Below are 144,179 nucleotides of genomic sequence, written 5' to 3'. Positions count from 1 at the left end.
GATCCCCAGACCAATAAATGTAAAGATTAGATTGTGGTTTAGAGTTCTGTTTGCCAGGATGGGGTCTAAATTTGGTTTGACTTTAGTCTTGACTGTCACTCGTGTTAGTTTGTCTCAAAAGATTGTGTATATCCTCGGCATATACCCAGCTGCTTTTCAGCTGTAAAAGAAAAAAGTAACTGAGATTTTTACCTTCTCTGTATTTCTACAAGCGATTTAATCACATGTCCATAGTCTCCTTAATTATGCTCTTCTGTTAGCTCATTTCTCTCCTTAAGTCGTATCTTAAAAGCGCTGTAAAGCCCTCACAAGTATATTTGAAGTGCAATTATAAACTGGCTTGTTAGACCAGCTCCAACCTAATACTTTGATATAAATGATATATGATATAAAAAATATATATATGTAATATATATATTTAGAACACATATATTTGGAATATTTATATACATATGTGGAAATATATATTCAAAAACTATATACATTTAGAATATATATGTATATTTGAAATACATATATTTGAAATAAATTGGAGGCAAGAAACTACACAATAAGGAAAGATGTTTCAATTTATGCTTATCTATTTCATTAGAATTTTATTGCACTTCTACATAGGATTAACAAAATATTTCTGTACACATATAATTTTTTTAATCACTAGAAATGTTCGAATGTAGGTTTACTTGAAATATGTTTGGGAAATCTAAATTGTGTATGATCACCAGGTGTAGATAGCATTAATTCATTTCCTTAGTCATTTATTAATTTCTAAAAATATTTATTGAAATTAATTACATGTGCTAGAGTTGTTAGTATGGGCAATATATAGTGAACAGAACAAACAAAAGTCCTTTCTTTCATGGAGTAGGTGAAATATATAATAAAAAGGATACATTAGTAAAATACATGCTATATTAGACAAAGGATTGCTGAAGAGAATAATTAAGACAGGAAAGGAGGTCCCTAAAAATTCCTTGAAATCCCAAGTCTTTGATTCTTTAATTCTGGTTATAAATAATTATATGTAATATAAGCGTTAATCTACATAAATCCGTTGTTTTCAGAAGTTTTTGCCCACTGTAAATCTTGTTTATTCACACTTACTGCCATTCAAGAAGCACTGATCAAACTGGTACCAGCATAACAGCAATAACGCTCCTCCTTTCCATGAGGTCAAGTAGGTTACAAATTGTTTATTAAAATGCAAGTAAATATGATCAGTAATTAATAGATGCCAGGAAGCATTATACATTTTTGTAATAATTCTATGGCATTTTGACAATATAAAAAATAAAATGTAATGAGTGAAAATAGTAATTCCTGTTGGTCATTATACCATAGAATAGGAAACACACAAGAAAAAAGAGTAGAAAACAATTTTTAATATAGAAAATTAAAAAAATTAAACTGACTTGGTCATAGAATTAATTTTCTAAAGGGAAAAGGAAGAAAAATGATAGAATTATAGACTCAGCTAAGTATTAAATTTAACTTAAAACTCACTTTCTTTTTTCTCTATAAACATTAGTTTTCTTTGATAGGGAGAGTAACAGAATTGGAATATAAAGTTTGGAAGCAGCTTATAATCCTTTTTATGAAAGAGTTATACATGTTATAGAATTTTCTTTTATCAGTCTCCTTAATTTTGATAATTCACTTCACTGAATATCTAATGTAGAAGCTATAAAGAATTTATTCTTTTATGTTATTTATTTGTCATTGTCCATAAGGAATATTATTTCATGCATGTATACAAGATTTTTCTTCCCCACTGTCCTAATGCCATACTTCTGAGTCTAAGGAAATACAATAGGGATTTAATACAAAAACTTTTAATTTTGGAATAATTTTAAATTTCAGAATAGTACAGGGGTGTCCAAACTTTTTTCAACGGTTTTCACCAAGGGCCATATGCGGTAAAATACACAAACAGCCGGGCCACTCACTCGAGGTGAAGTACGTATTGCCTCACCTGGTTTATTTAAGTAAACTAAATATATTTTTGGAATTTGCTGCGGGCCAATTAAAAATGGATCGCGGGCTGCAGTTTGGACACCCCTGAGTTATAAAGACAGTGCTGAATGTGCCTGTGTACCCTTATCTAGCTTCTCTCTTAAATAACCATAGTATGATAATAGAAACCTAAGAAATTAACATTGGCATAATGCTCTTAACTAAACTACAGACTTCATTCAGATTTCCCTAGTTTTTCCACTGATGTTCCTTTTCTATTCCACGATCCAATGCAAGATTACATATTGCATTAAGTTGTCACCTCTTAGTCTCTAATCTGTGAGAGTTCCTGTCTTTCCTTATCTTTCATGATCTGGATACTTCAAGAGAGTAAGGGTCAGGTATTTTCGTACTTAGAATGTTCCCCAATTTGTGTTTATCTGATGCTTTCTTACGATTAGACTATAGTTGTGGATTTTTTGAGGGTACCATGGAGGTGAAACGCCCTTCTGCCTGCACTAGTTAGCGCCACGTCTCTGTATTCATGACATTAACTTGATCACTGGGTTAAGGTGGTATCTGCTAAGTTTCTCCTCTGTACCATTGCTACTTTTTGTTTTCCATACTTGAATGGGGTCTTTGTAATGTGACTCAATACTGAGACAAAGACAGATACGTATTTAGGACCAGCGTCATGGCAAGGATTAATCTTTGTGGTGAAAAAGTATGACATGCTTACTCTCAGATCCTCCAGCTGAAGGTAACAGGCAGTGTGAATGTTGTGGATGCTCTTCCTTGACCCCCTCTATGACCCGTGCCCCACCATCCATTTGTGAGTATTGGCTGCTAACACTCACAGCTGCCCCCTTCTCCAGATAACTGCCCTGAGCAGCAACTCCCTGACAGGAGGGTACAAAAGGCTGATCTTTTGGCCTGGGGCAGGACTAACTCAGGGGAGTACTAGATGCTCCAGAACTTTCTCTGTGGGTCCGAGTAAGCTACTCTCCCCGTAAGACCACCTTGTTGCTTATCTCCTGCCCTACCCTCCTTTCCTTATCCACTCCACTCCCAGGAAAACTCCTCCATAAATATTTTGCAAACATTTCCCTTTTAGGCTTGGCTTCTAAAAAAATGTGTCCTAAGATAATACCTCACTCTGAGTTGCTTTTCTCTTCATAGTCTCCGCCCACCTCCACATGTAGGATCCAAAGCCCTTGTCTCCCTCCATTCAACAGCAGAAACTAAAAGGGCAGGAAATACCCACTCACAGAGACCAGAAATAGGATGACACAAGTGGGGGTCAGTGAAGGAGTTAAAAAAACACTGAGGGCTGTGGATGAGCCTGAGAAAGAAGATTCGGGGGTGGGGGGTGTTCTCTACCCTCTATATCTTGTACTCTGAGCCTTAGGGACAAAAAACTTGAATCAAGGATGGAACTCAAGGATAGGACATTCAGTCTCCAAAACCCATTATCTTCTGAAATCAATATTAACCGGATTGAGTCCCTTAAACTTGAAGTAAAGGATGTATAAAAACATATTCTCTGGACTTCTGTACTCATATATAAGTCTTCCTAGTTGACAGACTGTCGTGCAGGGTGTCAGGCGGGGTCTCTGGTCCCACTCCCCACATAAGAACGCAGGATATGGTGAGGCCAAAAAGGAACACCCACGGAGCCATAAGTAGGGAAGTCATACCACTATACTCTCGCTGGCGGCTGGGTTGGAGACACAGGAAACAGGAGCCACACAATTCTCAACCCTCACTGTGCCGCTTGCAGGCTCAGCCACCACCTTCTTGTTAGCCCCCATTTTCTGCTAGCCTAGCCACGGCAGTTATATTAGTGCCCAATGGCTCACTGGTTACAGCTGACGGCCAACTAGCCACAGCTGCTGGCCATTTGATCACAGTCGATGGCCATTTACTACCTGAGCCAGCACCTTTCCACATGAGGCCGAGAGCCTGGAAACTGCTTTTTGGAGCTCTGTCCCCACACAGACCTTTTGGTTGCAAAATTCTGGAGGATGCAACCATTGGTAGAGAAAGATCTAGTAAAATGATTAAATACAAACAAACTAACAGTAAGAACTAATTTAGAAAAGAATAATATCACCAAACCAAAACAGAAAAGAGTTTCCAAAAGGAGAAAATGAATAACAGTGTCAAATACAAACTCATTTTGAGGCTCCTTGAAAGCTACTTTCAATAGATGGCACTGGAAACCAGACTGCTATTGGTTGAAGAGTACTTACGAAGTGGATTCTAAAATTGAAGAATATTTGTTCAAGAAGTTAGTGAGCTAATACAGAACTAGTTTGAGGATGAGGTCGTCTTAGGTTTTCTTTTTAGATAAAGGAGGTTTGACTAGGAAGAGAGCCGTTGCTAAAAGAAGAGTAAAATTAGATATGAGTCGGAAAAATCAAACAACTAAGGACAATGCTTAAACCATGGTTTCTTGTTATGACTTCCTTGGAGGGAAGAACCTACAACAATTTGAGCTAGTTTTTATTGCATTGTGATTATGCTTCTAGATGTAGTTTTATGATGTCATGCATGATACTAGGATGCCACACTGTGGTCATTGTTAGTACAACTTTTATACCATCTCCTTTATACCTTATTGTATTTCTAGATAGCAACTGCAACCATTTTCACGGTCCTTTTATTTTTTTCTTAACATGGCTGCCTATTTTAAATTTCTTTTTGAGTAATACATAACAGTAAAAGAAAATATAAGGCCAAATAATCAATACAATATACAAAAAGGAATTGAGATAAAGTAGTAGTAAGAATCAAAAAGTGGGTTACAAGACCTAAATATATAATTTTAAAATTTAGTTGAATGCTTTATAGTGATGCCTGAGATTAACTTGTAAAGTGGGTTAACTTTTATATTATATTACTTTGTTTCTATGTTTAAAAAAATGGTATGACCTTTTAAAATAGTGGAATTCATAAGGTAGAGAGTTTTGAGTAATACATTAGTTAGTATCAATCTATTCCAGCACTGCTTTTTTCATGTTTATTCTGGTAGCACACATACTATAAAAACTGCAAATATAACTATGAAAGAGTCACCCAATCAAGTATACGCTTGCTCATTTCAGCTGGTCCTTTTTAATCTCTTTTTATTTGATCCTAACAACTTAATAATTGTCTTCGTATTTCAGGTACTTGGGGATGCATATCATTTGTTTGTATCATACAGTCCAGCAGCAAAATGTTGAATTTAGTACTTATTTATATATATGCTACCTTACTATATGTATTCAAGTCTTACATTCCCATGAAAAATGTCTGTTCCTTGAAGACAATCACATATTTCTTTTGTATCCTCTGTATAAATACATCCTAATTTAAAGTCATTAGATTGAAGAAGGCTATATTTCTGAAATTGTATAAAAGTGATTGGGTCGAATTAATTATATAAGATTGTATAAAGCTATTTTTATTGACCAAAGTCACAATTACCTATTAGAAATACTATTCAAAATAAATCAAATCTCTCCCTAAAATTTCAGTACCATATAGGGCACGAAATATAGGGCACAATTCTTAGGAGGGGAGAAGAGAAACTTCTGTATTGGTTTTTATTTTGTACTAGTGATTAGAATAATAGACATCTTAAATCATTGATAGAAGGATCGATAGACTTAAAGAACAAAAAGTCATGGTTTATAAGTTATCTGTTGAGTAAATTGTTACTAGTGAGTTGCTTTTTTGGAATTGGGCATGATATATTAATCTAATTCTGTCACCTCTCGTTCTCTGTTTGCTTTAGGAAAAAGGAAAGCTCCCCTTTCCCCCGAAAAATGAGGATAAACTATGTGTGCCCATCAAAACTTTACCATACCTGTTACCATACTGGATTTACCACTCTTGGTCTTGAAGTTTTTGCTGGGCTGTGCTCAAAGCCAGCAGAGTAGCTACAAGAAATAAGGAATGCATTTTTTAAATCAGAGTTACATTGTCCTTTCTTCTGGAAAAATTTGAGGTTTCTCACTTATGGCGTTCATACAAGGAAATATGCTTTGCTGCTACATAGGAGAGGTTCCAGCCTTTTACCTGAAGGATTGCTTCAACCAGAACATTTCCTCTATATGATTTTATCACCAATCTCACTGTGTTCTATGTTATCAAATTTGTCAAATGATAATATGGCTTCTGCTCTCTCCCTTAACTGTGATGATTAAAAAAAATGAGAGATTAAGAAAATACATATGCAATTGCTTGATGATATAGCAACTACTTTGGGGGAGGATCTAAAAAGAACTTTCTGATTTGTCAGTTCACTAATAGTAGCAGGGCAAGAGTCTATAAACAAAATACCCACGTTAATATACTTATCTAATTTAGCCTATAAAAACTGATAAGAAGTGAAGATAAGATTTGTAACATTGGATTCCCTTAACAAAATAATGGAAATGGTGAGTTGGTCACTTGAGGAGGATGGCACTTTTCACAGGAACTTGGAAGCAAATTTGAGACAAACTGGCTTCAGTGAAAGGAACTTAAGGAGTTAAAAAAAAAAAAAGTTGGTTTTCTTGCACTAACGTGAAAGGTCAAATCTAATGATTTCCATGAACTCAGGACTTGGCTTCTTCATTTATTATCTCTTTGACCTTAAGCAATAACTGAAAGAACTAAACTAAATGCTCTCTAAAAACATGTTTATGTCACATGCTGAAAGTCTGAACCAATGTTTTAAGGAACTGCTACTTTAAGGTTTTAAGGAAACTGCTACTTTATCAATTTTTCTATGGACAATTACCAAAAGAAAAAAGAGACTATTTTATAGGCAGTAGGAAAATGCTTGATTGAAAGAGTGCACCTAAAAAAGAAAACTTCCCTTTAGTTCTAAGGAATACAATACATACAGGGGTTAAATTAAATGTTTGTGTCCTGAAGTCAGATGTGTTTCAAAGTGTGTCTTCATCATCTCTCAGCCTCATTCTTTTAATTTATAAATGAGTAATAGTATTAACTAACTCATGACACTTTGTGTGAATTAAGAGAAATTACACAAATAGAGTGCTTTTCCTGGCATATCGTGAATGTTCAATAAGTATCAGTGACCAGGAAGACAAAGATAATGATGTCAGTGTTCCTTAGAATGCATCGAGTCTTCCCTTTGGGTATCTAAGGTTGGATGAAAGAGAGGGTAGTTACTCCCGTCGACTGACAGCATTAACTGTATATAAGGAATTTGTGGGGTGGGTGGGAGAGGGAGGAGCTGAGTTGCTAACAAAGCCAAGGAGAAAGATGAAACAAGAGCGGGAAATCATGGCAGTGGAGATAATGTGTTGGATGGCTGAGGGCATTGGCAGAGGAGAATCAGAGCTAACACAGTGAAGAGGTAACATTGCAGCCAACCATCTTTTTATTTTTAACTTTTAGGCAAGCGGAGGGCGGAAATTAGAAAACAAATAGGACAGTCAGTGTCGAGGAGAGAGTCGAGAGCAGTATAGTCTTAGGTGAGAGATGGGCAGCTTGTGGGAGGGCACAGGGGCACACTGCAGGGTGAGCCGAGTGTCTTTAGGGAGCAGTGACCACCTGAACATGACGGTATCTTTGCAAGTTACATAAAAGGAGTCTTATCCGGCAGTCAACAGAGCAACAGTTATAAACATGGACCAATTCCGCACTGTGGTTCCAGGACTGTCTTTTGTTAAATCCTGCATTTTTATGTTGATATGTCCCTTTAGGTGACTTTCTACAGATACCTTAAAGCTTAATCCAAATATTTATTTCAATCTTTTCATGTTCTTTACTGTTTTAAGTGATAACATTTATTGAGAATTCACATGTGGCATGCATTGTGTTACGCACTTTATAAGCTTGTCTCCTTCAATCCCTATAAAAATCTCGTATGTATTATTATTATTCCCATTTTGCAAATGAAAGCACTACAACCTCTCCAAGGTCACACAGCTAAGAATCATACTGAGGCAGCCTGATTTCAAAACCCTCAGCATCTTAGATCTTATTTTGGTTATGATGGGTTATGAATTTTGGTTATTTTGGTTATGAATTACTTAACAATGGATGTAAAACAAGCTGGAAAGGGAAAGAAAACTGGCTTAATTAAGCAGCTGTTTTGTACAAGGCATTGTTATGTCATTTAATCATTGCAAAAAACGTGAAATCTGGGTGAAATTTTTCCCGTTTAATGGGTGAGGTAGCTGAAGTTCAGAATTGCCCAAAGGTATATGGGAATCAATTGCAATAATAATAAAAAAAAAAACATACAAGATATCTGTGGTTTGCTGAACTTCATCTCCTCCTGCTTAAATCACCATGGCTTTCCTGAGATGATTGACTATCCATCTTACTTTTCTGGAAAAAATACTAGGTAAATAGACTGTGGTTCTTTGCCCTGAGCCACACACAATTTGGATAAAAAGTTGTTTGAATTTTAGTTTAGAAAATTAAAGAAGCTGTCTCGTTAACTTCAAAGCACTATAAAGAGAATAAGAAAACCAGTAATAGAAGGAGGGGGAAATCATCAGCTTAGCTTAGTGCCTTGAACTACAAAAGAAGACCTTGATTCCTATGGATCTTTATGGGGATTGGAATCTTCCATTTCTAATCTCAACCCTCGAAGTTTCATCTTCTGAAATGCTGTTCAAGGACTCCATCTAGTGGTTTGAATTTGAGAAAGAGCAGCAGGTTTTATCCACGGATAATCAAACATGTCTTCTAGACTGACTTCTATCATTTGTATTGTGTTTATAAAACAATATTAATTTGTGTCTGGTATATGTGAATAAATGTACCTATGAAATAATTAAAACCAGTTATTGCCCACTAGATAAAGCTCTTTCATTTTCTTCTTTAAAACCTAGATTTTTATTAATCAACTTTACACATCTACATTTTATCTTAAAATGATAAAACTAAAATACTATCAGAGAATATTTTCCCCAAATTTTTCATTTTAAGGTGAAGAAAGTGGAGAAAACCCCAGAGTGTTTTAATGACTTTTCCATGTTCATATTACTTGTTATGGGAAAAGAATCAGAACTAAAATTGGGTCTCAACTGCCAAGATTGCTTTCTTTCTATGTGTAATATATGTTTATGACAGTTGGAAATAGGTGTTACTATAGATGACTTTGGGGGCTTTTGGCCATACCTGAGTGCTCCCTTGAATTCAAAGGTTTATTAACTTTGTCTTTCATTTAAAAATGGTAAGTCTCCATCACAACCCTCTGGGAATTGGTGTGTATACAGCAATAATCAGCGAAATGTTACCTATTTCTGGACACTGAATTGAGTCCTACAAGTGTCCCAAAATACGAGAACAAGGAGACAAAGTCGCAGCATCCTTATATTATCTTTAGTATTTTACTGTCATGGATTATTCATGATTGATTAATAGCCTCATTCTCGATATGCAATGCTTCCTCATTATGAAAGTTTTCCAACTCAGGATTTAGAAAAGGCTTCTCATTCAGATTTCCCTACGTTGTTGCAATGGGCAGGAGGGAGCCATGTCAGGAAAGGTTAAAGTGCAAAAATCAATAACACTAGGTGGAACAGCAAGAAAAACAGAAAGGCTATCTGATATTTCTAAATCAGAGAGGAATGTTCTAAAAGAACATTCAAACTTTACTGAGTTGATGATCTGTGTTAGTCTCCTGTCCCTACATAAAAGAGTTAATTAGCCTTTTCATCTTGTAGTTTCCTCACTTTATACTTAGACCACACAGAGCTTCTGAGAGTATCTTCAAAGCCAACCACCATATTCCACCAACAAAACTAGAAAGTAAAGAGACTGTCATTATTTTTGCTGATTAAGAAGATGTGGTGTCTAAAAAGATCAGAATTTTAAGAACAAATACAGTTCTTTTCATTGATGCCAATCCATTTAAATTAGATATGTTGAGCTTCCTAATATGTCTGCCCAGTTTTTGTCGTTGTTGTTTAAAACAACTACTTAATCTAAAGGTCTAAAGTCTTATTTCTAGGAAGTCATATTTCTTTGAATGAAGAAACTTAGTACCAAAGATATGAATGAATAATGCAATAGCATCTTGTGGTCTATTTTCTTGCCTTATATGGTTATATTCCTTTATGCTGACTCTGATATATTTATTCATCCTTTTGACATATAAGTACATAGATTCCTCACTCTTCTGTATTCTAAAATGAACAACCTTCATTATGGTGCAATTCTCTGATCATCTATCATTAATTCTTCATGATATAATTACAAGGCTTAATTTCAAAAGTTATGTGCAATGTTTATGTGTTACATTTTGGATAGAACATGGCTTTGATAGCAGAGGGATTTTTATTTCAGCTTTTTGTTTTGTTTCTTTTTATTTTTCACTGTGAAAGTTAAATTAGCTTATCTGACCTAGTAACGGTGAACTTTTATAAATGGTGAAGATGAAGGAGAATCTGGTGTTGTAGTGAAGCACTGGTTATTCAATAGAATGATAAAAAAAAAAAAAAAAGAAGTGCTTTGAGAAGGGCTTGTATCCAGAAATTAGAAAGAACTCCTTCAAATCACTAAGAAAAGTGAGAAAAAACTCGTACAGTAATAGGAAAAAGATTTGAACAGCTATGTCGTACAACAGTAAATCCAGATGGCCGGTAACATAAGAAAGGATGCTCAACTTCATTAGTCATCATGGAAATGCAATTAAAATAAGTAATTAGATATGCTTGAGAAAAAATAGAGGATAGTTTTTTTCCCCCCCAAAAAAAAAGAAAAAGAAAAAAAGAACAGTAGAGATCTAGTCCACTTCTTCAGGATAGAGGTTGGAATTCAGAGATATTTCTTCTGCTCTTGAAGTTGTGCAAGTTGCTTACAGCCGGAAAAATTCAGAAGCTAGAAGAAAACATGCTTGGGGAAAAAAGAGCGATCAGAGAAAGAGATACACTGTTCCTCGCCTGACCTGGGGACACTGACTTTGCTTGCAAACACCAAGAGCTCATTTCAGGAATAAGCTGACAGAAATGTTCTTTATCTTAATCCGGGAGGGAGTTACACAAGTATGCTCATATGTAAAAATTCATCAGCTATAGAATTACAATCTATATGCACTATAGTGTATGTAAGTTAGCCTCAGTAAAGAAATAACGTGATTAAAAGCATAAGGGAAGAGTAATTCTCCAGCTGAAATGAACTTGGGGGTAAGAAAAAAGCCTCCTTTAGGTGACAGAATTTATAGGCACAAAGAATTTCACTAGAAGGTAGCAGTGACAGACACTAAGCTTTTAAGCTTGAAAGATTTGGAACTCCTGCTGGGGACAAACACTTACATCTTCGGAGGAGAAGACTTGACTGAAGGCAAAGGTTGCTGAGATTTACCTATTATAATACAAATAAGGATGTCATCCTTTAAAAAAGTACTGTGAAAGAACTCATACTCTATTTAATTTGGTGTTGCTAGGAACATGAGGTTCAAAAAGGAAATGGAAATTCAGATGTTTCTCATAAGCTGATGGAGCGAATTCCTTCAGTAAACTATAGATAATGTTTATAAAATTTTAAAGAAGACGGAGTTTCACATTCTACCCTCTGACAGAGAATATATAGATAAGGCATTAAATCACAATTAACTTCTTGAAGCAGTTATTTCTTTAGTTGATTTTTAGCTCAAAATTTGTGGATTATGAACATCTAGTAGATATTGTCTAAGTGGAAAACAATAATTTTTCCTTTTTTTTTCTTTTTTTTCCCCTACCTCTGTGGCTAGTTATAGTAATGAGAGAATGTTGCTTTTGCTCATTAAGTGTTATTGCTCGAGGCAAATTTTCTAAACATAAGTATAGATATATTTTTGTAATATTCTTTTATGTGCAATTATCCATTTTGCTTTTTGAAAAATTGGAACATATAAGAAAGTGTGGGTGGAAAACCAGGGGATATTTATCAATGTTGGAAAGTCAAGAACTTATAATTACTCAAGTGAAAGAGGGCTCATGATCTGTTACAAAGAAAGGAAAATGGAATCTAACTAGGTATTTGAATAGCTTGAATAAGATGAACCGGAGATGACCTGGAAGAGCAGAGTATTTTTGAATTTAGATTTTTTTAGGATTTTAATTATAAGGCATGGAAAATTTTCCTTGAAAAATTAATAATAGGAGGCATTTTTTTCTTGGGTGGTATGTTTCACTGTAAACTTTGGGTTTATTTTGTAATTACAAGATAGTGGGCGTGCAGTGGGGACTTATGGGGAGAGAGGCTTATTTATCCTTCTCCATGTATTTTTGTTCTTTTTACCTTGTTTCTAATTCTTTCTCTCATCCTTTCTCTCCTCTGCCCACCACATCCTTTTCTGCTCCCTCGTGGAAGAGGAGGATTTGCTAACCTTCCTGTTCAGAACCAAGGGTAGTAGGATATTCACTGGGAGATATTTTAGGGGAAGATTTGCTTTTTTAGAATCACAAGAGTACACTCTATTGACATCTATTTCTTGGAGTAAATACTAGCTGGGCTGACTCTCTTCAGGCAGATTGATCATTCTCTTCTGTCCCCATCATTTGACTGGGTCAATAAATAGGCAAGGTCCCCTCTTGAGCTCAGCCTTTTTGAGAAAGAGCTAAAGAGTCAGAGGCCTCAATTAGACCTCTGTACTTGCCATCTAGTTTATGCCAAACACTCCTGCGTTACCCAGTACTTACCTAGATAATTTCAAATATTACAAAGAAAGCTTTCTATATACGCATTTAACTTATTGTAATATTGTATATACATATATTGATCATCACTTACATGAAGTATAATCAAGCTGAAAGGAATCAATGTATATTAACAAACCTAAGGAAATAATATGCATTTGATTCAAAGGATCTTTGAGACAGAAAGAAAAAACAAGAGGAAAAGCAATGCATGGTTCATGTTGCTAGACTTGTGAGTGATGATGGGTTTGTCAATATTCTTGAGAGAAAGGTCGAAGCACTAACTAAGGGCACTAAAAACATTGACTAACAAAGGGTATAGAACCTGATATATAGTTGGGAAAATCAAAAACATGTGGTAAGCGCTTTAACGTGGGGGCAATTACAGGATTATCATGGGTAATTCTGTCAGCGCAAGATTTTGCACCGTGTTCTGACTTTGATTCTTAACTTTGTGTTAAATGCATCTCCACTGCAGTACGCTTTTTTCTTTTGTCCACTTCTTTTTCCATATAAGCTCTTTAGTCAGGAAACCTGAGGCAAAAATCTGAGTGGCAGGATCCTGCATGACTGTTTTAATGACATCGACAGTCACTAAATCTCACGCTGTCCTCTAAAAATACTCCCTTAACAATCTTTCCCTTCCTGATCCATTGTACTAGCTTCAACTCCCATTACTCCATAACATTCCTCTGGAAAAATCAGCCATCCTCTTCACATGCCCTGCAGAGTCTGCCAGGATAGATAGCCTGTGATGCTTGGGATGGTTAGTTAGTGACTGCTTGAACAATATACCTGTCTGCAAATATACTTGAACCCACAAGTATAAATACTTGTAAAGGGGTAAGCTGTGAAGATAGGTCAGGTCCACAGAATTCACTGAAACAAGCAAGAGAAACATCTCAGATGTCCTTTCCCTTCATTGGAACTGTGTTATCTTCAGTTTGCCCTTAGTTCTGTTATCAGAAGCAGGCTCATGCTCCTTTTTCATCTCTTTCCACAAAGACAGGGTAGGTGGAGAACTGTGGGTCTTTTCTGTTGACTTATGTTAAGTACCTTGAGGTCAGAGATCTTTATCTGTTTTGCTCACTAACATGCTCCAAATACCTAGAAACGTGCCTAGGGCAGTCAGGATATAGTGGAGAAACTGGAGGCTGTTTCTTACTGGCTCAACTGCAAGTAAAACATAGATTAATGATACAGGTAAGGAAAAAAATTGGTATTCAGCAATCTCTAATCAATACATAGGAAGTTTTTACTTTTGATGTGTCTTAGCGCTATTTGGGCTGCTTTAGCAAAATACCACAGACTGGGTACCTTACAGACAACAGAGATGTATTTCTCACAGTTCTGGAGGCTGGAAGTTTAAGACCAGGGTGCCAGCATGGTTGGGCAAGGGCCCTCTTCAGGGCTGTAGATTGCCAACCTCTCCTTGTGTCCTCACATGATGGAAGAGTCGAGGGAACTCTCTGTGGGGTCTCTTTTATAAGAACACTAATTCCACTTAGTCAGTGGTAGTGTAATGGCTATGTATGTCAGAGGGGTAGTAAACTTGGGGGTTATCACTTTGTGAGGGGTGTTAATGTCTAATCATTATGTTGTTTTGTACACCTGAAACTAATTTAAAAAAATAATCACAAACACGCATACAAAAGAACACTAATTCCATTCGTGTAGGCTCTACTCTCGTGACCTAAGCACCTCCCAAATGCCCCACCTCCTATTTCTATCATCTTTGGCATTAGGATTTCAACAGATGAATTTGGGTGGGGCGACACAAACATCCAGGCCATAGTCATTTCCTAACATACTACTTACAATCCATGAACCCATTGATACATATTTGCTCTGTTTTAGTCATCTCCCCCCAGAACCTTGCAACAACAGCAACCAGAGAACCCCGCCCCTCTCTTCACAATAGCTACCTGTCTTCAAAGACCTGAATGAGTCTACCTATCAGGTTCTTTGTTTCCCTCACTTGAATAGTACAAGATAAAAATGATAAAAGTTCTGTTCTCAATTATTTTAATAGAAGCAAAGGATAGTCTGCCATAAAGTTTTATAACAGTTTAAGAAGCAATTATTTTCCAGACATGCCTTCAGGGAGATAAAAGCCCAGTCATTGTAATTGAACTTGAGTACTTGTAAGCCTTTTGAGCAGTACATTGCCAAATGATTTCTTGCTTTAAAACCCTGAGTACAATTGTAATGACTTTGTTTTAGGGTCGTCTGTCTCCTCTCCTGGTAGGTAAGCTCAGAGGGAGATGAGAGTATCTTTCCTGTCGAGCATTATTTTCCTGACATATTTTGTATTGTCTAGAACCTAGGAAGCACTAGGTTGAGCTACCACTGAAAACAGTTAGGCAATGTTTTGATATATGTGTGGATGTGTGTGTTTGTGTATATCGTACTTTCAGAGAGTACTATTTATTTTTCTGACATTATCCCTAAATTCAAAAGGACCTTTAAAATTGACTTTACATACAATGATATACTGTAGTAAAAGATGCTGGATGTGAGTTCAAATTGTAGTGATAATAATAATAATAATAAAACAATTACTATTTATTATGTGCATATTATGTGATTAGAACAGTTCTAAGCTCTTTAAATCTAATCTTCACTGCAGTATTTTGAGGGCAGTACTATAATTAACATTGTGCACATGAGATACTAAGAGATGAGGCAATGAAATAATTTTCAAAGATGACACAACCAGTTGATAACTAAGGTGAAATTTGAACCCAGATTGGTTGTAAATTGCCTGGCTGTAAATTTTGTGCTTTTTACAGCTATGCTAGCCATGGCATTGAGTCTGTCTCTGTTGCATACTAAGAGTGTGAATCTCAGTTAATCTTTGGACATGTTTTTCTTAACTTGAAATTATAATAATTATCTCAGATTGTGGAGAAAATCTGGTGATATGAGTGTTTTGGGAAATGCAAGATAATATCAATTTATATAGGCCTATGACAATTATTTATTTTTATTCAATTCAGTGTTTTTCTGATCTATGTCCTAATCAGAGATTGCTGAATATAAACATTCTTTCATTAACGGTATTGTTAATATATGTTTTCCTAGCAATTAAGCCAGTAAGAAACAGCTAGAAATAAGGAAAACAATTAATAAGTGAGTATTAAGTGGGAACTAGTAAGAGAATGGGCAAATGCAATAAACCTCACCTCACAACAACTTCTTGGAAATGAATTGAAAAATAAGGAATAAATCCTGAATCACACTAGAAAAAAGAAAGAATATCATTAGAAAACTGGAAGTGTTTATATATGTCTAAAAGATGGAACTCTAACATGATTAAATCGAGGAAGGACATTTGGCTCAAAGATAGACACCAGATAAAATGGCTTATATGAGCAAGATTGGTTCTTAAAGCCTTTTCTGACTCATAATTAATGAAAATAAAGAGAAATAAGAAGTCATTGACAATCATTAGGGTGACTGTAAAGCAGTTAGGCAGGTTGGCCCTGCTTCCACACCTCCTACGCAAACATAAACATTCTCTCTCTCTCTCTCTCTCTCTCTCTCTCTCTCTCTCTCTCTCTCTCTCTCTCTCTCTCTCTCTCTCTCACACACACACACACACACACACACACAGTCAAGCAGTAAACACTTCAACATCTGCTTCCAGACTGGAGAAGTTAGCCTGAATAACTAGGTCACAGAGAAAATACAGTGTTCCAGGTGGCTGGTAACACCCAAAAGGAATGGAAAAATCCTCATAGGAATGACTGTAAGATTCTGTATTAGTAGATTCCAACTGTCTCCACTCCAACATTGGAGTTAAGCAACAGTAAATTTAAAAATTGTCTGCAGTCAGGGAAAAAGGAGTTCTCAAATGCAAATATAAGCCTGCAATCAAGACTGACAAAACACACAGGGAAAATACAATTTCATTAAAGAGAGGCACCAAATAAAACAGCAATAAGAAAAAACAAATAAACAAATAAAAGGCACAGATATTGAAAAAAAATCGAGGAAAGTGTCAATAACTACAGGTGAGAAGCTAATTGTGTCACTTTTGAAAATTGTTTAATGGCCCCATCTCCTATTTTCTCATCTGTATGTTATTATAGTACCACCCTCAAACTATTGTAGAGAAAATTAGATTTCAAGAGCTTAGAATTTTCAAGACAAGTCAAGTGACCGACTATTCAAGTTAATAAACAAGTTCACCAGTTAAAAAATCACTAAAGAATTTAAAATAATGCCTAGCACATAGTAAGTACTATGTAAGTCTTAGCTATTTATACAACAATGACCAATTTTAAAAAGTAGTTTATAAATCTTCAATATAAAAGCTTTGAAAGAAAAATATAAATGTTACTAAAGGACATACTGAAGATGAAAATAAATGGGATGATAAGCCATGTTTAAGAATGAGAAAAATAAATGTTGTAAAGATATTAAGTCTTCCTGAATTCTTCAATGAAATCCCAAGCCAAAATCATAACAGAATTTTTCTGTGAAATTTACAAATTGATTCTAAATTGTATCTAAGAGATTAAGTAAGTGATCATTTAGCACATCAAGGACAACTGCCCAAATTCAAATAACTGGGAACTCTAGATATAATTTAAAAATAAAAACTTCAGTGCATGGCTGAGCTAGCAAAAATCAAAGGAAATGCTTTGAGATTTAACAAAACAAAGTATTAATAAAAGCAAATCCAGGGAGTGAAGTCAAAGTCTGAAATTGGGTCTGCCTTAAAGGAATCTGCCCACCCGGGATAATTTTGAGCTTCTATTTTACAGTCGATGAGGGAAAATGACAGACAGAAAACGGAGTACTCAGGTTCACCAATGAAAAATCATTAGCGAAGATGGAGGTTAGTAATGGACCCCCCCACCGCCGCCCCCACCACCCATACACATACATATACACACCTGGAATACGAGAAGGCTGTACTCTCATTGTCATGGTTAATTACAAACAAATTTAAAAAATAAATGAACAAACAAAACACTTTCCTCAGAAAAGGGAAAAACCAATTTATTATTATCGTTTTCAACCTTGGAAATGAGGGGAGAGAGGGAAAATAATCTTCACGAAGAATTCATAACCACAAACTAACCATCAAACGCGTTTGCAATATTTAGTGCTCAAAATCTCAACCTGATAATTTGTTTTAAGGTGATACCATCAATTGCCTCTAAGAAGTAAAACAGACAACTTCAGTAGAGGAGAGCAACTGGAACACAGATTCCCAAAGAACACCCGTAGATAAGTTGGTTGAACTGAAAGTTAGGGGGGAAATCACACACACACACACACACACACTACACACACACACACTACACACACACACACTACACACAAATGAGGAAACACGTTGCCACAAGTGAAAGCCAGTAGAAACAAAAAGCAATAATCTATAACTACTTATATGGATCTAGTTTTGTTTGTTTGTTGTTGTTTTCTGCTTGCTTGGAATAATGGAAATGTGACAGGAAGGGGAAGTGAAAGCAGGGATACTCACAATACATATTAATCATGTATGTACATATTAGGAACTCAAGTGCTCTTAGGGATACTCTTAAAACATAGCCTTTGCTTTCAAAGAAATCATTTTCTAGCTAAACAAACAATGATATACATGTTAAAATAACTTACGTAAGTCAGTGATGTGAGCCCCACAGAGGTAGCATGAGCATTGTGGTCTGAAAAGCTCAGGAGAAGTAGGTGGAACTTGAATTTGCCTAGAAAAATAGGATGTTGCAAACATCAGAGAAGTGAAGGGATAGTTCAGGTAGTGGGAAGAAATATACAAAGGTGGAAATTCGCAAGAAACCGTCGGCGACTTAGGGACAGGCTCTTAAACTATCAACCAATACTTCCACAAAAAATAATAACAAGAAAATGCTTCTAAATGAAGAAAATTGGCAGCCTCCAGGAAACAGACTAGAAGAGAGCAGGCTCACACGTAAATGCAGTGCTATAAGGTAAATTAATTGATCAGTTGACTACTGCCTATAAAATAAGTAAATAATGAAAAAATAGCCATCAGCTAATGTAAATCAAGCACCTATTATCCAATTGTGTAAGTGGGAAGTGTGTTCAATTGGAAGTCAGGAGCCCTAAATTCTCTTCTTGGATTTACTACTGGCCAGCCTTGAAATTCAAATTATTTGGGATTCAGTTTTATATTTGAAAATTGGGGACAAGGGAGATCTATGGAGGAGAGCAGATTAATCATTGGTCTCATTCACGCTGTCAGCACTACATTTAACTTTGCAGACCAGCACTGAGAAGAGGGTTCTCCCAATGAAAATTGAAATGTACTAAAGTAACAGGAAGCCCCATTTTAACGTCTCAGACTGTTTCATTACCGAAGAAATCCACGGGGTGGCAATAATAGTAAACTAAAAGTAAAAATCTGAGTAGTCTTAAAAAACAGACTTCTTTAATGACTAATGTTTACAGATTTCCCTTTCCCTGCTTTTATGATGTCACCAAGGCCAGAGAAGCTGGGAGAACAGCAGGAAGTGATGACGGCTCCCACTGGAGAACCAGCTGTGATTTAGACCCTTTGTAATGCTCAGTGTTGCAAAGGAGACTTTACCGTCCTCATCCTCATTTTGCAGAAGAAACTATGAAGAAAGAAAAATACTATCTTGGGTAACAGAGGTAGTAAGTGATGAAGCCAGAATTCAAAACTTAGTGTCTCTGATCAAAGGCCATGGTCCTTTCCCACACTTGCTGAGAGCTCTAAAGAAAACCCATTTGGTTAACACAAAGCACCCCTTCTTCCTAACCATCCTCCTATTGATAAAGAAATGAGATGTTTGCTATTTTCTTTATAACTGAAGGGATGCTTAAAAAATTGGATTCATTTTTAGCACAGGACATTATAAATAACTTTCCCAGTGCAGTATAAATAACTTTAGTGTAAATCACTTTACACTATTAAGTAATGGTTTGATCACTATAGTAATTTCAGATTTACTTCAGGGTCACTCACATGTCTTTCTTGCCACTTAAATGAAGCAGGATATTTCTTCATTGGTTGTCATATTTATCAAGGTACTTTGAGTTACAATAACAGATTTCATTCAAACTTGGTTAAAGAAAAAAAAAAGGGGGGATGGCTTCCCAATGGAATAAAGGTTCATTTTCAGGAAACCAAAGGCAAGAAGTTCTTTTAGGTGATACAGAAAATCCCATCAAGAGTCAGAAAAACGTGAGGAATTACAGCAATTGCTCGTACTTATTCTCTCCACGTTTTCTAGACCACTATTTTCTTGGCATGTTCAGGCTATTGCCTCTTTTCATAACTGGCTTTATTTTCTTTTCTAGACCCGACAGTTCCTGAATTCACACATTCTCAGCTCCAATAACTAGCAGAGACTGGCTCACATTTTTGAATCCAGATTCCCAACCTCTGAGAGAAAGAATCCAACATAGTCTGGCTATGTAGAGTAACTAAGCTCAAATAAGAGTGATGATTATGGAAGAACGATATTCTGAGCCGGACAGAAACCCCAGAAAATGTATGTTATGATTGGCTAAATATCTTTCTGGGAAATTATACAAGAAATTAGAAAGGGCATCAGAATGAAATTCTAAACCAATTGGCATGTCTACATTTCCCCTTATGCCAATGGTGATAACTATCAAACCATAATTTGAGACAAAAATTTTGATAATTTTTCAGAATAAAGTTAAGCCAAAATTAGAAAATACTGAATTTATACTTATAATACCTATACTTCTGCGTGCCTATTTTAAAATGAATTGTAAAATTAAAAATGAGACTTAATGACAGTTCAAGCAGAAATACACTAAAAAAAAATCACAAAACATTAATTTAAATTTAACATACAGAAGGACGCTTGATTAAAATTGAAGTCACTGAAACAGGTTGTCATTTGCAGAGGACACTTCTCTGGAAGATGGCCCTTAAATAACAAAGAAGATCTAGTAAGGATATATAATATCCTGATTAGAACGAGGTTAGTGAATTTTTTTAAGCAACATTCTTACGTTGTTTACAACCAACATTTATTCTATTTAGAAAAAGAGAAATGTAAAAGTTACCAATATGTTACAAACGTAAGCTACTATCAAAAGTTAAATTACATGCTGCTTATACCCAACACTAGTGATTTTCGCACTGCGGCGCATTTCAGAATTGCCTGGAAGTCTTGTTGAAACACAAATTGCTGCCTGCCCCACTGCCTCTCACCCCCTTAAGTTTCTGATTCTGTAGATATGGCTGGGGTCTGATATCTGTAATTTGTATTTGTAACAAGTTCACAGTTGGCACAGATGTGCTACCCCTGGACGGCACTTTGAGAACTCCTGCTCTAAATTTTTCTCTTTTTTTCTTTTCTTTTCTTTTTTTTCTCTTCTCTTCTCTTCTCTTCTCTTCTCTTCTCTTCTCTTCTCTTCTCTTCTCTTCTCTTCTCTTTCTCCCTTCTTCCCTTTCTCTCTCTCTCTCTCTCTCTCACTCTCTCTCTCTCTCTCATCCCTATCTTTTCTCTCCCTCCCTTCTTCCTTCCCCTCTCCTTTCTTCCTTCCTTCCTTCTTTCCTTCCTTCTTCCCTCCCTCTCTCCCTCCCTCCCTCCCTCCCTTTCTGCCTTCCCTCCATCCCTCTCTCCCTCTCTGTCATTCTTTTGTTTCCATGTTCACATTAAGCTCACTTTAAGAAGTTCAGCAGTGCGCTGTGTCAAGCATCCATCCTGCTCAGTGTGTTCTGGGGGACTCAGGTGATTATAAAAGGCAAAGGAAGGTTTTTACTTGGTGATGCACTCATGCTAGAGCTAACAGAGAGGCTGGAGAGCTTGTGTGGGACCTGGAAATTAATGGAAGTCTGTATTTTAGTATCTCAATTGGTGATCATCTTATTGCTCTTTTGTCAGTTTGTGGTATGGTTTTTCTCACCAAATTCACGCCTGTCTGTGCAGAAGGTCTGCACAATGCAGAGTGTGATTTTAAATGGGTGCAAACATCCAGACCCTTGAAGCTTGCTAATTGTCTTTTATTCTTAAGCTTTACTGAGGTATAATTGCCAAATAATTTTGTAAGATATTTAAAGTGTACACAGTGATAATTTGATATAGATATATATTGTGAAAGAATCCTCCCATCTAGTTAGTTAACATAGCCATCATCTCACATTTATTTATTCATTAATTCATTATTTATTTATTCATTCATTCATTCATTTATTTGTTGGTGAGAACATTTAAGTTATACTCTCCTAGCAAATGTCAATTATACAATGCAGTTTTATCACTATAGTCACTGTGGGGACGGAGCCAGGAGTGCAGTTTCCAGGCTCTCGGCCTCACGTGGAAAGTTGCTGGATCTGGTAGTAAATGGCCATCAACTGTGATCAGATGGCCATCGACTGTGGCTAGTTGGCCGTCAGCTGTAACCAGTGAGCCATTGGCCACTAATATAACTGCCGTGGTTACGCTAGCAGCAAATGGGTCTAGCAAGAAATAGCACAGCGGATTGGTATGACTCCCCTACCTACGGCTCCGTGGGTGTTCCTTTTTGGCCTCACCATATCCTGTGTTCTTATGTGGGGAGCGGGATGAGAGACCCCGCACAACATCCTGCATAACACGTGGCGCAGCGAGCAGGGTACAGCGTTGGCCAAAGCTCTCCGAAGGACAATAGAGCAGTTTATGCGTATGAACACTCAGTCTCAGGAAGACCAGGAGGAGCAGCTGCTGGAGAGCTGGATCTCTGTGGAGGGGTGGGAAGACGTGGGCGGTTCCCCAACCAGCAAAGGCTAGAAAAAGCGAAGGTCGTTGCAGCCCAGTGGGCTGGGAAGTGCTTGCTGAGGCCCTCACCCCCAGGTTGGGGGGGACTTGGAGCCCTCGCCCTGCGGAGGGGGCACACGTTGTGGGGCCAATGCATAGCACTGACGAATGACTGTGGACTATGGGGAATTGCCTTCCATCCCTAATTTAATGGACCACTTGACTGTTTGGGAACGTACCACCATGTAGTGGAACTGGCAGATGTTTGCTTTTGTGTCTTGACCGGCCACCATTGAGAATATGTAAGCACCTTGACTGTGAGCCTCTGTTGTTCCAGCATGGTACCCTGAGAGGCCCAAAGAGAGTGGCAGTGCCCTGAGAACCCTGGCTGTGTCCAGGAAGTCTGGCTGTGCCCAGAAGTACTGGTAGTGCCCTGAGAGGCCCTGGATGTGCCCGGGGAGACTGGTGGTACCCTAAGAAGCCCAGGAAGTCTGGCTGTGCCCAGAAGGACTGGTGGTGCCCTGAGAAACCCTGGCTGTGACCAGAGAGCTTGGCTGTGTCCAGGATATTGCATTCACCCCAGGCTCCTCGCACAGGGTGCCTGTGCGGAAGACGCTTGTCGCGTAGATTATGAGGCGAGACCCTGTAGGTGTGGAGAGTGGGGACAGAGCCAGGAGTGCAGTTTCCAGGTTCTTGGCCTCACATGGAAAGGTGCTGGCTCAAGTAGTAAATGGCCATCAACTGTGATCGGATGGCCATCAGCTGTGGCTAGTTGGCCGTCAGCTGTAACCAGTGAGCCATTGGCCACTAATATAACTGCCGTGGCTACACTAGCAGAAAATGGGGGCTAGAAAGAAGATGGTGGCTGAACTAGCAAGCGCGGATTGCAGTTAGTAAGTGAGATTGGTTGACAGAGAGAAGTGGACGGCAGGTTGCGGATAGTGTGGCTCCTGCTTCCTGTGTCTCCAACCCAGGTGCCAGCGACACTATAGTGGTATGACTCCCCTATCTATGGCTCCATGGGTATTCCTTTTTGGCCTCACCATGTCCTGTGTTCTTATGTGGTGAGCGGGACCAGAGACCTCGCCTGACACCCTGCATGACAGTCACTATGTTATACATTTTTACATGCTCAGGATTATTCATCTTACAACTGAAAGTTTGTACCCTTTTACCAACCTCTCCCTATTTCCTCCAGCCCCTGATAACTACTTTTCTACTCTCTGATTTCTTTCATTTTCATTCTGTAGGTTGCCTTTTCATTTTATAGATGGTTTCCCTTGCTGTATAGAAACTTTTTAGTTTGATTTTTTTTTTTGCTTTTGCTTTTGGTGTCAAATCCAAGAAATCATTGCCAAGACTGATGTCAAAGAGCTCTGAGAACTCTGAGAACTGCTCTAAGCTCAGGACAGGAGAAACATTTCTAACCAGTATTTTTCTCGGTTCATACAGAGTTACACTAAATACAAATAAATGCACCAAAAACTATAAGCAAACAAACAGCAAAATGCTTTACAGGCCTACTTTTCAGGGTCCTGCTTTATCCAAATTGGAGATGAGGATACTGGTGGTTAGGAGAGTTAAATACACATACACACACACACACACACACACACACACACGGGCGCACACATTTACAAATGACATCCCATATTCCCTCAAAGATGAATGAAAGCTCAAAAGCTGGAGTAAAGGTTAATGCTAGGCAAAAAGGAAGGCAAGGAAATATGTGTTCAGGTTGTCACATATTTATGCAGGATCACAGTATAATGGAATCATTATAGATTTTGTGATCAGACCATCCAGAGTTTATAAAGACTAGGTGTGCCGTTTACTAAGTATGGAATCTTGTATGTTGGTTTCATGTTTTCATAATTCCTATTAAAAGTAATGTTGAGAACACACACATACACACACACACATATATATGATATAGATATATTTATATGATACAGATAACATATTAAAATGTCTAGCACATAGTAGGCATTCAAATGTATTAGCCACTATATATTAGAGTCCTATCATGTGCAAGGCACTTAGCTAGGTGCATTGGTTTGTTTAATCCTCACAAGAGCCCCATGAATTGTCATCATCATTATAACCATCATCATTCCCATTTTGCAAACAAGAAAACAGAATCTCAAGATCACTTGGGCAAAAATTCAGTCAAACCCTTTAGGCAAACCCAAACAGTTTGAGGCCAAATGCTTGCCTTTCTACAAAGATGAGTTTTCATATCACCTTTGTCTTTCCCATCTCAAGTTCCTTGGCTACAGTTATAAACCAGAAGTTTTCATTGCAGAATTGCTTCCTCATTTAGTCAATTTCCATGCCTTGCCTTTACTTTCCTCTAAGTAATGTTCACTACTTTTATATCTTAATCTATAAAGACCTTGTTGGCAGACCTAATCAGACAAAAATAAGATGTGGGGAAATTTATTTTTCATCATCTAGTCTCCATTTTTATCTACATTGCTCCAATAATCCTTTAGTCTTTCTGCTGTTAGACCCCGTTCCCACGGGGGAAAAAGCTGATCATGAACTTCTGCACCATAATTGCTCACCCTCTCTGGCTAGTCAATACAAAAGAGTCTGTTTTATAGCATAATTTAGTCTATATTGTATTGTTAATGATACAAATGATAAAAATGCCTTTGGAGGGCATTTTATCCTCCTCTCTCTTTTATGAGGAGGTAAATAGACCTATCACCTCTCCCAGTCAAATATTATCTATTTGTCAAGGTGTCACTCAAATGTCATTTTCTACATGATTATTTGCCTCATTCCCCAATTTTTCTTAGCCTCCAAATCCCCACAATGCTTTAAGTTACCGTATCTTGTTGTTTTCATACTCAACTTTCTATATTAAATACTACTTGTTTTCTCTTGTCTCCCATAGAATGTGATTTTTCTTGACAGTTAACATTTACTGGCTCATCATTCTTCTGATGCCTGATTTAGTCAGAAACTCTGCTGGTGCTGTGCAGGGGGTATGGTGAAGAAGACCACGAACCAGATTTCCAGAGGTTCACAATCTAGTGATCTCAGAAAATGCTTGGGGAAGCTAGGGAAGGGTTCATAGAGAAAGTAAAGTTTGAATACAGTCTGGAAGGAATAGTAAAAGCTCTCCGATGTGAAGAAGGGGAAAAGGTATTCCAGATAGATGAAACAGTCTGTAAAATGCATGGAGACATGACAGCACATCAATAAAAAGAAGATTTCCAGAGGAGGCAATACATTTACTTACAATGTCAGATCTGATCCAGGAATGCTCCCACTAACCCCTTTATCCAACCATGCTAGACATCACTAATCCATCAAGGTTCTCCTGCATGCTGAGCTCAGACAAGCTCTTACTTCAGAGTCCTTCTCAACACGGCAGTCCAGGCAGCCATTACTGAACAACTGAAGTTTGCACAAATATGAAATCTGTTTGCCAAAAGTACCCTAACTGAAATGTAAAAATTTCTACGTGGTAGAATGTCAGTCTAGTGGGGCAGATGTCGTAGAAGAAGCTTTTAGGATGAATAACTCAAATTAGTTCTCCCTGGTGACAGGCAGCCTCTGTCTGTATGTCAGGTCAAAGTAAAGAGACGCTAACATTGCTGAAGGTTGACCAGGGGCTGGGAGAGAGCAAGAGTAAAGGAGCAAGGAAAGGGCAGGCTGAGTCAAGCTCTGGGAATTTTAAGCATGTAAAACAACCTTCTTGGGCTATCTGAGTGCCTACCTTTTGGTAACTGTTTTGAAATTTTGTTTCATTATTCATTTGATTCTGCTTAGGTACACTGTGCACAGCTCAAGGAGTTATGTTCCCAAATAATAACAGTAACTTATGTCTTTACTGTCACAACATGCACGTACCATATCACATGAAGCTCTTTACTGCCACTGGCAGGCAGGTGGGTCTTCACAGTTCCCCCTCACTCCACCTTTTATAATCAAAGTCTATGGTGCTGTATGGAGCAGAGATACCCTGTCATTATTAACTCAGTTTTATGAGAAACTCCTACGTTATTGAAGTCTTTTACACTTTTTTACAAGCTACTCCTCAGAGCAATACTGAGAAATGGGTCAGCATTGTTACGGCTCTTTATAGTGTCAACTAATGATTGTTGGTGCCTATTCCACGCCAACAGGAATCCCCAGTTTGGGGTGTGGTGAAGAAGGAAACTTCATTCAGTGCAAACAGCTCAAGTGTGATATAGCATGGCTGTGAGAACAGCACAACTATAGAACAGCTCAATAATGCTACAGCTTAATTATGAAGCAGCACAGCATGGCTATGAGGTGACCCTGGGCCAGATGGCCCTGGGGCCAGACCCCTCTCCCTCTAGACAGCTTTGCTCTGCTCTAGTCTGGTCCACTCTGCCCTGCACTGTTCTGCGAGACATTTTCCATCTTTCAGCTCCAGCTCCAGCTCCAGCCAGGGTCAGGTCCAGCTCTAGTCCCAAATGGGGAAACACAGCTTTCCACATTTGGTAGAAAGGGAGAATGTGCTCTTCAAGCCAGAGGGGAGCTGGCTTATATACACAGAAATTCCTGCCCCTAGTCCCTGATTGGTCTGTCCTTATGCAAATGAGGACTCCAAATCCTTGCAGTTTGATTGGTCCAAAAAGTCCTGTCCTCATTTGTTAGATTGGAGCCTCTCTGATTGGTCGATAAAGATGCTGATGGGGATATAGCTGCGTAGCTCCAATTGGATGGGGAAAGCCTCGGTCCTATTGGTTGAAATACTATTCCAGGAACTCCTTTGTAAGAGCTGGCTCAGATGGCAGGAACACAGTGCAGGTAGGCAATTCCGTGCAGGCTTCTCCCTGAAGTGTGGTTTGCAAGAGAGGCCCCTGTTTAGAAATAGCTGTTAGGCTCTGCTTTTAAATTTGAACCCACTTAGCAACCAGGAGCCCTTTTCTGTAGGTATATTGTTTCCCAAGTTCCATAACAAATAGGAAACAAGGCTACAATTAAGTTGATTATTTTCCAAAAAGCTGACAATTAAAAGCAGAGTCTTTCTTATAACTAGGATCTCTTTTGCCATTTGATCATGAGTATTATAATTGACCAACAGGAATTAATAAATATTATTTTCTTAACTAACTTGGAATTTTATTAAATCTCCACCATATGTTAGATGCTGCACAGGTTACAAATCTGACATATATTAAATGGATAATTGACACAATATGTCAATATATAAGGGCCAATATTTCATATATATGTATGTATACACACACACACACACACATATATATGTATAAAATGTGTTGTATATTTTACTGTGGGTGCTTAGGTGTAGGAAGATTTCACACTATGCTCTTCTCTTCATCACCCTCATTTTGCTCCCTTCCCCACCCTGCCAAGTGACAATGATTATCATAACCAATTATAAAGATGTCATATTGTTTGCTTTGAGGCCTTCTTGGTGCATTACTAAGAACTACTCCAACTCCTTTGTGGTTTTATCACAGCAATTGATAGGTTTATAAGTTTTAAAAGTAAATGTAATATGTAAGGACAGAAAAAATGTATTTGACTATATGGTACAGTTATGTTTGTCCACCAAACCAGAAGCTCTCCAAACCCCACTCTTTGGAGTTTTTATGGAGACTTCATTACATAAACATGATTGATTAAGTCATTAGCCATTGCTGATTGAACTCAATCTCCAGCCATGGTCACTTTCCTGTAAATCAGGGGATGGAGCTGAAAGTTCCAACGCTCTAATCACTTGATTGTTTCCCCTGGCAAGTAGTCCCCTTACCTCAAGGGCTTTCCAAAAGTTACCTCATTAACATAAACTCCCCTGTGGTTAAAGGGGCTTGTTATGAATAGCAACATACACCTTTATTACTCTCATCACTTAGGAAATTGCAAGGATACTAAGAGCTCTGTGCCAGGAATGGGGAGGAAAACCAAATATATGTTTATTATTATAAATTACAGTATCAAAGCAATATTTTCCCTAAGAGCTGAATATGTAAGCTGAGCATAGGGGGATATTTCCTACCTGTCCCTTTTAGGAAATGTATCCTCTTGGAAAAATGTCTTTCTTCCAGAACAACCCCAAATCTACCCATTGACAGAGCTGGTTCAGGCTGTATTAGCCTCAGATAATTTGAAATTTTAGATAATAGAGCAGCAGTGTGGGGTACTAAAGATAAACTGAGGCATATTAAAATATTTGAGTTTATTAGAACAAAAGTCTATTTACATCATGCGGAGCCAAACCAGAAGTGATTAGGAGTGTTCCACTGACAGGAGCTAAGAGAAAGACTTTTATAGAGAAGACATGGAAGCAAAGCAAGGACATTGATCTATTCTCTTGCAGGGCTTGAGCCACATGACTGAAAAAGACCCATCTCTCTGAACTCCACCTCCCTGCTGTTGAAGGAAACAGCTTCTTCATCTCCCCTTTTTACCAGCTTCACTACTTGGGAGAAGTTTGAAAAGGGATTGAATTCAGTTGAGTTAAGCTTTTTGCAGGGAAAGATGCTTATCTTTGCTCCTGCCCACACCTGTGCTAAGTGGGTCAGCTGTACTCTTCCCCAGGATCTAAGGGCAGGTTCTTTGTAACAAAGTCTCTAACCTTACTATGAATACGGTAGTTTCTCCTTATCTGACGGGATATGTACCAAGACCCCGTGGATGCCTCAAACCACGTATCGTACTGAATACTGTATAGACTATGTTTTACTATGCATACATACCTATGATACAATTTAATTTATAAATTAGGCACAGTAAGAGATTAACAACAATAACTACTAATACAATAGAACAATTATAACAATATACTGTAATAAAAGTTATGTGAATGTGATCTCTCTTTCTCTGACAACTGAGGTGGCTACTAAGTGACTAATGGACAGGTAGTATACACAATGTGAATATGCTGAACTAAGGGATGATGGACATCCCAGGCAGGACAGAGCAGGACAGTGCAAAATTTCATCATGCCATTTAGAATGTCACACAATTTAAAAGTTATGAATTGTTTGTTTCTGGAACTTTCTACTTCGTATTTTTGGACTGCAGTTGACTTTGAGTTACTAAAGCTGTAGTAAGCAAAACTGCAGGTAAGGGGAGACTACTGTACAGTCAGCTTTCCCTAACTTTCTGGCGACACTTAGGAGTTTCACCTACCATATTTTCTGATCTAAGCCTCTGGAACCAGCTCTCAAGTACCTCAACCACAGCCCCTGAAAAGTTTTACTTGAGAGCACTAGTGGCCCCTTCAGGTTGACTTCCTCAGGCATTCCATAGATCATGTTCTTTTTCTCAGCTCCTTGCCATCTCAGTCTTAGCCTCACCCAATATAGAACTGTCTTTTCTCTTGGGGTGGAAACTGTATCTTCTCAAAACCCTCTCTGTGTCTGGTAGTCATTTCCATCACAAGCTAAATGGCCTTTTCTTAGCTCTATCATCTGTTTCAACATGTTGAACCATGCCTCAGATGTTATGTCCAGGTTTGGAGATTAATTTTCGCCCAGGATTCTGAAAACACTGCTCCTCCATCTTCAAGAAGTGGCTTAATTTTAAATAATTCATTCTGAAATGAGGGTCTTAAAAGCATACCCCACTAAAAAATATTTTTCTAGTTCCACCTGGCACTATACATAATTGTTGCAACATTATCAACTATATTCCCTATGCTATACTTTATTTACATCCCTGTGACTATTTTGTAACTACCAATGCATGAATTATATAAATGTCTAACCACTATACTGTATACCTGAAACTAATATAAAATAATATTGAATATCAACTGTAACTGAAAAAAGTAAATAAATAATTTAAAAATTTTTTGAAACAATTGTTGAGCAGGTTGCTGAATTTCCTTCACCTCCTTCTAGACAATCTTATATATAGAATTATGTAGTAATTTTTGAACCCTGTCTCATCATATTCCACTAGACACAAATCACTAGGGACTTCTGAGAGTGCAAACCAACTACACCAGAGTCATAAGTAGGTTAGCCAATCATCCGGTTGGCCTGGGACTGAGGCATTTCCCAGGATGTGGGAGTTTCAGTGCTAAAATATCAAAATGATTTGGGTTCAGTTTTAGGAGTTGTAATCTACTCAAAGCTCTATAGCTTTTGGTATGGACCACACAAGGATTTTTGGTAATCTAAAAAAAAAAAAAAAAAAAAAAAGTACATATAGGGTTATGAGTCCACAAGCTCAGATTTGAGGGAAAAAAAAAAAAGCCATATAATGTATAAGGGTCCTGGCAGGAAAAAGATGGCACAATAAAAGGTAATTAATTGAGGAGGATTCAACAAAGAAATTCCTTCAAAGTTACAGATAGGATTAAGGGAAGTCAACCAGGAATAGGGCAGCTCCCCTGTCCCTACTGCAAGCTCACAAGAATGGAGAAGTTTCTAAATATTTTAGACTTGAGAGGGCAAGAAGAAGGAATGGTTACTGGAACCCAGCCAGAGAGTGACTATAAGGGAGGCCCACCTGACAGGATCTGCTGCTTTCAGGAAAAGGACCCAGTCAACTTATAGGGAGGGATCCTCGGAAATCTCGATTCATTCTGTTCTCTTCCTCTGATCTCCTACCCATGCCTCCTAATGGCTGGACACAAGAATCAGGAGGGCAAAGAAGTCTGTAGAAGCTGTCCAGCAAGGTTAGCCCCTGAAGCACAGAGCAGAGAAGAAAAAAAGGTGGGGAGTGGATCTAAAGGACAAAAATATTCAGCTTACGTTATTTCCTTTAACTCAAAAGTAGTCTTATTTGGAGAACCCATCCCACCAAAGTTATAAGAAATTCAGGCATTAATGGAACTCTGCCTCCCCTCACCACCCACGGCCACCCCACATAAGACCCTTACTCCATAGAGCAAACTTTAGTCTACACTGTATTTACACTTGCTGCTGAAATGGGCATTGTCCAACCTTTCTAGAGCAATCAATCTGGTGGTTCTGTGGCTTTATGCCACAGCCTTCACGGGAGTCTTTACTAGAATTGAGAACATTGAGGAACGTGATGCCAAATGTGCCCACCATGCAGACATCCCCCACACCACAAAGTCCCTCCAGAGGACACTAGAGGGAGCCGGCCACAGTCCTATTTACCCACCATAGGCTATTATTGTCCCTTTCCCAGGTATGAGAATCTTCTTGCCTTGGCTTCTGCGTTTGCATATCTCCTTATAAAGACACTAGCTCTTCTCCTCTTCCACTCAAAATACCCTAGCATATGATCTTTAGTGGTTTGGATTTTCACAACATAAAGAGAGATCTTCTTGAGTCAGCTTCTGCCTTCAGTCCTGTAGACTACCAACTGCCAAAATATTGGCTTTCTTTTTGGAATAAGAAAAAAGAAAACCACAGAAACAAACTCAGTCAGAATTTTCTCTGATTCTTCTATTGCAACACAAATAACATGCAACTTAATTTACTTACATCAAATTGAAAATGTAAATGGTGTTGGGGTACTATAGCAGAAGGGGAATTTAATCCTTGCGTGTAAGACAGAAACAAATGCATGTGTGTATATATATGTATATATATATTTGCATATATATATATTGTGTATATATATGTGTGTGTATATATATGGGTATATATACACACACATATATATACATATATTTATGTGTGTATATATGTGTATATATATACATATATACATATATTTGTTTCTGAATATATATATGTATATTCAGTGTATAAAAAGACAGAAAAACAGCCATAGCCTAGTCACTTATTATGCTCTACATATATCCTTTCCCCCTTTCATTTTGTGTCTATGTGTCTAAGCCTCTGAGTTTGATAGAAATGGAAGGACGTGGGAGGAGGAAGGTAACCATACAATGATATGACTTCGTCTACAATTTTCAAGTAAACTTGCCTCTCTGGATGAATGTTAGAGTACTTTCCAGAGCAGGTAGCCTCACATAATCTATATGGATAAGAGCCAGAGGAAGCATTAGTGTAGAGTTGAATAAATGGTCCTGGCTTGAACCTTGAAAGAGAGACCTGAGTTGGAATCATTGTTCTTTGATCTATTAGCTCTGTGATGTTAGGAAACTCACATAACCACTCTGAGTTCTGGTATCCTCATCTGTAAAATTAGGATAACGACACCAATCTTGCATAGCTGGTGTAAGGAGTAGAAGTGATAAAACGAAGCTTCTGTCTGGCACCTAGACCATAATAATGAGTTTCGTCCCCTTCCGGAGGAAAAGGCATTGGTAATCCCAATCCAGCATTTTCTTGACAGACTTCTATTTCGAACAACATGGTGGCCTATTTCTATAGGTATGTACAGCTTGCTTAAGAGTTTCAGCCAGAATAGAGGGCAGAAAAATGCCAACTAATCTTGAGGGACCAGAATACATTGAGATCAGAAACTAGGGCTAAGGTGTGCCCGGTTATACCTGTTGAGTAGCCATAGTGAATATTATTTCCTAAACTATGAAGAAGAATTTAGTGGTGGAGTGAAGTGTGTATCACCCTCCAGAGCAGACTCTTGCTCCTCTCAAACCTGGGTAATACAAATACCAATTAAACACATCCCTGTGGGCTTTTCAAAGTAAGTCAAGACCATCCAATCACCAACCACTTGCCCACAAAGATTGTCTTTAGAACCCTCTCACATAGGGACACATCAAAGTCATTTTGCCACACAGTTGAATTTCTCACCATCTCAGAATTAGGTGCTGTAAACTGAGATCCTTTTTGGTACAGCTTAGCTTGTGTTCTTTTGGTTTACTTTTGTTAGACATAACAAAGTGGCTGGCTAGCGTAATTACACATTAGTGAAATTCAAATGAAATGGCATTCTTTTACTTTCTAAGTCTGTGATATGCCTTCTAGCTCCCTTTAAATGTCAAGTTCAACACTTTAGCTTTAGGACAATATTTCATTTCATTATAATTATAGATGAGGAACCTTGAATCTGAACAAAAACTCATGAAATTGAGGCAAAGGAGAATAGCAGTGGCCACAGCCCAACAGTGAAATGTGTGTCTTTACTATAACGCGTATGGATTATGTGCTGTTGAGTTGGCCCCAATTCCTGGCAGCTCTGTGAGTGAGTCATGCCCACAATATCCTGTCCTCAACAGCCCTGTTCCGCTCCCGTGGACTCATGCCTATGGCTGCTTTAGTGGAGTCAATCCATCTCATGTTTGCTCTTCCTCTTTTCCTTTACTGTAACACGTTTCTCTATATCATCTGTCATCCTGAAGACATGTTTTTAGCTTAATTGAGTTTAATAATAATAATATAATAATATATACATAAACACACACACACACATGCAAAAAACATTACCCTCAACCACCAACAAAACAAAGTAACCTCCTTAGGAAACAAACAAACCACTCCACTTGATTCTTAAAATCTCATTTTAAAAAATTAGCTGACCAGAATTTAAGTTTGCCTATTGAAATTTCACAACTCTTAAGTGTTTCATTGTAAGTTTTTCACGTAAACTCTTACTGTGGGGATCCCTAGTGTGTGATTACTTTAAACTCTAAAACTTTTACTTTCTTCTTTAAAAATTCTAAAATTGCTCCTTTGAAATTATTCTTTTATTTATGTATTACTCCTTTTTCACCTTTAATGTCATAAAAAGTCAAAGAAAAGAAAAAAAAAACTGGCTTAAGAGTCAAGATGTTGAAAATCACTGTAAGTTGCCTAAACAGGAATACAAATAAAAGACATTTTGTTTCACTAAAACTGTTTTTGAAATAATATTTCGTGGCTCAAAGCAAAACAGTATATAGGTGGATGTGTTTCTGAAAATTGCAACAAGCTTATTTGTAATTGTAAATTGTACCTTGTAATACTTGTTTTTGCCCAAACTCTGCTCTCTAGCATTCTATACTTATTAAAAGATCAAGACCAATAGTGATGGGTATACGAGATTCAGGTAAAGGCAGAATAAAAGGAAGAGGACTAGAAATAGTTTGTTCACAGTTTAGTAAGATTTCTAGAGATCTAAAAACTTGGACAAGGTGGATATTACTCTCCTTGTTTATATTTAGTTCATAATATAAAAATAAATACACACTCAGATCTACACTAGCAAATATTGCTAGTTTATGGTAATTGTGTGTGTGTGTGTGTGTGTGTGTGTGTGTATGTTTTTTTCAACATTGTGACCTTATCATAGGGAAGTCAAAACTCTAATGGCACTTGACCAATAATTTTCTCTTGCCCGTTTTTTAAGAGCTAGCTCTTCCTTACCTCCCAAATTTTCTCATTCTTAATTTCTACTCCAAATTTCCTATGCTTGGGGGATTATCAAAACCAAATTTGTCTTCAAAACATGAGTACTAAATAGATCATTACAGTGAGCAGTTAGGGATGCTAATAGTGATTAAATGGAAGTTTGACTAAGAGGAAGAGTTCAAATTAAAGAGAAAAGAAAGAATTTTGAAGAGCAAAAACTGAAGAAGACATGTATTGGATGTTTTTCCTTTTTTTCTCCTTTTAGTTGAAATCTATTTTCCAAAATTATCATACCTACCAAAAAAACATAAGTCATTAGATCTTCTAGACAAAAATTTAGTTCAGATATCCCATGAAATTTAATTCCTAAACAAGTAAGGATATAAAGGGAAGTAATAAAGAAGATGAAAATAGAGAAAGCAAATTAAATCAGGTAAAAAAAAAAGTGATATGTGCAGAAAGCGACAGAAGAAAGCTTTCTCAGGAAGAAGACAGTGTATTTTATTCATTATTTCAGAGTTAGTTGCAAAATGCCAAAAAGTACAATTTTACACAGCTGTTTAGTTTCCCCTCCAAGGGGCCTAAAAGAAAAGATATGAGTATCTTCTGGTGGCCAGAAAGCCTTGCTCAATTGGCTCCATTTTCAAGGTGAGTTCAGGGTGTTTACAGAGTTCTCTGCATGTTTTACATTTTACCAGATCTCAATTATGTACTTAACTAGAGAGGAGAGTTCAAACACCACTAGACACAATACCAGAACATGGGGATTTTCTTCCAACCAGAAGGGTAGTGTTAAATCCAGAAAGAGCATTGTGTAAGGAAACTCAGGTTTTTGTTCTAGCTTTGCCACTAAATAGACGAATTCGTTTGAGATAGTTTGTTAATCTCCTGATTCTCATTTGTAAAATGACTGGGGTTCAAATGGATACTTTTTAAGTATTTCCTTCCAGTTCTTATTTATCTATTAGACAATCTTTTTAAGTTCTTTAACCACAAGCAAGCCAATTTGCTAGTCTTTAGAGAAACATTAAGAATGTATCTAAATAGTTTAGAAAAAAACAAAAGAAGCAAAACAAACACAACAAAGTCTTTTAGAAGCTGGAACTTTTATATAAAATCAACATATGCTGAAATAAGCAAGTTTTTAAAAACCTGCTTTTTAAACTTCTCAATAATTGCTTCTGCCCTCTCAATAATCTCAGATCTAAAGGTGCATCATTTTCCAAATCCTAAATCCAGTTTCCCATAGAAGAGGGTTAAGTCACAGTCACTCCCCAACCCTACTTCTCCAGCTCTTAGTTCTCTTAATGAAAATGAAGACCACTCATAATATATCTTTACTTTGGTATGCCGATATAAATTAAAGTTAAAAGAAGGAAAGTTTATGTTTGCAAAGGCAGTGGTGGCATGGAATAGATATTGTAAATTAACTTTATTTCCATGCCCTGGAATTTATCAGTGACACTATCATACAGCTACTCAGAAATATGGAGTTGTGGTTCATGTAAATTCTTTGTGTATTATATATCATAAGTAAGCTAAAGCAAACCCAACAGGTAGCATTATCTTGATGGGTTTCCATAGACCAATGTGTGGTCCAGATTGGAGGGCTGGAACTTTTCCACAATAGGCTTCTGGAAAATTATTCAGGCTAAACTTCAAGTTGTGTAGAAAACTTGTGCAACTCAATATACTAGCCACGTGGAGCACTTTAAGTGTGGCAAATCCAAATGGAGATGTACTGTAAGTTTAAAATACACACCAAAGTTTGGAGACAGTACCAAAAATTTAAAAAACAACGTAAAATATCATTAAAATTTTATATTGATTAAATATTGAAAGGATAATGTAAATACTTAGACTGTATCTGGTTAAGTAAAATGCATTAAAATTAATTTCTTCTGTTCTTTTTTATTTACTTATTTTGGCTGTCAGTAATTTTTAAATTACATATGTGGCTCATATTTAGGTCTTAAATTACAGCTCATTTGGACAGTGCTGGTCTGGACCATTAACCCCTTGAATATACGGTTGTTCTAGTCTTGATTCACATACTATTCTTAGCACCTAATGTGAATGGTCACTCTATGTTTTGAATGCCAAACAGAGCCATATAATCAGACTACCTACTCCCCTGAACATAGCTAGAGATCATGAAAAACCTTTGCTCTCTTATTCCTCTATTTTTGTGTTCTCAACTGACCATTTACTGATGTTGTTTTAGCATCAATGAGGTTTATAAGAATCGTTTCCTGTTTTCCAGTTTCAGATGATGTATTAATATATCAATGCTTCAATACTTTATGCTCTAGTCCCTTGAATGGTTTAAACTCTCCTTAAGCACCTTAGTCAACTAATTGCATTTTTTTTCTTATGGTGATATGCTGAATAAATTTTTGTCAACTCAGCATCATACCTTAGCCTCTTCAATGGCAGGAACTACATTTCCCAGAACCTCCTTCCCTGTATGGTTCCAAGTTGGAGTCTGTCAATGAGACGCACTTGCTCAAGATTTAGAAGGCAGAAGAGGTTCTGCCTCTTGTTTTCTGGAGTCAGCTACAGGAAGATGCGTGGGCAGAGGAAGGTTCAAAGCTGCTTCCAGATAAATTTCCTGAGGAACTCCTGTATTTATATTGCTGACTGACGGCTGATGTGGGTGGACTCACAGTAAAGCTGATGAAGTTAAAATTTCAGGGCTTTTTTCTTGCAGGGACCCTTTTTAGGACTGGAAGTGGCTTTAGTTTTTAATTTATTTTTATTGATAATTTATTATTTTATGTATAATTTTATTTATTTTTTCTTAAAGAGAGCCCTCTAAATTGAATAAGCTTTAAGGCTCACAACACTTGGCTCTAGCCCTGACTGTTTCAGAGCCTCTCAGAGATCTTGTGACTCTAGTGACTTCAGGAGACCTCCTGAAAACTACTGGCTTTGGGGCTGGAGTTGGAGATTTTCAGTAGAGCTTCTCTGACTTTTTCTCCCCCTGCCCTTCCAACAGTTGTGGCGCTCTAACTCCCTTCATACTAAGAACAGAGTGGTTTTTGTTTCCATGACTCAACCAGTCATTGCTTAAAAATGATTGCTGTCAACAATTAGATTATGATTCTTTTTTTCTGTTGTTCCACTTAATCTCAAATTTAATAAATGGCATTTCCCTACACTACAAATGATAGGAAAATAATTATTTAACATCACACGAATAAAACCTTAGGGTAAGTTCCATCTTGATCAACATTGGATATTCATAATGTAGCACTTTGTCTGGCACATAGGTGTGCTTAGTGAATATGTGCTAATGAGTTAGTGTGTGAATTATGAGTGAGTGAAAGAATGGATGACTTTATGAGCATTTGTATCCAAATTGCTCTCTAGTAATGATTATTAAAACAATATAGATCATGTTTGTTCTAACTAATTCTTTCAAGATTTATATAGCACAGTGTCAAGAACTCCCAGCTGCACCCTGCTTTTTTTTGATGAAAATAAGTAGATTCCGAGCCATTCCAGCACAAATTCTAGGAAATTCCAGGACGCATCTGTAATTATTTTAGGGTATTCCAGAGGTTGGAGGCCACACCTCCAAGGGTGAATATATACATACATATTTAAAGGGCTTGATTATTGGATCAGAGCTTGAAGAGTTCAAGTCCTCTCATTTCTTTTCCTTGCAATCTAAATTTGCATAATAAATAGCAGTGATAATCATTTTGCTGGATAAGAAAGTCAATGGCTAGTCCTCACCAGACTAAATCATGCTTTTAATTCTAATGAAGACTATAATCTTAAAAAAATTAACAATTTGATCATGCTTAGAATTAGACCAGCATTTTTAGAATATATATATACATATATATGTGTGTATATATATATATATATATATATATATATATATATATAGCATTACTGTATGTTCTATATTGAAGTCAAACTAAAGTATGACTCCAACATTTAGGAGTTTGTCATTTAAAAAATATTGATGAATTCTATGGAAAAGTCAAAATTTCCATATTTTGCTATTTTTCTCTAAGAATTAATTTTCCTTAGTTTTTATTTTTCATGGGTGGAGTAAGAAAGTAATAATAGAAGATAGTTTCATAATTATCGATAATGAATGTGTTAGTAATTAAGATTGGAAATTTCAGCTCTTTTTGTTTATTTGTTTTCATTTAGTAAATGTTTACTGTTCCAGCTTATGCTAGGGTACTGTGCTAACCAGTGTAAATATAATGAATTATCCTTGATAGCTAGCTACCTTCCTGATGTGAGGCAGGCAGTCATATAACATAATTCCAGGAAAAAAAATAGATAAATGGTTTGGGGGAATAGGGAAGGGAAAAAAAGGAGCTTTTGTGGGACTAGATCCTGGAGGTACATATGATAATCTTGTATACTTATCCTTGCTCCTTTGGGAAACTCTCATAAAGGAGGAAACAGATTCTGGGACATTGAATACCTAGCCCAAGCTTACTCCTTCAATAAAGACCAGCAGTAGAAATTTATACCTAGGTCTGTCTGGGCCTTTGAAGCAAAGAACAACAAATAGTCCTGTATTCCATAGAGTTTTGGGGTATAGGTCACAGTCCCTCTGGCATGTGCCTAGCATAACCCAGTTCATTCTCTAAAGGCCATGTTCCAACTGGGAATCCCGTTTATTGGGTGATGTTGCTCGGTACCTGTCATCCTGAGGCTAAGAGGGCTCAGTTGCTTAAGCTGTCACCAGCTGGCAGAAGCAATTGGAGCAGAAGGTAGGATGTGGATTTATTCAGCTTTTATCCCCAAATGTAGTATTAAATATATATTAACTGCTCATTAGTTCTTCTGTTAAATGGGTGTAAACTCTGATCTTTACATGAACTTTCTGAGGGTTGGACTTCAGTTTCCTCACCAGCGGTGATAGCTGAAATTATCCGTAAATTATCTTTCAGGACTAAGTTGCCAACTAGTCTCAAGAATTTATTATTTCAGTTCTTAGTTGCTATATCAGAAATAGTTTCCGGTGCTTGATAAATGTTGAATGAATACATGTATCTAGAAACAAGTGTCTGGGAAAGAGAAGCGCAGCATAATTTGGATGCCTAATCTTACCTCTCCTAAAGGTCAATTTCAGGTGTCGTGCGGTTGTAAGGGAGGAGAGCCCCCTCCCCGCTCCAACTCAAGGACCAGTAGAGCGTGCTCCTCAGAAAACGCCACATTACAAGGCAAACCTCAGATTTACCCTGGCTTTCCTTTACTCCCCATCTCGGCTCCTGCGCTCCAGTCCCCAGCGGATGGGTGGGTTGTAAAGGGCACCGGGCGCCTTTAAATGCTAATGAGAGTCGCTGCCCCACTCCGCAGCCAACTTTCCCCACCCTCTTCCCTCGCCCGCCCTCCCCTCCCCGGCCCGTGCGCCGCCTAGAAAAACTTGTGCGGGGCCATTTTTGGGGCAGTAAGATCCAGCGAGGAGCCCCAGAGCGAGCGCGCAGCCCGAGAGCTCGAGCCGCCTCCGCCGCGAGACCCCACCCCGGCCTGCGCCGCGAGATCCTGCAGCCTCCCCGAGAGCGAGCCCGGCCGCCGCGACCACCAGCCGCGCTAACCGCCGACCAACCGCCACCGAGGTGCCCGAGTGAGAGCAGAGGAGGCGGCATGAGCGAGGCGGGCGAGGCCACCACCACCACCACCACCACCACCCTCCCGCAGGCTCCGGCGGAGGCGGACGCCGCGGCCCCCCAGGACCCGGCGCCCAAGAGCACGGTGGGCGGCGGCGCCCCCCAGGCCGCGGCCCCGGCGCCCGCCGCCCACGTCGCAGGAAACCCCGGTGGGGACGCGGCCCCTGCAGCCACGGGCCCCGCGGCCCCCGCCTCTTCAGTCCCCGCCGGCAGTGAAGACGCGGAGAAAAAAGTTCTCGGTGAGTAAGGCCCGGGAGGGTAGGGGCTGCTCCGGGCGGGGCGGGCAGCCGCCGGCCGCCGAGCACGTGTGGGTCTCTCCCGCCTCATTTCCTTCTGGGGCGGGGAGCTGGCCGTGTGGGGTCCCCAGAGCCGGTGACCGCGGTCCTTTCTGTCCTGCAGGCGCTCCCAGGTGAGCGCGTGGCGCCCTGCGCTCCTCGCCGCCTGGTGGAGCATCCCTCCCGGTCCTGGGACAGCAGTTAGGGTCTTAACTTTGGTCACTTAGGCAGGCACGGTGGCACATTCCCGAAGTGGAGAATGCCTCGGTCCGGGCAGAAAAGGAGCGGCCACTAGGCGAGAGGACCCAGGGTAGGGATGCTTGGGGACGTTGGGGAGGGACAGACACGTGGGACGGCGACTTTGGAGTCTTCCCTTAGGACCTGGCTAGAGAGAGGATTTCCTTTGAAAAGTAAGGCGCTGTTAGGAGACAGGGAGGGAAAGGTGGAAAGGCTTCTTGCTGGGGAGGCTCAGGTGTCTGTCCCTGACGCCCTTCCCACATGGGCATGGGAAAGGCGCCATGCTTCTGTCGGCCACATGCCGGGAAAGAGGTGTTGCAATTCTCTTGGGTCTTGGTCCCACGTCCTCCTTCCTCTCTGTGCCCACTGCTGCGAAGAACCGTTCTCTGTTTACCAGTCGCTACACATTTTCTTCTTCCTGGACTGTGGGAACGCACTTGGTGCAGCAGCTGAAAAAACTTCGTAGGAAGTGTGGGTATGACGTGTGTTCAGCACATCGTTATCTTGGGACTTGGAACTTAGGAAGTAGGCAGATGAGATGTTCACGTTTGGGGAGCAGAGCCTTAGAAAGGGTTTGTAGTTCGTTGTTGGTTCTGTCATGTGTTTCAGCCTTCTCTCAAGTAACGCCCTATGTGAGGCCTGAAACAGGCGTACAAAGCAGGTGGGTGGTGAATAAGCTTTCTTAAGGGTGTGTGCGTCTGTCATCCACTCTGTTGGAAACAGGAAAGTTAAGAGATGATGTGTAGGGTGCTTCAGAGAAATTTGCAGTATTTTGGGAGGGGTGTGTTTAGTCTCTGAGCCTTGCCTGACCAATTTTCTCTGAAGAAAATTGAGGGAATAATGTGAAGAAAGCATATGATTCCACTGTCCTCCCCAGTCCCCTTGGAGAGTCCTGCTTTTTTTTTTTTTTAAGGCTTTAACTCACTGCCAACAACATGCTAAATGTGATCTGTGTAGGTTAAGTTAAGAAACAAAGTAGCCCCTCGTTTTCCTAGACTAAAAGTTGCTAAGTCTAGTCAGTATTGAACTGTGATACTGTTTCCAACAAGTGTTTCTTGGAACACTCTGCAAAATGTCTAAGAGAGACACCCATGGGTTATCCAAAGTGGTGTTAAGATATTCCCCCCCCCCTTCTATTTATATTAAGGAATTTTGCAGTGTTTTACTTGATCCTTGTACCCTTCTGGATTTAAATTAACTTTCTGGATTTTAAAGCAGATACCTTTAGATTTGAAGGAAACAGATAAAGTTAATTTTCTTAGCCACCAATAGCTGTTAAGCCTGGAGGTGTTTCACCTTTCCACCGTAACTCCAGCTCTCAAAATGAAGGACAGCCTTCTACATGACATTTCAACACTATTTGTCTATGTCCACTGTGTTCTGCCATCTCCTTTTCCTTTGCCAAGCAAACACATGGGTGCCTAAAATGTGCCAGCACAGTGCTGACTGAAATGGAATTTGGGTTTTGGATTCTCCCATCCTAGTTTTTACAAAGGGTCTTTAACTTAAGTGTACATACAGCCATGGGCTAGGAGAGGTAGCTTACTTGAGTGAAACAACACTTCCCTTGTAATGGACCATGGTAGACATTAACGTCTATGAAAATGAATCAAAAACAGTTCCTATCTTTATGTTTCCTTGTATTTTCTTAGGTCATTAATTAGGGGGGGAATGGAAAGAGCCACCAAAAAAAAATATCATTTGAGAAAGTGTGACTTAAAAGCATATGATTTATCAAATAGACCACTTCTGTGTACATTTGGATCTAAAATATAATTTGTTTCTTCTTGCCCTGCTGCTCCAGTTACAATGGCCTAAAACTGAAGATTCCGATGGTTTAATCTCTTCATTGGAGAGCTCTTCCTTACTTGGAATTGGAGCTAGAGATTGCCCAGTCAATGGTGGATGGAATGTCTTTGGAGGCATAAAGAGTAGTGTTTTTTTTTTTTTTTTTTTCTTTTTACAAAGAGAGCTAAAATACTTCCTTAAGCATATCAGTCTAGCAAAGCAGAACTAACCTTGCCCACAACAAAACAAGTCCTAATTACTATTTTAGTCTTGAGTTTAAAAACTGAATCCTTATTGTTTATCCTTGGAAATTATAAACTTTGTATCTCATAGAGAGGCAGCATGGATTAATGTTAATTGTTACTTTCATTCCCTATTTTTTTTTTTTTTTTAAGGTACTCTACTGTCAGATTTCCTGTTTCACTGAGTCTTGATAATTGCTTTATGCATTTCCTGAATTTAGACATTGACATTTATTTCCTAGAGGTACAGAATTTGGCACTCAGAATTGATTCAAAGGAGTCATCTCAGATCATATTTAATGGCTGAAATAAATATTAATCTACAAAGTACATTAACTGTTCTTTTTTTCCTTAAACTGTTCTTTTTGTATATTCAGTTTTCAATGAACTGTCTCAAATATATGTGTAGTTCTTAGTATGCAACAACAGGGAAGCATGGAGGCAGGTACCCATACCAGCACGTTTACCTGCAGGGCTGCGCCAAGCCAAGCATCTGGTTTTCAGTGTTTTTATTTCCTTCTTTTGAGGATTGTGTATGTATTGTGTATGGTGACTGGACCATTCCATTTGTTTAGATGACTTCTCTTAAATTCTGTTAAAATCTGGTGTTGTACAGAAATGGTCCTCCTCATGACAGAAAGTAGAGGCGATAATCAAGTTTAAGAGGGAGATTTTACAGAAAATGCTGAGTTTAATTCCCACCAACTGCTGAGAGTAGGGTAAACAGTGAAACAGAAGCCCAAATTCATCACTGTGGTTTGAAAAGGCCTGTTACATCATGTCTCAGGGTGGTGAGTACAGAACTGGATTGAGACAGCATCAGTTCTATTATTACTCTTGACTCCTCTGATAGGCCCCCATTTGGCAACTAGACAGGTTACTTTATGTTATGTCTTTGTAGATTAGCTATTAACAAGCAACTACTATTTCACGTAATAAAGTTCACCAGTGTTTCCAAGTGAGAAAATGTGTTAAGGTCATTGTAGTTACCTTGTTCATCTACGTTCTCTTTCATTGTGAACCTTCTCTTGCACTTAGGACATTTTTGTGTGTTAAAATTTTAATCTTAAAGAACATTGTTTTTCCTTAAACAGTATTTCTCAATTTTAACTATTGCAGAATTGTGTAGACTTATGACCACTCCTTATCTTGTGACTTTACTGAAAAACATAACAAGGAAGGTTTATTCTTCTGAAAAGTATTTCCCTATAAGATTTTCACTTGCTCTATTTTCTTTTTCTAACACATTTTGGAATTAAGCTTTTAATGGTTTCCTCGGGTATGTTTAGGGTTTATATAATGCTATCAAGACCTTAGTGATACGAGCTTTATCTTTGTAGGTCAGCTACTAATTTATCTGCTTAATCCTGTTTTAGCCACCAAAGTCCTTGGCACTGTCAAATGGTTCAACGTCAGAAATGGATATGGATTTATCAATCGGTATGTGTGCATCTCTACATGTTTTTAATACAGACTTAAGTTGTGGCACCAACACGTAAAAATTCTTTATTAATGGCTGTTGTGTAAGTTTTAAGATTTGTGAGCACTGTAAATATTCTCATTTCTAAGATACTGGTCATGAACTATTAATAAAATGCATTTCCCAAACACTGATAAATAGCTTATTTTATAAAATCTAATTGTTTAAAAAAACGGGGGGAAAGGGAATAAATCAGAAATGGGAAGGGCCTTAGGATAACTGAGACCATGTCCATAATTTCACAGATGGAGAAATGGAGTCTTAGACTGGTTAAGCAACTTTCCTAAGGTCACACAACTAGTGAGTGAGTGAGCTGGAGCCATAACCCAGGTCATGTCCGAGGCCTGTGTAGAAACTGGAGTGTTTTCTTTAAACCATGGTAACTTGTAACGATACAGGAATGAGAATAGGAGTGCGAGCTGTTGGGAGTATTATGTTTTTACTTGATATTCTCATTTTCTTTGCTCTCCCTTCCTCCACCACCCCCCACCACCAGCACCACACACACTTCCTAAAAAATTCCTCCAGCTCCTTCCTTGTCTGTTTTGGTGGGGGAGGGAGGAGATAGGGTGGGATGGTAGTTGAGGGACTGTTTTAGGTTTCAGTGTAAGGAGAGCCTAGTTCACAGCTGTGCCCTGTCCTTCTAACTGTCTTGCTTTGCTTTCGTTGGGAGGGAAATCTGGGGCTCTGATTACATACCACGTGATTTAGAAAGACATGAGAGGAAAGGGATGTTTCTGTGTGTTGAATCTGTATACTTGGATCTAAGCACTGTGGAAATGTGGAGGAATAAGGTGGGTATCTTGGGGGTTTAGAAGTTTTTAATGGGGATTGATTTCGGGCATCTGAATTGAATTTAGAGGCTAAACAAAACTTTATGTTGTGTTCTGAAGTCTTGGGATCTAAAATTGTAAAACATCTGTTCTTGTTAAGTTTTTTCACATAGCTAGTGCCTTTTAATTGTGAGTTTTTTGTCTTCCAACAGAAATGACACCAAAGAAGATGTATTTGTACATCAGGTAAGATGGGTAATAAATGTTACATTTTATATGTGAAGAGAGGTGTGAGTAATGTGCTTGTCCCATTCCCAGATGTAGGCCGATACATCCTTATTCTGCTCTCCACTCTTTCTGGGATTTTATTTTGGCAGGAGAGCTCAATTCCACATTTTAAGATTGGCAGATAAGCTTTTCTATCCCATCATATTAACTGTTTTCAAACAGGTTTTATTTTTGAATGGAATGAAGTAGTACTCAGACCACTTTTTAATTTTTAAAGCCTTGAGTCCTTAGCAAAAAACCTCTTGTTTCCATGTTGGCATCCTGTTCTGATTTTGTGGTTCCCCCTTAGTGTTCTGCTGGAACCCATCTGGCTTTTGCCTGGGTGGGTATTGGTTAAAGCTCCTCTGTTAGAGCGGCTCTAACTTAAAGTAAACAGCACAGCGAAGCAGAGGGCTAGGGTGTGTGTCTGCAGATGTGAGGAAACTCACAATTCCCAGGACAGTCCTTACTCCTGTTGAGGGTAGGCATGGTTAGCACATGGCCCGGTCAAAAAGTCCACACTCTCTGATTCGAAGCCAATGTAGAAAAGGGGGAAACTGGAAAATAGGGACTTTTCTGCTACAGCTAACTCAGTCTTTCCTTATGTTAGTGTTATTTTTGCTAGTCGCATGTATGATGGACTTGCTTTACAAAATAGGATAAAAGAAAAGATCCTACCCTTAAACTGTTCTTTTTGTATATTCAGTTTTCAATGAACTGTCTCAAATATATGTGTAGTTCTTAGTGTGCAACAACAGGGAAGCATGGAGGCAGGTACCAATACCAGCACATTTACCTGCAGGGCTGCGCCAAGCCAAGCATCTGGCTTTCAATGTTTTTATTTCCTTCTGTTGAGGATTGTGTGTGTATTGGGATGGGGTGTGGTGACCGGAGATAAATGATGTCTCAGAATAAGCTCTCTAGTTGTGGTTTCTAGCGTTAGTACTTCTGCTTGACTGGATATATTTCAGTTGTACCTAGAAAATTTGAGTAGATTTTTTTGGTTTGTTTACATACTTTAAAGTCATAACAGACTGAAAGGAAGTGTTGCTTATAATACCAAGAGGTTAATAGACCTTTTGGGGTCAGAACTCTGTGTTTGGTGACTGCTAGAGGAAAAGGACCTCACAAGTTTCTGTACTGGTGGCCAGCTTTGTTCGCCTGTGAGTGTATGACCTGATTCCAGCCCCTGTGAGGCTGTGTGGTGAGTCACCTCACTGTGCTGGGGCCTGCCCAGTTTAACAGGAAAAAGGGAACAAGCGGGCAGGGAGGGGCTGGTTTTGGAATGGCTGAATGTTCAAACTGCGTGCGCATGTATCCTGCCCTGAACTGCCTTTTTCCTCTGTGGGTGAAGTCTCTACCCTGTTGGCTCATTCTTTTCTTTTTTTTTTTCTCTCCCTCCTACTCCGAGTAAGGGAAGGGCTGGATTACACATGCCTAATCGCTTTATAAAATAAGGTTGACCTAGTTCCATAGAAACTCAGAGCCCCTTTAACTATTTAGAGATATCAGCTAAAGAAATGGAAATTCATTGCAAGAATTAGTCTGCCTCCTTCTACCGGTTGGAAAAAGAAAGGTCTGTCCATAAGTAGATATTTAGGTGCAGATGTTTTAATACAGGACATTTTCATTGACCTTTTAATGTATTATCAGGGACATATGCATGGTGTGATGGGAAAAATATTGAGTAAATATATAGATACAGTACCAGGATATGAATTCCCCCACCTAACCCCCTTCTCCCCAGGCTGCATCTTTATGATCTCAGATAAATCACTTATTAGCCTCATGTTCCCTCATCCATAAAATGGGCAGTGAGGGTGGGGGAAAGGCCAGATTATCAGAAATGTTATGATTCCTGAGGTAATTTTGTGTATTCCATCAGAAATACTTACCACTTGGCATTTTCTAATCCCTTTTTCCTTTTTATCACCATCCCTCCCCCCACTTCACACTTTTTAAAATATCTTTTGAGGTTAGCAGTTTCTCTTCTCTACAGAAACCTTTATACCTAAAATGTGTGCGTGTGCATCTGTGTGTGCGTGCGTGTGTTTGTGTGTGTACGTGCGCGTGAAGGCATTCTTCCCCACCAGTGGAGCTAGCTTAATAGTTTAAGGGAACTAATACATGCAGCATCATGACTAGGTGATCAGGCTGTAATAGAAGTAACTACATATTCTGTTTAATCCACTTACCAACATGAATTTTGAAGGCTAACATGAATCAAAAAAGTAGATATGAAAGTCTTTTTTTTGTCTTGTTTTGCTGTTGTTTTAGAGATTCAGGGTAGTAGGAGAATGATAATTCTTAAAAGTAATAATAGGTCAACAGTTTCTTCAGTATACCCAGTGAACTTGAAAGTGATGAAATCTGTCACCAATATTGACATATACTTCATTTAGAATTTTCTCGTCTCTTGACAGACTGCCATCAAGAAGAATAATCCACGGAAATATCTGCGCAGTGTGGGAGATGGAGAAACAGTAGAGTTTGATGTGGTTGAAGGAGAGAAGGTGAGAAAAAGTTGTGGTTGGGTATCAAAGTGTGCTGACACTTAGTTTTCTTGCATAGCAAATGGCCTCTCAGCCCTTTATTAATTCACATTACTTTGGATTTTTTTGTATGTCAGGAAGAAGTGACTTTTAAGTAGAAATATTTCTGGTTAGTGGATGTCATTATATATTCTTTGATATATTATAAAAGGACATTTTATCATTTAATACATGACGAACCCTATTATGGAAGGAAAAGCTAATTTCTCAAGATTTAAAATGACAAATTTTGTTTTGGTACCAAATATATATTCAAGTGTAGATTAAAATTTAACTCTTTTTAAATAAGAATAAAATTTTCAGGATGTGGTTTGTAAGCACTTCTATACAAATAATGCACAGGAAAGAATGTTTTAATCTCAATAAAAAAAGATTCAAATTGAATATAATCATTGTGTTTTCTCTCTGGCTTGGATTTTGGAAAGCTGAAGGCATCTTGATACACTGTATCAACTTTGTAAACAACTTTGTTCAGATGAAGCTAATGGGTAATCTTGAAGTATGTCTACAAAATTTTTTTATGCTGTTATATATTGAATTCCAATATTAGTAATGTCTTTTATGCTTTGTCTTTGGTCAGCAGTCTATTATAGAGATCAGTCAAACAATATAGAATAAAAATAAAAACATTTTAAAGCCATATATGGTACAACTGCTATGGCAGCTACTGGTGGCACCTGAATTATAAACTAAGTGAATGGCTCGTTAACTCCATGTATGTGTTCTTCCCACACACATACACACACACCATTCCATAGTCTCTATTCTTAGTGGCTCCCAAACTGTTCATATAGAAATTTAAATGATGTGTTTACCAATGTGATCTGCAGGGTATCTTGCAAATGCTGCCAGGTAGTGATCTGTAATATCCCATCCAACTCTTGAAAGTTTGTTTTGCCAGGTTAATTTTGCGTCTCTATTCCAGAACTTGAGGTTTTACAAATTGATGTAGCATGTGAAACATATACTTTTGAATTTCCTTTGTCTGAATTTTTTATGTTTTTGAAGCATTATTTAATTCATTTGTCCATCTGAGGATAAGAACACTAAGTGTGTTGAGAAAAATAGGAAGGTCTACATGTGTGGGAATCTGTATTACTAAATCAAGGACCCTTCTTTCCTGTTGCTGCCAAAATGTGAGCAGTTTCACTCTCAATAAGTCTTTGCTGGACACACACGTGAGCCCCTGAGTAGGGATTTTCTTGGTATCTCTCAGAGTAACATAGGTTTCAACATTTTCTAGGAAGATAACATTATCTCAGTTATTTTCCATTAAGGCATACCCTTGGTCTAATACTTCTTTTACAGTTACATTTTATATATATACTTTTTTTTTTTTTTTTTACCAGTTTATGTTCTTTAAAGAGGTACATACTGCTCTTGAACTTAGTATAACCAAACAAAAAGTCCAAGTTTAGGTTGTGTGAGCAAACGAGCTGTACACATTTCAATCAGGGCAGCAATACCTTGCTCGTCTTATTAAAACTTGGGTGTGTTTTTGAGGTCACAATAGGAATTGTTTGTATGTTCTGCCAACCTTTAACACTCTGGCTGTCTCAGGCTGCTTTTGGCGGGGGTTAATTTAATTTCTTCTATAATTTGAGGCATCTTTATTTTCTATCTCAGGGTGCAGAAGCAGCCAATGTGACTGGCCCAGATGGAGTTCCTGTAGAAGGGAGCCGTTATGCTGCTGATCGGCGCCGTTACAGACGTGGCTACTATGGCAGACGCCGTGGACCTCCCCGTAATGTATGTTGGTGTCTTCCTATAATTAGAAAAGTTTTCACATCTAAAATTAAGTGTGTGTACTTGGAGCAAATAAATGATTTTTTTTTTTTTTTTGCATGGGAAATTTTTTGTGCCCAGAATTATCCATAGCCACTGATCTCATTGGAAACTTGCTATTCAAAAGCTGTAACAATTTGTATGTATTTGGTTGCAAATAATAGTGAATTATCTTGCATCAAGAAAGCTTAATTAGTACAAGGTTGTCAAGAAGGCATTCTCTTCATTAGCTCTTTTATGTGGTCAGGACCTAGTCTTAATGGCATTTACTGGGAAAGTGGAATGGGATTTCTGTGAATGGCTTAAATCTGTTCATTCCTTGACACTGGCACTGTTGATCTCTAAGAAAATCAGCATTTGGTTGGCAGGGAAGAATGAGGAATAGTTTAGGAATAGGCAATAAACAGTGCTGGCCACACAAATACTAAATTTACCTCAATTAAATAGCTATTTTATTTAGCATAGCATTTTCCCATTATTTTAAAGTAAAGAAGTAGTTAGTAATTCTCTGGAGTTTCAGTTTTTCAGATTGGTACCAATCCAAATGAAAGGGTTTACAACCAAGTCTGTCTAGAGTTTTCTTAGGAGATTCAATTTATAGTACTCTCAGAGCAGCGGGAAAGAATCCCATTCATTTGTAGTCATGAGGATCCTATAGATTCAAGTCATTTTTTGATGTTTCTAGAGTTAGTACCTGGGATTGGGGTCATAGAATAAAATTCAAGATGCTTTGTGAGCCCAGGGTTGCGGGTATATAAGTCATCCAAGGAAAACTTTTGAAAAATCTCATCAGAATCAAATATCTGCAGATTGAGAATGATTTATCTCTATGCTTTAATGGATTTACATCTTTCTGCTTACCAGAAAGCTTCCTCTCTTCATTCTATCATCTTCACACCCTGCCCAAATTGATATTTATCAGATTTTTTATGATACCTTGTTTTTCTGTTTCTGTATTTTTCTTCCCATGTTTTGCTTATTCTGTTTGATTTTTAATAAACTGCAGGAGGCGGGAGTAGGAATGAGCTAGTATAGCATTTCCTATGCCATGTTAATTCAAGTTCGTTATATTCACACAGCTCTAGTTGTGATAATTTTGATTCCTAGGTTAATTCAGAAGTAAAAATGGCAGAAAGCCTTTAGTGAAAAATTTTCCTTTAAAGACTTTTCTCCTCAGCTGGGAATTCTGAAGTCATGCATGTAAAAGATATTTAGAAATAAAATTGTCAAAGTTTTGAAAGTGTACTAGATCAGGGTTTTCATTGTAATGTCTTTAAATCTTTACAGCTCAAGAGCATGTTTGGCAGTGGTGGTGCCATTATTTTTATTTTGTAAAACTCTCAATGAACGATTTGGCTGTATAAAACAAAAGATACAGAAAAGCCTAAAAAGGAAAACAATTTATCAAGTCTGTGTCTTGATATAATTGGGGATCATATCTGATACAAGGTTTACAAAGTATAGAATGACTTGATTTTTCTGAAATTAGACTAGCTGAGGCTCTAGTTGAAGCTATTCCTCTTGGGGAATTTACTGCTCCCCTGTGGACTTGATCTGGAGGGTTCTGAATTTTAAATACTGTCACCCCCAAAAGAAATAGGTCATTACTTTTTTAATTTTTAAATTATTCATTTTAAAACTACAGTTATTTCCCTTAAGACTAACTTTGGCATTTGCATATCCCCCTTTAAAGTAAGATTTGAAATAAAAAATTCTTGGAGGGATATTTGGCTGTTTATTTTTTAATATAAAATATTAAATGGTAGTTTAAATACAGGAAAAAGTATAAGTCAATAATTCCCTTTGTTAGTAAGGCCTTTGTTAGAAACTGCCTGTATCTATTACTTAAGAGTATATATTAAAGTGCCATTAAAACTTAATTTCTAAACATGTGAAGAAAATCATGCCACAAGTCAGTGGTTCTCAAACTTTTTGGTTTTTGGACCCATTTATATGCTTAAATATTGAGGATCCCAGAGTCTTTGTTTATGTGTGTTTATATCTATTAATATTTATTATGTTAGAAATTAAAGCAGAAATTTAAAAGGTACTCAGTTGATGTAACATACTCCTTACATGTAAACATAAGTAACATTTTTTTTATGAAGACTATATATGTTTAAATTGAGTGAGAAGAGTGGTGTTGCTTTATGTTTTTGCAAATCTCTTATGTCTGCTTTACTAGAAGACAGCTGGATTCTCAGATCACCTTTGGCATTCAGTCCGCTGAGAGACCATGTCATTGTAGCTCTGGGAGACCCCACCCCACACTCAAAACAGGATGAAATGGAAACAGGCAAATAGCATTTTCGTAGCATTATGAGAACAATTTGACCTTGATAACCCCTGAAGGGTTTCCGAGGGTTTCGGAGACCCCGTCCATAGTTGGAGAACAGCTGCAGGATGTGTACCATTTAGAACAAACTTGATAGCATTACAAAATATGTTTTTTCTTGACTGTCCTGACTTTGCCTCGGTGGATGGCAGATGTCGGGGGACACACACTTGGTGGAGCTAAATGTTACAAATGTTGTAGGTGTTCTTGGGGTGGTTGGTCAACTAATATTCATCAGTACTAGTTAGATGACCGTTAAATTCATTATAGGTTGATTGCTTTTGCTTTTTCTGCTTCTTGGTATTTTATCTGCATAGGTCTACTTTAATCTTAATGTAGTTTATCCCAGGTAATCACACGATGATCTGGGTTAAATGCATTTTGTCTGTATAATAGAAGGGATTATTCCCGTGGGGGAGATTTTTTTTCTTTTGGCGATATTCATCCTAAATGGTATTCTTTGGTTCTTTCCTCGCTGAAACTTCTTCTGAATCTCTGTTTCTTTGCTTCGCTAGTACGCTGGGGAGGAGGAGGAGGAAGGGAGCGGCAGCAGTGAAGGATTTGAGCCCCCTGCCACTGATGGGCAGTTCTCTGGGGCCCGGAGTCAGCTGCGCCGCCCCCAGTATCGCCCTCAGTACCGGCGGCGGTTCCCGCCTTACCACGTGGGACAGACCTTTGACCGTCGCTCACGGGTCTTTCCCCATCCCAACAGAATGCAGGTAAAATTGCACCTGGGACTTCTCTTCAGCAGTCCTCACCCCTCCGTCCTTCCTCTGCCTCCTCTTCTTCCTCCTCCTCCAACACCAGCTGCCGGAAATAAAACCTTGCTTATGGCTCCTCAATGGTACAAAAGCTGAGGCAAGGCCTTCAGTCTGCTGTCTCAGAGCATTCATTCTAGTAACATTTCTAAAAGCACAACCACATGAGCCATGCTTATAGTTGGGGACCCTGTTTCTAGTTAATGGAAGAATAAATAAAAGAAAGGAGAGAGAGAGATGGTATGCGTAAGAGCTTAAACTCTGAAGTTAGGCAGGCCAGGATTTGAATCTTGTCTCTGCCACATTTTATTTGGGGGCTTTTGAGAAAGCCAAATTTTAGAGAGATTAACTTGTCCATGCATTAAATGGGGATAATAATGTGTGTTCGCCACTGGGTTGTGATGATTAAATCAAAGGTAGAGATTTTAGCATAATGCCTTAGATAGCTAACATCTGATAAGTCCATAATTTAGATGAGATAGTGTAGATTATTAAGAAAAGCTTCCATGGAGTGGGGATTGTTGGTTATTGATTGACTTTCCTTTTTTTACTGCAAAATATTGATATAGCTATTTTGAAGTTGACCTTATACCAACTTTGCAGTCCTTGGAAACTTGGAAAACAGGATAGGACATCATTTTTGTTATCATTTGGGACAAATTTTTCCTCTTTGTGTCCTTGGTTTTTGTTTTTCCACCAAGTGTTTTGACTGAACATTATGTTCAGTCTGTTCTTTGCTACCCTTCTCCTATCCTATCATGCATGACTGTGTTCTTTCTACATTGCTTCTTGTTTTTTTCCTTACACTCTTTAACAGCTGTCCCTGACAAATGTGCTAAAAATAACGAGTAGACTTACGTATATGGAGAGATTGGGTTCATGAGGCATAGTAGGTTTCTTTAGGGCAGCACTTCCGGGCTTCTAGGAAATGAGGACAGGAAGAGTCAGTGAGATTTTAATGCACATTTATTGTTCGTGTGTTAGTACCTTCCTGAAATAATCATTCTTAGTATTTAGCATATACATATGTATCATGTTTTTTGAGAACATGCTGATTCTTTTCCATATGGTTTGAAGTAAAGTATATTTCACCACAGGAACTGAAGGTGATTTTTGACTGTCATGTAGAACATTATTTGCAGAAGCTGGTTGTAAACAAATTTTGAAAAATGCTTATTCTGATAACTGCATTTAGTTGTTTTAACTTGGGCTGAATTTCTTACCCTTTCCATGTCTGAAATAAAAGCTGTCTTAGATTCCTTCAGTAGTTTTTTCTTAGAATATTTCTAACACATACCACGTTTGGATGTTCAGTGAGTAAGAGGTCTGTTTAACCAACAGCATCAAGTGAAAATCCCTAGAAGTTTCTTCTATACACCTAGTCTACCTCAAGGTTGTCAGTGTAGTGGCTTAAAAGTATAGAGCGATCTCTAGGATGATAAAAATTATTGAGGTTAAATAGAAGAGTCTGCCAACATTTTCTACTATATATAAAACTATGAAATTTATTGGACACAACAGAAAAAAATGATACTATACAGGCCAGTAATATTTCCCTTGTGTAACAAGGACATAAAATAGCATGATCAGTGACCAGATGACTTCCATTTTTTAAAGATAATAATTCTATGTATTTGAAAATTAAGTAGAATTGGTTACTGAGCTAATATCAACTCTTTGTAATCTTTGAGAAAAATATTGTATGATAGAGGAAAGGGAGCAACATTGTTTGGTATCTGCCAAGTGGCAGATGTTTGAAATCAGTTCTTATTCAGTCTTCCCTACAGCTTTATGAAGTTCACAGTGGTTTCCATATTGTTGTTGCCATTGTTACAGATGAAGAGATTTGAGTATTTAAAAAAACAGCAGCTTATTACCTAAGGTTACCTGGGTAAGAAGTGGTAGAGATTGATTTAAACTCATTCTGTCTGCCAGTGCTTCTCCCATTCGGTCTTTCTAGTAAACTCTCATTCTTTATATATGTTAATTGCTGTTTCTGTCTCGTGTGTGTATGTAAAAATCAAAGTTCCTGAGGAAGAAGCAGCTTCATTTGTTCAGAGAACTAAATGAAAGCTCATGTGGTTGGGATGGTATGAGTGGAGAGGAGGAAGGTAGGAGGTGAGATTTGGGAGATATCTTAGGGTAGACCAGGCATGTCTGGTGGACCATGGTAAGGACTATCGACATACCCGAAATGTGAGAAAAAGCCAGTGAAGGACTCTAAACAAAGAAGAACCATATTTAAGAGATCATTGAGTGTTCATAGAAGCTGGACCGTAGGAGGCAACCAATAGGGAGACCAGCTGCTATAATTTCCCTCTGTAGAGATGATCATGGCATGGATTAGAGTGCTAGCAGAGGTGTGATAAGTGGTCAGATTTAGAGAATGTTTTAAACATAATATTGACTGCATTTGATGCTGGAGTGAATGTGTGGTGTGAGGAGTAAGATACCTCTGTGTCTTTTGGTTTAAACAAATATAGGCATACTGAAGAAAGATCAGGTTTGGGGGAGAAGTGGAAATCCTTTGGAGGTCTTTTTTCCACATTAAGTTTTACCTCCAAGTATAGATGTCAAGTAGGCAGAAAAATAAAACAGAGTCAAGAGGTAGAAAGTGGCTTGAGTTAGGAAGGTGTCATTTTAGATAAGGTGGTTAACAAAGTCTTTGGTGCTATATTTGAGAAGAGACCTAAGTGAAGCAAGGGAGAAAGTCATTCAGATATTGGGAAAGTTGTACATGGCAGAGGAAATGGCAAGTACAAAGGCCGAAGGGAGCCTGAAGGGGAGAAATGAGACTGTAGATATGTGAAAACATCTTTAAAAGCATGGGAAGGATTAGACTAACTATAAAATGAGTGTAGGTAGAAAATCGATCCTAGGACTGAGTTCTGGGGCACACCAACAATTAAAGATTAGGAAGATGAGTCCAGCAAAGGACAGTGACAAGGAACAGATAGGGAGAGTGTTTTTCAAGAAGGAAATACTGTGTAAAATGCTGTTAGTAAGTAGAGGAATTGGGTTGAAAATTGATAAGTGGGTTTGGTAACTTGGACGTTAGTGGTACGAGGACAAAAGTCTGACTAGAATGAATTTAAGAGAGTGCCAAGTTTAGGAAGAAGAGGCGTTCTCTTTCCTTTTGAGGAAGTTTCTGTGGTGGTGATGATGGGTTTTCTTTAGTGTGTGTGTACGTGCATGTGTATTTGTAAAGGAGCTCAAAGAAATGGGGCAGTATCTGGAGGAGGATATGGGGCCAGGGCAAGCTTTTGGTTTGATTTGATTTTGTTTTTACGTTGAGCGAGTTTTTTCCTTGTTTTCCTTACCCCTTCCCTCATGAATAACTTACTCCTAATGCCATTAGAAGGGCAGAGCAAATCTCACACACACACACACACACATGCACATTTATATATGTGTAATGTGTGTGTGCATATATGTTTGTGTGTGTGTGTTCCTTACTTCTGTCTATTAAATGGCCTGAAATCAATGACATTGATAGCACTGATGTTTCTAAATAATCATTCTCCAATCAAAGGAAACTCCTTTGGAGAACTAGCTGATTTCAGAGCTGGGCCAGAGAAAGGACAATATGAGCCTGGAACATCTTGTTGTGCCAGAAAGCAGGAAGTACTCAGAGAATGTTGGCGACATGTCAAAAGGACACGGGCCAGCTTGAAAGGGTTGGCCAGTAATGATAGTAACAGATTATAACCCATTGAATAAAATAGAAAACCATAAATCTATACAGATATAAATAAATAAATAAATATATTGAGAATTTGATGAGGAATGAAATATTTAGAGACTTTGAAAGTAGTTCTTCACAAAATCCTCATTAATTACAAAGGGGAAATGAGTAAACTTATAGCAGACGAGCCTTAGCAGATACCACCTTAACTATTCCTCACCATGAATATTGTCAGTAATGGGACAAACGGAAACCATACTCCATCTAACAGGTTGCAGTGAGAAGAATGCAGTGCCACTTTTGTGGCTTCCCCACAAAACATGCATCAACTAAATAAATCATGGGAAATACCAAAACCCACATGGAAGGTTGTTTTACAAACTCTCTGGTCTGTAATCTTTAAAAGTGTCATGATGATAGAAATAAGATTGAAGAACTGTACAAGACAGACAGCTAAATTTAGTACATGGTTTTAAGGGGGGCTTTTTATTGTAAAGGACGTTATTGGGACAACTGGTGAAATTTGGATGGGGTTTGAAGATTAGATTCTATACTTTCAACTTTATTGTAAGTTTGTGAGTATTCCAAAATAAAATAATTGGAAACGATGGGTGTTGTTTCAGCATGTTTATATGGCTGGATGGAAATGCTGGCATAGAGAAGGCAGAACATCCACAGTGAAGGAGAGAAGGAGGGATAAAGAGTTCTAGTAGGCAAGAGAGCGGTTGGCTTTGGATATGAGCTTGTACCATTTATCCAGTGTAATGAGAAGAAAATGAATACAAATGTAGGTAGGTTGGTAGATTTGATAGTGAAAGAATGTAGAAATTATTTTCTGAGTGCTTCTTTTTCTTAGGGGAATATGGGGAAGGAAGGGATGTTTTTGAGGAGAAAAAGGTTGAGATGTGGCTTGATTGTAAAGAATTTCACAGATTGTTGGTGGGTTTTTTGTTGTTGTTGTTAGCCTTAAATTCTTTCTTCCCCTATAAGTTATAATAAATTATTTTGTTCCCCTAGGTTACAATAAGTTTATCAAGACAGTGTGTTTTATTTTTTAAAATGTTATACTTAAATAAATAGTGCAAATAGATACAAGGAAGAAACTGTGAAAGAAATCAGAGATGAAGTCATGGTTAAGTGGTGTGGGAGAGGTTTTGCATGTAGAAACCATTCGTGGTGTTGAAGGTTTACCTGGTTTGTAGAATTGCCGGGTCTGAATTTGGAAGGATTGAAAAGATTCTCATTGCTCAATGTAGTGTGTCATTCCATTTCCTTTTACACTAGGTTATCTTTCAAGAGATGAATAGAGCACTGAAAATGTTAAATTAATATTGTAAAATAAAATTAGTGCTTTGGGATAAGGCTGTTATAGTGGGTGTGAGTTTTTCTTTCTTGCCTGTTATTCACAGAGGCAATATTCTAATCAGTAAATAGTTCCCTGTTATACTCGAGAGTTCTCAGCTGTGCAAGGAAGCATTTTATTTTTTACTTTAAAAAAAATTCTGAATGCAGCTGTGTGTTCTGTGTCTCTCTTATCCTGTAGCATGACACTCATTATTAGCTCTTTTGCCTTCTAGGCTGGTGAGATTGGAGAGATGAAGGATGGAGTCCCAGAGGGCGCACAACTTCAGGGACCAGTTCATCGAAATCCAACTTATCGTCCAAGGTACCGTAGGTATGTTAACATTTTCCACTAACTCATGATCAGCTGAAGGACCTGATGAGGATATTGTGGGTCTGTTTTGTGGATTTAGGCAGTAGAAGATGTGGCTGCTTTGACTGTATGTCCAAGTTTTGGGGGGACTCTGCAGTGCATGTTTTCAGATGGCTTTGTGACATTTCCCCCCTATTTAAGCAATTAGAATTTTTAGTTATCCCAGTACCAAAGCATTATTTGCATTTGATAATTTTTACATGATATAAATTAATACTTATTTAATACCATATTTAATGAAATAAACTGAAATTAATTGATGAGTAATATGATGGTCGTGCTACAAATGGAGGAAGAATTGAGTGCCAGAGAGTACTTGGGATACTGAATATTCTGTTAATCGAGCCTGTCTAGTATAAGGGTTAAATCAAGCTGCAGATCGAATTGTCTGTGTTTAAATTCCCACCCTGCAATTAGTAGCTGTATCTTCTTTTGCAAGTTTCTGGACTCTAAGACTTAGTCACCAGGTCTATAAAATGGACATTAGGGAATATTCTATAATTGTCAGCAGGGTTAAATGAATAATGCATCTAAGATAGTTAGTATGGTGCCTATAGTAAGTCCTAAGTAAATATTAGATATTATTACTACCCATGATGTTAATACTAGTGAAGGAGGGGGTATTTTATTTGTGCTTTTATCTCTGTGAAGACTGAAAATTGGGCTAGACTCCCTAAGGTCCTTTTTCAGCTTTTATGTTATAAGCCATCTTGTTCATTTACCCTATCCTTAGGTAAGTGAAAAAAAAACAAACAAACTTCATTCCTGAATGACATTTACACCTGCTTAAACTTCGGCAATATGGGTTTATTAAAAGGAGAATAAGTGTATTATTTGGGGAAAGGATTTGTACCATTCTACATCCTTTTCTCACAAGATTCATTCCAGTTTTAGACGTAATCACTCTAGTGACTAATTCCTAAGGACTTGCTAATAAAAGAGACTTCGTAGAAATGTCTTAATGAAAATAGAGAGGAGACAGGACAATATGTGAATCCCAGCTCTGACAATTCCTAGCTGTGTGATCTTGGGAAGATTATATTTGACCTTTTTTACCTATAAAAGCAGCAATCCCATAAGGTTCAACCAGATATGTACGTACCCTTTTTAAACCTCTTGGTTTTCTCACTATAAATCTAATTCCCAGAATTAGCATTGAAATTACATACTTAACATGAAAACACACAGCACAGGTTTTGGCACGTAGTAAGTAATGTTAGTTTTCTCCCGTGTTTAATCTCCTTCGTTTCCACTAAACTGTGTTCGTGGAGGGCAGATAGGGACGAGATGGCAGACCACCACTTTTTTTTATTTTCCAATCCTCAGTGCTTATCAAAGTGCGTCATAGGAACATACTATGTCTTTAGTATATGTTTATTCACTACAAGTAGGTATTCAGATGAAGGAGGAAGATTATGGAAAAACAGGATTTTTTCACCAAAACTTTGTTTCATTTGCTGCATTAGCCTGTGCATAATTCTAGCAATAAATACCGGTCACTTGACTTTTTAATCTTTAAAAATGAATAAATCCTATGTTCTTGAGGACACTTGTCCCGTTGCACTTTTTCTCTTTTTTTGTGCTCTGTGCTCTAGGGGACCTCCTCGCCCACGACCTGCCCCAGCTGTGGGAGAGGCTGAAGATAAAGAGAATCAACAAGCGGCCAATGGTCCAAACCAGCCATCTGCTCGCCGTGGATACCGGCGCCCGTACAACTATCGGCGTCGTCCCCGTCCTCCTAATGCTCCTGCACAAGATGGCAAAGAGGTAGATCCAGCCAGAGGGACTGTTGCCAGATCATCCTTGATTATGTCAAACTTTAATATTCTAGTTTATTCTGAGTGGTTTAGTAATCTGATAACTGACACTTACATATATACTGTGTTTTCCTGAAAATAAGACCTAGCCGGACAATCAACTCTAATGCATCTTTTGGAACAAAAATTAATATAAGACCTGGTCATATATTATGTTATATAAGAGCCAGTCTTATAGTAAAATAAGACCGGGTCTTATATTAATTTTTGCTCCAAAAGATGCATTAGAGCTGATTGTCCGGCTAGGTCTTAGTTTTGGGGAAACATGGTATAATATACAGAGGGTGCCAAACAAATGTATACACATTTTAAGAAAGGAAAACTGTATTAAAATAATAATACTCAATATATACCGATAACAAAAGATGAATACAAGTTACGTTTGACTTCTGCAATTACAAGAGGTACTCAAAGTGGCTACCGTTGGTATCCAGACACTTCTGATTACGGCGAACTACTGCTCAAGCAATGTTGACCAAAGTGTCCACTTGTATGCATTTTTTGGTACCCCTGGTATAAATATATCTTTATGTGATAACAAAATATTATTTATAATGACATTCATGTATATTTTACACATAACATTTTATGTATTATATATTGACATAATATATATTTTTATATGTATATTAACATTTTGCTTAAGATCCATGTATATATAGAGTGTGCTCTGCACATGACACAAACCAAATACTTGATTTCAGCTAACTCAACACTCTCTGAAAGAATTATCCATACCAGTAAGGATTCAGGGCTAAAATGTTCAGGGCTGTCTAAACAAAAGACAGCATTTACAGAGAGGAACCTGCCTCTAAGTATGTGTGGAAAGTAATTGTATATCATAGACTTGTTACGGAGCGTTTTGGTGTTTACTTGTCATTTGGAAGCCTTTCTGCGGTACTGATTTTTAACTTACTTGAGAGTAGTTAAAATTGTGTACAGTGATTTGCCATCATAAGCAGGAAGATTCCAACTTTTGAGACCTTTTTGTCTTGAACTTTCCACTGTCATCTGAATTGATTCATTTCTGGTTTCTGGTTTTGTTTTGTGTTTCAGACCAAGGCAGATGAAGTGCCATCTGACAACCCTGCTCCAATCACCGAGCAGAGCAGTGCTGAGTAACACCAGGCTCCCCAGGCACCTTCTCCATCAGCAGGTACGGGCTTGGGAAGCCCAGGCTTCAGTTGCTGTTTTCTTTTCAATATCATTGATTTCTCGACAATGGCACTAATCAGTCTAAACTAGTTCTGTGGTTCACCTGGGCAATCCCCTCATCTCCATTGGGATTCTGAAGAAAGAGCGGTTTGGATGGTTAAGTATCTCTGGGAGTGACCTTTTGTTGCTAGGCTATGGAGGGGCATAAACATTTAGACAGAATTAATGAGAGTCACATTCTTTTTTCTAGACAGTTTTTAACTATTGTATATTATAGTATTAATATGGTATGCCACATGAGAAAACTTTTGAAAGTTTTACTTTTGTGACACCTAGTGGCCAGTTTGATAATTGTAAAGTGCCTGACAATAACAGAAGACTGATCTATAGAATAAACTAGAGTGGTTTTTTCTTTCGTTTTTCCCTTTGACAACCAATATTTTTATTTGGAGGCAGTACAGTATAATGTGTGCAGACCAAGAGGTTTTTATATGCAGTCCAGGATCTATTACTCGTTTGCTAGGTGATCTTAAGCCGTTTATTTATCCTCAGTAATATCTGCTGCTGGTGAAATGGGGACGCTAAGTAGACTTCCCACTGAGGTTGTTGCAAAGATTTAGTGAGATAACACTAAACAAGGCATGGTAATCATTTAACCTCTTTAGAAAGGTTAGCTTGCTATCTTTATTGTGGTCTTACTATTATGTACTGATTGTTCTGGTTTATAAAAATGTTTTATGAAAAAATAAGAGTTTCCATTGGATTAATGTATAGTGTACAAATCTGTGGAAGCTTTATACATGTGTAGATATTGTTTAGACCTTTTGAAATAGTGTTTTTTGAATTACATTAAAAAAACAATCATTTTTGCCTTTTTGTCTTTTAACTCTTGGTCATTTTGTCACTCTTTATAAGTTTGATTTTAATTTTTTCCAGGTGACCTAAAGAATTTAATGATCATTTAAAAAATAAAGCAAAAAGCCAACCACGACCTTACCAACACCAAAGAAACATTGAAGCAATAAAGTAGAAGACGAATAACAAGATGTGGACATTGGAATGTTTACTGTTATTCTTTACGAAACAAGTACGAAAGGAAGATGTCAACCAATTTCCAGCATTTTATCCGGGAATGTCTGCACAGAAGATAAGAGAGCAACCTCCCCAGTTTCAGTAACCACTAGGTTTATTTTTTTTTCCTGGTTTTTTACTGTTTTGGTAATATGAATTGAAAGAAGAAATACTAATACCACATGGGGTGAAACCCTACCAAAGAAATCTGAAATATATAGTAAATGCTTGTTTTTCCTTTTCTGTTCATTTTGGATGCTGGTGCTAAACTTCCACGTGTCGTGATTTAAAAAGAAATTTTATGCCCTTCTTATTTATTTCTAGGATGAGGGGAGGGTAACATTTTTGCTTTCCTATGTGACTCTCTTTGAAAATGTGCAGTATGAAGTTCCTCAAAAATAAAATTTTTACCCTTGAAAGGAAAAGATGTATTACTGGAGTATGTCTTCCTACCTTAGCACGTTTTGTGTTTTTTCCCCACTTCATTCACTTGACTTAGTAGTAAACTCAAAGCCAAAAGTAAAGGTGCATTAGTGCTATTTAATAAATGTAGGCATCTGGGTTTGTGAGAGTAGAAAATGGGGTTCCTTTTGGAATGTGCAGCTGGGAAGGAATAAATGCATGCCTGAGTTTGGCAGTTGGCATGCTTTGTTTGGTCCTCTGTCTTTTGAGTAGTCTTCCTTGAGGTGACTGGATGGCATTTAGGTCATAAACTTCTAGAGTTCGAACATCCTTGAACTTCCAATTGGAGGATGTATTGTATGTTCTTATGTGTGTCTTTCAGAAAAAGCAAGGGGGGCTTTTTGCAACAACACTGCAAATTTCTTCCCCCCCAGGGAGCAGATGGTGCCCAAGTTGGGAAACTACAGCATATGTCAATATTGTGTAGCTACTTCTCAGATCCACTGCACCTTTCAAATTATCATCTAAGTACATGCTGACCCTAGGTTGGTGCCAAGCACCATTCTAAGTGGTAGGAGAGAACAAATGAACAAAAGACTAGTTGCAATGAGCTTATATTTTAGTGAGTGAATGTAGAGAATAAACAAATATGTAAACAAATGTGAAGTTTAATGTCAGATGGCAATAAATGTTAGAAAGGAAAATAAAACATTGTAAGAGAGACTGGCATAATTGCAGGAGGTATGCTTATTTTAACTAGAGTTGGGGTGGGGGGGGTGTCTCTCCTTGTGAATGATAAGAGATTATATAAATGGATTCCTGAGGTAGAAGATCAATAACCACTTGGATATCTGGAGAAAACATTCCAGGCAGGGGGAGCAGATACGACGACTCTAAGGAGGGACCATACTTGGCCTGGTTAGGAAATGGCAAGCAGGGGAAAGTGGGTTGTCCAAGAACCTTGTGTTACCTTGCAAGTTTAAAAAGCAACCAAAATTGGTGATACACCCAAGGCAAAAATATTCAAAAGTATGAATTATTAAAAAATTCTGGTTACCATGTTTATAAAAAATGTGTTTCAGATGTTTTATGTTCATGAGAGTGTGTGTCTGTAATTAGTAAAGTGATATAAATGCAGGGAGAGGGAGGGAAAGGGTTTTAATTGTGGTTCCCCTAACAAGTTAACTAACTTTAGGTATATCGTTTTTAAAATTCTATGGGTAATGTTACTGTACTGCCCACCCAGTCTTCTCTTTTCTAACTTTCTGTTCTTGCTTATTTTAAAGCAATTTTATTTAGGAGTATTTCAAACACTGTTTATCTTAAAAGGAATGTGCCATACAGTTTTTGGTACTGAGATTTTTTTCCCCCCACCAGGTATTTTTACTGTTGTTCCGTTATCAGTGTGTAAAGTCCTCTCATCATTTGTACTGGCTGTATAACATTCAATTATATAGCTTTCCATAATTTTGTCAGTCCTCTATTATTGAATATTGAGGGTTTTTAAAAATTGCAGTTATAAACACAGTTATCTCTTTTCCAACACCCTTACGGCTAAATACCATTGGTCTGTTTCAGGGTTACAACTATTCTATTTCTAGGGATAAAATGTAGCAGTGCAGAGTTGGGAAAAATAATCTTAACTTCGCCAAAGGTAAGACTTCAGCTTTGCCATTTTTCCCAGGGTTTCATCAGACTAGTTCCAGAGTCACCCAGATTTTCAGACGGGATGGGGAACTGTATATAAAGTACAATAAAAAATACATGGTCTTCAAAATATCTGTCCTCTGTGCCTCATAAACCTGTTACAGAGATCAAACAAGATGTTGAAACTAAAAGTATGTTGAAACTAAAGTTTAAGACCATAACTTTTTTCCGATCTTCCCATATTTGACAAACATGTGCCAGGTACTTTGCTAGGGTCTAGCTATAGTGATAAGTTATGGTCTCTGCCTGCAGGGAAAATAGAACCTAATAGAAGAAACAAACTTTTTATTTTTTTATTAAATAAATGAGAACCACTCTGGGTGCTGAGAAGACAGGAGGACAATCTGTAGATGATTTGAAGTGAAGATCAGGGAACACTTGGAGGTGAGCCGACTCCTAAAGAACCAGGAGGAATTAATTATTAGGTAAGTTAGGAGGGGAAGGTAAGTTTAGCATGGGAAACAGCGTGCAAATACTTGTGGGGTGAGAGGTCTTAATACTTGTTTATTTTTTGTTGTGGGGAATATGAATAGTGTGGAAGATATTGAGAGATTGAAAGAAATAAAGTTTATGGAGATGTGCAATCATTAAGCGATTTCATTCTGCAATAATTTAAGGATTTTAAATGGGAGGTATTACATGGTAAAACTTGCTTTTAAAAGAGATCATTCTGGCAGCAATATGAAAGGGACGGAGAGACAAAGGGGAAGGAGAAAAGGGAAGAAAAATGAGCGGAGCAGATAGCTGGAATAATGTCCCAAAACATCACTTTTTTTTTTCCCCCAGGGGGAGTCTGTTTTTTTACCAGAACAAAAGTACTTGGCAATTGAGATACTTCTTTTATGGTCAAAAGCATTTATTGACCTCTTACTGTTTGTAGGAAACAGGTAGTATAAAGAGGTATGAAACATGGACCTTATAAACTCAAAGTCCTTCCAGGTAATGTGTGGTAGGCAGAATAATGGCTCCCCAAAGAGTACACACCCTGATTGTCAGAGCCTGTTACTATGTTACATGACGGAAGAGACTTTACGGATGTGACTCAGGCTATGGAGCTTTAGGTGGGAAATTACACCATGGACCCAATCTAATAATCAGTCCTTGAAAGTGGAGAAACTTTTCCCAGCTGTGGCCAGAGAAAGAGATGTGACAATGGAAGAGGAGGTCAGAGAAACAAACATGCAATGTGAGAAGGTCTAGATTGGCCATTGCTGGCTTTGAAGATGGAGAAAGGCGTTCTTGAGACAAGAAGGGTGGGAGCCCTCTAGAAGCTGGACAGAGCTAGAGGACAGATTCTCCCCAAAGCCTCTGGAAAGACAGCTCTGCCAACACCTTGATTTTAGTCCAGAGAGACCCATATCAGACTTCTACGGAACTGTAAGATAATTATTTCGTATTGTTTAAGCCACCAAGTTTGTGGTAATTTGTTACATCAGCAACCAATACACAATATAAAAAGGAACAACATAACACGGCAAGTTAAACACCCATGATGAACATTCCCTAAGGATACACCAAGCTGGGGTGAACATGGGGACAGACTGAAAGTGACAGTCCATGTTGTCTCTGCCTTTAGGTGGGTGCAGAACCTCTGCTTTATCTTAAAAACCCTTTCCTTATCTGCCCCTGGGAGTCATTCCTCAAGGCAGTGGAATACCTCATAAATTTTCACCCACTCTTCCAAACCCCGGCTGTTACACAGACAAGAGTTCTCCATTTTCCTGCCCTGGCCTAGATTCCCTCTGCTGATGTCTACTACTCTCTCAGTGTCTGAGAAGCCCCACTTAGGGGCCGGGCATCGCTGCTGACTCTACATATAGCTTCCATCATAACTGCTCTGTTTCCCTAAATACTAAATACTCCAGTCTCTAAATGCTCCACATTACAGTGTATCCAAACTTATTCTGTAGTCATGGGTGCCCCTCTCTGCTTGATATGCTATTGATGTGGAAAAAACTGCTCACCTATTCAAGTTGCTGATGACCTATATTTCTCTCTTTTTTTTTTTAATTGATGAATGTGCTTTTATTTGCATTTTGGTCCCCAATATCACTTTCAGCCCACTTGGTTTCTTTAATTGAACTTCTTTTAGGTGTTAGTATCTAATTTGGAATTCCTTTAGCTGTGTATTTTTTCCTTAGTGTTTCCTATGATTGTAAATTCCATGTGGGCAGGTAACACCGACTGCCTTGTTCTCGGCTGTGTCCCTAGAGGAGAGTCCCTTCCCTACGGATACCTATAGTATTTAAATAGCTTATGCTTATGACTGGTGGTTACCTAGTTCTGCGATTTTTATTTCCACGTATTTCTTATCGATTCCTTCATATCACAGTAGTGGTCAGTACTACGCGGTGCACCCAGCAACAGCTTGGGGTTGCGATTGTCCCTGGAGGGGACTAATCAGACTAAATGTTAAATTCTGACCATTTTGAGCACCAAGGAAGGTACCTGCTATGGGGTTGAACCTGAGGTGGCGCTGTTGTGCTTTATCATGACTTTCCGTTTTCACTTGGATTGAAGTCTCCTTTATACCTACCTGCCCGTCTACCAATCGATCACCAGAGAAGGAAATGAATAAGTAGATCAGCAACAAGTCCAGCTTTTACAATTTCAGCAGAGGTTTCCGGCTGGCTAGTGTGTGGTGAGCCCCAGAAACCTCAGTGCCCACAGACTTCCCTTTGTGGGGAGCCAGCCCAAACTCCATCCTTTGCTGGCAGTCACGCCCCACAGTAGGAAGGAGGGACTGAGAAGCATTTCCTTGAGGCTGGCACACCTGGCCCTACCCAAACCGGTCTTTTTTTTTTTTTTTTTTTTTTTTCTTCTTTCTGGCTGGGCCAGTTCCATCTCAAACCAGGACACGGTAGTGAATGGGGGTTTGAGAGTACGAAGAGTGAGTGGGTGGGGGAAAATGGCAACACAGCTAGGGGTGGACTTTGGCTTTTGGAAAGAAAAAGAGGGAGGAGGCGGGGATTGGGATGGTTGTGAGCAGCTGTCTGTATATCATGTGAGCAAACAATAATCACCAGACGAATGAATCTGCATTTCTTTGGACTAAGCATCTTGTCGGTTTTGGCTTCTGTTGTTTTTATGACAAGAAACTGAACTTGCGTCAGCAATTTTGGCAAAGAGCAGCCCCAGCCAGAAAGCCTAGTGAGGAGGGGCCTTTGTGTGTTCCTGGAGAGGGGGCGGTGGGGCGGGGGTAGGTAGAAACAAGCAGGGTATAGGAATTACTTGTCACAGGACTGTATCGTCATTTAGATGTGTGGCCTTGGGCTCACTGCTCTCACCTTCAACTTTCTCATCTGTAAAGCAGGGTTGTGGTTATTTAAGTGAGGTAATTCTTGTAACCACGGTTAAAAACTGTACAGTGGGATATGCTGCTCCCATTTGACAGAATTTGTTTTCTCCTAATCTGTCTTCTCTTTTTCTGTCTCTTTCCTTTGTCACTCTCAATCCCTCAGCCTCAGCCCCTTTTTGTCTCCTTTCTTTCCCTTTCATTTCTGTGATCATGGCCTCCTTCTGTTATGAATCCTTTCCCATCTGAATTTCTCATACATTTCAGACCAAGCTTTCTTCCCACTACTTAGTGAGAGCCATCAGTTGTGGAAATAAAGGCTACTGTGATGTGCAGCACACCCACATTGAAATGCAGCTGGAAACAGGACTTTGTGCTGTCAACTTCCTTTACCCTCCTCGGTCACCAGACTCTCCGCTCACAGCCAGCTAGGGGCTATCCAGGTCTTTAAGTGAGACATGACAAAGTATTCACTTCAGTGACAGTCATATACTCTCTTTCTTCAGTACCGTCATCACTATATGAGTATGCTAAGGCTGCCATAACAAAGCACCACAAATCGAGTGGCTTAAACAAGAGAATTTTGCTCTCTCACAGTTCTGGAGGCTAGAAGTCTGAAATCAAGGTGTCGGCAGGGTTGGTTCTTTCTGAGGGCTCTGAGGGAAGGATCTGTCCCAGGACTCTCTCTTTGGCATATAGATGGCTATCTTTATGTTCATATGGTATCCTCCCTGCACGTATGTCTGTCTTCAGATTTCCCCACTTTTTGAGGACACCATTTATATTGGATTAGAGTCTACCCTAATGACCTTGTCATTTGATTACCTCTATTAAGTCCCTATTTCCAAATAAGGTCGCATTGTGAGGTACTGGAAGCCAGGACTTTCAACATGTGAATTTTGGTGCAGCATACTTCAACCCATAAAAATGACTAGTTCTTTAATTATGCCCACGCTCAAAGTCAGTTGAGCATCACATCTATTTCAGTTGTTTTCTGCAGAAACTTTGTTTCCCCACCTTTCCTAACCCCTCACAACCAACTCCTGTAAGCTCTGGGAGTTATGTGATTCCGCATCTGTTTTTGTTTTAACCCAAGTGTGCTATGTTCCTATTGTTACGGTAACAAATTACCACAAATTTGGTGGCTTCAAACAACATAGATTTTTATCTTTCAGTTCTGGAGGTCAGAAGTTGGAAAGGGGTAGGCAGGCCTGTGTTCCTTTTGGAGGCTCGGGGGAAAAATCTGTTTCCTTGTCTTTTCCAGCTTCTAGAGACTGTTGCATTCCTTGGCTTATGACTCCCTTCCTCATTTTCAAAGCCACATCAAGTCTTTCTCACATCCCATATGCCAACACTGACACTTCTGCCTACTTCTTCCACATTTCAGGATCCTTGTGATGGCATTTGACTCACTGGATAATCCAGGATAACTTTCCTACTTTAAGGTAAGCTGATTACTTCCATCTGCAATCTTAATTCCCCTTTGCTAGTTTAACACTATTAAAAACTAACATATTCATAGTTCTGGAGGTTTGGACACAGACATCTTTGGGGGACATTACCTGCCTGCCATGCTGAGTTTTCAGTGATTGGGTTTTCTTTCTTGGGTTTGTTGTTTTGTTTTTATTCTGAGGGATGAATGTTTTGCTTGCTATGTGTAGTAAAAACCTTGATATCCCTTTTCATAGAGAACAGCAGCATCCTGCCTAATGATAGAACTAAAAATGTGTCCCTATTGAGCAGAAACCTAGGTACCATGATAGTTCCCATGTAACACTGTTAAAAATTACTTGCCATCCTCACTTACACTTTAACATTACAGTTTAATCCTTTATACTCAATTAATTTGTGTCGGTTATTTTCCTATAAAAATTTATTTCAGACCCAATGCTATTTTTAAGGGTGAATTTAGCTATTTATTTATTGAACCAGTGTATGAATCCCGAAATGTGCCAGGCATTAGTTTAGGTGCTAGGGCTACAACAATGAAATGAATATGAGATGAAGAAAATAGACAAAGTCCCTAAAGTCTTATTTTCATGAAGGTTTCATGCTTTTTCTTCTAACTCTGTCATTTCATTTTTGTCCTGGCCACCAGCTGAGGTCTGAGTTCCCCACCATGCCTTCTGACTTTAGATGTGGCCACTGCTCTGTGTCTGTTTCTTTGCTGTGCTCATAAAGGACATAAAGAAGCTGATTGTGCCCTGAAGGAAATTACTGTCTAGCTGGGAAGAAACAGATAATGATAAGCAAACTGATTAAGTACTGAATAAATAGATTATGTATTCAGTGCTCTATACTAGCATATCATTTCTTTGACACAGTTTCTAATGGGGGAAAATGAAAGTAGAAGGGAATGAACGTACAGAAAGGAAAAGCGGCTAATTGCACAGACACCAATGTGGAGTGGAGGGATTCTGTCCTGAATCCAGGAACCTGAAATTTGTTTTAATCTCTGGCACTGGTTTTGTGGGCAAAGAACAATGCACTTATCTCCTTAGTTATTTTATTATTATTATTTTTTTCCTTAGAAAATAAAGGGTTGAGGTAATGTGGGGACAGAGCCAGGAGTGCAGTTTCCAGGCTCTCGGTACCACGTGGAAAGGTGCTGGCTCAGGTAGTAAATGGCCATCAACTGTGATTGGATGGCCATCAGCTGTGGCTACTTGGCCGTCAGCTGTAACCAGTGAGCCATTGGCCACTAATATAACTGCAGTGGCTACGCTAACAGAAAAATGGGGTCTAGCAAGAAGATGGTGGCTGGCAAGCTCGGATTGCAGTTGGCATGGCGGATTGCAGCTGGCAAGTGGGGTTGGTTGGCAGAGAAGCGGACAGCAGACTTTGGATCATGTGGCTCCTGCCTCCTGTGTCTCCAAGCCAGCCACCAGCGAGACTATAGTAGTATGACTCCCCTACCTATGGCTCCGTGGGTGTTCCTTTTTGGCTTCACCATGTCCTGCGTTCTTATGTGGGGAGCGGGACCAGAGACCCCGCATGACACCCCGCATGACAGGTAGCCTAGGAAACCTCAGGGGATTCTTCCAGGCTTAAAAAAATAAGTCTTTTATTTTTTAACTTCTAATAATTTCTCTGAATTTCCTGGACAGAATAATAATGAGGAGCTAGGGTAGAGTTTAGTCACCTCTGGATAAGGAAAGGAGAATGGGACGGAGTGAAGGGTTCCTCTCCACCCCTTGACTTCAGCTTCTTTTCCTGAAGTTACTCTTACTCCCTTTGCTCCTGTGGCCTTCTTCACTACTTTCGCCTCTCTGTAACTCCACCTGAATTGGGCTGGGTAGATTCCAGCTTTATCACGATGTGAATACCTCTTCCCAAGGGTGATTCTTCAGGGAACAGAAGGATTCCCTGATGATCATGCTTTCAATAGCCCTCATGAGTCTCAGCTGTATCCCAGCTTCTATGCATTGTATGCCCCCCAACTCAATCTGTTTTCTCATGGATAATAAATAATAAGCCTTCTTGGCACTGCAGTAGCAAGGTATATTGACAACCAATTCCTAACAATTGCCATGCTCAAAGCAACTTGAAGATAGTGATTGCGTTTTTCAGGCCTACACTTTTATACTTTTGTGGACTAAATTACTGGCAAGAATTATAAGTGAAAAGGAGTCTTGTTTTCATGTTTCTTTCTATAGCAGTTAATATCTTATAGCCTCAGCCATCATAAACTGCCTTATCTTTACGTATTTAACAGTGGTTCTTAAAGTTGTCAGGTAACAAAATACATAGAGATATGGTGCTATTTCTAGAATGTTGACCTAAATTAAAATGATTTTATGTATATAATTCTAAGCTATGTGAGAATTCTATTAAGAACAAATTGTAGCAGATGACAAAGGTTAAGGAAAGTGTGTTTCAAAATGTACATTATGGCAAGAGTAAAATCTCAATAATACACATATAATACTTGCATTTTAAGCCAGGTAGTTTTCTGGAGAAAACTTCAAAATCATTAGCTTTTTTCTTATAATCAGTTGTTGAATGATTTAACCAGATGTACTATATATTATTGTACATCAGGTAACTGCAGGGCATTGAGCAACTCCAGGAGACACTGTTTATGTTATAATCATATGATGCTTATCAAGTGTATGATGAAAAGTATTTGCCAAAGATGGTCATTTGTAGTTAAGAGAAGATGATCCTAAGCACTTTTTTCCCCCTGAGAATAATTAGCTATCAGGGCCAATTGTACGTTGAAGCCACCCCTAGTTGGTGTCATTAGAGTCAACTTCTCCCAGGTTCCTCTTAAGTCAGATGGGACTGGATGGGCCGAGACAGGGAGCCTCCATGCTGTATGATGCTCCTTCAGCCTGGGCCCAAATCTAGTGCTGCCTTTGGCCAGGTAGAGGCTACGGCAGCAGGAAAGGACTTGTTTATCTGAGTAGTAGAAGTGACAGGCTTGGCTTGTTCAAGGAAGGAAGAAAGGGACTAGGGGAATGCTGAAACTCTATCTTGACTGCCTTGTTTTCCATCAGATTTATAAGCAGATTCCACAAGTGCAGTCAATCTGATCTGAAGCTGCCCCGCCTCCTACTTCTGTGGTCTTTCCCCCTAGGTCTCCATGCCTGACCTTTAGCAGCCCCTGGGGCTGATATCTTAGTACGAGTCAAAATGAGTTCTGGTGGAGGAAGAAGAAAGAAGCAGAGTAGTCACTAGATAATTCTCAAAGCCTTATAGTTTTACAGTGAAAATACAACTAGAGTGTAAAGTCTCTAGTCTTCAATCTTGGACATATATGGGGTAGATTTCCAGAGGCTAGTCGAGATACAAAGGCCTGGAAGGTAGAAGAAACAATGAAAGTACATGCTTATTACAAATTCCAAGAACTAGGATCTTCCTCCTTACCCTCATTCCTGCAAAACTTAACTGAATAAAAAGAGAGCAAATATCCAGTCAGCCTCAGGAATGGTGGAAAATTGTAGTGAAAGAGCACCAGACGGAGATTCAACATACACAATACTAGTCTTACCTTAAGTGCTACTTAGCTGTTGGGAGATACCTAAATTATGTGACTCAGTTTCCTCATCAGTGAGTTATGGAATAGGTTTTTCGGCTGCTTTCAAAGGGCTCTCTGGTTGTGCACATTTAGAATTCTAGGGCCTCTGCGGAGCTCACATTGCATTTCATAGTGTGTTTGTCAGGCAGAATAAGAAATGGAGGGCCGGGTTGCTGTTCTTATTGTTTCTATAGCAGAGAGGTATGACTACAGTGGCACAGACGATTTACAGTGTGGGAAGAAAATGGCTTTTTGACATTGAGTTGAAGTTGCTGTCTTTGCATTCCTTCTTGAAGCCCAAGCAGCTCCCACAATCCCAAATTACCTTGGTTTCATGCCCTGTCTTTCATGTCCTCACCCATGTTCCATTCTTAGGATGATCTAATTATGAACTAATGATCTCAGGAGGTCCTGCATCTTATTAGATCTCTGATTTATGTTCTGACCCTGGGCAAGTCACCTTTTCACTTAGATCTTAATTTCCACATGCAATATGAGGTTGTTAAAACAGCCATGGATTATTCTGAAGTGGCTTTGTCTTATTAAATTGAACATAATTTTCAAGAATAATTTAATTTTTCAGGATTAGGCAAAAAGAAATGTAGATAAACCACATGTGATTTTATAATTATCTATAAATCACCTCCCCTTCACCACCACATCTGTCTTTCTAAGTATGCTCTTCTTGGGCTGATATTAAAATTGATTAGTTTTAATTCACTGAGTTAACATTGACTGGGAAATAGAGGCAAGTTGACTTAAAAACAAAAGTACAAGCTTGATTATCTACAAACAGATTAGAAATAAAGATTTGAGAGTATTAGCAAGGCCACAGGTTGTGGTTTATAGATCTTCAGATAGTGTGTGTTATAAATGGCTCACAAAAAGAAGTTCAGTGAACCCTGGATGGAAGTTTCTGTGCTAGACGGAAATCCCCATATCTTTATATCTGATTTATGGGGTTCAACAGCCATACTGGGGGTTGTAACTTTGTGGCTTTTATTTAAACCTCAACTAAACTTATTTTGGGTACCCAAAAAGCAGCAGTCTCTGTAGCTTAGATATGTAGAAGAATTAATGTTGATCAAATTTAGAGACATGATGCTTTGGATATTCTCTCTAGTTCCATGAATTCATGGCAACCTGAGAAATTTAGAACAACTCAGAGCTGTCAAAGAAAAGTGGGTTCTGACACTCAGAGCTACAGAATGCGGTGCTCTATAGTCTGTGTACTTAGCGAGATATGAGCAAGATCAGTATGTCATGGTACTACATATATAGATAGCATGTCTGGTCATCCTTTAGGAGGCATGTATTTTCCAACCTGTTCTAGAACTGATTTTCTTAGAGGCAGACATTCTGTGGTATCACCATATCATACAAAAATTTTTGCTTAATCTTTTAAGGCCATGAAATGTAAATGTTATCATCAACAACAAAAGTACTGAGATTGAATGAAGTACATTGCAACTACAAAATATCATTGAAAGAAATTAAAGAAAATATAAATAAATGGAAAGACATCCTATTTTCTTAGGTAGGAAGACAATACTGTTAAGATGGCAGTACTCCCCAATGTACGTATACACACATGTACATATGACGTCTGATAATTAAATTCACGAACTTGTTGCAACGATGTTGCTAACCTCTTTTGATATCAGAGGGATTATTCATTATGAATTTGTACCAACTGGAGAAACAATTAACCAAGTGTACTATTTGAAAGTGTTGAAAAGGCTGAGTGAAAAAGTTAGATGACCTGAACTTTTCATCAACAATTCATGGCTCTTGCATCAGGACAATGTACCAGCTCACATGGCACTGTCTGTGAGGGAGTTTTTAGCCAGTAAACAAAACACTGTATTGGAACACCCTCCCTACTCACCTGACCTTGCCCCCAATGACTTCTTTCTTTACCTGAAGATAAAGACAATATTGAAAGGAAGACATTTTGATGACATTCAGGACATCAAAGGTAATATGACGACAGCTCTGATGGCCATTCCAGAAAAAGAGTTCCAAAATTGCTTTGAAGGGTGAACTAGGCACTGGCATCAGTGCATAGCTTCCCAAGGGGAGTACTTTGAAGGTGACTGTAGTGATACTCAGCAATGAGGGATGTAGCACTTTTTCTAGGGTGAGTTCTAGAAGTTAATTTGACCTCATACATATATATGTATATATGTATGTATGTAATACACACACATGTGTGTAATATATATATATATATATATATATATATATATATATATATATATACATACACATATATATATACATGTATATATGTAATCACTACCAAAATTCCAGATGGCTTTTTTTTTCCCCCAGAAATAGTCAAGCTGATTCTAAAATTCACATAGGAACACAGGGGACTTAGAATATCTAAAACAATCTTCAAAAAGAGAACAAAGTTGGAAGACTCGTACTGAATGATTTTAAAACTTAATGTAGAGTTAAGTAATTAAAACTGTACTATTGGCATAAGGATAAACATATAAACTAATGAAATAGAATTGAGAGTCCTGAAATAAACCCATATGTGCCTATAATTATTTAATTTTTGACAGGGTGCTGAAACAGTTCATTAGGGGAGGAAGAATCTTTTTAACAAATTGGCCTAGGACAACTGAATATCGAGAAACAAAAGAATTAAGTTGAACCCCTGCATCACATCATATGCAGAAAATAACTACAAATGGATCAGACCTAAAAGTAAGAACTAAAACTATAAAATTCTTAGGAAAAAACGTAGATGTTAATCTTTGTGATTTTGGATTAGACAATAGTTTCTTTGCTATGTTACCAAAAGCACAAGCAACCAAAAAAAAAGAAAAAAAAAGATAAATTGAACTTTATCAAAATGAGAAATTTTTTATGCTTGAACACTATTGAAAATGAAAAAGTAACACAAAATGGGAGAAAATATTGCAAATCATGTATCACATAAGGGTTTAGCATAAAGGACATTCACAACTCAACAATAAAAGACATATAGCCCAATTGAAAAAACGGGTAAAGGATTTGAATAGACATTTCTCCAAAGAAGATATAAAAATGGCCAATGAGCACGTGAAAGGATGCTCAGTATTATTAATCACCTGGGAAATGCAAATCAAAACCACAGTGAAATACCCATTTCACATCAGTTAGGGAGGCTAGAATAAAAAAGACAGAAAACAAGTGTTAGCGTGAATCAGTAGTGGATGTGGTGAAACTGGTCCCCTTAGAAATTGCTGGTGAGAATGCAGTCACTTTGGGAAATAGGTGGCAGTTCCTCAAAATTTATACAGTTACAATATGACTCAGAAATTCCATTCCCAGGTCTGTACCCAAGAGAAATAAAAACATATGTCCATACAAAAACTTGTGAAAGTCATACCTGCATTATTCATAATAGTGAAAAAGTGGCAACTTTTCCAGTGTCCATTGCTTGATAAATGGATAAACAAAAAGTGGTGTAGCCATACAGTAGAATCTTATTCAGCCACAAAAAGGAATGAAGTACTGATTTATGCGACAATATGGATGTGAGGGTTAATTTTATGTGTCAATTTGCCTGGGCTAAGAGATGCCCCGATAGCTAGTAAAACATTATTTCTGGGTGTGTCTTGTGAGGATGTTTGTGGAAAAGATTAGCATTTGAATAAGTAGACTGAGTAAAGAAGGTCTGCCCTCACCAGTGTTAGTGGGCATCATCCAATCTTTTGAAGGCCTGAATAGAACAAAAAGGTGAAGGAAGGATAAATTCTCTCTCTTTTTGAGCTATGATGTCCATCTTTTCCTGTCCTCTGACTTCAGAGCTCCTGGTTCTCTGGTCTTTGGACTCTAGGAGTTAAACAGCAGCCCCTGGTTCTCAGGCCTTCAGCCTTGGGCGGAATTATAGCACCTGCTTTCCTGGTTCTACAGATGGCAGATTGTGGGACGTCTTAGCCTCCATAACTTTGTGAGCCAATTCCTATAATAAATCTCTCTCTCTCTCTCTCTCTCTCTCTCTCTCTCTCTCTCTCTCTCTGTATATATATATTTTATTTATTTATTTATTTATTTATTTATTTTTATTGGTTCTGTTTCTTTAGAAAACCCTGACCAACACAATGGATGAACCTTGGAAACGTGCTAAGGTGAAAGAAGCCAGACACAAAAGGCCACAAATGTAAATGAAATGTCTAAAACAGGCCAATCCATAAAAAGAGAAAATAGATGAGTGACGGCCAGGGGCTGGGCAGGGAGAGTGGCATTGAGGAGTGACTGCTATTGGTATCAGTTTCTTTATGTAGAGGATGAAAATATTCCAAAATTAGATAGCAGTGATGGTTTCACAACTTTGTGAATATACTAAAATCCACCAAATTGTATATTTTAAAAGGGTGAATTTTATGGTATGTGAATTATATCTCAATCAAAAACCAAAGACAATATTAAAGGTAATTCTAATTTGGGAAAAAAAAAATTTACGAGAATCTACCAGGGAGGCAGTATATATAGTACAATGTAGGAACGTAGATTCTAAAGCTACACGACCTGGGTTCAAGTTCCAAATCCGTGCTTACTAGCTGTGTGATCTGGAATAAGTTATTTAACCTCTCTGTGTCCCAGTTTCTTTATATGTAAAGTACTTAGCACAGTGCCTAACATATGGTGAGTGCTACAGAAATGGTTGCCACTTTAACTGTACTCCATAAAATGTACGAGGCCATAGTAGGAAGCAAAAACCAGTATCCAGGAAGCTGTGCTGAGCATAAATGTCAGTTAAGGAGGAGCACGCTGGAGTCCAAAGCAGGTTGCTACATTTGGTTTATTATTTGAACTCTGCCCCATCTGACTCAAGGAACTGGTGAGTGGAAAATGAAGGAGGAATAATATGGATTAAGGATACAATACCTAAATTTAACCTTCTTACCAGGGTCCTGGAGAAAGGTCCAAAAATATGTTAGGGGAGACATACAGAGGAGGGAACCAGAACAAGGGAGGGTGAACCGTACAATTATCCCATATGACTTTCAACAGTCTTGAAGGTAGATATTATTGTCTCTACATTACAGATGGAAAAACAGAGGTTCAGAAAGTTAGAATTACTTACACACAGTCATGATGAATGGTAGAACTGAGATTCAAATAGAAGCCCAACTCCAAAGCTCCTTCTCTTATCACTAACCCCTAGGAAATTATAGGCAGGGTAGAGATAGGACAAAAACTTGTGAGATTCTGGGTCTGCCACGATCCAGGCAGGGAGATGAAAGTCTGGGGAGTTAGAGTCTAGGAAGAGAAGTCCAAAGTCTGCGACATCCACCTTTAGTGTAAGTATGTGATATTTTAAATTCAAAAACTCTGAAGCAATTTATAAACAAACAAACAAACAAACAAACAAACAAACAGGAGAGTGGAAACTTTAAGATTTGCAAAAAGCAGATGCTTTGCAGAAGGAAGGTGTGAAAATTATAGTAGAAGCCTAGGTAAGATGTACTGTAAGGACACGTTAAACTTAGATCTCGGGAAAGGATTCTCTTATTCTTGTGTGATGTACAGAAATGAGTGTTCTAATTATTGTATTATACTATGATATTGATTCTGCATAGGATGAAGTTCTTATACAAAAGGAGAGGTCATTCGAAGATGTCATAATTTGAAGAATAATAATATAATTGTTATAGGGATATTTTTATTCCTATAATTATGGGAATAATTAGTAACAGCTACTATTTACTAAATGTTAGATATTGTTCTAAATATTTAATTCTTACAAGGACTCTGAGTTAGATAATATTGTAAGCCTAGCTTAACAGATGGGAAAACTGAGGTTTAGGAGAGATTAAGTAGCTTGCTCAAGAGGACACAGCTAATTAGAAGCAGAGACGGTTATACTGGATTTCAGAAATGCACTGGGCTATGCTTCTGAGACTTGTAATGAAAATTGAAAGTGAGCTGAGTCCTAGGAATATGCCTTTTTGGCTTTTATTGTGGAAGATATAAAAGACCTTAAGGAAAGAAGTGTCTAAAAACAGTATCTTTCTCATGCATATGAATTCAGAGCAGGGAAGTAAAGGACAGGGAGATGCTGAGGTTGGAATAACTGTTGGCTCCATTAAGATAAGAAAGCCGCTATAGTAGAATTGCGAACTTCTACTTAAGAAAATACATGCCCACACACCTCACTCATCCACATGCACATCTGCACGCACATACAGTGGTTCTGCACTTTTTGCTCATTGAATTTGTTTTCCAGCTATTCTCTCTCAATATTTAGCAAACATGTCCTTTGGTACTTTCATTGTATTACACCTATGTAAAGAGGAAAGGGATTTTATCACATTTACGCCAATGCTTTGAAGGAAAGCCACACTCTGGAGAGCATTGTGGTGGGGCAGTCGTAATCAAAATTAGAGAACCTCAAGTACAATGTGACAGTCAGAAAAACTAAGCTGGAACCCTTGATTGGAAAAGTAATTATGGTACACAAATGAATTCTTGCCAGAAGAGGATCTTGTAACTACTACCATTGAAGAGCACTTTACATTCTCATTAATTCTCATTGGAATCCTCTGAGGTAAGTGGGCGTGATTATCTCAGTTGTATAGATCAGGAAACCAAGGCTTTACAAGGTTGAAATAAGTCCATCCTGCAGCTGTGCGTTCCTTCTGCTATACCACAGTTTTGGAGATGACACATTAACTTTGTTCCTGGCAGTTCCAACTTGACTACAATTAGGAAAGATATAATGCCTTTAGCAATAAGGAAGAACTCGTTAAACCGCCAGGCTTCACCTTGACTTTTGGCCAAGAGAGTCGTCTGTCAAAGAGTCCTCTTTGAAGCCATAAATCTTTACTTAGTGATTCTCCCTTTCTTTGATTTTGATCACTAGGTCTTTAGAAAGCTTTTTTCTTTCTCCTTCTGTATTCTCTGTCACCCTCAGCCAGTTTTCTTCTTTTGATGTCTCTGCTTTCAAATGGTTCTGCCTTCCTACCTTTCTTGCTTTCCATTTTCTCATTATAAACTAATTAAAGCTTAATTCAGCCATACCTATCTGGTCCAGCTATGTGACTACTTCCCAACCTGGGAGACAGCTGAAGAAGGGAGGGAGGAAGAGAGAGACTGGTGATATACATTGATTGTCTGGAATTGTCCTGGCACTGTACTAGGTGTTTTACATAAATTATCCCATATGACTTTCAACAGTCTTGGAAGGTAGATATTCCAGCCTCTACATTACAGATGGAAAAACAGAGGTTCAGAAAGTTAGAATTACTTACAGTCATGATGAATGGTAGAAGTGAGATTCAAATAGAAGCCCAACTCCAAAGCTCCTCCTCTTATCACTAACCCCTAGGAAATTATAGGCAGGGTAGAGATAGAAACAAAAACTTGTGAGTTTCTGGGTCTGCCACGATCCAGGTAGGGAGATGAAGGTCCAAGGGAGCCTTCAGAATTTGAGAATGGTGAGGTGGAATAACTGGTTGAGGGGACTTGCCACATGGCCTGCTGCTTTTCTGGTATGACTCATTTCCTGCTGTTCTCTGCTGTTTTTCACTGTCCTCAGGAAACGAACAGGTATCCTGGTCCCTAAACTAGGAAGAGAAGGAATGGCATGGTCAGGTGATAGGCTCCAGGTAACCTGATGAATTACCTACCAAACCATAACTAGAACTTCAAAGCCTGACTCTGTTAAGCACCAGGTCAGTGCTGAAGCCACTTTCTCCAGCTCACAGGCTGCCGGGCTCTGAAGCCCTCACCCACTGCTCAGGGGGAGTCTGCTACTTGCTCGTGGCTGTGCAGTGTTCCCAGAGGTGTCTTTTTCATCTTACCAGGCATTTGTTTTTGTTTACCTGGGATTACATTTAAGTTTAGAATCTTTACAGTAACACACCCTGTATGACAGTACTGAGGTAAATAGCAGCTGCGTTGTTTTTCCTGATTGTGAAAGCTCCGCCCATTTGTCTCTGCCTGCCTGCGTAGGGCACTCATTATCAGAGAACGAAAACTGTGTGTGCCCATGCACGCGTGCCTGTGTGTGTGTGTGTGTGTGTGTGTGTGTGTGTGTGTATGTATGTATGTTCCTGAAATCTTTTGCAGACTGTCTTCCTTCTGTTCTCCTCAGCTGGGGAACCTTCTCCCTGCCAGAGGGCAGTGGGCTAGAATAGGCTGAAGGAGAGGCCAGAAAACAGAATTGATCTCCTCACTTATGGAAGTGCCAAAAGATTGTTAATGTACCAGAAGTCCCCTCTTAGAAGGAAAGCTCAGCTGGATGAGTTGGAAAGAGGGGCACTGATCCTTGGAAATACAGCGTGACTGACATCAGTGGGTACAAGGTGTTTGAAAGCAGCCGGGACAGCAGCCCACGCGGTGTCTTCTGGACTCTTATCAGGTAGGAGAAAGGAGACAGATGGATCAGAGGCAAACCCGCATTTAGAGTGGGGTGTCCTTTGGGTGTTCTTGGCTTTTCCCTCTTCTGGACTGGGGAAATTGTTGTTGATTGGTAATCCCAGGAAGAGAAAATCTAGAGCATAGAGAATATCTAATTTAAGACATGTTATTTCTGAGTCAGACAGAGAAAGACAAATACCATATAATTTCACTTATATGTGGAATCTGAAAAACAAAATAAACGAACAAACAAAACAGAAATAAACTCATAGATACAGAGAACTTTGTGGGGGTTGTCAGATGGAAAGGAGGATTGGGGTGATGGGTAAAAAAGGTGAAGGGATTAAGATGTACAAATTGCCAGTTATAAAAGTCACAGGGACGTAAAGTACAGCGTAGGGAATATAGTCAATAATATTGTAATAACTATGTATTGTATCAGATGGGTACTAGACTTACTGTAAGATCACTTTGTAAGTTATATAAATGTTGAATCACTATGTTGTACACCTGAGACTAATGTATTATAATATTGTATGTCAACTGTAATTAAAAAATTTTGAAAAACCACACACACAAAGAAAATAGACCTTCCCAGCCCCCAAAAAAGAAAAGCCATTGTTGACTTTTTGGGAGATCACTATTCGTTTGAGAATCTCATGAAAGCTGAAGAACATCTGCTTTAGAGTCATGATAATATACATTTGGGCTGCAAGTTAATGTGTCAGTAAAGGTTCCCTTGATGATAAAAATAAAGCAGCAAATAAAATTACCTAAAAAAACATATATTATTTCTGGGCTTTTGAGGTGTGATGTAGTAGATGAAGAATTAGGGAAGCAGGAATATGGGAAAATAGAATGATAATTATAATAAAAATAAAATGCCTTGAATTCGTATACCTCAAAGGAAATACAGTGTGTTCATCTATATGATCATATTCAAAATGCGATCTGCTTGTAGAGTTAGTGAGCACTGTGTTTCTTATCTACACTTAGGGGGCCTGTCTGTGTGCCATCACTCTGCTCCTCTATGGAGCAAACTTTTGGGGAGGAGCCAAGATACAAATTAGTCTTCCTCATCTCTGCCGAATATCACATCACGTGTGCTTCAGGAATTCCTGCAGACAGATAAAATTAAAAAGCAAGAAAAACTGATAATGCTCAGTCTTATTGTCAAAAGGTCTTTGTTGAAACAGTGTCAGGACTCCAGCCACCGTGGCAGAGCCTCTTTTCCAGCTGTTTCAAAGTGCCTTTCAGGCCCAGGGTCTCTAGGAAGGTGGGGGAGGGTGAATGAAGGTCAAAATGATCACAACCCCTCCACGTTAAAGAACAGGAGGACAAGCAATTCCCTCTGGGTGATCCCCTCGCTTTCTGCCTCATTCACACTAGGAGATATCACCCAGGATAAAGCAAGTTATCTACACAAGTCTGATTCTCTGGATTTAAAGAAGTTTCTCTCTTCAGTGGGAACCTTCCATTCACTTTTGTCTTCTCACAAGTTTGCTCCAGTAGAAAGGTGGAGCCTGAGGTGCTGTGGGATTCTCAGGCCAGTGCTCTGTCGTGTGGGAGTTCTGGTCTCTTCCTGATCCTCCCGCTCACAGTGAAAGATCACTAGTCCTGGAAACTAGGCCCTTTCCTTCCAAAAGCAAATAATAGAAATAGGATTGGGATCAGATCCAGGAAAATGAGCAAACAAAGAAAATGATCCAAGATTCCACAATCTGGTGAGTACTGGAAAAAATTTCTGATTCTACCCTTATTTTCAGAATACATTTAGAAGACAGACATGCAGACATCGTCTGTCCCACTATAAAACTTTAGATAACACATTTAAAGGCAGATGCTACTTATCTGTACTTTCCAATTTATGATATATTTGGTGGTGAAATTTGGTCTCAGCATTACGATTTTCATGATTCTTTTGGTTTCTGACATAAATCCTTCTCGACACTATTGGTCTTGTCCATTTGAGTGGTAAGTACATACACGCAATAAAGTAGTTTACGGAACATTCGGTTTGAAATTAAAAGACTGGAGTATGGAACCTTGCTCTGCCATTTACTTGTCTTTTTATAAAAACAAAAACAACAACAAAAAACCCTGGCCAATTCAGAACTTACTGTCTGAATCTCAGTGTCATCCTTGCACAATACCTGACACATGGTAGTTGTTCAGTATGTTTATTGGATCTGAAGACAGGAAGGACAGATCGTTTTCAGAATGTTGGAGATAAGTAGTTCTGGAATGTTCTAAATCTGCGAGGTTCTTTATCTTGCTTCTAACTTAACATGTTCATTCCATTAAATGAGTTTGCTTTGTTAAATAGCTCAAAATAAGGAGGAAGGGGGAGGAGGAGAGGGAAGACTGAGTGTTGAGCAAGGAGCCATACTCTCATTCTGGGGGCTCTACCTCCATATATTTTCTCCTCCTCACTTTAAGTCTTTGCATCCTGTGCCCCATAGCCCACAGCTATTAACAACTTCCTTAACCCAGTATGGCGTCCATCTAAGAAGGTGGGTCCCTTGTCTATATAAAAGGAATATGGCTGGCAGATCCACTTGTGCTGATATGCTGGCAGTAAGGTTGAGGGTGAGGCTGGAATAACAGATTTAATCACACCTTATGGGAACGGGACCAGATGTTATACAGAAGTCAATCGAGGAGTTTCTCACAGTACATAGACAGTGTACAAGAGAATGCATCTAATTTTTAAAGTTTTACTTGTAGATGTATTTTGGTAAGGAATTTCTTCAGGACACTCATGGGTAAATTGCTGATTATGTCAGGGAGACTATTTTGTGCTAACCCAGCAGAAATGTCATTAGTGAGAGTTGTGTTATTGTAAAACAAACGCAGAGATGCGGTGTGATATGATGCTTGCATTGTGAGGGTGTGTAAGAGTTTGGTGAGTTGCTATTAATATTTAGTTCAATTCTAGTTATAATTGTTAACTGCTCTGTCTCCAGACTATACTCTTGCAAAGATTTGGGACAGACTTCACTTCCCATTTCACTCTCATTCTCTTACTATGTGTAGCTCCTCCTTCATTGTGCTATTCTATTCCCCTGTCTAGATTCCTATTTCAAAAGGGGAATTAAAATATGCTAACAGAAGTCAGAAGCAACTGAGAAGAGAAAAAAAATAAGAAATCACCATCACAAGTGAGGCAATAATATCATTTTCATTAGAATCCTGCCTGAAGAGATTTTGGCATTATAGATATGTGTAAACTGTAGGCACGCTATATACATAGTTACCAGCTGTCAAATATAGTTATTAGAATAAACAACTTTACAACTTCACCACATTCTTGATTCTAATGCCCTGAATTTAGTAATATGTGGCACTAAAGTGAGAACTTGAAATCTGCCAATGATTTATGCATTGTCTCCATTAGCACTGTATAAAAATGAAATTAAATGTTTTGTTTAAATAAGTGATACACAGCAAGAGAAAAATCAGACCTGCTTGAGGACTGCAGGGGAGATAGACCTTCCCCACCAAAGCCGTGGACCACAATTGCTCAGACAGGTGCTGTAAACATGTGTGTACTTGAGCACTGGAGCAGGAGTATTGGGTAGGAGGGGAGCCTTTAAAAATACTTTGAGGAACAGTGGCATGAAAGGATAAGGCCTGTGGTATAATGTTTTATATACTTATGGATTTTACAGTCCAGTTAAGAGAAGAAGCAGTAACCAACATACCGTTTTTGTTTTAAACACCATGAAAACACTGTCTAGATATAATTGAAGGGGACAGAGTATTGGTCATGTGGTACAGAATTGTTGATCAGGAACATTCTTCTAATAGTCAGATGGGTTAGACTCTAACCCATAGGCAGAGCCATCCTGGAAGAGTTTGGCATCAAGGCATGCCTTTTCGCAGCTGGACACAGAGTGGGCAGGCAAAGACACGTGGTAAATGAATATTAATTGCTGGCAGAACAGCAACGTCGAGAGGAGTATTGTTGTTACAAGTGAATATGCATCTTTTGATAGAAGTGCTTTGGGGGCTCCGTGAGGTTAGGTTTCCTGTATGGGCTTCCATGGATATGTGGTGTGTGTACCTGAAAATTTCTAGATTCATTTGGCATACTCCACATGCCTCTAGCCAACCTGTAATCATTGGAAAGAGCTTACTGTACAAACAGCTGGAAAGCAATTTATTGAGTGGGCCTCACCACACTGTACCTTTATTTCTTTGCTCCAGCATCCGTTTCATTTCATCCAGCATCTTGCAACTTTCTATGCGCAAATAAAACTGATATTGAGAACGTTTTTTCAGGAAATGCAATAAAAGGCCTTACCGTATCCAGAGGTGGGTGCTCTGTAATAATGTGATATCCAGGTGCAGTGGTATAAACACGGGTGTGAGTCATTGGGTGTCGCTATGTTTGGCCACGTGCCTGTAGCTGAGAGTGGCCTACCATGTGTGGGATCCGTGTGCACACAGGGCTATAAATGACTTCCTTCAGTATGTATGCGTAGGTGTGCAGTTTGGTTTCTGGGAAGAGTTCACAAGCTTGAGCTGGCTGCTCACTGACCTTTCTTCCACTTGTGCTCTGCTAAGAGATTATGCTCACAGAACCTATTCCTCAGAGAACCGAGCTCGTGAAACTGGCTGCTCCCTGAGTGAAAATAATTACATTTGATAATGCACAGAAAGGAAGTAAGAGGGAAGGAAAATAAGAATTTCGCACAGCAGTGAGAAATTTTCGAATAGCTTTTGAATTCTCCTTGCTGAGCTGTTTTTTAAGACCTTCTCCTTCACTCCACCCTCTCCAGGCACTCTGTTTCTTGCCCTGTTATTAGTGCTTTTCCTCCCATGTGGTCTTGTGGAATTGTAGAAACTTTCTCAACTACCTCTCACCTTGCCTTCTTGGCTTACAGACTCAATGAGAGGGACTTTGCTGTCTTATTATTCATTGACTTCATAGATCCCTTGCTATATACAAACCCACGGATAAAGATTTCCCCCTCCTCTCTGCACTTTTTCTCCTTCTGGCTACTCCTCTGTTTACTCTGCTTCTGTCAACCAACCACACACCTGTCTCTCTTCTGAGTTGGAAGGAAATCGTTTAACTCTCGTCTCCATACAAGTTCATGGAGCTCAAGAAAAGTGAAAAGGGGGTGAGGCTGGAGCTGGGAAACTTCTTTACATATGTGCTTCACGATCTAAGAGACTCTCCCTCAATAGGTAGCATTGTATTTATTGGTATCAATAATAAAACACAACGTGTAATGTAATGGAAGACAGAGTAATATAGCTAATGTAACATGTACAATATAGTATGTCATATAAGCTACAATTCTGAGTTTTAAAACTACCTTGTTATCAAATCATTACAAAAGTAGATCACATATTTAGGTACCTAGACAGTGGGAAATCACCATATTCTGTTTCACATTAATCAGAATTAAAGTAGGCTTTGCCGACCATAGAGTCAGGGGCAAAGGGCAAAACAGTTTGTAGATATATGGATATACGAAAGGGTGGTAATCACCAGTTGTCTTCAGGAACAGCGAACCAGATTTTTGGAGGTGTCATTTCAAATATATACTGGTTAAGTAGAATTAAAAATAATTCCCATTAAGAATCTCTGGCCAGACTAAATAAGAAACTAGTAACTATAGTTTACTTGGAGGAGAACTGGGAACTGGATAAATGGAGGAGGATAGGTTAAGAAAAAGATTTTATGGTATATCATTTTACATTTTTACTTTTGAACCATATATTTCCTTTTTGTTTACAAGGAGAGAGAAAGAAGATGGTTTGGTATTGACACTGCCTTTAATCTATATACTAGTAAGAATGAGTGTCTGCATCTATCTATGTAGGATGGGCAGGAGAAGATTCTTGGAACTCTGAGAGCTGCAGAATTAAATATTTTTTATTGATAAATGCTTTCTGTTGGTTGTGAGGCTGCAGTGTGATGATGCGGAGAAGGAAAGCCAAAGAAAGCAAATACAAAAAAAAGATATTATGGATTTCTCTTGAAATCTGCCAACTATTTGCTCACTGTCTTCATTAGCTTTGTATAAAGGTGAAATTGAATGTTTTGTTTAAAAAATAAGTGATACACAGCAAGAGACAATCAGACCTGCTTGAGGACTGTAGGGGAGGTAGACCTTCCCCACTGAAGCTATGGACCATAATTGCTCAGATAGGTGCTGTGAACATGTACTTGAGCACTGGAGCAGGAGTCTTGGGTAGGATGGGAGCCTTTGAAAACACTTTGAGAAACAATGGCATGAAAGGATAAGACCAGAATCGGGCTGTACTTTCTGTATAAAAGATGAAAATGCCAGGAAAATATAAAGTTCTTCCAGCCTGACTATCAGGTAGATGGACAGAGATAAATGTATGACTCAGAGAATTCCAGGTACTTAATACCTAGTAATCTGTAGCTGTGCTTTGAAGTTCTCTGTGTGCTCCATTTAATTTTTTTCAGAACGACTGAATCCGTGGGAGCTATCCTCAGCCGTGCTCCGGGCATTCTCTTGGGTCAGGCATAGAAGTGGACAGCTGTGTGGCAATGGGAGATGAGAAGGGCATGAAACGAATGCTACTGGAATGCAGTTTTAGTGACAAATTGTGTAGTAAGTACAGATACCACTGATGTCTGCCTTCTGATTTTAGAGTAATGAAGACTAGGGTCTGGATAGATTCCAGGAAGAGGATAATTTGACTTTTAGGAGAAATGAAGACAGTGTTGATAAAGAAATGGGCACTAGAGGTCATTGTCTTTGAAGGGTGGAGAGTACCAATCAGAGATCCAGAGGCTGCATCTTCATCTCAATTGGAAAAATGAGAGAAGAGGCACAGAGCACACTTGGGCTAAGAAACAGGGATATTGGCATTTCTGATTAGAGAGTTGCTCCCAATAGGGATTTCAGTGAATAGAAGTAGAGCGGAAGAAGGAAGAGGTGATCGTTTCAGGATGATGAGCTGAGGACTGATTGGTAAGGGAGGTTGTGTAGACATCAGCTTCAGCTTCTTCTTCAATCTCTTCTCTTCCTGTTTAATTTCCTACCCAGTTGTCCAGCATCAGCAGTATGAAATCATCATTGTTCCAGCCCTTCTGGTTGGCGTCTTCCTCATCACTGTTGGGGTAATCCTGTGGCTTTTTCTCAGAGGAAAAAGATCTCAGCAACAGTCTCCTGGACTCCAAGGTAAAGCTCAAACTGGGGCTGGACAGAGGCTCAGGGAAGATGGAGACTGCATAAAACTAAAACCCAAGTCTCAATGGGCCTAGGTCTAAAGGTCTAGGTCCCTGCAATGGGAGAGGAAGCATGGGTCCCCTCCTGTGCGGTTGAGAGGGGGATGAGCTCTTCTCCAGGAAGTCATGAAACTCAGTATTTGCTCGTTGGCTGAAACACAAGTAGGCAAAAGAGGACTCACATGACCTATTTTTGTCCTGTTTGTCTTACTGCACTATCAAGTCTTTGGCCACGTGAATGTCTAAGGATCTGGACGACCTCGTGGGTAAAGCCGAAGGCTTTGTTACCAGTTTGAGGGATGACATTTTACTCTATAATACATTCCCACCCTACTCTGTGTCCTTCGAATATATGATGAAAAGAGATGCTTTCATAATAGTCTTTGACGTGTTAGATAGGAGGTAAATGCTGCTCTGGAGTACCACTGAGCATGTGATGAAAGAGAATTGGCTCATACATGAAACTAAGAGTAAAAAACAGTGAAAAAAATATTTGACAGTAATGTGAAACTTTACAGTGGCTGACCCCCTACTCCCTCCTAAATTTTATCCCAATCCTCTTATAATTCACTATTATAGATAAACTTCTCAAAGAAGTTGTGTAAACTCACTCTCACTACTTATGCTTGTCACATTCTCTTTCGAACATATTATAATAAGGCTTTTATTTATCCCCACGACTCCACCAAAAGAACTCTTTCCAACATCACCAATGACAGCTATGTGGAGTCCTCATCTTACTTGACCTGTCAAAAGCATTTGAAACAATTTTATACTATTTCTTCTTGCAACACTTTTTTTTCCTTTTCAGTCTCCAATCATTTCCTAAATGATCTCATTTTAAGTCTACAGATTCAAATGCTTTCTCTATTTTGACTATGGTCCCCCTTGAACTCCAGATTCTTGTATTAAACCACCTACTTTGAAGTTGGGATCAAACACACATCTCACATATAAAATGTCCAAAACAAAGGTCCTGAAATTCCTTCACAAATATCCTCTGCCAGTAGTCCTCCCTATCTTAGCGAACGGCAAACCCAGCTTTCTATGTATTCAGTCTAAAATATTAAAGATGTCCTTGACTGTTTTTTCTCTCACACTCCATATCCAATCCATCAGCAAATCCTGTTAACTCTATCTGGAAATAAACTCATGTCATTCTCACCTCTCAGAGATCATTGTAATACGCTCCAAACTGGTATCTTTGCTCTGCCCCATCCCTTTATGATCTATTCTTCTCAGATAAGCAGAATGATTCATTTAAAGTGTAAGTAAATCCTGTCAACTGTCTGCTTGAATCTCTCCAGTAGCCTCCCATCTTAGAATGAAAAAAGACAAAATACTTTCAATGGCCTTACACAATCTGGGCCCTCTCTGGCTTCCTGTCCTATAACTCGCCAATTATCCCACTCAATTCCAGCTGCACTGACTTCATTACTTTTCCTCAGATACGCCAAGTATGCTCCTTCCTCAATACCTTTGCGCTTCTTGTTCCCTTTGTCTATAATACCCTTCCTGATACCCGTATGTTTGCTCTCTAATTGCTTCCAGGTGTTTCTCAAATGTCATCACAAAGGCCTTTCCTGACCTTCAAACATAAAATAGAACCACTGATGCTTCTTATTCCCCTATTTTCCTCCATAGCACTCATCACCTTGTATATTATTACCTGCTTCCTCTTTCCTACCACTAGAAAGTAATCTTCATCAGAATCTGGACTTTGCTCATTCCCAACACCTAGAACAGTGCTTGGCATGTAGAAAGTGAAATTTGTTGAATAAATGAATGAATTAATGAATGAGTGGAGATTTAATGAGAACGAATCTATTCCAATGGAGAAAAGTTGGCTAAGGAAGGGATAAAGGACTGAAAGACATTTTTGACAGAAACTCTAGGAAATACAGAATAATTTGACTATGGGAATAACTTGAGGGAGAAAGACTAACCATAGCTTAGAGTTGAGCAGTTAGTTATCCATACCCCCCCTCCACTCAGGGGAGCCGTTTGACTGACTTAAATGATAGTCCCCACTGGTAGTTACCCTCACCTTTAGGTGTGGTTTGAGTATCTATTCAGGAACTTTCTTAATTGTCTCCATGCTATACTCATACTAAACTGTGATCCTGAGAAAACCAGACAGGAAATGTCATTACTACTTTTCAGCGATCCATCTTGAGTTATTTTGGAAGTAATGGAATTATTATAAAAGTTCTCCAAGGTTGGTATTGATGCTGGTTCATAGAGAAACATCAGGAAGTAGCAATGGTGTTAAAGAAACTTCCTTGCCAATTTGTTCCAAGCTCTGCTTTCCTGGAGTCCGGAGGGTAGGGAAAAGCTGGTTGGTATCATCTCTTTGTTCTAGGCAATGCCCCCGTGCCTCCATCTAGGAGCCTAAACCAGGAAGCTGGAGAACATGGAAGAAGTGTGTTTGTGCCACTTAAGGAGACAACGGTGGAAAGCCTTCTAAAAACGTCCACACATGCCCTGGCTAAGCTGCAGGTGCCCCGAGAGCAACTCTCTGAAGTTCTGGAGCAGATCTACAATGGGAGTTGTGGGGCCATCTATCGATCCAAGATGCACACTGGGGACCCTGCCAAGTCCAAGAGTGTTGTCCTCAAGACTTTAAAAGGTAACAGAGGAAGTGTTAGACTTCCCTTGCCCTTTTTTTCTACTGTGCATCTCTAATAGTGAATGCTAACAGGCTTTGCAGACATTCAGATGTCAATCAATAGATAGTTGTGATCCCAACTGTGTGCAGAATAAGAAGGGAATAGACAGTGAAAACTTGAAAAAGAAATGTTATTCTTGGGGTCTTTACCTAGCTCAACCTTGCCTATTGAGGTGGTTCAAACTGATTTTTCCAAATCGGATGTTACTTGTATGAGGATTTTGAGGTTTTTTCTTCATTTTTCTTCACTATATGATCTCTTTCTCTGATAGTGTCTCTCTCTCTCGCTGTCTCTCTCTGTCTCTCTGTCTCTCTGTCTCTCTGTCTCTCTCTCTCTCTCTCATTGAGGAGGTGAGTAGTTTAGCCCTAGTATGGCCAGTAATGGTAGATGCATATAGAACAAGTATAGGCTAAGCAAGAATATTAATCAAAGGTCTAATCCATGATAATTTTTAATGTGAACAGAACGCATGACTATGTAGGCAGATGATAGCCTACTCAGATCTAAGACCTATGATTCTATATTACCTTTGAGAAAAGACCAGTGAGGATCATCTTTTAATTAGTTCCCTTTCTATTTCCTTTTTCTCCCTGTTCATTCCCCTGTAGAGCCTTGAGAATAATCACCTGAGGTGGCTTCCTGTCTCAGACCTCATTTTATCTGAGGTGGCTTCTTGTCTCACACCTCATCCGATCTGTGATGCTCTCTCTGACTGTTCACTGCCCATGGCTCTTCTGTTCTCCACAGAATCAGCTGGGCTCCACGAGATTCAAGATTTCTTAGGGAGAATCCAATTCTATCAGTACCTGGGGAAGCACCAGAACCTGGTGCAGCTGGAAGGCTGCTGCACAGAAGGGCTGCCGCTCTATATGGTGTTGGAGGATATGGCCCAGGGGGACCTGCTCAGCTTTCTCTGGACCTGCCGCCGGGTGAGCAGTAGGGTAGAGGTGTTAAGAAGGAAAGGCTTGACCTGGCTCATTAGCTGTTCCCATGTCAATTAGCCTGACAAGTGACAAAGTAGAGAGTCATTATAATAGCCATAACAGTGACTATCACCATCCTGCAGAACTCTTTATAATGATAGCAATGTTCCATATCTGCTCTGTCCGATATGGTGCCACCAATCACATGTGGCTACGGAACACTTGAAATGTGGTGACATGACTGAGAAACTGAAGTTTTATTTTTACATCATTTTAAATAATGCACATTTAAATAGCCACAGGTGTTTAATGGCTACCATAACGGGCAGTACAGATTTAGGGCATGGACTTTAGGCTCCACCTCTTACTCGCTATGTGACTTTGGCTAAGTCACCTTTCTGAGCCCGAGTTTTCTGAATCTGTAAAATGAGAGTAAGAATAAATGTTATTAATGTGAAAAGAAATTACATATGTACACACATAGCAGTGACTGGTACTTAGCAAGTACTCAAAATGATAGCTGTTATAATAATAATTACACAACAACACAACTATTGTTAGTACTGATTGTAATTCTGTTTCCTTAGTGTTAAGTGTGTCTTCCATTCTGTAGTATCACTGTACATGCCAGGGCTGATTTGAGGAGACATTCAGCTTTTAAGTTTTTGTGTCTCAAACTCATATTTAAAAAAATTAATTTCCAGACTAAAGCGCAAATCCTTTTCCTTACAATTTCCCTACTTCTCTATATATTTCTGATTCTGAAGTGCTACATGTTTCCCTAGTTAGTTCTTCACTTGCCAGTGACAAGTTAAATGTTAATCAAGTCTCCTCAATATGCTGATTATTTTACTACTAAATGTGTATGAAAAAGGGACCCTGTTAACGTCTTCCATCCAGTGATGCAAATAGGCCAATGTGCGAGTCTTTAGGCATTTTAAAGAGGTTATCCATCTGTACCTTGTTCTGTGCTCTAACCTCACTAGCTTCTTTCTATTTTTCAAAATTACTATGCTTCTATAGATGATTTTAGGTAAGCTTCACATACTTTTCTCATCACACCAAACTTCTCCCTTCTCCTCTTTGTAGAGTCAATGCCTACTCCTCCTTCAGATCTCATCAAAAGTTTTCCTTGCTCCTCCAACTGAACCAGCTCTCTTTTTCCCACCATCATATACTCTCTTTTACATGTCTTTCATGGAACTTATAGATATGCAACTATATATTTAAATATGATTAATTGATCCTAATTCATGTGTGTTTGTCATACTATAAACTCCAGAAAGCAGCAGACATGTTTATTTTGCTAACTTTTATATTCTGAGTTCCTAAGGCATTCAATAAAGATGTGTTGAGTTAATGTGCTTAATTAATCGCACACACATCCACATAGACACACACACATTACCCCAGGAAAACTGATGCTTTATCCACTGGATAGTCTTACATATACTTGCCTTTCTTACCTGCTCTTCTGTTCTTCCTTCATTCTGTTATTCATCTACATTATTGTTTCTCTAGTCCAATAAATCATTGTACTTCTCTGTATATCTGAGAATCTCTCAGATCAGTCTCTCCTTGAATCTTATACTTCCTATGTTTTTGTATCTTTTCCTTAGATTTGATATCTGCATTTAAGAATATCTCTGCCCATATATATTTTTTTGAAATCTGTTCATGTCATTTTGATATAATGCTTTTTTTCTCTGTCTCTTTAGGACGTGATGACCATGGATGGCCTTCTCTATGATCTCTCAGAAGTACAAATATATCACATTGGGAAGCAGGTCCTCTTGGCTTTGGTAAGCTGGGAAAAATGACAACAGCTGGTAGGGATTTTTCTTGTTAGTCTGGTATTTGATGTCATATTTTTCATATTTGTATTCTCAAATGGGCTACAGATTGTAAAGAAAATCGAATGGAAGTTAGCGGGCAGAAACTCAGGAACTGATAAATTATTTTCAAAACTTTATGAAATCATTTAGATAATATACTTTAAGATTGGTAATTCTAGGCAGAAAATAGTCAACTAGGGTTTTTAGAAGGTACAGGAAGGGTTTTAAAAGGTTTTTTAGTCTTAAAGGTAAAAAACCAGGGCCAAGAGCTATCTATCCATTTGCTTGATACTCTTGCTTACCCATATATACTAATATTAATAGATGTAAAAGGGGCAAAAAGGGAAGCAATTTCAGAGAAGATTAGGGAAGATAAATGGGTAAAAGGCTACAGAACCAGAAGGAAGTATACAATTGTAACTTCCTTCTGAAAAACAAGAAATACTAGTTCAGAACATGTTTGGTTGGAGACTTGCTTTGATACTGAAGATGATAGGAAATACATATACTTTAAAAAGAATGAGAAACAGGTGGAAGAGGAGGAGTAAGAAAGGGCAACAGTGAGACCATTCCTTTATTTTAAACCAACTTAAATAAAGAAGTAAGAGAAAGAACTCAGGGTTTAAGAGAAAACATTTACCTTTACTAGAATTACTCAGGAAATGTAGATGACTATTTCTACGAAATATTTAGATAATTTTGTTTAAGATAACATTTGCTATAGAAAATCAGGCCTCTGTAAAGCTACTACTTTAAGCATTTGATATATCATGTCACCTGAAGGTGTGAAATATGTCAGGGATCTAAATGGAATCAGGGAAAGCTTAGGAAAACAGAAGTAGGGAGGTGAGAAAAGAGCAGTAGTTATAGCTGAAGTTCCCCTGGGGCAAGGGCGAGAGCACATCACATAAATCAATGTTATCTATGGTGTCTGGAGGGCCTAGTTGGTATGTTCCCTTGATAAAGTCAAGAGTATCACTATACAGCCTACCTTGGATTCTGAACGGTAATTGCAGAGGCGCCCCACTGGGAGGCGCTGATCCCACTGAAGCATTCATCAGGGCCCTAGGTTACCTGCCGTAAAACAGTATCATACTGTTTTTTCTTATCACAACATCAAAGTCACTACATTCTTTAATTCTTCTCATTGCAGTATAATTTCTTTGTTCTAAAAGTTCAGAAAACTGCTAGCCACTGTTTCCTTCATCATCGATTGGAAATTACCACCTTCACCTTTTATTTTTCATAAGGTTCTTGTTTAGTAATCATAGACCTCAATCTCTAGCTCTTTGGTCATGTATAGGTTTTCCCCTTCTCCATATGCCTTGAATAGCTTGATGTCGGGGGAAATGATTCCAGGAAACCAATGCCATCCAGGTACAATGGTTGATAGATGCCTTGTTGGCTGTACTAGAATAATTTTGATACTTCTTAAAAATATAGTTTACTAGGTCCCTCTTCCTCGATTTTGGTTAAGTGAATCTGGTGGTGAAAATCTTATGTTTTTAAAAAGCTCTCAGGCAATTCTGATTTTCAGCCTGGGTTGAGAGTTATCAGTAGAATTTATAGTACTTCCTATGAATTATCAATACCTGCTTCTAGTCACTGCCACTTAATAACTGTGTGGCCTTATGTAATCATTTAGATTTATCTAAAAGATACTTCCCTAACTCACTTCATCTAGTTATTTGAGGAACAAAATGAGATGATGTAATAAAACTTTATATAAGTTTATTATTATGACTCTCACTCTTTCTTTTTATATATTATCTTGTTTGGGGGACTGCTGTTAGAAACTTGAAACCTACTCCATTTTTCCAGTGTCTAGCTGGGTCCCATCTGAGAGGAAGGTGAAATCAGGCAGAGGTTAGAGCTTGACACTCAATGAGTGATTATACTTTCCCAACCCAGTATTCATGTCAGTTTGGTAATCACAATGCAAAATGTCTGATTTATTGTCATGACTTGGAAGTCATTATAAATGAGACTCGTTTGGAGTAACAAATGGCCTCGTGTTTTTGAGGATTTCTAGGACTGCTTCTCCTTGTGTGTGACCCAAGCCATGACCTCAGACAGCTGCTCTATGTTTGATCTTATGTTGACAGGAATTTCTCCAGGATAAGCATCTGTTCCATGGGGATGTGGCAGCCAGGAATATTCTGATCCAATGTGATCTTACTGCTAAGCTCTGTGGACTGGGCCTGGCTTACGAAGTCCACACCCACGGGGCCATCTCCTCTACTCGCACCATACCTCTCAAGTGGCTCGCCCCAGAACGGCTTCTGCAGAGACCAGCTGGCATTAGAGGAGACATGTACGGTTTGTTCCTGCGCTTTGGATTTCTTCGCTTTTGGCCTACGTGTCCTCTGCCCATAACTCTGTATGTTGTCAGCTATGTCTACAAATGAAATCTCTAGAAGTCAGACAGACTCTCGAGCAGAAATGTGTATTATGTGACAGAGCTCATATTTGGCACTGGCTACAATTCTTTTTAGTGTCTTTTGAAGTATTCCTTCTGTATTAGATTAGCAGCCATAATTAAGAAAGCAAAAAAAAAAAAAATGAAAAGATTATTCACACTCATGTCCAAGGACTTAATCTAATAGAGTACGTTTTATCTGAAGGAGTGGGTCCACTTAATCAAAAGTTCAGTTAAACCAGGAACTATTGAAATAAAAAAAAATACACGTATTTCAAATCATTTACCTTAAAACATATAAATGGATAGTTATTTATCAATCTTTTTAGAGGAGAGCCAAGGACTTTTTACTGAGGATGGACCTGCTAAATGAAGTTATATGTTGTTTCTTGTATAAACAGTATTCATAATGAATTATATTTGAGTTTCAGTTTGGGATGTCTAAGTAGAGTGAGAAACTTTAAAACACTTGTGAAGCAATTTGACTGCAGACATTTATTTTTATTTCCCCCAATTTTTTACAGTTGTCTCACCCACACGATTTGACACAACTTTGTTTTAAGTAGCTTATTTTTATAGACTAGTTTCAAAGCATTCGACCTACTTTTCATGGAGCTAATACTTTGTTGCATTTATATTTAATCAGCTTGCATAATATTTAATTGGTTACATAATTACATTTACACGTATGATTGGCATAAACAGGACTGTGAAGAATCACAACTGATTTTTGGTAACCACATAACTCAACTGATTGGAGAAGTACATGGGCGTAACGTAGAGTATGTTACTAGCCACGAATGTCATGAGCAGCAGAGGAAATTTAGACTGTTGGTTAATATGGTGAGTCAATTAAGAGACTTCCATTGCTGCTGCACTAACATCTGCTTTTCAACAGAGGTCTGGGAGTAATAAGCGTAACTAGGAAATACTGCTCATTTACTGATGATATTATGGAATAGAGAAATACATCCCTTAAATCATACTGCTTAAGCAAATACCTATTCCAATTATGTACAAGGCTTTTTCTGTTAATATTTTTCCTAGATTTGGGCAATTAGATCTGCTGAGGAAATAGTAGATAAATGATAAAACTCCCTTGGCTGTGTGCTAAGAATAAAAGCTGGTATTTCAGCAGGAAGGAATAGAAAGAATAAAAAATAAGCAGAGGGGAATTTCTTTATGTTTGGATGAATGTGTTTGTATAAACACACACATACAATTTAGCCAATAATAGTAAACATCTATTAATATGAAATATAGAAGAAAGGAGACATAAATCCAGTTCTCAGAGAGATTAGCCTCCAAGGGGATTGGACAGAAATGCTTTCTAATGGCACTATTACTTGGCTTATTGACACCTTCTGTTCCCTTTCACTGCCTTCTTCACAGGGTTCTTACTGAAGGCCTCTGCTATTTATGTGAGCTCTCTTTAGGAAAGGCAGAAATTGAAATTAAGTAAATGACTTTGTTTCTTTTATAGCTGGTCCTTTGGAATCCTGCTTTATGAGATGGTGACTCTAGGTATGTAACTGTATGCAAGTGTGTGTACTGGGGTCGTGGATGATATATGCTATGAGAAGAGGTTTTAGTATAATCTCGGAGGTATGAACTGGGCTGACATGAAATCCTTCTCCTCCTTTTAACATTCTTTTGCTTTCTTTTCCTCAACACTTGACCAATTCCAAGGGATGTTGTGAAATCCAAAGGATAATGCCATGAGTGATCTTGCATAGCAAACAAAAAAAAGTTGTCTTCAGATTTATTAATCCATTTGACTGAGAAACTATAAACCGTCTCACATTTGGGGAGGGAGGGCAGGTGTTACTACTCACTTTGCTTTACTTTGTTCCTTTCCTAAAGACTCAACATTCTCCTAAATCATCAGTTTTTCCCCCCAAAACACATCCCCCCGCCCCCAATTTTCTATGTTATATCTTAACTTGATCATTAGGGAGCAACTATATACATAGTACCTAGTATTTTTCCTACGGCTTATATTTAACTTACTTTTTGCAGCCAATTAGCCCAGGTGGGTGGAGAACAGTGTTGATATAGTTGATGTTCTACTGGACCTAAAGTGCTCTTGCTACTCTCATTCTTTCCATACCAACAGGGGCACCACCATATCCCGAAGTCCCTCCTGTCAGTATTCTACAACATCTCCAAAGAAGGAAAATCATGAAGAGACCCAGTAGCTGCACACACACCATGTAAGTGGCATTTAAGGCCTACTTGTCTCTCATTCCAAGTATTTTTTTATTATTATTAGTTTCAGGTGTACAAAACAATGTACTAGTTAGACATTTATACCCCTCACAAAATGATAACCCCCTCCCCCAACCTACTACCCCTGACATTGTATATAGCTGTTAGAATTCCATTGACTATTGCTGTACTCTATATCCTGTGACTATATATATATATATATATATATATTTTTTTCAACTATAATTTAGTATATTCAGTATTATTCCGCTTCAAGTGTTCACTGCAGTGGTCAGGCATCTACACCATCCACGAAATGGTCTCCCTAATAAGACAAGTGCTCATCGGATACCCTACAAAAATCTTTACATTATTGATTCTATTCCCCAAACTGTCTTTCCTATCCCTGTGGCCATCTTGTGGTTACCGATTGTGCTTTCTAATCCCCTCACCTTCTCCCTCATCCCTACCCTCCTCCCATCTAGCAACCCTCAGTTTTTCCTCTGTATCTCTGAGACTGTTTCTGATCAGTTTGTTCATTTCTTCTATTCTTTAGATTCTACATATACGTGAGATCATATGGTATTTGTCTTTCTCCGTCTGACTTATTGCACTTAGCATAATGTTCTCATCTATATCGTTGCAAATGATAAGATTTCATTCTTCTTTATGGAGTACTACTCGGCCATAAAGAAGAATGAAATCCAAGTATTTTTTGCTGCCTATGAATCATGCCCTTTTCAAAGTGACTCAGTTGATCCCTAGCTGTCCTTTCTGTGCTAATGTGCATCCCTAGACCAAACCTACACAGTAAAACACATCTGCTCATACATCATATATATACATATTGCATATGTATATGTGTGTGTATACACACATACACACACACACCATGTTGAGGCAACTATATTATGAATCTAAATTTGATAGTTTAGTTCCTCCAGAAGTTTCTAAAATAGGTAAGAAGTAGACCAAATCCAATGCAGGTACAGAGTATTTTATTCGTTGAAATGTCAGTCTCAGTCAGAGACCGCCAGCCTCAGTTCTAATATAATTGCCATAAAATCCACTGCACTAGGTTACTTACTGGCTCTTATTTAATATTTAACTTTTAAAAATTATCTATTTTTCCAGCTATAAGCACATTAGAAACCAACCAGAGGGGCGGTAGGAAGAAATTAGAAAGGCAGGAGAAGGAGAATCCAATATTGTCAGCAGAAAGGGACAGCTGGTGAACCAATACAGAGCAAAAAAATGGAAAAATTTAAAGTTGTGCACAGAATTTTATAACCAATAAAATACAAAAAGGGATGGTTATAGGACATAAGAAAAGGTTTAGATTATTTATAAATGTATATATTAATATACATTTTCATTAAAATTGTAAATTTTGCAAATTTTTCAGCATCAAAAGGGTAAATTTCCAGTACCTGGGTTTCCCTATAATAAACATTTACTATATCAAGCAGATTACAAATGTTAACTATCGTAACTATAAATACACACACATACACACACACACACACAAACACACACAATATAGTGATACTGGCTGGGTATACCAGAATGAAATTGTTGAAAAATGTTTCTTGCAAACTTTCTATGTGTAAAAGGCTGTCCTTGACACTGGGGGGAGACACTTAACTGATAAAATACCTAATCTTGAAGAAATTAACATTGGATAAGGAGATACCTGAAAAACATGAAAATCAACATAAAGTGTTAGGTAGTAAATAAAATGGTTAAAAGCTCAGATTCCTCTCATAGAGTCAAAAAGACACATGCTCAGTCCTAGTCCTGTTATTTTACTGCACATTGTTTACTTATCTTAAAATAGGTAAAATGATAATCCTACCTTTGTTATTGTGAGGCTAAAATGAAATAATGCATGTTGAGTTCCACTTCCATGCCTTATATAATAAGTTCTTGGTAAATGTTAGTAGTGTTAAAGTAGCATCTTTCACAAAGTCTTATGGTACAAGGTTAATGAGCGTGGGAAACATGGTGGGCTGAGGTTTATAAGGGAAGGTTTCATAGAGGAATTGAGATTTAAAACAAACCTAGGGAATGATGACGACAGAGAAGATTTCAAGGCTTTGGGCATAGCATGAGCAAAGGCAGAGCTGGGTGTTAATAGCACATGTAGGACATAGCAAGACACTGGGCTGGAGGAGAGGGCTTCAGTTAGGCCAGGCCTGAGTGGGAGACAGCTGGGGGTAGGATGTCGACATCATGTGGTAGGCGGTGGAAAACTGTTGGTTCTTGAGCAGGGTATCATCGTACATGATAAAAGTATTTGAAAACAGATAGCATTATACATTCTCTAAACTGGATTGAAGAAAAGATGGATTAAAGTATTTTTATCTAGATTAAGGCAATTTCCTGAAGAAGCTAAATTATAAAGGGGGGAAATGACCTCGATTAACGGAAGGGAACACCTAAAAATTAGTATGAATCATATTATTCCATAACTTCTTATTTTCCTGGCTATAATGTAGCTTCTACTGATACATAAATTGTAGCAATGGTCTGGAATGCTACAAGTTAGTAACATCTAAAGGTGAGAACACTTGACTTCTGAAAGAGCATTTGGCAATAGAATGGGGGAGGAAAAACCACAAACTGTTCTGTCATACTGATTGTACTCCGAGGAATCTTCAGTCATTACTATTATAAAAAGGGTGCTATTGAGAAGATGATTTTAAGAGACTAAGTATTAAGAGGACGAAATGAATATTAATCTCTGGGAAGAATATGAGAGACAGGACAATGAGAAGTAGATTAAAGAACTGTAGCGCTTTTTTGTTCAAGTTTGTTTAGGAGAGGAGACGTGTTTCTCATACACTTGCCTGGTCAGGGAAGTCAGTGTCTCTCATTTCCCTTGCAGGTATGGTCTTATGAAGTCCTGCTGGCGCTGGAGTGAGGACAGCCGCCCTTCCCTTAGAGAGCTATGCTCACGCCTAGAAACTGCTGCTCAAACTGCAGATGACAAGGCTGTGCTGCAGGTACCAGAGCTGGTGGTGCCTGAGCTGTATGCAGCTGTGGCAGGGATCAGCGTGGACAGCCTCTCCTACAGCCACAGCTTCCTTTGACAATCCCAGGGCAAGAAACATCCATGGGTGATCATATACTCTTGGAACCAATTTCTCCAAGAACAGAGGATGGACTTTCTAATGGGACGTAAAGAGAGAAAGAGGACATGGATCCTGGATTTCCCCCATACGTTTCCCTAGATATGTGAAGTGATGCTGGGTGAAACTCTACACGCTGCATACCCTTGAGGCTGAGAAATACAATTTCATTTCTGCTGTCCCAGTCTTGAAGACTCAGGGTAGAAGTGGTAGCCAGTGTCACTGCACAGGAGGTTTTAGAAATCTGTGATGTTTGCTGGGGCACAGTACAAATAAGCTGGTTGCTCCCACCACAGGCTAGTTTCCTCCTGAAGGATGCTTTTATCGAGGCTATTATAAGGTCCACAGAAATTAGTCAAATGAGGGACTAGAAAGCCAATAAAGAACTTGATGAGAGAAAATTAAAGGTCCTTCTATTTGCTCAGGAGTATAGATGTGGACTAAGGTCATCCTTCAAAGTGAAGGTGGAGAAAGGATGTCACATTCCTCAGTCCTGGCCCCTTCATGCAGGGCTGGAGGAGAACTGTGAAGGAAAACTTCTGAGTTTCCCCTGAGCGTAGGTAAGAGAAAGATAGCCCCCTTTTCCCTAATAGTAACACAGGTAAACCCTGGTGGTTTTACTTTTAACGAGAACCTGGAGGGATCATTTTATGATTAGGAACATTCAACATGTGTTCATCAGGCCAGCTTCCTGGTCCCTGTAAGACTAAGGAGACGGAGCCTGGAGAGTCAGGCTCATGATGAATATAATGTGTGTGTTTAACAAATAGGGAATGTGGAAATCAAGCAAGAATGCTTAGTAGGCCAGAAGGTCTTTAACAAGGGCTAGCAAAGGACATCACCTGAGACAGAAGGATGGTAGCTTCTGATTTTCAATCATCTGCTGATGTATTGTGAAACTTATTTCATTACGTTAATATTCACTGAGTGAAAGTGGGCTTTTCTAGTATACAGCTGCTAACATCTTGACAATAGGGAGGATAAAAGTAAATAAATGGAAGTTAACGTCAACAGAAAAATTCAAGAGGCAATCTACATTGGCAGAAAATGGATAAATGGGGATAATACTTACCTCACAGGGTTGTTGTGAGGACTGAATGAGAGTATGTATTTGTACAGTATCTGGCACATAATATGTACTCAATAAATGTTAGTTTCCTTTTTCCCTTCCTATCCTAGAATCTTTCATATCTTTTTTATTTAAAATCTGTGGCTGAGAAGCGAACCTAGGTTTGTCAGTCACATTGCAAGGCAGGGCCTGCCTAAGGATGATGGTGTGGTACAAGCACCACAGGACTAAAATGATGAAGTAATCATTTCTGTGTGAGCTTCTGGAGGATGGGAAGAGTCTCCTCCTATTTCAAAACACTGAAAATATCACGATGATGACAATTCAGCTGGACATGTGATCTGTGATTTTAAAGAATACTCACTCGGGGTACTCTGGGTGGGACATCTAAGGCTGTAGGAAAGATGACTGGCAGTTGAAAATTTCATAAAAGTTAGACTCCTGATGGAGTCATGATGAGTCATCCAACTAAATAATGATTCTTGTACCTGTAGGAATACCACAGTGAACTAGTCAGGATTTAAAGGGGTGGTAAGTAGCAGTAGAGAGAAGGAAGGTTGAGTGGCTTGGCACAAAATGATGAAGTCCTCTGGAATCTCATTGTTGTTTCTTGGCTGTTCATTTAAGTCAAATTTACAAAATATTTATTGATTTAAATATTTTTTAAAAAATTGAGTGGTAAGTTTAAGGACAACACTGTTATACGTTGTGCTAGGTGTTGGATAAAAGGAACGGAGAGCTTTTGATTACAGCCTAGAAAGTAAGAGACATTATACACTTATTTATGTGGGCATTTGTACATTACAAATTGAATAAACTGTAGTGGTGATACCAGTAAGCATGCCCTAAATTGAAGCCTACAACCACTGAGATTGAGATTTCTTAATGTTCGAAAAATGTTTTCACTATTTCCAGCCCAAGTAAAAGTGTATGAAACGTGTCTTATATAACTTCACTGTCCAACACCATAGCCAGGGGACACATTGCATTTAAATATTAATCTAAATTCACACAAATTAATATTTTAAAATAAAAAATTCAGTTCCTCAGCCTCACTAGACACATTTCAAGTGCTCAGTAGCCATTCACAACATTTCCATATTTCTGTTGTATAATATCCAAGACCACAAAACAGCTTATGTTTTATTACTTTGCAATCCTTATACTATGAGAGAGACACATTTTTGGCTTTTTTTTTTTTTTTTTGCTAAAGATATGAAGGATTAATATATTTTCGCAATTCATTTTAAAAACAGGATTAGAGAGGATTAGTCTTGACCGCAGAAGTCTTTTCAGGGCATAGAGACAGTAATTGGACCACAGAGAAAGATTTTAACACTGTGCATTCCATAAGCTCTATTTACAGTCACAGATCTGGTATCTGTAGCTCTGTTTAGGTAAACATGAATGCTAGCATATGTGTCAAAAATCTGAAAGAAATGCATTAGGGAATCTAACGAGATTGAATGAGGCTCCCTACAAAAAACAAACCAAATGGATTACTGCCTGTATTTTCATAGATACTGTGGTCAAATTTCTGTGGGTTATTCTTGTAATAGGTACAGTGACTGAGTCATCCCAGCTTACCTGGGGCTTCCCAGGTTTTAAAACTGAAAGTCCCACATCACACAAAACTCCTCAGTCCTGGGCAAACTGGAATGGTTAGTCGCCCTAGTGGTAAAGGATGGTGCTTTATGTTTCTTATATATTTTCCCTAATGGCAGCCTGTACAGTAGGAATTGAATAATTTTCCTATGTAAACACTGATGCAATGGTTAATACAAACTACTATATTGACAGTTACATAATCGTTAATATAGAGTCAACATAATCCGGGCCAATCTGCCTTTCTAGCTATTCCACTTTCATGAACTTCATGTTCTAACTATACTGAATTTCTTGGCCTTCCCAAATCATGCTGTCATGCGGGGTGTCAGGCGGGGTCTCTGGTCCCGCTCCCCACACAAGAACGCAGGACATGGCTAGGCCAAAAAGGAACACCCACGGAGCCATAGGTAGGGGAGTCATACCACTGTATTCTCGCTGGCGGCTGTGTTGGAGAAACAGGAAACAGGAGCAACACAATTCTCAACCCTCACTGCGCCGCTTGCAGACTCAGCCACCATCTTCTTGCTAGGCCCCCATTTTCTGCTAGCCTAGCCACGGCAGTTATATTAGTGCCCAATGGCTCACTGGTTACAGCTGACGGCCAACTAGCCACAGCTGATGGCCATTTGATCACAGTCGATGGCCATTTACTACCTGAGCCAGCACCTTTCTATGTGAGGCCGAGAGCCTGGAAACTGCTTTTTGGGGCTCTGTCCCCACACATGCATTTTCACACCACTGTGCCTTTGCTCAGGTTGTTTTCTTCCTGGAGTGCCTTTTCCATCCCTCTGAACATATAGTCAACTTATCCCACAAGGTCCAATTCAAATAGCACGTCTTGTCACACTAGGCTTCCCCGATACTTCCCTTTCTTCAGCTTCCTGTTCCCCAATAAAGTGACTTGCTTCCTCTGCTGTACTACCAGCATTAAAAAAAATTCTTTCTAACATTTGCTTCCTTGTGCTAATATGTCTATATGTTTATTTTCTAGACTGCAAATGCAAAGGCTCTATCTTTTTATTAACAGTGTCTAACCATTTCTGGCACATAGGAGTACCTGTTAAATCTCATTATTTAATGCTTTATACATTTTAAATCTATTTTACATGCATTATCTCATTTGGCCCTCTCAATTCTGTGTGCTTGGCAAAGTTGACTGTAGTATATTCATTTGGTTGATGGAAAAACAGACTTAGAGACAGTGACTTAACCAATGTTAGGTAGATGTAAGGGTTGGGAATGAATCCCAGGTCTTCTGTCTGCCATTCTTCCTACTAAACCCCACTGAAGGTCAAAAGTCATCAACAGGATTACTCTATGTGTTGGTAAAGGAAGGATGATCAATATTTGAAAAACAGACTTTGTGTGAAAGCTCACCTGGCCTTTGCCCATCCTTCTAAACCCTTTGGTAAGCATCCCTCCCCTCCCCAATTTATTCTATTTGGTAAGAAACGTGGGCTAAACCATTTGACCTTAAGTCACATTGCCAAAACTCCTCAGGCCACTAAAGATTAACCTTTCCTTAATGAAAGAAGTTTTACTATTAAAAGGAACTCTTTTATACCATGCCTGTCGGGATTTTCATTTTCAATGTGCCTTTCAAATTTTCAGACCTCTTGTCTGATGGATTCTACCTTGTCTCTATTATTCATAGGCATCAAGTAGCCGGACAGCTAGCACTGTCCAAAGGGGAAAGCCCCGAGTTAGGAATCTAGCAGGAGAAAAGGGTTTTATTCCAGATCTATCATTTCGATTCCGGGCTTTATCTGGACTCATCCCCCCAGTTAAAGGGGAGTGATGCCACGCCCACCTTTTCACAGGATGCCGCGAGAAATCGAGACCCGAAAACTAAACGCGCCTTGCAATTGCACCTTAGTTGTAAGCCGATAAAAAATGCTATCATATGTTCACACTTTTGTCCTTTGCTATTTACGATTTACTTAAGTTTGAAAATAACATGCCTCTGTCGCCAGTAAGCGAAGTTCGAGTCGTTGCGACCCTTACTCCGCTGGCTTCGGGCCTCCTGTAGGAGCTGCAGCCTCCCAGCCCTCCTCTGGGGAGTCCGGAGGCAGAAGGGGCGCGCCGCAGTGACGCATTTCTCCCGCGCGACTGACGTCACTGCTAGGCGCCCGGCGGCGAGTAGGCCAGGCCTTCGGCGGGCTTTCTGGAGACCAAGATGTCTCTGGCCAGCGATTTCTACCTGCGCTACTATGTAGGGCACAAGGGCAAGTTTGGACATGAGTTCCTGGAGTTCGAGTTTCGGCCGGACGGTGAGCGGAGGAGCGGCGGCGGCCGCCGCCTTGCAGCGCGGTGCTGGGCCTGGGGGAGCGGGGCGGAGAGGCCGCGGAGGAGGCGGGGTGGGGTGGGCGAGCCCCTGGGGTGGGCGTGCAAGTGTACAGTGAGGGCTGAGGCCACTGCTTGCGCCGAAGTAAATGGGAGCTTGAGAATACAAGAGGCATAAATTATTCACAAAAGAGGTGTTGTGAATAAACGAGAATTAATCGATGTAAATTAATTCCGAAAAGGTAATCCTGCCAGATACTACAGCTGAACCTACGGTAGTCAGGATCCTAGACTCAGCTCACCGGAAAGGACCGGAAAGGCCGTCTAACGTATCGACCTAATACTTGAACGTTTTAAAGAACATCCCCCAACGTGCGTTGATTTAATGGATGCTTAAAATCTTTTGGTGGCCAGTAACTTTTGGATTTACCCATTCATCCGTTTTATTCATTCAGGCATTGTATGTAAGGCAACATGTCTAGAAAAACGAATGAGGCGTCCTCTGAAGGGGAAGACCAACGTGTAGAAAAATGAGTGTAATGGTGTATCTTTATTGTGGGTGCTTCAATACAGTTGTTCTCTATAGTATGAATTAAAATTAAAAAAGGAGAGTGGTTATAACGTTCTACATGAAGGAGCGGGGAAAGCTTCCCAGAGAAGGTGACAGTTGAGACGATCTGGAAATAGATTATTTTCTTGGCCTCTGCAGGAAAAACAGCAGTGAGAGCAGCGTGAGCAGAGGGCGAAGTAAAACTGCCTGCTGCCCAGGAAGTGTACAGCAGATTCTATTTTTCCTCAGCTCTGATTCTCTAGAGAGTTTTATTGTATATTGAACTCTTTTTGCAACAAGCTCAGTCCGACTGCATAGACTTTTCTTTTCTGAATGCATGGTATGTGCTGGGCAGCATGTAAATACAAAAATTGAGGGTACGGTAGTGGTTAAGACTCTTTAATTTCCCACAAGGAGTTACATCTTGATGGGCAACACATACATGAAACTAACCATAAAGCAGTCTGGCTATTAAGTGCTGTGTTCGTGTTTTGGACAAAGTTCTGTGAGAACTTAGGGGAGAATCACATATTAGAAAAGGGGAAGAGTATCAGACATTTCAGGTCACTACAGACCTGCAATTATTTAGAAACCTTAATCACCTTTTTCTCTCCTGTTTTCCTCACGTCTGTTCTAAATTTAGCTAAGGAGCCAATTTACCTGAATTCTCCATCTGTTGTTTCCTTAGGTGATGTTTTTTCAGTGCTTTGGCCTGGGAATAGTTTTCAGCTTGTCCTTAGCCAGTCACATAAATTAAGTAGTCTAATGTTATCAGGGAAATTTCATGCCCAAACAGTGGTTCTCATCCATTTATCAGCTACCACACCATGCACATATTTCCATCAGTAATAGTGATTCCTAAGGCGTTCACCTCATTAGGTTAACCTATCATTTTAGAGGGTCAGGAGCACATTACATCTGTACCTGGGCAACTAATTAGCCATAAGGGGAAGTATGCATCAGGGAGTACAAAAGTCATAATGGATTAAAATTAAGTATAGATTAGCTAACAAACTGGCCAACTTTTATCCAGAAGCAGCAGATAGTTTGTGTGCTTCCTAACCACAATTCTGAAATACTACCATTGCCATATTATCATACGTGCATTAATTTGAAGGAAAATAATTACTCCAAATTTTGGAGTACTTGGAAGAAGGTATATCTAGAGCTGAATCTCGTGTTACCCTGGGCAAATTACTTAACTGTTTTCTCAATTATCAATAGGTGTGAGAATAAAACCCACTTTTTAAGGTTGTTTAACTGATTAGATTAAATGCTCTGGGCTAATCACTTGGTACCAACACAGACACAAACTTTAAAAGAAGAGTTTTTTCTCTTTTCAGATTCCCTGTCTAGTTTAGGACATAGCTTAAGAAAATGGGCCTTAAAAAATGGCCTTCCCATTATACTGAAGGTATAGAATATTTAAAAATTATATTGAATATTTAGAAATTATATCAAAGGCATGGAATGTTTAAAAATTTGACTAGCTTCAACTGTAGCCAACTTACCAGCAAATCTTTGTGTGCCTACATGTCTAGCATTAATCTTATGCTGAGAGGGAAGAATTATTAATAAAAGTAGTAGTATAGTATGGTCTTTATCTTCAAAATTGCTTACAGTGTCATTTCTTTATTATTATTATTTTTTTTAGCAGTTTTTGCTGTTATAGATTGAATTTTTTCCACTCCCCACAGGAAAGCTTAGATATGCCAACAACAGCAATTACAAAAATGATGTCATGATCAGAAAAGAGGTAAGATTTTTTTGAATGTCCAGTTTTTTACATTTGCCATTTTCCTTAAGTCTGTGTTGAATTTACAAAAATACATATAAGTCCGTATTGTAAAGAATCCAATTTATAGATTGAAAAGTGATTCAGTTTAAATTAGATCTAATCATAGCATCTGTAACAACAAAAGAAGCAATCTGAATATATTGTTATAGTCTCATATTTGAACATACCATTTAATTCACTTCATAATTAATTTGTCTTTTTACTCTATTCACTATTTAAAACAATGATCATGATTTAAACACAATATGAATTTTAAATGAAAGGCTCCAAAATTAGGGATAAAAGTTCAGATCACTGTGATGTGTTCTAGTATTTGTCTCTGTTCACCTCAAATTTTGTGTTGTCGCTATGAATCACTTGGAGATATTTGAGTTCCATGTTAACCAAGGCAGAATACAACGGTTTAAAAAGGGGCTAAGTGATGTGACGAGGGAACAATATATATTAAAAGAAAAGGGCAAGAGAGAAGAAAAATCCTAAGAAGGATGAATGATTCCCTCCCATCTTGTACTTTGGAATTAAGTTTTTCTGTGATATTCTATTTGAATATTTAGGATTTTTAACTCCATTTTATCATTTCCTTCTGACCTGTGGGAAGAAATAGGCATTATGAAATTTTTATTGTAACTTGTTTTCAGGCTTATGTACACAAGAGTGTAATGGAAGAACTGAAGAGAATTATTGATGACAGTGAAATTACCAAAGAAGATGATGCTTTGTGGCCTCCTCCTGATAGGGTTGGTCGACAGGTTCGTATTTAGGGATTCTTTAAATGCATAAATATTAAAAATTGATAATATAACTGTTATGTTTCTCCTTATTTAGAATAGATCCTCACTGATTCTTTAGTTTTTTATTTAGTAGATACCTAGTAAATACGCTTTAATTTTCTTTTACTTGGTCTCATTTTTTGTGCTGCTTCCTAGTAGTAAAGGAATCCATGTATAACTGTAAATTGAGACATCTTTCTGAACAGTCTTTGTGGCAGCCAGCCCAGGTTAGGATGTTTTCACACTGTTATGGATAATTTCTATTATATGTTAACCACTTTTATTAGAAATAAGTACAGGTGTCTGTGAAATTGGAGACAGGATTCTCATTGACCATGTAAAATTTACTTTCTCTAAATTTATAACTTTGAAAATTCTTATTTGTATCTTTCTGCCCCAGAGAGGGATTTGATTGGTTTCTTTGTTCAAACTGACCACTGCCTTTGCCTCTCATACTCCCTTCAGAGTAATTAATGTTTCTTAAAGGGCTTCTGAAGAGATCTGAAGGCCTAATTTCACTCTGTTGAAAGACAGTTTGATTTCTGAATTGGATCTTTTCAACTCTTGGAGAAATGCAATATGACCCTTGGAAGAAGAAACATAATTTCACTTTTGTATATTCCTGAGGATTATACGTTGTAACACCTTTGAGTAGAAGAAAATGTATGGAGAAATTTTAACAGATGTTGACACTCTGTAGCAATAACTTAACTCTATTTAAAGAAACATTTAGGAAAACAAAAGTAATAGTAAAGAGTATTTTATGCATTGTAAACAGTTTTAAAACACAAATTTTGATCTCAGTTTGTTTTATGCATATGTACATATGTTCTAAAAAACAGAAACAACAGCAATAAACTGTTTATCTCTTTTAAACTCAGGAAGCGCCCAGTATTTTCATCAATCCACTTGATGTGATCATGTGTTTTGGTATTGGGGAGGATTTGGCATGCTCCAGAAATTGTCTATTGGATCTTTAAGTCAAATATTTTATGATTATTTAAGAACCTTAGTTAATTATTTTGTGTGTGCCATAAACTGTGCATAATTAGGTCTTCTGATCAGTGATGTAGCTAAGACTGTCTTGAATGGCGTGCTATTTAACCTGAGAAATCACCACACACATAGCCTCTTAATTGTTGGTTTTAGATTTGCAGATAAAATACAGAGAAAAATTTGTACAATAGTTGTGGCACACTGGGGACATCTACATTATGTTGTATTTGTTTTACTAGTTCTTAATTTTAATGTTTTGTGAAGTCAAAGTGTATGAGTCTTTCAGTCTTACAGTCCAGGATTCAAATATTAGTACCCTCACTTATTGGTGGTTGTGAATATCAAGTTTTTTCCTATGCTTTCTGAGTCTTGGATTTCACAGTTGTAAAATACGCTTACCTCCCAAGCGTATTTCAGGGATTATAGATAATGTCTGTAAAGTCCGTAGCAGCAGAGCCTGACACATAGTGGGTACTAAAGTGGTGCTGTTATTCATATTATACATTTTATCTTTAGAGCCTGGTGAAAGGGTAAGTGTGTTTATATTTATTATATTAAAAAGACTTAGATCATATTATTTTTACAACACTGTGCTTCAGAGTGATGCCAATAGTTTTTACTGACATTACATGAAACATTTATTGTCACCCTGAAGTATGTCATTCATTTTATAGTATCTTTATGAGATCTCTGGAGAGGAGTTTTGGTTAGTCCTAATACTGGGGACTCTTGAATAGGTGATCAGGTTTTTATTTTATAGACATAGTTTATGTCTAACAGATCAAATGTCTTTTTTTCTTTTTCTTTGTTAGAAAAACTGCAGCTAAAATTGGGACTTCTCAGTAGCAAGAATACAGATATCTCTGGGATGAATTTTTATATTAACTACATCTCTCTATTTTATTTTTTTCAGGAGCTTGAAATTGTAATCGGAGATGAACACATTTCTTTTACGACGTCAAAAATAGGTTCTCTTATTGATGTCAATCAGTCAAAGTGAGTATGTTAAAGCATTTTCATTAAATTGATAACATTTATTAGAGAGGTTCATTTTAAGACTATATCCAGTTTGAGATCATTTCCATGATACCCTATCAGTTTATTATGCATATGAAATTCTGATTTTTATGTCATTAAAAACTTGTTATCGAAGAAGGTAGCAGTGTATTTTATTGATTTTCAAATAAAAAATCTTAATCTGACAGCTATATATAATAATGCCCAAGTTTTATTAGCTACTTTTTTTTGGGTAAAAATTTGGACACAGTGTCACAAAATTTAAAAGATATCCTTATTGGATATTAGCCTCATTAGTCCCATAGCACATCACATCGTTTTCCTCTTTGGGTGTAATACCCAAATAAATGAAAAAAAGAATCCAGTGTAGCTTAATAGCTTTAGCTACGTATGTCTTTAACTTAATTGTTTTAGGTTTTTGTTTTGTTTTATGAATTAATTTAAAATTACACTATTTCTAGGAACAAAAAGTAACTTTTACCTTTTTAAATTTTAGGGATCCTGAAGGCCTTCGAGTATTTTACTATTTGGTACAGGACCTGAAATGTTTAGTGTTTAGTCTTATTGGATTACATTTCAAGATTAAACCAATCTAAATTGTATGTTTTTTTAAGGTGTTTTTATATTTAATTAAGGGATGGGTAAGGGAGGGTTTGTTTGTCATTTACAGTATTGGGATTTTTATGAGTGTGAAGCAAACAAATTTTCTTTTTGTATGCAAACTGAAAATAAGAAAATACATAAACAGGCTTAATGGTTATCTTCACTTGTGTCCAAGTGGGTTGGACAGTCCCCACACACATTGAAATCTGTAAATAAAAGCCACCTTTCATTCCAATAAAACTTATCAAAGCCTGGATGGAGAGTGTTTTTTGTTTTGTTTTTTTCCCTCAGGAGGCTATGTCTCTTACTCACTTTAAAGTTAATAAAAAATTTATCGTAGGAACATGCTATAGTACACGTTCTTTCAGGTAGGAATATGTAGCCAGATTCCCTTCCGTTAAAGGCAATTGTAGATCTTCCCTTATTTCTTCCTTACCTGATGGGATTTAATTTTGTGGTGCTTATAGAGGTTGTTTACAGAAGGTTGTGGATTTTTACATTTATCATAAACTCAGGGATTATTTACATTTAAATATTTTTGGTATAAGCAGTGATTTCCTCAAGGGTAAAGCCAATCAATACCCCAAGTTAGGCATATCTTTTATTATGCCCTTTTTCACAAATATGTATTTTCTGTGTCTAGAAACTAAATGAGTTCTCAGCTTAAAAAAATTATTTAAAATTTAGATTTAAATGTGTGCGTGTGTGTGTTTGTGTATGTGTATCTATATATAGTAACTCGTAATGAGCACAGGTCCCACTCATATTTCTCAGTTTCTTTGAGCCTCTTTCTGATAGACTTGGCCTTGTATTATTTCTCCTGTCAGTAACCATGCCCTAGTATTCTGTTATTCCTCCATCTGAAACCTCCTTCCCCTCTTCCCCCTTAAAAGTGTGTAGTCCTGGTAGTCATAATCCACTTGCTCCAGGGACCAGTCAGGACTGACCTTAGGTTGAAAGAACTAGTCCCTGAAGTCTTGCCTGGACTCCTGAGCAGCTAGACTAGAGTGGCTTTGCCCAGTAAACTTTGAGTTAATAGAAATGTTCTGTATCCGTGCAGTCCAATAGCGTAGCCACGACCAACTACATGTGGCTACTGAGTACTTGAGATGTGGCTATGTGGCTAGTGTAACTGAATTTATAGTCCTATTAGAATTTTTTCCCCCAACTTTGTATTATGAAAAATTTCAAACATAGAAAACTGTTGAAAGAATTGTAAAACGAACATCCATATGCTAATGTAGATTCTATAATTGATATTTTTTTACTGTAATAAGTCTTACAATAAGGCATGTCTTGTTGATTTTTCACTTAAGGGTAGAATAACTGGTGTAATTGGTGCTAATAGACCAATTTTTTCCCTTAGTGCTATGTAATTTTGATTAGATAGTCACATGTGGCTTGTGGCTACCTTCTGGACAGTGTAGCTCTAGAGCATGGCTTGGTAGCCTGTTTGCCATGGAGTGCTGTCTGGTCCTTTACACTGCATGAAAATGCATGGCCGTCTTCTTCAGGGTTGCCAGGGAAAGTCACTGGGTCTCCATCGTGCAATACTGCACTGTCATCACCTTCAGGTCCCTTAGATGGAAATAAACATTTCTGTTCAAGTTGTAGGCCTTGATGGATGTGCAGTATAAAATCGTGTTACAATTCTTAGATGTTAATCTCAAGGAGAAAGGGAGAAATAATTGTTCTTTGAACCTCCTGTGGGCCCACAATTTTTGGTTGTTCCTCAAAATAATAGTTATTCTGTGACTCCTATTGAGGAAGCAAGGTTGGCGAGAAATAATCCTTAGATTAACAAATCTTTAGCATATTAACTCTTTGTCCTCATTCTCTAACTTCCCTTTAGTGCTGTTTTCCTTATGCCCTGTCCCCACTATCTACTAAACTTTTCATATTCAAATCAAGATTGGAGATTAGGTCATTAGGGTAAATATTTTATATTGTCTCTGATTTCCTTATACATTCTTTGGACTGGCTTTTACTTAATTGTAAGCTGCTGGTGGACAGTGATTAAAAATTAAATTTTGTGCAGCACTAGTTTTAGGACAAACTAGATTTTTATAGCACTCAGATGAGCAGATACATGTCACCACCCCCACATCTTGTATTAATCAAACATATTCCGAGTGTTGGTTCAACGCCCCCTCCCCGCATCCCACCGTTTACCCTTTCATGGGATGGGGTGTCACTACCCAGCACCTAGCATAGTCTTTTCCATGTAGTAGGTCCTTTGTAAAAAGTTCATTGAACTGGTTGACTTTTTGTACTTACTGCCTTCAAATTGTCTTTGTAACTTAGTTTGAGATACAAGATAATTCATTTCTGTTGCTATGGAAACCTTTCAATTGCCATATTCACATATTTATACCACAGAGTTGTACATTTGAGCACATTGGATGAGGATATGGCCCACCTGTGATCCTGATTTCTCACGTGTAGTCTGAGTAGAGCACTTTAACCTTCCTTGCTCAACCAAAGCAATAAATACAGCGCAGTGAAGAGGACTGATGAGAAATGAGATGATCTGGCAGGGTCTACCGCTCTATTTTATTTATATTTTTTTATTTTGAGTTTCTGGGTTTTGTGCTTCTGCTTATAATTAAGAGTTCAGGCAGACAGTTCATTGATATCAGGCTGAGTCTACTTACGCGGACACTTAATATGAATATAAATGATAGCTGAGATTATTTGTTTTATGTAACCTGTTGTTAGACTACTTTGTTTTGATTTGAAACGTGTGAGACCTGTGAACAATGCTGTCAGGTCAACCATCGATTCATAGGATTGTTTTTGAAGACAGTTTTTTAAAGTAGTTTTAGGTTCACAGCAAAATTGAGAGGAAGGTACAGAGATTTCCCATGTACCCCTGTCCCCACACATGCAGGGTCCCCCGTTATCAACTTCTCTCACCAGAGTAGTACAGTTGTTACAATTGGCAAACCTACACTGACACATAATCACCCAAAGCCCATACTTTGTATTAGGGTTCAATCTTGGCAGAGTACATTCTATGGGTTTGGACAAATGTATAATGACATGTATCCATCATTATAATATCATACAGAGTATTTTAACTGCCCTAAAAATCCTCTGTGTGCCACCTATTCATTTCTCCCTGCCTCCAACCCTTGGCAACCATTGATCTGTTCACTGTCTCCAAAGTTTTATCTTTTCCAACATGTCATTTAATTGGAATCATATAGTAGGTAGCCTTTTCAAATGGAAAATTTTCACTTAGTCCACATGTAAGTTTCCTCCATGTCTTTCATGGCTTGATAGCTCATTTCTTTTTAGTGCTGAATAATATTCCATGTCTGGATGGACCACATTTATCCATTCACATATGAAGGACAGACATCTTGGTTGCTTCCAAATTTTGGCAAGTATGAGTAAAGCTGCTATAAACATTCAGGCTTTTGTGTGAACCTTAAGTTTACTGATTATTTTCTAGCATTATGTGGTAATGAGCTAGAATAGAAAATCCAAAACAATTAAAAGTAAATAGGAAAGGTGAATGAGTGCTTGGAGGGTGAGCTTAAAAGAGTCTGAACCATGTTATACAGTGGAGAGAACACTGAAAATCAAAATTCTTAATATGGTACTGCTTCACAGAACTATTTTCCCTTTCAACCTGTGAATAGACTATTGCTTAGTGGCACAAAGCCCGTATAGCCACCCGAAAACCTTTTTTTACCATTATGTTTGCATGCTAACTTAGTTCTTGAGGTGGCCCTCTCATTCAGCTACTTAGAAATTGGAGGAAAGATGGTTACTGTTCGATTGACTGCTAGAGGCCAGTTAGGATAATTCAGAGGATTTTAACTCTAGAGCAGTAGAATAGGTTTTATTATAAAGACAAGATGGACAAAGGAAGTAGCTAATTAGGGGAACAGGAAACCTCAAACAAGAGTCTTTTGACTTTTCACTGTTAGAGCCAGGAAACTGAATATCACTCAGTGGCATAACGGTTAGGCATTAGGACAAATATCCATGGAGATGAGAACCGGGCCAGGTGAACTTAATCCTCCCAATAGCGTGATGCACGCCATCTTTCCTGGGGAGCTGGTGGTTATTCCAGACATCCTTCAATTCAGCCTAGGACAGGAAGAACAACATGCTGCTGTGAAATGATAAGCCACTGAGGTTTGAAGGTGTGACCACAAAGCTTGCAGGTGTGACTGTAAACTGTGTGCTGAGCTTCTAGCTGACCAAGTTAATAACATCGGGTTGGGACGTGTAAAATGTGTGGTTTCCCAAATGAAAAAAGGCTTTGCAGCAAAGCAGCCAGGAAAAAAATGAATGCTTCATATATTCATACTGTGTTTGCATAAGTGTGTTTGGCATAGAAGTGAATTCGGAAGACAAAGTACAAGAACATTGAAAAAATTCTTCAAATTTCTCCTTTTTCTGGTTTATTAGCAGTGGTTGTGATGAAGTTTGGTGCTTCCAATTTTGTGCTTGTTTGATCAAAGGGCCATGCTAGGAATTTGAGTCCCATCTGAAGTTACTACTGTTCTCTTCTGATGCTAGTTGTCTTCTCATTTAAGAAGAAATTTATTTGTCTTTTCCAGAAATCAGAGCTTAGGGAAAAAAAAAAAACTAGAAAAAAACAAAACAAATAAAAAGTAGAGCTTAAAGGGAGCAGCTCCACAATTTGGCTTTCTAATCATTAACCTCATTCTGTTTCTCTCTAAAATCATGAAAAACATCTATATTTTGTAGTTAATTCCTGTTAACTTTAGCCACCTTGCTCATCAAGTGCACGAGTAGACATCATTTCTTTGTGCTGCAGCTGCAGTAATGAACAAGTCGATGAGGACCTCACCCTCTGGACTTTCTGTAGAGGAGACAAACAACTATGTATGTGTGAAAGAGTGCTACACCTGTCTGGCCTCCGTCATGAGAACTAGCCACCCTCTCACCAGCTATAAGGATGTAAATCAAAACAGAAGAACGGCTCAACATCACCAATATCTCCAGGGGGCAGTAAGATACAAATAACCAGGTCTGAGGTCACAGAACGGTTTTTCTGGGGAGAGAGCAGTATGCTGCCACATGTTTCCCAGCTCCTAAATTGTATTAATGTGCCTCCCATATCGCAACATACATACTTTCTTCCAGGCACCTGCACTCCAAACCTGACATGTTAGGATAGAGAACCTAGCTCAGTGTCAGGATTTCTGGACTGCAGTCCTGGCTTAGAGAGAAAGAGAGAAAAAAAAGAGCATTTACTTTTTTGAAGTCTTAAGAAATCTTATCTGTAGTGCTAATCTCTGAATTCCTCCAAGTCTATTTAGTGAGTGATACTCTTATTGAACATGAGAAAACAGACTTGAAGATTTGGAATGACTTATTCAAATTTTTATAATTGGGAAGGATTTGAATCTTGGACTTCAAATGATATTTCACATTTAATAAAAAGCCTACTCTATAGTATTTGCCAGGTCTGGTTAGGAACTTTCTATCTCATTTAATCCTCACAGCAACCTTGGAAGGCAAATATCACTGTTTTACTCTGGTGAATCCGAAGGTTTAGAGAAGTTGAGTGACTTGCCTCAAGCCACATATTTAAGCTGGGGCTGACGTTTCAAGCCAGATCTGCCTGGGTCCAGAATTCATGCTTTGTGGCGAGAGGTTTGAAAATCCAGGCCCTTCTAAATCCATAGTCCGTCTGTGCTCAGTGTATTAGTGAAGCCTATGTTAAACATGGATCAAGAATTAGCAATAATGTGTCCTTTGGCAGGTCAGTTAACCTCTTAATATTAATGTTTTCATTTGTAAAATGGGGACAATAAGAAACAGCTGTCGGTGTTGGGAAGTTTCAGTATGGTTATACATACAGTAGGTCCCCAAATACTGCCACCTTTTCCACAGTCATTACTACTTCTCCCACCCTCACTCTTTATCTCCTCTCAGCAGAAGAACTTCATCTACTCATATCTATCTACGTATCTATCTATGTATCTATGTATCTATCATCTGTCATCTATTTTTGGCATTGGTATAGAAGGTAGGGACCTTTCTCTGTTTTGAGACTGATGAAGCCAATCCAAGACAAGGGCAAAGAGAAGAAAATGACTGGCAGCAAGTATTCTTGAAGTGTCCAGATTCCACGAAACTTTGCTTACATGATTGAATGCAATTCAACTCTGAGAGACATTTCAGTTCACTGTTGCACATGATGAAAGTGGCAGACCTCAGTGGTGATTCAGACACTAAGGATCGCATTGGGGGACAGAAGTGGGCCCACTGAGGGCCAAACAAGGGGCAGCATAACCTCGACTGGGGTCCTAGTGTTTAGTACATTCAGTAGACTGTTTATAAGTAGTTTGGAGGAGAGGGGGCAGACATGAGCAAACTGAAGAATGGGGAGGCCATCCCAAGCACGATGGTTTAATGGTGGCTAGAGGTTGGTAAAGGAAGAAAAGAAGAAGCAAAGAATTTGGTCAGAGCCTGTTGAAATAGGGGTGGGTTTGTTCCTGCATAAGCAATTTCCCCTTCTGTTCCCCACCTCACTCCTCTTCCCCCACACTCCACGTTAACCACAATCATCTGATTTGAAGAGCAATTTAAACTGATTTCATAGAACTGTATGTCAGAAGATTGGCAGGGCCTTATGAAAAGAAAGTGAACCTCAATGAGAGATTTGGGTATAGTCTCAGAGGGTTTGGCTCATAGAAACCAAGTTATAGAAATGTATTTCTTTTAGCTGGTAGGTTGACGATAACGCGTATTTATGAAGTAATATTCGTGGACAAAACTCAAATACAGGAATAATTAGTATCTCTTCTTAAAAAAAATTCAAATGTGAACATTTTTACACACAACTAGTGGTGTGTAAATGGAACAACTTTTCTGGAGGGCATTTGGTAATATGCATCAAAGTTCTTTATATACCCTTTGACCCCCAATTTCATGTTAAAAAATTTTCCTAAGAAAATGTTGAAAAGTACAAGCCACATATTTTTTATACTAGCAAAAAATTGGAAACAACCTACATGTCACACAGTAGGGGATTACCTAAATAAATTATGATATAATCCATGTGGGTAATAACTATATGGTTTTGAAAATCACATTTAGACCAATATTTTTAAATGAGGAAACATTTATTAGAAAATAATAGATCAAAAACATTGTGTGTGAAGTGACACCAACACTGATAGTAAACAGATAAAACAAATTTTGGTCATATACAGATAAAAGACTAGAAGAATAAACAAAAAATTTTGTAGTCGAGTTATGGATGTTTTAAAATAATTTCTACATACATTTATCTGCAATAAACATAATGGAAACAAGAAATGATCTTTTTTTTGTAAATAGTAACATACAAAGGAAAGTTTCTGGCAGACTATTTGAGTCAAAGAAATGTCATGATATTTCTTATGTGTATGTACAGATACATATTTATACATTTTCATTTTAATCATTTGTTTTTACTAGTAGTTTCTTTTAGATATGCTCGTTTTTGTTAAAGATATGAGTTCTTGTTTTTTGAAAGCTGTGTTCCTTTATGTTTTAAGTCCCCAAATGTTGATTTTAAACGCAATTTTGCAGACTACTAAGTAGTTGGTTACTTGAAATGGAGGAACATGTAGCTCATGGCCATCTTTCCTTCACTGTCAATATCAGCTTTCATCATACAATTTCCTTTATCACTTTGGTCAAGAGGAGGGGCAGAAATTTTTGAGTTGGAGTTCTATTCAGAGGCAATTCATTTCTGCCTTCCGTCTTACAGCCCCTCACGCCCCCAGGGGAGCCAGAATCGGAGAGGCCAACTTCTCCCGCCTCATTTTTGGGTCAGCTTTCTCCACCAGCATCACTGCTTGGCACAGATCCAGGTAACAGAGACTTTTATTCTCTCAGATCTTTGTGCCTGAATATCCTATTAGTCCCATTTATAAAGAAAAGATTCTGAGGAAAAAAGATTCTGGGAATATGTTACTTTATTACAAATGACTCGGCCTGAGTATGGGGTTGATAGGAAAGCGTTCTAGATTGATTGCATTGGAATTGCATTAACTTTGAAAGAAATGCGAAACCTGTAGTTCAGCAGTAGTTTTTGTATTTTAAAATATGCCACGATTTGTGCTTTGTGTTATCAAAGTAAGACGGATTTGGGGGTTAATTCCTTTTAATTTGGACCTAATGATTTACATATTACCTTATCCATCTTGAAGGATTCTGTAATAGAAAAGACTCCTCTTCTTTAGGAAATGGGAGAAAATATGAATAGTTAAGTTTAGAAAATTTTGCAACTTAAACGATTTTTTTAAAGAATAAAGTTATATGTGCAATTTGTTTTTCATATTTTCTGTTTCCTGGATATCATCTTTTCATATTGATTAATGTAAGAAGCAAGGTACATTTTAAATATTTATTATTTAATAATTTCTTTTTATATTGATATCTATTAATAGCTTGAATCCTTTATGGATATTACCTAATGACTGCCTATTGAAAATTTTATTTTAACATAGACTTCTATGGCAACATCATACACTAGAAAATTCTTTCTAAAATTGTAATGTACATACAATCATTTGGGATTAAATATACAGGTATTGGCTCCAATGTAAAAGATTCTTATTCAGTACATCTTGCATGGGGCACTGGAATCTGGAGAGTTAACCAATCTGCAATGTTAACTCTCAAATAATTCTTTTGCAGATGGTGTATAGTATACACTTTGGGAAACACTCTGGTAAAGTCATGTTATAATTGAAAACAATGTGAGAACATTTTTTAAAATAATTTTTATTTTTCAATTACAGTTGACATAGACTATTATATTAGTTTCAGGTGTACAACACAGTAGTTAGATAACTTAAAAAGTATCACCCTAATAAATCTAGTATCCACTTGACACCATACATAGTTGTTATAATATTATTGACCATATTCCCTATGCTATATTTTACATCCCCATGACTATTGTAAGTGCCAATTTGTACTCAATCCCTGTCCCTTTCTCATCCATCCCCTTACCCTACTCCGATCTGGCAACCATCAAAATGTTCTCTGTATCTATGAGTTTGTTTCTCTTTATTTATTGGTATATTTTGATTTTTAGATTCCACATATAAGTGAAATTATATGGTATTTGTCTTTCTCTGTCTGACTTATTTCACTTAGCATAAAACCCTCTAGGTCCATCCATGTTGCAGATGGTCAGATTTTATTCTTTTTTATGGCTGAGTAATGTTTTATAATATATATGTACCACTTCTTCTTTATCCATTCATCTATTGATTGATGGACACTTAGGTTATTTCCATATCTTGGCTATTGCAAATAATGCTGCAATGAACATACGGATGCATACGGTATGTCTTTTTAAAGTAGTGTTTTGAGTTTCTTCAGATAAATACCCAGATGTGAGATTACTGGATCCTTCTTTGTCTGTTGTTATAGCTTTTATTTTAAAGTCTATTTTGTGTGGTATAAGTATTGCTACCCAGCTTTTTAAAAATTTTTGGTTTCCATTTTCATTAAATATCTTTTCCATCCCTTTACTTTCAGTCTGTGTGTGTCTATTGTTCTGAAGTGAGTCTCTTGTAGGCAGTATATGTTAAGGTTTTGTTTTCTTATCCACTCAGCCACCCTGTGTCTTTTGATTGGAATGTTTAATCTATTTACATTTCAAGTAATTGTTAATAGATATGCAGTTATTGACATTTATTATTTATATTTTTTTATCTTTTTTTTTAAAGAAGTCCCTTTAACATTTCTTGTACTACTGGTTTGATGTTGATTAGCTCCTTTAGCTTTTTCTTGTTTGGGAAGCTCTATTTGTCCTTCAATTCTAAATAATAGCTTTGCTGGGTAGAGTAATCTTGGTTGTAGGTCTTTGCATTTCATCATTTTGAATCTTTTGTGCCTCTCCCTTCTTGCCTGCAAAGTTTGTGTTGAGGAACCAGCTGATAGTCTGATGGGAACTCCCTTGTAGGTAACTAACTACTTTTCTCTGGTGGCTTTTAAATTTTTCTCTTTGTTTTTAACCTTTGGCATTTAATTATGTTGTGTCTTGCTGTGGGCCTCTTTGCATTCATCTTATTTGGGACTCTGTGCTTTCTGGGCTGGTATGTCTATTTCCTTTACCAGGTTAGGGAAGTTTTCTGTTATTATTTCTTCAAATAGGTTTTCAATTTCTTGCTCCCTCTCTTCTCCTTCTGGTACCCTTATGATGCAAATATTGGTATGCTTCATGTTGTTCCAGAGGCCCCTTAAACTGTCCTCATTTTTTTTTTTTGTTTTCGATTCTTTTTTCTTTTTGCTATTCTGATTGGATGTTTTCTGCTATCTTATTTTCCAAATCGCTGATTCAATCCTCTGTTTCATCTAATCTACTGTTGATTTCCTCTAATGTGTTCATTTCAGTTATTATATTCTTCGTTTCTGACTGGTTCTTATATTTTCTATCTCTTTGTTGAAGTTCTCACTGAGATCATGAAACATCCTTATAACCAGTGTTTTGAACTCTGCATCTGGTAGATTACTTGTTCTCTGTTTTGTTTAGTTCTTTTTCTGGTCTTTGTTCTGATCTTTCATTTTGGACATGTTTCTTTGTCTCCTCATTTTGTCTACCTCCCTGTTTGTGTTTCTATGTATTAGGTAGAGCTGCTGTGTCATCTGGTCTTAGTAGGGTGGGCTTATGTAATAGGTATCCCATGGAGCCCAGTTGTGCAGTCTACCTGGTCATCAGAGCTGGGTATTCCAGGTGTGTCTCTTGTGTGGGTTTTGTGTGCCCTCCTGTTGCAGTTGAACCTTGGTTGCTGTTTGCACATCAGGGGGAGGAATTGACTCTCAGGCTGATTGTTTATGAGGACTGGCTGTAACTACTGTAAAGGAGCTGTTGTACAGGGGCTGACTTTATAGAGCAGGATTCACTTTAGCGAGGCTCTGGTGCCTGCTGAGTCTGCCCTTTGGGCATGTTTTTTTTTGGAGGTGGTTGGGTAGTGCTCTGGTGTGATCTGAAGCTGGCCATTGGGTGTACTGGTTCTGGGGCCTCTTGGGAGGATCTGTGTTGCAGGCCAAATTCAGCTGCTTACTGTATCCTGTCTATGGCCCCTTGGTATGAGCTAAAAATTGATCTGCAGATGGTTTCCACTTGTGCTGGCTTGATGGTGATTGGGAAAGGCTGTGTTACAAACTGAGGCTGGCTGCTGCTAGTGCCAAACTTAGGGCCGTTTAAGAGGGCATGCCAAGGCTAGATGCTGCTTATTTGGGGTTTGTGAGCCTTTGAGAGATTTTAGGAAAGTCCTCAGCATGATCCAAGACAGGCCATTAGTATGGAAAAGTCATTGAAAGTGGCTTGGGTGGTTCCAAAAGTTGGGTGGATCAGGGTATCAGGGAATCACCATGGTGGGGCGGATGGTGTTAGCCAGGTCGATGGAGACTCAGATATGGCACCTGACTGCATGTGCACACTGGGAGGGGGAAGGGCTCAACAAAGGAATAATGGCTTCTTCCAGCACTTCTGTCTATGAGAAAGCTGCCCTTCCAGTCTTTGTCCTGAAGCCAGATAATTCAGTTCCTCCCCGTATGTCCCTGCTGCCTTTTGAGCTACTGTCTTAGTGTTGGAGCTCAGAGCAAGTGAGTCCATGTGTGGGTCCTTTAAGAGGAATGCCTGGTACTCCAGTGAACCTCCGTCTCACTCAACCATAATCTCTGCTGGTTTTCATGTCCAGAAATTGTGGGGACTTCTTTTCCTGGCACTAGAAATGTGGACTGGGGAGCCTGGTGTGGGCCTGGGACCCCTTGCTCCTCAGGGGGGACCTCCACAGCCAAGATACCCCTCCCAATGTTTAATGGTCACATGCAGTTGTGGGGCAGCACATTCAGTGTCTCTGCCTCTCCTTCCAGTCTTGATGTGGCTTCTTCTGTATATCCTTAATTATAGGACTTCTGTCCAGCGGACTTCAGACAATTCTCAATAATGGTTTATCTGTAGTTTAGCTGTAATTTTGATGTGGTTGTGAGAGGAGGCAGGCATAGCTTTTACCTACTCTGCCATCTTGTCTGGAACTGAGAACTTTTTAATATTTATATATAGATCTGAATGTGAATATTGTTTTTTTAAGCCAAAGTATTTATTTTTTTCAGAATTTCAAAAATGTAGAATTTTGTTTTTTGAATAAATAATTTTAAAGGTGTTTCAGTCATTTGGCCTAACATTTGTATATGTATGTTAAACATTTTGAGCTAGATTGCCTAGGTGAATAGGACCCAGCCTATTCAATCTATTAGTACATTAAAAACAAAATTTCTGGGCCAGCCCGGTGGCTCAGGTGGTTGGAGCGCTGTGCTCCTAATGCCAAGGTCGCTGGTTTGATTCCCACATGGACCAGTGAGCTGCACCCTCTTCAGCTAAGATTGTGAACAATGGCTCTCCCTGGAGCTGGGCTGCCGTGGGCTGCCGTGGGCTGCCGTGGGCTGCTATGGGCTGCATGAGCAGCGAGCTGCTGTGAGCTGCTGTGAGCTGATGACCAATTGCCTCAGCCAGGGGGAGTGCAAGTCTCATAATACCAGCATGGGCCAGGGAGCTGTGTCCTACACAACTAGACCGAGAAACAACGGCTTAAACTGGAGTGGGGGAGAGGCGGAAAAGGGGGGAAGAATTTTTTTTCTGTGTTTTCTAATAATCATGGCAGTAATCTTACATAAATTTCTTATATAAATCAGTCTCAGTCTATGTGCTTTAGGCACTTGAAGTAGTTAATAAACACACACCCACATCACAGACAGACATACACAGATAACTCTTATTTCTGGTATGTTCCTATAGACTGACATTTTAAATTTTCTTTAGACATCATCCCAATGCAAAGGTTTTAATGCAAAACATCTTTCTCTTTGTATTCTAGAGATGAGCAATCAAGAAGTAGTTTATTCAACCCCGAGATTTCTTCAGTCTTCTTCAGAGTCACAAAACAGATTAAGGCCTGGTGGTACTCAAATGCCTGAGAAAAGTGATGACAAAGGTATGTTTTAAGTGTCTAGATTTACCTGTCTCTTATGCATTGTCAAACTCTTAAAATTTGAAAAAAAATTCCTATTTGTACTTCAGGTTCTCAGATGGTAATACAAAAACCGTAATTGGCATAGTAGTGCACGTCTTTTTTATTTCAATTTTTCTAAGTTTGTGAGTGTGGAGAAAACAATGAATTATTTTCAATTGGAGAAGCTAACAGAGTGTTTTCATTCAAATTGGGTCAGAGGAATTTTTGAGGCCTTTAAAAGTAAAGAACAGACTAGAGACTCAAGAAAACACTGCATTTCCTAGAGAAATAAAAGTCTTACAGAATGTTTAAGAGATGAAAAATGCACTTTTATTTAGACAAAAGATATTTTAGGTGTCTGAAATATTTTCTGATGCTTAATGGCAATAAAGCTGCAAAATGTTCAAATCAAAAGAGGCATTCTAATTTTTCTGTTCTCTCTCTCTACTTTCAAATATTGTCACAAAATCTAAATTGAGAATAACTTTTATAGTTTTAATGTAGTGATAATAAGAGATACAGCTTTTATATACTGAGAACACCCAAGGATAAATATAGCATTGTCTAGAGAAAAATAGAATTGATGAGAAAGAAAAGAAAGTCGATTTCTTGAAACATCTTTCAGGATGGACCCCAATCACATTGGCAGCTTCAGAATATCCACTGTTGGCTACCAATGTCTCAAGAATAGTAACTGCTTTTTGTTTCCTCTCCATGATTGGTTGTGATCATAGCAAGGAGTACCCACGTCAGTGTGGATTCTCTTAAATGTGCGTTGTGCCTATTGTCCTCTGCTTTTGTAAGGGATGCCTATACTTTTGAAATCCTATAGAACTGTTCTCATGTAGGATTTCTACAATGGGTATATGTCAGAACTCTGAAACCTTAAAACTGTAATTACTGTATCTCAAATTTAAATCAATTTGTATGATATCATTTTGTAAAAATTTTTAGAGAACGTTTGTCTCTTAGTTTCAAATGGTATTCCAGGTGAAGGTTAGTAATAGGCTAAGCTATATCCCTGATGATTATTTTCTTCTTTATTTAAAGAGTTTTCAGGACCCTGGCATCTCATTTCAAGGACTCTAGGGATCCTCTGTTTACTTCTATTGATGACAGTTATCGTGCTGGGGACAATGAGTGAGTAATTGAAATACATCCTTCTGTCTGAGTCATAGCACTAACCACTAATTTTGTAGATATTAACCATGTACCATCAATTATTTCCTGGCTATAATTAGGGAATGTCCCAGATGGCTCTCTCTTGGTGATTTTTCCTGACACATCCCAGTGTGATTTTCACTTTACTTTCCTATTCCAGTGATTCTGCAGCTGTAATGAGCTGCCTCATTTTGTATAACATATGGTAATATTCCCTTTGATACAGGACTTAGTAATATTCTGCCTTTGAAGTTTAGATCATTGTGAATCTTAGATATACATTCTTTGAGACAAAACTTTTCACAAGAACTTATGGTTTTCTCTTGATTTTTCTAAGAATACAATGAAGAAATGATTTAGTAAAATGAGTGGTTCTTTAATGGATGTTAGAATCTTGAATTCATCAACTTTTATCTTTTATTTGAATTCCTTGATATCTTTAGAGAAAGTCACTAATATGTTACACTCAGATAAAATGACATATTTATATTTTCATCTTTTCTCCTATGGATATTCTATTTAATAATGATGGTGCTATTTCTTCGTGTTTCTTAGTGTAGATTTTCATACTCAGAAGATGTGTTTACTAACTGTTGACTGAATGGTTTTTACTTTGTTTCCTATTTGTAAATAATGTGCTAATTATTAAAAAGAAATTAAATTGAATGGTAAGGTGTTGCCATCATAATTTTATTCAGATACCTTATTTTATTTATTATACACTTAAGTTGCTAGTAGCAAGAGGTTTGATATTTCATTTTTTAGTCAATTTACTGAGGTGTTACTTTTTAAATGTCAAATTGCTAATTAAAGTAATGAAATGGGTTGATTGTCAAAGTGAGATTTTTTTTCTGTTTTTTTAATTGCAACATTTAAGTATTATGACTACATTTTTATATTATATGTATTCTATTAATTTTAGTTTTTCAGTGTACTCAAGAAAAACATCAGCAGGATGAAATTCTACAGAACCTCAGACAAAAGTACCAGAATATGCAAAATGACAGCTACTTAAAAGAGCAACTTTTGACAAATAAGACTTTAGAATATGGTATTCTCAAAAATAAAACCATTCAGCGTAAAAAGGAACTGGCCTTACTCTTAACAGAAAAGAACAGATGCAATACAATAAAAATCTTTTCAACATCTTTGCAAAATACAGGTATGAAGGAAATCTTTAATGAGAGAGTGCATTGTTTTTCATTATTTCTTTTTCAGAAGCTTCAAAGCTAATGACAGGCTTTTGATACATGTAACGATATAGGTCTACCGGAAAACTTTAATTTGTGCCTCTTAGATATATTGTGAGTATTTGGGTTTGCTTGTTTCAAATATGGGCTTGAGACTCCAGGAGCAAGTTTGGATTAGTAGAACTCTGTATTTCCCCAAGCTCAGTGGCAGTTCTTTCATTCCTATTGCTCCCAGAAGGTGAAATATCAGGTTGGTGTAAAAGTAATTGCAGTTTAAAAGGTTAAAAATACGTAATTGCAAAAACCGCAAGTACTTTTGCACAAACCTAATAGTATGTCAACTCCCCTGGAAATTCAGATCATTTTGGATCTGTGGGAAAATTAATCCCTTCTACTTTGTCATTGACATAAAATATGGAGGCTATCAATAAAAATATACTTAGGCTGACATGAGCACAAGAACTTTTATTTGGATGCTGTTGTAAAGATAATTGTGAGTGTGAGTGTGTGCGTGTGTGTTTGTGTGTGTGTTTCCATTCTGCCTTCACTTCAGGTATTTGGTCTGTTTGTAATCAGTGTATACTCCCTGCAGTACGTCTGCAAGACTTACCATAGTGTTGGTATATGTGCACCTCTGTGTGATGATACCATTAAAAATATCCAAGAGATAAAAATATTAAATCTCATAAAATAAAACTCTGGTATCATGCATAACAATGGAGTGAATTGACCTGGTTCTCAACAACTACTAAATATTTGTTTAGGACTTAGAGTAAACAAAGAGCTTTTGCATATTTAACCTCATTTAGGCATGGTAATTAGTAGAAATTACTGTTTCTATTATTAAGCATCAATAATATTTTTAATATTATATTATAAAATATATAAGAGAAAAAAGAAAAAAATCCAAACAATCATGTTTCTTTTTTTTAGAAGGCATTCCAGAAAATTTTTTTTAATTTTATAATTTTTAAGCAGCTTATTTAGGTATTAATAATATACAAAAAACTGCACATATTTAATGTATACAGTTTGATGTTTTTGAACATATACATACACTTGTGAAACCATCCACAATTAAGATAATAGCAATAGCCATCACCTCCAAAAGTTTCCTTATGTCCCTTGTTTCTTTTTTGTGGTAAGAACACTTAACATGCCATAAATCCTCTTACCAAGTTTTTAAGTGCACAATATAGTATTGTTTACAATAGAAACATTACAGCAACTACCCATTTCCGCCTCCTACTTGCCCTTGGTAACCACCATTCTTTGAGTTTTGAGTTTGACTGTTTTATATACTTTATATAAGTGGAATCATGCAGTACTTGTCCTGGGACTGGCTTATTTCACTTAGCATATTGTCCTCGAGGTCCATCCATGTTGTTGCATAGGGCAGGATTTCCTTTCTAAGGCTTAATCATTCCATGTATATATCACAGTTTCTTTATCCATTCATCCCTCAATGACTTTTTGGGTTGTTTCCATATCTTGGCTATTGTGAATAATGCTACAATGAACATGGCAGCGCAGATAGCTCTTGGCATTCTATTAGGTTGGTGCAAAAGTGATTGCGGTTTTTGCAATTATTTTTAACCTTTCAAACCGCAATTACTTTTGCACCAACCTTGATAGAATCTTGATAAACTTCATATTATCATTATTGATAGCTATTAAAGGCTGACAAATATATTGCTCTGCTTAATAGAATGCCAGATAACAAGAAGTTTAATGTTTCATCTTATGTATTATAGACAAACTCTTTGAAGGATGTGGAATGAACTGTTATTATTTTACCGCTGAAAGTAAAACCTGGACGGAATGTAAACAGATTTGCCAGAATTATGGGTCATCTCTTCTGAAGATAGATGATGCAGATGAACGGGTATCATGGACGATTACATTCCCTTTTATTCTCTTAGATTCTGACTCGCACCCTCGGACCCAAAATATTAAGGACAGTAGGGAGTCTAGAAAGAGGGACCTTCAGTTATTCTTCGTGTTGTGTCTGTTGCGTGAGCAAAAATCATATAGTTAGATTCTCCCAGGAGACTGCCTGTTAAGAGGCACATGATCTTGCTATTTACTAAGCATTCAATACATATTGTCTATCATGATGACCATTATTATTTACAAAAGGGAAACCCCTTTGAGGATGCAGTTTGAGTCTTTGCAGTCATCTCCCTTTCCAAGGAATCTGCAGGAAAACCGCTCACAGAGAAGTATGCCTTTCTTGTGATGTAATACTTATCCATTTGGTAAATACACCTGGCATGAGTAGTTATCTGTACCAACAAGGTGGTTACTAAGAGCCCAGAGCAACGTGGTCTAGTAGTTCCTGCAAGGAGTACAGGAGCCAGATGGCCTGCGGCCAGTTCCAGCTCTGGCACTTACTAGCTGGGTGACCCTTGGTAAATTACTTAACCTCTCTGGGCCTCAGCTTCCCCATCTGCATAATGGAGATAATAATGAGAAACATAAAACTAATAACCGTTTTACAAATTGTCTTCATGGTGTTTTTCATCGCATCTTCAGGTAACATTTACTAGATCAATATTCTTGTATGTTATATCAAAATTATATCTTTCAAAAAGAACTATGAAAAGAAAATACAGTAACACAATAACAAAAGTATCTTTTAAATTTATTGCTAATAAACACTATCCATATACACACAATGTGTTTTTACAGAGAAATGTTTGCAAAGATCAGCCTTGAAACCTGCGTTTAACTTTTAGGAAAACAACACAAAATTTATATGCAAATCTAATATGTAGGTGTTTTAAATCATAATACAGAAGAATTTATGATGTCAAGTCATAAAATATTTTCTACATTTGATGCAGTAAAATACAGTTAAATTTAAATCTGTATTTTAAAGCACATTGAGTCATTTAATCAGATATTATGTAATATGTCACTTTGATACATTTTTGGACTAGTAAATATTTCCAAATACTGCCCCTTTTTCCTTTACCCCTTCCAAGTACTAAACTACAGCAAGTCTTTCTCTTATGAGGCTGAAGTCTCTACTGTACACCTCCCCACATACAGTTGTTATTTTAATAAATTTATTTTGAAGATTCCTTCTTTCACTTAAGAATATATAATAATTCTTCTACTATATCCTTAAATATTTTTGGGGGACATGATTTTGAATCAGTTCATGAAGTATCATAAAGTATTTAACAAGTCTCCTATTGTTAGATATTTAGATTATAATTTTTTTCCATGTTTTAAAATTTTAAATAATCTATGACACTAGCAGCCATTTTTGACAAAAATAAATAATCTAGTAGGAGGGAGTTATGTTGGAAAATGAAAATACAGGGATTGAGGGGAGAGAGGGTTTTCTAAGAAGGAGGAATGCAGGATGATGTGGAGAGTAGCAGAATACTCGCCATAGAAACAGCTGGCCGCTTTACTTGTCCTTCTCTTCATTCATCTAACAGATGGGAATTTAGTCACATGATGTGTTTTGATTCCTTTATAGACTTTCCTTCAATCCAAGATTAATAGAAATATGTACTGGATTGGATTATCATTTAATGGAGGAGAAAAGAAATGGGAATGGATTGACAGTGGCACATCTGGACTGTAAGTCTCTGGAATGCATTCAAACTCTAACATTGGTGTTGGGGTTGGAAGTATTATATCTAAAAACTTTCTTCTCTCATTTCACACAGCGTAACTCATTTTCAAATAGAGGTTATTGGTAAAAATAAGGATGGTTAAGAAAGTGTTTTAGGAAGTATAGTTAAAAAAGAAGGGAAGTGTCATGCAGAGTTATTAATAATCAAAAATATTATGCTAATCACGTGCTCAAAAGTATGTGTGTTATGAGGTACACAGAAATGAAATAAAATCATAAAGTTATATGAAGAAGTGATTGGATCATCCTGCGTTAGCCACAGTGATCCCTCCTGTAGCCACAAAGTATTTTGAGTATCCCCAAAATTCATTTGAAACTCCTTTATTGTATTAATTTACACATATGTTTATATATATTTGTAAATATAAATATATGTGAGTACACACACACAGACACCTGCACTATCGTCCTTCTGTTTTGAAGTGCAGTATTTTGTAAACTCTTGGGTTTACATTAAGTTATAATCTGCTGGTAAACTGTTCAATATTTTTGAAATCTTAACTATTATATTTTTATGTCTAGGAATTCTGTTTTATGTTTTCAAATCTCCTTGCTAGTTACTCATATTTTCAAGCTGTCTTTTATTTCTTTAAAGATAGTAAACATACTTCATTTATATTTGATATGTGATAATTCTAATATTTGAAGTTTTGTGGGTCTAATCTATTGTTTCTGGCGGCTTTTGTACACGATACCATTTTCTTTTTGTGTTTAGTGATTTCTTTTTGAATTGCTGTGGAAATTGAGATCTGAGATGAAGGTGGCTTCCTCAAGAAAGAATTTGCTTTTGTTGGATTCCTTGGGGTACTATAAATACGGGCCACTTTTCATTCTAAATTTGGGCCCTGTAAGTAGTGTAGTTCTGAACTGTAAACCTACAAAAGATGTTATGCAGGAAATTACCTTGATGTAATCGTAGCCTATGAATACACTCCCAGGCAAGCTATATCAGAGGTCACAGAACAGAAAGGCTCATGGGCCAAATTCAGATGCTCGAATTGCATGGCTAATTCAATAATTTAAAACACAACGCACTATGCAAAGGGGAAGAAATGGGATTGCTTATCACACTTGGATGGATGGGATGGGATAGGTTGTCATACTTAGGATAAGGTGCATGTGAGTGAAAGGATCACCTGAGGTCGTGGGCTATACAGTCTTCATACAGAACCCTTCCCTGACGATGGTGCTGTTTCCAGGACCAGACTTGGAATTTGAGTAAGGGGGCCCAACAGACCCTTGTGGCCAGCACGTACATGCTCTCCACTGGGAGACGCAGGAGCATGGCAGCCTGGCCACAGCGTCAGCTTCCCAGTGGCCCCATGAGCAGCAATAGGTTTTGTTTGTGTTTCTTCGGCAAAGGGCCAAAGTGAGTGTCACCAAAAGGTAGCAAGCTTAAGACCTCATGAATGTTGGGTATCTATGCGCATCATGTATATTTTGTGTATGATATTTAGTGCCTACTTGGTTCTTCCTTTTCTATGTTAAGCATACAGATGCCCCACTTACTGTATCTGTACTAAACACGTCTCCTGGTTACAAATTTACTTACCCATACTTAACATATTTTATGCTTTCTGCAGATGCCTCGAAAGCCACTTAATTTCGTTTATCTTCCTGATTTGTTTGTTTCTGTTTTTTTTCCCTGTAGCAGATTTGAATATTCTTACATAATACAGCAAATGCAAATTACATGAGGGATGGCTTGTGATTTTGGATTCTTGGGTGGTATATGCTTAAATCCAAGGTTCAAGACAGTTCTTAGGTGGTTTATGGTAAAGATATATCCTTTTGGCCTCACAACTCTGTACACAGAACACACAGCTTGTCTTCTATTGAGAATCGTGGGTAGGACTTCTTATTCAGCCTACTACATCAATTAAGGGGAAAAGTGGCTTCAGTGCTTTGCTTATCTTCCTGCGTTCCCACCTTTATTTAACACTCAACCCAAGTTACGAATCTGCTTCTTGCCAGTTCATAAACTTATTCAAGAAAGTTTAAATTTTTTCTTAAATTAGCATTTATAATTATTTTCAATAGAAGATAGTTCTGGCACCTAATCCACCACTTTGCTGAAATAGGAGTCCTGCTTTTAGGTATTTTTCAATGAATTATTATGTTTTAGCTAATAATTATTAGTTATGGGATAGGGAAGGAAAAGAAACAAAACAAAAACATCAATTAACTTCACTTCTGACTATGTTCCAATTCTGCTTTTTTTCTCCTTAAAATATACACACATGAGACCTGGTTTTCTGTGACAGAAATTCACTTATTTTTAATTTGTCACATTTTTGGAAAAAATTAAAGTAAGAAAGCAGGTTTGCCATATCACAATGCCATATCAATATTACAAGGTAATTTTGCTTCTGATCAAAATTCCCACTATGGAATAAAATGGGAGATTATGTGTGTGAGCCAAAGTAGTTAATGGGCTAAGAGCGAAAGAAAATTTTTAGTGATGAAGTTATGATTAACATTTCCATATTCCAGTTCTTTAGACAACAGACCGAAAAACTTAAGATTTATGTTGTTGTAAGCTTCAGAATTGAACAGTTGACCGTGTATACTTTCTGTTTTACAGTGATCTTAAAATATGGAATCTGTCTTCTGGAATAGGAAAATGTGCCTTTTTAAGCTCAACAAGACTAACAGATGTTGATTGCACTAAAACCTACAATTGTATCTGTGAGAAGAGAATTGATTGCATTGTGTCTGGTTTAATAGAGACTAAGGAGGAAAGGTGAAAATGGAATTTTGTCTTTTTTTGTTTGTTTGTTTCCTGTAATAATTTGTGGTTACTTACAAAATAATATTTTTGACTGCAGGCCTTAGTCAATTGTGGAAACAAAAATGAACTGGAAGAGGAAGAAAATGATCTTTTGGACTATGATATGAGAGATCAGATACCATCTGTCTTCTTGGGGAAGAGGGGACAATTTTGTCTTTGGAGAGCAGTTACTCCTCTCTTTAATGGGCCTGAAGAATTATTCTCTCTATTTTCCTGTGCTACCCGCAGAGCCAACTAGAGAACTCATAAATACTTGGGTCTTGTCCTTATCTATAGGCTCCATCATTTCAATATCCTCTGGTTTTGAGAGATAGCATAATTAAGAAATTAAAAAAAAATAGTTATCTTTGCCTCCATCTTGATGCTTACCTTTCATACTAAAAAAAAATATTTTGCTATGATTTCAAACTTACTGTGTAGTTGAAATAATAGTACAAGGAATTGTTATATAACCTTTACCTGTAGTTACCAGTTATGTTTATATTTTGCTCTATCTGTGCTTTATAGTCTCTCTCTCTCTCTCTTTCCCTCCCTTCTTCCCTCTCTCCCTCCCTTGATCCATTTGATAACAAATTGAGAACATTATGTGCCTTTGTCTAAACATTTTACAAGAGCAAAGTCTTTGTCTTGTATAACCATAGTGCAATTATCAAATCAAGAAATTTAGCATTGATACAGTGCTGCTTTCATCCATAGTCCATGCTTAAATTTTGTCAACTGTCAATAATGTCCTTTATAGGTGTTTTTCCTCCATGTTCAATGTGATTCATTTAGTTGTGATGTCTTTTTAGTTTTCTTTAATCTGGGACAATTCTTCAGGCTTTCTGTATCTATCTTTACCTTAACATTTAAAAAAATCAACTTTATTCAATTATACTTTGCATGTAATAAAATGCATCATTTTAAGTCACGAGGTGAATGGGTCTTTAACAAATGTATACACCTCTTAAATCCAGATACAGAACATTTGCTTCACCTCCAAAACTTTCTTTCTGTCTCTCCACCCACTTGGCCCAGGCTACCAGTGATATGCTTTCTGTCACTACAAATTAGTTTTGCCTAGAATTTCATGTCATGCCCTCTTTTGTATTTGGTTTCCCTTTGCTCAGGATGTTTCTGAAATTAATCCATGTTGTTTGGTGTATCAGTATTTCATTCTTTTTGTTATTGAGTAGTATTCCATTGTATGGATCCACTACAATTTGTTTATTCATTCCCCTATGGCCACTTGATGTATTGCCAACTTTTGGCTATTATGAATAAACCTTCTGTGAACATTTACATGCAAGCCACTGTGTGGACATGTGTTTTCATTTCTTTTTATTAAATGCCTAAGAGTTTGATTGCTGAGTCCTGTGGTAAAGTGCATGTTCAATTTTATAAGAAACTTCTAGATTGTTTTCCAATGTGGTTGCATCATTTACTCTTTGAATAGCAATATATGAGAGTTCCAGTTTCTCCACATCATTGCCATTCTTTGATATTGTCAATCTTTAAATTTAAGCTATAGTGGTGGGTGTGTACTGGTATCTTATTGTGCTTTTTAATTTGCATTTCCCTAAAGACTAATGACATTGAGCATCTTTTCATATGTTTATTGCCATTCAGATAGCTTCTAATCTAAAGCGTCTATTCAATATTTTGCCCACTTTTTATTTTTTGTAAATTGACATCATATGCTGTCATCTTGTTAATTTACTTATTGCCAGTACTTGTTTTTTTTTGTAGATTTTTTAGGATTTTTTTTTTCTATGCTTTTTTGTGCTGGTTTGGACCTCCAGTATAATGTTGAAGACAAGTGATGATAGCAGGCATCCTTGCCTTGTTCCCAATCTTACAAAGAAAAGTATTTAGTGTTTCACTATCATATATGAGGTTAGCTGTAGATTTTTTTTTTTTTTTTTGGTAGATCCTCTTTATCATGTTTAGAAACTTCCCTTCTATAGTTGTCTATTGAGAGTTTCATGAAAGGGAGTTAAATTTTGTTATACAATTTCTCTGGGTCAATTATGATGATTATATTGATTTTCCCTTTTAGTCACTTCATATGGTGAATTGCATCAATTGTTTTTGAATATTAAATAGAACTTGCACTACTTGGATAAATCCCATTTGGTCACGATGTATTTATTATCCTTTTTTATCGTTGCTGGGTTTGCTTGGGTAATTTTTTTAAAGGATTTTTGTGTATATATTCATGAGGGATATTGGTCTGTTATTTTCTTTTATTTAAATCTTTTTTTATGGTGTTGGGGAAATACTGGCCTTATATATTCATTTGTGATATTTTTCATATCCATCTATTCTTTTATCTTTTGTGGGGAGTGGGGTGGGTAGAGTTTGTATTTTCATTCCTTAAATGTTTGATTGAATTTACCAGTAAAATAATCTGGGTCTGAAGTTTTCTTTGGGAGGAGTTATTTAATTAGGTATACCATCTTTAATAGACTTGGCTATTTAGACTTTCTGTGTTTTGTCCATTTTGATAATTTTTATCTTTCGAGAAACTTGTCCATTTTGTTTAAATGTCAAATTTATTGTCATATTGTTTTTCATTGATGTCTGAGTTTCAAGGGCTACTATAACAAAGTACCACAAACTTGGTGGCTTAAAGCAACCAAAATTTCTTCTTTCACTGTTTTGGATGACAGAAATCCAAACTCATGGTGCCAGTATGCTTCTTTGGAGTCTCTGGTTGGAATCGTTCCTTGCCTCCTACTGGCTTCCATTGGTGGCTGTTGATTATTGATGTTTTTTGGCTTGCAGCTGCGTCCCTCAATTTTTGACTCTGTCATCACATGGCATCTCCCGGTGTATCTCTGTGTTTACATGCAGTTTCCTTTTCATATAAGGATACCAGTAATACTGAATTAGTCTCTATTTCCAAAGAAGATCACATTCATAGGTGCAGGGATTAGGATTTAAATATATATTTTTGGAAGCTACAATTCAATCCATAATAATAACATTCCATTATTTTGATCACAGTCGACGGCCATTTACTACCTGAGCCAGCACCTTTCCACGTGAGGCCGAGAGCCTGGAAACTGCTTTTTGGGGCTTTGTCCCCACAAGTATGTTTCGTTTTTAAGCAAGTGCCAAACTCTTGCAAAGTGGCTGTACCATCTTGCAGTTCCATCAGCAATGAATGAGAGCTCGTGTTGCTCAATATCCTTGTCAGTGTTTGGTGTTTTCAGTGTTTCGGATATTTGCCATCTAATAGGTGTGTAGTGGTATCTTATTTTTGCATTAATTTACAATTTCCTAATGCATGATGTTGAGTGTCTTTACATTTGCTTATTTTCAGAACTTTGGCTCATTTTTAAATTGAGTCGCTTGTTTTCAAAACTGTGATTCTTTTTTTTCGTAGGATATATAGAATTTCTAATGGCTCTAAAAGTTAAATAATACTGTTGATATAAGACACGTCCAAACCTGCAAAAACTTTTTATGAGTTTGTTTGATCTAAACTGATGACAATGCCAGGAAGCAAGATCTCGCATGGGACGGAGAATGACAGTTTTGCAGTTTCTTTTATACATTTGGAATTAAGGAAGGAAGGTAAGATAGATTACATGAAGGTGGGAGAAAACAAGGTGGGATTGGATTGCAGGATAGTTGATAAGATTACGTGCTTTCTTGAGGGTGGTTATGTCTTAGAAGGAGGGGTCTGAAAGAAGGCATTTCAAAGGTGTGTCAGAGAAAGACAAATACCATATGATCTCACTTACATGTGGAATCTAAAAAACAAAATAAACAAAACAAAACCGGACTTGTAAATACAGAGAAAACTGATGGTTGCCAGACGGGAGGAGGGTTGGAATGAAAAAGGGATGAGTGAAAAAAGATGAATGAAGAAATATAAATTGGTAGTTACAAAATAGTCATAGGGATGTAAAGTACAGCATAGGGAATATGGTCAATAATATTGTAATAACTACGTATGGTGTCACATGGGTACTAGACTAGTTGGGGGATCACTTTGTAAATTATATGAATTTCTAATCCTATGCTGTACACCTGAAACTAATATAAAATAATATTGAATGTCAACTGTAAAAAGGTGTGTTAACCTAGATGTACAGAAACAATGGACAGGGCTTACTTACAGCAAAGATAAACCTATTATTAAAGAAGTTGTGTGTCCGAGGAGTGACTACCCACCATGGCCAGGTCACCCTGTGAGGTTACTTTCAGTCACTGGACTTATCAGATTTATTGCAAAACCTCTTTTTCATCCACAATACCAGAAAGCATACATAATGTGTAATGGCGATAACATATAATATCAATATATAATAATGATAGAATAATATATAAAGAAATGTTGGCTAAGTGAGACTTAAAACTAATATCATTTATAATGGAGACATTAGGTTAGAAAAATCCAAAACCTATGTGAAGGGTGAGAATTTAAAATGCCTTATTTTTGTTACTAATGAAGTTTAACTCTAAAATAAGAGCTAACTTAATGGCCTGAAACTTGAGTTAAATCACTGTGGGAAAAACAAACTGGTTGCAAACTCTGACTAAAAACCGGTTGTTTGATAAACTGGTGAAATATTTTGCTCTTTGCTCTAGGAATATGAGGACAGGCCCAGGAAGTTATAAAAGGACATAGCAATGCAACTACTGGAATGTACAATTATAGTCTTAGAGAAGTATAAAAAATTATAAGAATAGCAAACAAATGAAATTTAAAAACTGTTACATTTTAGGATAGGTTTAAGTATAAGAATAGCAATAGGTTTTGTAATAATTTTATGTATGTTTGCTACATAAGGCGCTTGAGGTGTTTAAAAGAGTTTGTTCGACTAACTCTTTAACTGCATTTTAAGTTTTGTGTGGTACTTAATTTGAGTAATTAAATTGAAATTGGTGTTCAAATGTTTAAGTATGTTTTAAATTCTCTGTTAGTGAATTAGCTATTTCTGTGTAATAAATTACTGTACAACTTATCTCACACTTTTTGTGGGTCAGCAGCTAGGCTTGGCTCAGATGAGTGACAGACTCAGGGCTTCTCATAGCTACCCTCAGGGTGTGGGCTCTGGCTGGGGGTCTCATCTCAAGGCCTGATTAGGATCTGTTTGCAAGCTGTCTGTTGTGGCTGTTGGCTGGCTTCAGGCCCTCACTGGCTATCCACTGGAGACATCAATGGCCTCTCCAAGGGTTTCCTTCACAGCATAGCAGTTGTTTCCTGTGGGTGTGGGGGAGAGACAGAGAAAGATACAGAAACCAGCTCTGGGACCTGGGAAGAGGATTGCAACATGGCATGAGTAGCAGGAGGAGGGGATGATGTTTGGGGACCGTTTTAGAGGCTGCCTACACAATTAGAAATTAATGCATTTTATAAAATAAGGATTCAAATTAGGAATATGAGTAAATATTATTTTCCATTTGCAAAAACCTTAGGTCAGGTTTGCAATGATCAGTTTGCTTTCCTGTATCCCTATTAAACGATACATTCCTTGAGGTCGTGTTCTGTGACTCGTGTTGGTCTTCAGCACTTGATAGAACAGTCACCATTTGGAAGGTGCTCCAGAAATTCAGGTTGAATAGATGAATTAATGAGTATCCTTTGAAATACATTATAAGCTTTATTTTATATAGTTACTGAGATTTTCAGAAATCCAAATAGCAAGAGTCCTTTGTGAAAATTTATAAGACCTGTGATAAATTATAATGACCTATTTGCGGCCATTTTATATGTTTAATTTTGCTTACTACAGTTTTCAAGGGATCTTTCTCACTTCTGATTATGTACTTTTGCTGGTAAGAATAAAATAATACATATATTCTCATAAACTACTACTTTATGAGGGTATGTACTTTTGCACTGTGGACACCAGATGGCATCATTTCACAAACCAAGCTCTAAAATCGAGGCTGTTATATATATATAAAAAAAGTCTCTTTCATATTGTCATACAGATTTGATTTTTTGAGTATTTTATGCTTGTGGATGAATTTTCCCAATATAGAGCCCTTGAAATGAACACCATTCCCACAGATTGACTCGGATGAATTGCTCCATATTATTACAGTTTATTTGCACAAGATTTCTCAGTACAGTCCTAACAAGGGCCTTGGGTCTTTCAGGGCGAGTCTCTGGCTGAACAGTATTCTTACCTACAGAATTTGTCACCAGCCACATTGCCATGATGAACATCTTTGACAGACACATTCTTGACATTGAAGGCAACACTGTCCCCAGGAAAAGCCTCACTCAAAGCTTCATGGTGCATATTGAACAGATTTTACTTCAGTTGTAACATTGACTGGAGCAAAGGTGACCAGCATGCCAGGTCTGAGAACACCAGTCTCCACTCGGCCCACAGGGACAGTACCAATACCGCCAATTTTGTAGACAACTGGAGGGACAGACACAAAACCTTGTCAGTTGGATGAGTTGTTGACAGGAAGCAATCCAGGGCTTCAAGCAGCGTGGTTCCACTGGCACTGCCATCTTTATGGAGACTTTCCATCACTTGAACCAAGGCATGTTAGCACTTGGCTCCAGCATGTTGTCACCATTCCAAACAGAAACTGGCGCAAAAGCTACGGTGTCGGGGCTGTAGCCAATTTTCTTATTGTAGGCACTGACTTTCTTAACAATTTCCTTGTATCTCTTCTGGCTGTAAGGTAGCTCGGTGGAATCCATTTTGTTAATACCAACAATTAGTTGTTTCACACTCAGCGTGTAAGCCAGAAGGGCATGCTCATGGGTCTGTCCATTTTTGGAGACACCTGCTTCAAATTCACCAACATCAGCAGCAACAATCAGGACAGCACAGTCAGCCCGAGATGTGCCTTTTTTGTTGATCCCACCACATTTGTAGATATGACGGCCAGTAGTGGTAGACTTGCTGGAATCTACGTGTCCAACGACAATGATGTTGATGTGCGTCTTTTCCTTTCCCATTCTGGGTTATATTCAGCGGTGGTTTTCACTACACTTGTGTTCTGCGGCAAACCTGTTGTGAAAAAGCCTTTCCTTCTAGCTCATTCTTTAAAGGGTTCTCTCTTTAAAATGCATGGGTATGTAACTCCCCAAGTGGAGAAGTGGTTAATCATATAACAAGACTACGGTACAGTAAGTTTATTTCATTCTAATGAAAAGGATGGAGCCATAATAGGATACTGTATATGTCCATATAATATTTTTAAATAATTGTTTATTATAAGTGATATTCAAACATTAATGATTAATACTTTTTCCTTCTGTCTACTTATACTTATGTGAATCCTGACCCAATTTAATGTAATCAGATTTTAAATATAGAATCAGAAACTAAACAAAATAAAAATATTTACAATACACACAAAAAATAAGTGTAAGATATTTTTCTATTAAACCCCTGCTTTCCTTACCTGAATTTACTGAGCTCTTTAAGCGAACAGTAGTGTCATAACATTCTTTTTAGTCAACCAACATTATATTTCATATATTAAAAGATAAAATGTGATATATTTTTACAATTACTTGTAAGACATTTTGATCTGAACTGGACATAAAAGGATAGAAAACTTGTGAGAACTGCCTATATCTGTAATATCTTGTGGGTTTCAACCACACTGGCTCAAATATACATTAGTATATTAGTATACATATGAGGTTATACAACCCCAATGAGTCATATGTCTATTTTTGTTTATGTACAATATTTATTTCTAGCCACTTGTTGCAATACTGCACAAGATATTAATGGTCATAACTGATTATTTGTATTATTTTGAAAATTACAACTTACGAAGAAAGTAAGGACTGGTTTGTAAGCAACTGGTTATTTTAGCCAGAGATGAAACTAATTCAGTAGGGAAGGGAACTGGACTAAAATTACTTGTGTATTTTGGCTCTTAATTGTTATCATTATTATGGCTCTTGAAATAGTGAAAAAATTAGATGTAATATGTATTCTCATCTAATGTTAAGTCTTGCTGTTCTGTATGGAAAATCTAGAGTGCTCCGAAACCAGAATGAGTATCTCCTTAAGACTTTACAAGAACTAAATGTGAAACAAGTTTATTTGGAAGTGAGATAATTCTGACTTGATAATAATTCTTAGTAACAGCTTCATTCTTTTAAGTGAGAAAAGCTATGAAGCAATAATAGGCTTTGTTTGTGAGGTTCTGTGGTTTCTGAGTAATAAATATTTTCTTTCCTAGGAGACCGGTGTGGACCTCCTCTGCATCACTGGGTACAATACAGAGACCACTGCTACCACGAAAGTGTAGAAACGGTTTCTTGGTTAAACTGTTCTCATCTTTGTGTCTCTTTGAATGCTACGTTTTTAAAGACAGAAAGGAATAGATTAACGGTGAGATTGTATTCATTCTTTCCTTCTGGGATGTGAACAAAGAGCAGGCACCACTCAAAGGAAAGGTTCAGCTGCAGATCCAAAATCAGGGAAAAAGACCCTCTCTTGCTTAATTTGTTGCACGTCTTTCCTCGTGTGCTCCACTGGGGCACCTTTTTTTTCCATCACACCACGCCTGCCTTCACTGTAGAAACCTTGCATTTGTGTCCTCTTAGCTGCATCCTTTTACTTTCGGATAGAACCATGGCTAACTGCTTCACATCCTTCAAGTATTTATTTAGTTGTCACCTTCTTAAGGAGACCTGACCCGACAGTCCGATTTAAAATCAATGTCCCCCAGACACCCTCCTCTGTACCCTTAGTCCTTCTTACCCTGCGTTAATTTTTTATAGCACTTGTCACCTTTATACATACCATTCATTTATATATACAAGCTTGAAGAATAGGTACAGAGTTGAATAAGTGATTTTCTATTAACTATTTTGTTTCTTCTTTTTATTTAATTCCTGGTTTGAGAAATGTACAGCCACTGCAGTACTGAAATTTTTTTGATGTTTTATTTATCAGTGGACATATATAGACTGCATTATTTTTATTTTTATATATTTTTTTTACTTCTCCTTTGACATAAAATCCATATTTCTCATCTCTGATGCACCTTTGCTTTAATACCCTGGTGTATTTTGGTTCCATGCAGAATATCATGAGGTTACTTGCAGTAAACCATACTTGGCTTGGCCTATCTTATAAGAAAGAGGACAATGAATGGAAGTGGGAGGATGGCCCCTTTCCTTCTCCTGGCCTGTAAGTTTCTAGTATGTAATTCAATTCCTTATTCCTTTTTCAATGTCTTTTGCTTAAAGAAATGAAGAAAATAGAGATGACTACTTGAGACAGAATTTAGACCTTTTCATTTCTTGCTTTTGTTATTTCATATTGTACTGGCAGCAATTTCATAAATTATAAAGTCAGTCAGTTCACAATTTGTATAAAATGCCTCTAATATTAGGTGCTCTGATTACTATTTCACATAATAAATATAATGTGGGGATGATCTCATTATATATGAATTTGGGGACATCTCTAGTATTTTATTAGGAAGAAGTTCAGAATTTTTATTCCTCAGCTAAAGAATTTGGGCCTTTTTATGGTTTCAAGTACATATTGCTAAATTGCTATCCAGAAACATTGCATTAGACAACTATAACTATATATACAGAGGGTGCCAAAAAATGTATGTACATTTTAAGAAAGGAAAAAAAAACTATGAAAATTGTAATGCTCAATATATACTGATAACAAAAGATGAATACAAGTCATGTTTGACTTCTGCAATTACAAGAGGTTCTCAGAGTGGTTACCATCAGCGTCTAGACACTTCTGATCATGACGAACTACTGCTTGAGCAACGTTGACCAAAGTGTCCACTTGTATACATTTTTTTGGCACCCCAGGTATATATAAGCTGTTTCAACATTCTGTGCCAATCTTATTAATATTTCAACATTTTGATAATCGATTATTTCAATTTTGTTCTCAGGTTTTACCTATTCTGCATGTCAGGTAGACTTTATTGATTACAAGTGACAAAAACAGGGTTCAATCTAGCTTGGGCATAATGGGAAAGCTTTGGGAATTACGCGTGGTTATCACATATAGTGAACAGAACTTTGAATAAACAAACCATAAGAAAGGTAGTGATACAGCTTAGCCACAGGGAAAACTGGGGCGAAGGACTTGAAGTCTACCAGCACTCTGTTACTTTTCTCTGCCTATTTCTCTCAGTGTTGGTTATTTTTATTTTTTAATTTTTGTGTAAAGATGAATTCCTTCCATTTAATAGGAAACACAGATAATCACTGCTCTCAGGCCTCCTATCTGATAGCTTCTTTCATGAGAGAAATTCTTCTCATTTAGTTTCACTTGAAAAAGCAACCAGTGACACTGTGTTAAGGGAGAGCAAAGCCTTAGGCAGTGTGGCCACCTCAGCGAGAGCTACGTTCTCAGGAGAAAGGGTGTATGCTGGCTAACAATAGCATAGATGCCCGCTACAGTTATGCTCTAATTTTTCCTCTAC

The 144,179-nt window shown here is 37.9% G+C and overlaps 4 protein-coding genes and 1 pseudogene across 9 annotated transcripts; 4 read left to right on the top strand and 1 right to left on the bottom strand.

Annotated features, from left to right (window-relative positions):
- The first annotated feature begins 39,891 nt into the window (after positions 1-39,891).
- On the top strand, positions 39,892-62,525 carry YBX3 (Y-box binding protein 3). Of its 4 annotated transcripts, none has more exons than XM_033118258.1 (10): positions 39,892-40,399; positions 44,079-44,142; positions 45,168-45,201; positions 47,646-47,735; positions 49,401-49,523; positions 52,410-52,613; positions 57,915-58,003; positions 59,647-59,818; positions 60,925-61,024; positions 61,960-62,525. In XM_033118258.1, exons 1-9 carry the CDS (start codon positions 40,138-40,140, stop codon positions 60,988-60,990), a joined length of 1,104 nt encoding a protein of 367 aa, XP_032974149.1. In that variant the 5' UTR covers positions 39,892-40,137; the 3' UTR covers positions 60,991-61,024; positions 61,960-62,525. The 4 variants fall into 4 exon arrangements, with proteins under 4 accessions (XP_032974149.1, XP_032974147.1, XP_032974151.1 ...); XM_033118256.1 differs by having other exon boundaries at positions 39,895-40,399; positions 57,915-58,012; positions 61,960-62,332; XM_033118260.1 differs by lacking the exon at positions 52,410-52,613 and having other exon boundaries at positions 39,895-40,399.
- An 18,016-nt stretch (positions 62,526-80,541) lies between these two features.
- On the top strand, positions 80,542-102,381 carry STYK1 (serine/threonine/tyrosine kinase 1). Of its 3 annotated transcripts, none has more exons than XM_033116211.1 (11): positions 80,542-80,883; positions 82,382-82,606; positions 87,334-87,481; positions 87,920-88,054; positions 90,464-90,730; positions 91,518-91,699; positions 93,412-93,495; positions 95,634-95,842; positions 97,431-97,471; positions 98,064-98,160; positions 101,043-102,381. In XM_033116211.1, the coding sequence occupies exons 3-11, from the start codon at positions 87,418-87,420 to the stop codon at positions 101,245-101,247; spliced, it is 1,284 nt and encodes a 427-aa protein (XP_032972102.1). In that variant the 5' UTR covers positions 80,542-80,883; positions 82,382-82,606; positions 87,334-87,417; the 3' UTR covers positions 101,248-102,381. The 3 variants fall into 3 exon arrangements, with proteins under 3 accessions (XP_032972102.1, XP_032972101.1, XP_032972103.1); XM_033116210.1 differs by having other exon boundaries at positions 82,272-82,606; XM_033116212.1 differs by lacking the exon at positions 82,382-82,606.
- A 3,684-nt stretch (positions 102,382-106,065) lies between these two features.
- On the top strand, positions 106,066-112,234 carry MAGOHB (mago homolog B, exon junction complex subunit). The gene is made up of 5 exons (XM_033117482.1): positions 106,066-106,233; positions 108,494-108,552; positions 109,233-109,343; positions 111,274-111,356; positions 111,874-112,234. Exons 1-5 carry the CDS (start codon positions 106,140-106,142, stop codon positions 111,971-111,973), a joined length of 447 nt encoding a protein of 148 aa, XP_032973373.1. The 5' UTR covers positions 106,066-106,139; the 3' UTR covers positions 111,974-112,234.
- Positions 112,235-119,754: 7,520 nt separating this feature from the next.
- On the top strand, positions 119,755-134,004 carry LOC117029129 (killer cell lectin-like receptor 2). The gene is made up of 8 exons (XM_033118156.1): positions 119,755-119,830; positions 124,856-124,972; positions 126,041-126,130; positions 127,074-127,313; positions 129,096-129,226; positions 130,835-130,938; positions 133,578-133,736; positions 133,822-134,004. Exons 2-8 carry the CDS (start codon positions 124,858-124,860, stop codon positions 133,826-133,828), a joined length of 846 nt encoding a protein of 281 aa, XP_032974047.1. The 5' UTR covers positions 119,755-119,830; positions 124,856-124,857; the 3' UTR covers positions 133,829-134,004.
- A 5,905-nt stretch (positions 134,005-139,909) lies between these two features.
- Positions 139,910-140,706, bottom strand: LOC117028763 (elongation factor 1-alpha 1-like; annotated as a pseudogene).
- Between the last annotated feature and the right edge of the window lie 3,473 nt (positions 140,707-144,179).

Source organism: Rhinolophus ferrumequinum, chromosome 10 (assembly GCF_004115265.2).
Source record: "Rhinolophus ferrumequinum isolate MPI-CBG mRhiFer1 chromosome 10, mRhiFer1_v1.p, whole genome shotgun sequence".
In the NCBI taxonomy this organism is placed as follows: domain Eukaryota; kingdom Metazoa; phylum Chordata; class Mammalia; order Chiroptera; family Rhinolophidae; genus Rhinolophus; species Rhinolophus ferrumequinum.
The sequence above is the reverse complement of the archived record's forward strand: the minus strand, read 5'-3'. Positions and strand labels throughout refer to the sequence as shown.

Excerpts from the sequence above, each read along its gene's own strand:
- YBX3 (XM_033118256.1), top strand. The coding sequence starts at position 40,138 with ATGAGCGAGGCGGGCGAGGCCACCACCACCACCACCACCACCACCCTC. Across the intron at positions 44,143-45,167 it reads GGATATGGATTTATCAATCG|AAATGACACCAAAGAAGATG; the intron begins GTATGTGTGCAT and ends GTCTTCCAACAG. Across the intron at positions 59,819-60,924 it reads CTGCACAAGATGGCAAAGAG|ACCAAGGCAGATGAAGTGCC; the intron begins GTAGATCCAGCC and ends TTTGTGTTTCAG.
- STYK1 (XM_033116212.1), top strand. The coding sequence starts at position 87,418 with ATGGGAGATGAGAAGGGCATGAAACGAATGCTACTGGAATGCAGTTTT. Across the intron at positions 97,472-98,063 it reads TTATGAGATGGTGACTCTAG|GGGCACCACCATATCCCGAA; the intron begins GTATGTAACTGT and ends CCATACCAACAG. Across the intron at positions 98,161-101,042 it reads AGTAGCTGCACACACACCAT|GTATGGTCTTATGAAGTCCT; the intron begins GTAAGTGGCATT and ends TTTCCCTTGCAG.
- MAGOHB (XM_033117482.1), top strand. The coding sequence starts at position 106,140 with ATGTCTCTGGCCAGCGATTTCTACCTGCGCTACTATGTAGGGCACAAG. Across the intron at positions 108,553-109,232 it reads ATGTCATGATCAGAAAAGAG|GCTTATGTACACAAGAGTGT; the intron begins GTAAGATTTTTT and ends ACTTGTTTTCAG. Across the intron at positions 111,357-111,873 it reads ATTGATGTCAATCAGTCAAA|GGATCCTGAAGGCCTTCGAG; the intron begins GTGAGTATGTTA and ends TTTAAATTTTAG.
- LOC117029129 (XM_033118156.1), top strand. The coding sequence starts at position 124,858 with ATGAGCAATCAAGAAGTAGTTTATTCAACCCCGAGATTTCTTCAGTCT. Across the intron at positions 127,314-129,095 it reads AACATCTTTGCAAAATACAG|ACAAACTCTTTGAAGGATGT; the intron begins GTATGAAGGAAA and ends TATGTATTATAG. Across the intron at positions 130,939-133,577 it reads GACAGTGGCACATCTGGACT|TGATCTTAAAATATGGAATC; the intron begins GTAAGTCTCTGG and ends TCTGTTTTACAG.